Source organism: Choloepus didactylus, chromosome 27 (assembly GCF_015220235.1).
Source record: "Choloepus didactylus isolate mChoDid1 chromosome 27, mChoDid1.pri, whole genome shotgun sequence".
Classification (NCBI taxonomy): domain Eukaryota; kingdom Metazoa; phylum Chordata; class Mammalia; order Pilosa; family Megalonychidae; genus Choloepus; species Choloepus didactylus.
The window spans coordinates 7201574-7340937 of NC_051333.1; the positions used below are offsets into that span (position 1 = coordinate 7201574).

The 139364-nt window shown below is 49.6% G+C and overlaps 7 protein-coding genes and 2 long non-coding RNA genes across 22 annotated transcripts in view; 5 read left to right on the forward strand and 4 right to left on the reverse strand.

Moving 5' to 3' along the window:
• The first annotated feature begins 6217 nt into the window (after positions 1 to 6217).
• On the forward strand, positions 6218 to 19014 carry LOC119521111 (zinc finger protein 501-like). Its single transcript, XM_037819166.1, has 3 exons — positions 6218 to 6320; positions 12330 to 12458; positions 14354 to 19014. The coding sequence occupies exons 2-3, from the start codon at positions 12404 to 12406 to the stop codon at positions 15544 to 15546; spliced, it is 1248 nt and encodes a 415-aa protein (XP_037675094.1). The 5' UTR covers positions 6218 to 6320; positions 12330 to 12403; the 3' UTR covers positions 15547 to 19014.
• Positions 19015 to 23440: 4426 nt separating this feature from the next.
• On the reverse strand, positions 23441 to 40734 carry ZNF473 (zinc finger protein 473). 5 transcript variants are annotated; one of them, XM_037820301.1, is made up of 6 exons: positions 39582 to 39675; positions 38823 to 38831; positions 36838 to 37036; positions 34880 to 35006; positions 30271 to 30360; positions 23441 to 27626 (listed from the first exon to the last, which is right to left on the reverse strand). In XM_037820301.1, the coding sequence occupies exons 4-6, from the start codon at positions 34977 to 34979 to the stop codon at positions 25240 to 25242; spliced, it is 2577 nt and encodes an 858-aa protein (XP_037676229.1). In that variant the 5' UTR covers positions 34980 to 35006; positions 36838 to 37036; positions 38823 to 38831; positions 39582 to 39675; the 3' UTR covers positions 23441 to 25239. The 5 variants fall into 5 exon arrangements, with proteins under 5 accessions (XP_037676229.1, XP_037676227.1, XP_037676231.1 ...); XM_037820299.1 differs by lacking the exons at positions 38823 to 38831; positions 39582 to 39675 and adding an exon at positions 40639 to 40734; XM_037820303.1 differs by lacking the exons at positions 38823 to 38831; positions 39582 to 39675 and adding an exon at positions 40639 to 40734 and having other exon boundaries at positions 34880 to 35130.
• A 522-nt stretch (positions 40735 to 41256) lies between these two features.
• Positions 41257 to 79475, forward strand: VRK3 (VRK serine/threonine kinase 3). 8 transcript variants are annotated; one of them, XM_037819476.1, is made up of 15 exons: positions 41335 to 41425; positions 46696 to 46759; positions 50158 to 50297; positions 54988 to 55134; positions 56294 to 56488; positions 59519 to 59583; positions 61769 to 61835; positions 63445 to 63529; positions 63730 to 63835; positions 66768 to 66860; positions 67910 to 68042; positions 69124 to 69244; positions 72873 to 72931; positions 76227 to 76372; positions 79139 to 79475. In XM_037819476.1, exons 3-15 carry the CDS (start codon positions 50159 to 50161, stop codon positions 79157 to 79159), a joined length of 1377 nt encoding a protein of 458 aa, XP_037675404.1. In that variant the 5' UTR covers positions 41335 to 41425; positions 46696 to 46759; position 50158; the 3' UTR covers positions 79160 to 79475. The 8 variants fall into 8 exon arrangements, 5 of the variants coding, with proteins under 5 accessions (XP_037675407.1, XP_037675403.1, XP_037675406.1 ...); XR_005214338.1 differs by lacking the exons at positions 46696 to 46759; positions 79139 to 79475 and adding an exon at positions 69864 to 72384 and having other exon boundaries at positions 41257 to 41425; positions 76238 to 76311; XR_005214337.1 differs by lacking the exons at positions 46696 to 46759; positions 79139 to 79475 and adding an exon at positions 69864 to 72384 and having other exon boundaries at positions 41257 to 41425; positions 76227 to 76309.
• A 1040-nt stretch (positions 79476 to 80515) lies between these two features.
• LOC119521632 (sialic acid-binding Ig-like lectin 5) lies at positions 80516 to 88720 on the reverse strand. Its single transcript, XM_037820106.1, has 8 exons — positions 88244 to 88720; positions 87850 to 88134; positions 87684 to 87731; positions 84561 to 84818; positions 84186 to 84476; positions 83881 to 83977; positions 83504 to 83585; positions 80516 to 81937 (listed from the first exon to the last, which is right to left on the reverse strand). The coding sequence occupies exons 1-8, from the start codon at positions 88677 to 88679 to the stop codon at positions 81755 to 81757; spliced, it is 1680 nt and encodes a 559-aa protein (XP_037676034.1). The 5' UTR covers positions 88680 to 88720; the 3' UTR covers positions 80516 to 81754.
• A 25261-nt stretch (positions 88721 to 113981) lies between these two features.
• Positions 113982 to 119287, forward strand: LOC119521908. Its single transcript, XR_005214437.1, has 4 exons — positions 113982 to 114037; positions 114357 to 114475; positions 116476 to 116779; positions 118444 to 119287. It is a non-coding gene; the product is annotated as an uncharacterized LOC119521908 (long non-coding RNA).
• On the reverse strand, positions 117167 to 121087 carry ATF5 (activating transcription factor 5). Its single transcript, XM_037820580.1, is given in 4 exon segments — positions 117167 to 118356; positions 119400 to 119421; positions 119423 to 119697; positions 120877 to 121087. Coding segments are annotated over 3 exon segments (828 nt in total). The 5' UTR covers positions 119579 to 119697; positions 120877 to 121087; the 3' UTR covers positions 117167 to 117706.
• On the forward strand, positions 120810 to 136499 carry NUP62 (nucleoporin 62). Of its 2 annotated transcripts, XM_037820572.1 has the most exons (3): positions 120816 to 120950; positions 121789 to 121862; positions 134831 to 136499. In XM_037820572.1, the coding sequence occupies exon 3, from the start codon at positions 134902 to 134904 to the stop codon at positions 136474 to 136476; it is 1575 nt and encodes a 524-aa protein (XP_037676500.1). In that variant the 5' UTR covers positions 120816 to 120950; positions 121789 to 121862; positions 134831 to 134901; the 3' UTR covers positions 136477 to 136499. The 2 variants fall into 2 exon arrangements, with proteins under 2 accessions (XP_037676499.1, XP_037676500.1); XM_037820571.1 differs by lacking the exon at positions 121789 to 121862 and having other exon boundaries at positions 120810 to 120950.
• IL4I1 (interleukin 4 induced 1) overlaps positions 120812 to 139364 on the forward strand; it is a 25853-nt gene continuing 7300 nt past the window's right edge. For both annotated transcript variants that reach the window (XM_037820562.1, XM_037820566.1), the window contains exons 1-2: positions 120812 to 120950; positions 138614 to 138732. The gene's annotated coding sequence lies outside the window, so the exon portion shown is untranslated. The remainder of the gene's footprint in view (positions 120951 to 138613; positions 138733 to 139364) is intronic.
• The window catches only part of LOC119521907, a 4707-nt gene continuing 2815 nt past the window's right edge, over positions 137473 to 139364 (reverse strand). The window contains exons 3-4 of the long non-coding RNA XR_005214436.1: positions 138696 to 138764; positions 137473 to 138158 (exon numbers count right to left, since the gene is read on the reverse strand). This is a non-coding gene — a long non-coding RNA (uncharacterized LOC119521907). The remainder of the gene's footprint in view (positions 138159 to 138695; positions 138765 to 139364) is intronic.

Here is a 139364-nt window from a genome sequence, read left to right on the forward strand (position 1 = left end):
GTGGTGGTTCCTCAGAATGTTAAGTATAGAATTACCATATGACCCAGCAATCCCACTTCTAAGTATATACCTAAAAGAATTGACAGCAGAGATTCAAACAGATACTTGCACACCAATGTTCATAGGAGCATTATTCACAATTGCCACAAGATGGAAGCAACCCAAGTGTCCATCAACCAATGAATGGATAAACAAAATGTGGTATATACACACAATGGAATATTATTCAGCTTTAAGAAGGAATAAAGTTATTTTACACGTAGCAACGTGGATGAACCTTGAAGACATCATATTGAGTGAAAGAAGCCACACACAAAAGGACAACTGTGGTCACACTGACATGAAATAATTAGAATAAGCAAACTCATAGAGTCAGAGTCTAAAATGCAGGTTACCAAGGGATGGAGTGGGTAGGGAATGGGAAGTTAAGGCTCCAAATGTACAGAGATTCTATTTGGGATGATGGAAACATTTTGGTAATGGATGTTGATGATGGTAGCACATTATGAATGTAATTAACAGCACTGAATTATATATTTGAATGTAGTTAAAAGGGGAAATATTAAGTTGTATGTATGTTACTAGAATAAAAAAAAAAACTCCAAGGAACTGCACAGCACAGTGAACCCTAAGTTAAATCATGAACTATGGTTAATGATACAATTATTGAAATGTGTTGTAACAAATGTGCCACACCAATGTGAGGTGTTAATAATAGAGTGGTACATGGAAAGTCTGTATTTTATCCATGGTTTTTCTGTGAACCCAAAACTTTTTTAATTAAAAAAAAAAAGCCTTGGGGCAGGTCAGGTGTTCAGTAACATTGAACCATTGAGCTCATGGCCAACACCACTATAACCCATGCCTGAACGACGCTTATCTAATACACACGTTTTCTCTGTAAGGCTCCAAATGGCCCTCTCACCTTAGGAACACTAGACAGCACTACAGCTCTATGCTTGGGAGCCATTTAAACTGCGAAATCACCAATAAAAATCGCAAAAATGCAAATAACATGGCACAAAATATACTTTACAAAATATGTTTACAGGATGAGAGCTGAAAGAAGAAGGCAGAGCCTTGCTCGACCTCAGCTGGGGACATGTGTGTCAGGCGACTCAAATTTGTTGCCACACTGCACATGTCCATGACTGATGGCAAAAGTGCTGTGTCTATGGATTTGGAAGTTATAAATTTTAGCAGCTAAATTCAGAGAATAACAAGGATCAACTGTGTGTCCTTTCTAAAAGAATGCGTATTAATTTTTCTTTTTATCTACATCAATACTTGCTTGCTATAGAAAACTTAGCAAATCCAAGAAATTATGAAGAGGAAAGTAGAGATCACCCAAAGTCTCAACACTGCCTAGAGATTATCTGTTAATACCCCAATATACTTCAGCTTTTTAAAAAAATTAATATATAATATTAGCTATCCTTTCATAATTCCAGGGCAATTTGAATATGCAGGTTAGTGTCCTCCTATGTTTATTTACCTTTCTATCACAGGCATTTGCCATATCATTAAATCATCTTTAACAGCCTGCTGTAGTTTATTTTTGTTCAATCAACGTATTAGCCAGTCCCTATAGGACATTTGTTCCTGATTTTTTTTCTTTTATAAATGTGGCACAAAATATCCCTTGTACTGAAGTCTTTGGCTGATGCCTGACCCTTTCCTCAGTGAAATCCTAGCACTAAGATCACCATGGGTTGGCATCCAGACTGGTGCTTTGTGGGAGTGTGACTCACTGACTATCTTAGTTTCCCAGAGATGCTATGACAAATACCCCATGCTGGGTTGGCTTAAACAACAAGAACTTAATGGCTCATGGTTTTAGAGGCCAGAAGTCACAAGTCAAGGCAACGGTAAGGCCATGCTTCCTCCTGAAGTCTGTAGTGTTCTGGTGCCAGCTTGCTGCAATCCTTGGGGTTCCTTGGCTTGCAGAATCCTTGGCAGTCTGTCCTTGTGTGAGCTCTTCTGGTTTCTGCTGACTTCTGGTGTCTCCCTGTGGCTTTCTCTCTATGAGGACCCCAGTAATACAGACTAAAGCCCACCTACCCTGTTTCGGTTGGGCCAGACCTAAATATGCCCTTAGAAGGCCCTATTCACAGATGAGTCCACAGACTCAACTGATAATACATCTTCTAAAGGTCCTATTTACAAATGGGTCCACACCCTCAGTAAGATTGGGAATATGCCTTTTGTCGGGGTACATACTTCAACCTACCACACTGACCCTCATCCATGGAAATATTAGCAAGTTTAAAAGTCTTTGCTCAGTTTTATATTCTTCCGGGGCTGCTTCTGCTCACGATTGAAGTAACACACGTTTGTTGTGAATAATTCATGCAATACAAAAATAAAGAAAGCTAGGGCTCCCTATAATTCTTCATTCTAAAGATTCTAGACTTTCTTTACATGAATATACACCTCCCGTTTTGTTTGTATGAAACTGGTATTAGTGTATATATATAAATAAATACAAATATGATGCCATATATATACACAGATATGATTTTTTTAAATATTCATTTTATTGAGATATATTCACATACCACGCAGTCATACAAAACAAATCATACATTTGATTGTTCACGGCACCATTACAGAGTTGCACATTCATCACCAAAATCAATCCCTGACACCCTCATTACCACACACACAAAAATAACCAGAATAATAATTAAAGTGAAAAAGAGCAAATAAAGTAAAAAAGAACACTGGGCACCCTTGTCTGTTTGTTTGTTTGTTTGTTTGTGTTTCCCCCACCTTTCCACTCATCCATCCACAAACTAGACAAAGGGGAGTGTGATCCCCATGGCCCCCCCCCAATCCCACTGTCCCCCCTCATAAGCCACATTTTTATACCATTGTCTTCAAGATTCATGGGTTCTGGGTTGTAATTTGATAGTTTCAGGTATCTACCACCAGCTACCCCAATGCATTAAAACCTAAACAGGGTTGTCTAAAGTGTGCGTAAGAGTGCCCACCAGAGTGACCTCTCGGCTCCTTTTGGAATCTCTCTGCCACTGAAGCTTATTTCATTTCCTTTCACATCCCCCTTTTGGTCAGGAAGATGTTCTCCATCCCACGATGCCGGGTCAACATCCCTCCCCGGGAGTCATATTCCACGTTGCCAGGGAGATTCACTCCCCTGGGTGTCTGAGCCCATGTAGGGGGGAGGGCAGTGATTTCACCTTTCAAGTTGGCTTAGCTAGAGAGAGAGGGCCACATCACATAGATATGATTTTACAGGTTAGTTTTTTCACCTAGTATACTGTGGTTAATTTTCCATGACAAGATAAAAATATATACATATTGTATAAAAATACACTCATATGTACATATTTATATTTTCTCATTTTTAACAGCTGCATATTTTAGGCTTGAGTTCCTTGAATTTATTTAACCAATCTCTATAAATGGACACTTAGGTTCTTTTCACTTTCTTTTCCATCACTGGATGTTTATTATTTGACACTTGTGCAAGTATCTCCATAAGATGAATTCCCAAAAGGAAACACATGGGATCACAGAGTGCCCACATTAAAATTTTGACAGTATTGGTAAATAGTTCTCCAAAAGAGGATGAACCAAGAACACAACCACTGTAAGTATATGACTGCCTTCCTTCACAAATACTTGATATTAGTCTCTTTTTCAAAAACATTCAAAAATCTGACTGGTAAAAGCGTCCTACTGATAGTGAGATTAATGATCCTTTTATGTGTTTATTGTGTTTTGTACCCTATTTATATGTTTTGCCTATATTCAATTGGGCTGTATTTTTGTATTGATTTATATAAGCAAGTCTTTATATATTTGCATATTAATCTTTCGGCTATAAGTTACTAATATTTTCTCCCAGTTTGTTACTTGTCCTTCAGTTTTGGTTATGGTGTATTCTGCAATATAGAATTTTTAAATTTTTAGGTATTCAAATCTATTTGTATTTTCCTTTTAGTTCTTAAACCTACTATTATGCTAAAAAAGGCTTTCCTCACCCCCAAGATTATAATAAAAAATTCCCCTATATTTTAATCTAGTATTTTATCATTTTTAAATAATTAAATCTTTATTCTATCTGGAATTTATTTTTGGTTATGGTGTGGAGTAGATATTTATTATCAGCTAAGAATTATTTACTTGCTAAGGAAAAAAGAGAATTTATTGGCTTAAGTAATTGAAAAGCGTCACTTTCAGGGGCAGCTGGATCCAGGCGATCAAAGGACCTTGTTGTCAATCTGTTCTCTCTCCACCTCTCAGCTCTGCCTCTCTTTTAATTAGGTTCATTTTAGGGCAGGTTCTTCTCTCATGCTCCAGGTTTCTCCTATCTGCTTGGCAGTGCACCCTGAAACAAGCACCTCTTTTCCCTAGCCCCAGCAGATCTGAGGCTGTCTCTTATTGGCCCATTTGGGTTGTGTTCCCATCCCCAAATCAGCTACTCTGGCCAGGGAGGTGTGAGTCTCTGATCACATGCTATCTCTGCAGACAGGGGCGAGGTCTACCCAGCAGAATAACACATACTGTGAGTAGGTAAGGTGATTCCCCAAAGGAAAATTTACATTATGTTACCAAAATAAGGCAGAAAGAAGCAAGTGAAAACACAAAATAGATCTAGCTTTACATTTTCCAAATGGTTAATTCAACAAGCTAATATTTATTGCTGAATTCATACTTGGTCCATTTGAAATGTCATGTACATCATATAGGACAGCATATTGGGTCAGTCTTGCCAGGATTGCAAATGATCCCCGTTTCTCAGCGGTTATGACAGCAAGTGGTTCTTCCTCGCTCAAATTGCATGTGGATCAGTGGGGGGGGGGGGGGGGGGGGTCTGCTCTTGTGCCACGTTTCATCTTCATTCCAGAACCTCATGGAAAGAGCAGCTCCCATGCCATCTTTTTGGCAGTGACAGGAGAGAACCTTTGTGGACCAACCATACAATGGCCCTTATAAGCTCCTGCTCAGAACCCACTTGCAGGCACTTATGCTCACATTTCATTGGCCACAACAAGTCACATGACCAAGCCTGGCTTTTAAAGGCAGGGAGTCTGCGCCTCCTGCAGGTCACATGACAGTGTCATCCTCTTACAGTTAGGGCTAGTGAGGAACTGGGTCAATAATACAAGGTAGCACAGTGGATACGCTAAACTACACTTTCCATCTGATTCTTGCTGGTGGAAAGCAAAGCTGTTGATTAAGACATTCTTATATATTTCTCGTTTTTGTTAAGATGGTTATTTCTGAAATGGTTCTCTCTCCTGTTCTCTTCATCTTCCTGTTTCTTCTGCTGCCAGTATCATGCTGTTTCGATTACTGTCTCTTTAAATCCAGTAGAGCAGTGCCTACTTCATTGACTTTTTTTATCAAAGTTTCTTGACCATTGTCTCCAATAACTCTTCTGGACAAAGTTTAAAGTCAATTTGTCAAGACCCTGTCATGCCCTCTTCAAGTTCCCAAAAGGAAATCATTGTTTTCATCAGAATTATATTAAATTGATATATTGGCATGGGAAGAATTCACATCTTTTGAATATGGAGTCATCACGTGGGAAGATGGTCTCTCTCTCCATTTATTGACATTTCTTCTGCTCTTCAGTAGTTTTATCATTTTCTTCATGTAGGTCTGGCACATTGCTTGTTAAATGTATTCCCAGAAGGTATATAAATATTTTGAATAGTATCTCCATCAACCCACTGCTTAAATACACTTTCCACCTGATCCTTGCTGGAAGAAAGCATAGCTGTTGCTTGAGATATTTGCATATATTTTTCAGCATTTAAGAGCCTTATCTTATAGTCTACAATAAAAAAAAGATTAAAAAAAAAAGATCCTTATCTCGGCATTCGTGGCTTCTATACGGTCAATGACTGCTTAGAGCCGGCCTGGAGGCAGTTGCCATGGAGACAGACGGCGTTTCCGGATCAGGCGGTTGCCCTGGAGACGAACGCTGGAAGGAGCCAGGTGGGGAGGGTGTGGCTTACAGGACGTGGCCCGTGATTGGTCTAGAGGAAATGTTGAGTGTAGCCGCCTTCTCTTTCCCCAGTCCACCTCCGGAAGCCAGGACAAGCCTCTGAGATCGTGTACCCCAAGCGCAGGCCGCCCGGGACTCCGCGGCTCCTCCCGCCCCTGCCCGCTGAGGACGCATCCCGCGGCATTCTGGGAAGTGCAGGCTGTCAGGGCGTCCGCGCAGGCGCAGAGAGGGGGAAGGAGCAGTGGCTGCGCGCGCGGAGATGCTGCCGTTGTGGGGACTGTCCGTGGGGAACGAATTCCGCGTGGGAAGCCGACCCGCGGTCCTTGGCCTCAGTTATCAGGTATTTGAGGGCCCGAAGGTCTAACGACGCTTTTCCTCACCCTCCCCATCCTTGACTGGAGGGGCGGCGCCGGCTCCGAGCACTGTCAGGGGGCTTAGGCCACGGAGGGGGATAATAAGGTACGAGTCGCTGGCCGTGGCTGGCGCGCGACCTGAGGCGAGGCGGGGACGGAGTTCACGGCGGGGCTGCGCAGGGCGGGGTTTGTGGAGGGCGTGGCTAATGGCCGGAGCAGCGTGAGGATTGGTTGGAATGGGGAGGGTGGGTGTGTTCAGCCAGTGAGAGAGGAGTGGATGAAACCCGCAGAACTTTGTTCTGGGAAATCTCCCATCCAGGATCCTTGAGTCCATTGGGGAAACTGAGGCCCAGAGAGGAGAGGGGGAGTGGTCCAGGTTCGTCCTCCGATCTTCCCTTCTGGAAGCTCATTGGCTGGATTGGATGGAATGGATCCAGCTTAGTTTATAAGAAGGAAGATGCTTAGTAAGAATTTTTGTTTTATTTATTGTTTTCAGGAATACAGTTTCATTCAGTTATTACTTGCCAGGGTGCTGTGCTAAGGTCGAGTTTAAGAGCTAAGGTTTCAATACTATAAATGTGAATGTGACGAAATAAATCATTAAAATTTGTAATCAGAAAACTCTTGTCGTGTTGAGTCCTTATTTTGAACCAAGGCAGTGCTGAACAACTGGGGCTTCCTTTTTTTTTTTTTTTTCCTTTTGACCATATTTAAGTGAACAATTTCATGACAATAGGTATATTGACAATATTGTATCATCTCAATGATATGAAATAATTAGAATAAGCAAACTCATAGAGTCAGAATCTAGACTATAGGTTACTAGGGGTGGGGGCAGGGAATGGGGAGTTAAGGTTTAAAATGTACAGTTTCTGTTTGCAATGATGAAAAGGTTTTGCTAATGGATGGTGATGATGGTAGCGCAACATTGTGAATGTAACTGGCACTGAATTATACATTTGAATGTGGTTAAAAGGGGAAATTTTAGGGTGTATATATGATATTTATTTATTTATTTACTTATTTTAGGTGAGTCTACATAGTACTAGAATCAAAATCCAGAAACAAAATGGACTGTAGTTAGTAGTACAGTCATGACAATGTGCTTTCATCATTTGTTACAAATGTGTCCCACCAGTGCAAGGTGTTAATAATAGAGTGGGATATGGGAATCTTGTATTTTATCCACGATTTTTATGTAAACCCACAACTTCTCTAATTAAAAAAAAAAAATCAGCTGCCCTAACATACTTTAAAGAAAGGCAATAGTTTATTTCTCTTGTCTGTCCCCCAAATTTATCACGGGTCCAAGTTCCTTGTATCTTGTAGCTCTCCTAGGTCTGGTTCATGTCTTTATTTGAAGGGCTCATCCCATTGGCCAGATTTAGTCACAGGATCATAGGCAGATGCAAGAGAGGCTGGGAAAGGTCCTCTTTCTCCTGTGTGGCCATGTCCCCAGCTAAACTTGGGGTTCTGTTACTGTGAGAGGGAAGGGGACAAGGGGGGACATTGTGGAACATAACCAGGTGTTTCTGCCATAGGACTTTTGTGCTCTACAGACAAGAGTGTTCATAATCTGGGTATTCCAGTCCTCCCTGCTTGAACATTTCACGTGGGTGATGGTGGTGATGTGCTCCTTCCAAGCCTCGGAAGGACAGGACAGGAACTCTGTTCACTGTACAGCTCCATGGATGCTTCTGGTCACTGCTTCTTCCCTTTGCGAGATGACCAGCCTCCCTCACTCACACTCTAGATGACTGACAGTGATGACATCCAGTCCTTTCCAGTTTGGGGCCCATGAGTTAGATCTCCTGTTTTCTAAGGGAGATATTAGAAATTAGCAGGTTCAAAGTCCTTCTCCTGACAAAGAGCAAGACGTTAAGACTGATGCAGGTGTCGTGTTTTGGGATTCACTCCTGTGATCTCTTGGGAATGGAATGGTTCAAGCCTATGGCACCATGTTCTCCTCATGAGTTTGTCAAGTCCTTCTGTCCCCTTGGTAAAAGCTAACATTTGTCAAGCGTGGAAGCATGTTCACACAGCATAGCATTTGCTTTTATGCAGCTGCTGGTACAAGGGGAGAAATCATATGGAGAGCAGTACTGAAGAGGCACTGGAGGCAGGGAGGCCGAGGAGAAAGCTAGGGCTATGGTCCAGGCGGGAGAGGGCAAGGCTCCATCCCTATCACATTGGGCAGGAGGGGACATAGAAATTCATTGTGTCTGGGCCATTGAGCATGCATGGGGAGTGGGAGCAGTGCTGAGAATAGCACAAGATTGGGCTGACTGGTCTGTAGGTTGCAGGTTATGCAGGGCCACGGGCACCAGTTGCAAGGGTTGGGACTCTCTTCTGGGGGTGCTGGGGAGACCCAGGAGGGCTGTGAAGGAGGAGGGGCAGTAAAAGACCCCCCTAGGGCCACATGGAAAAGCGCACTGGAAGGAGACTGAAGGCCGGGAGGAGACTGGGGCAAGGGTCCAGTGGGCAAGGATGAGGCCTGAGCCAGGGGGACCCAGTGGAAGCAGGGAGCAGGGACAATGGTGGCTCTCATCAGGGCAGTGGCGGTGATAGTGGAAGTGGTGAGCAGAGGTCAGATTCTGGCTGTATTTTGGAGGCAGAGTTGACAAGGTGTTCTGATTGGCTGGATATATTGGGGGTTGATGGAAAGAAAGGATAAGAGTTGACCCCCAGGTGCTGGCTGGGACATCTGGGTGGAGGAGAGTGGTGCCACTTCCTGAGTCAGGAGCCCAGGGGAGGGGCAGGCCTGGAGAGGAGGAGCAGGAGTTTCAGCAAGAAAAGCCCTGGCTCCCCCTGGGACAACACTCCCAGGTAAGGAGCAGATGGGTGAGTGCAGACAGGGGGTCCCTACACTGCCCAGGGTGACCAAGCAAAAGGCTCCCACAGTTTTATGGACCTGGGGGCTGAGAGAAGGTGAGGGAAAGTCCTGAGTATGGAGTCAGAGCCGAGACATGCGTCTTCAAGGGCTCTCCCTCTTCCCCAGGATAAGGTCTCAGCAGAGCCTGTGGGGAAAGTCTTGGGTTAAGAAGGCAGATCTGGGAAGAGCCTGACTGACCAGGGCCTGAGTCCTTCACTGCAGCTCCCTTCAAAGACTGTAAAGCACTGCCCCCATGAAGTCTCCATGGAAAGCCCTTGTAATGGCCCACAGTTGGGCCTGAAAAGTCACATGTAGGATTTTGTATCTCCAAGGACTCCTCGGATAGACGACTCAATCCAAGTTGGTGTAAGGAAAAAGGAAATTTCTGGCTCAGGAACCTGAAGAGCAAGGGCATCAAGTTTGGATTCTCCCATCACTCTGTGCTTTCTTCTTTTCCTGTCTTGGCTTTTTTATCTTACTTCTCACAGCTGTAAGTTTGACAGCAGCTACGTCAACACGTGCATCCTCCCAGGGCTCAGTTCCACAGGAGAAACCGGATCTTCTCCCCGGAGAGGTTCACAGCCCCTCAGTTGAAACCCTTGGAGCCAGATGTGTTGGGGAGTTTAGAATTTTTTTTTCCAATTCTAGAAATGTCATCTGGGTATCCTCCACATGCCTTGGGGAGTTGGGTGCAGCACCCTGTAGTTAAACAGTAATGGTTCTGCCGCAAACCATTTGAATTTTCACACAGGGAAGGAAATAGAGCAACTGTGGAAAGCCTCACTTCAGTTCAAGCCAAACTTTTCTACCAGACGACTTCAGGTGAGATCCGATTTTGCTTCCAAGTGAGTTATGGAGACACCCTGTTTTCTGCGCTGCTTGGATTTTAGACTTGAGATAAGGGATTGTGGCTCTAAGTAGGGGTGGGCCGGCCATGGCTCAGGCCTGTCTTTGTAAATAAAGTTTTATCGGCACACGAGCACGCATTCGTTCATGCATAGCCTAGGGCAGCACTCCTGCCAAAGTGCGGAGTTGACTAGGTGCAACAGAGACTGTAAGGCCTGCAAAGTCTCAAATATTTACCATCCGGAAGAAAGTTTGCTAACCCCAGCCCTAGAGCAAAAATAAAAGTCCAATTCCCAATCTGAATCTTTGCAGGCCTCTGATTGGCCCAACTTAGTCACGTGCCCATTGCTGAACCAGTCATGGGCTTGGGATGGTATGAGCTGATTGGCCAGCGCCAGACACTGACCCCACCCCTGGGCGGAGCCAAACCCTCCGAATCGCTGCCAAGAGGTCCAGGATACAGTCAGCTTGAGGAGAGCGGGCGGGTCCTCCAGCCTCTGCAGGCCTGTGATGGCCCCACGATCTGTTTAAGCTTTTGGATCCTGGTCTCGTCATTCGTCCCGGGCACCGCTCCTTCCACCCGGCCTTCCCTGCGGCTGGAGTGAGCAAGACTGTGTGCAGCTCTGCCCCTCATGGCCCTTTACTTCACTGCTGGAGCCTCCTTCTTCCTTCCCCTGAGCCGTACCTGGGCCGGCACTTCTTGGCCCCAGGTTATAAAGCGTCTCTTGTATTTTCTTCTAGCACTTGTGGTGTTGTTGCTGCTGTGTGTGTGTGTGTGTGTGTATTTTAACCTGGGACAAACCAGTGAATCATATTTAGGTTATTTTCTTCTTTTCTCATTAACGTATTTATATAACAAAATTTGCCATTTTAAAGTGTACAGTTCAGTAGTCTTAAAGACTCCTACAAAGTTGTGCCACTATCACCATCATCCATAACTAAAACTTTTCTGTCACCCCAAAGAGAAACTCTGCACCCCTTTAGCCACAACTCCTCATTCCTCCCTGCCCCCAGCTCCTGGTAACTTCTCATCTCTCTGCCTCTGTGAATTTGTTTATTCTAGGTATTTTGTGTTTGTGGAATCATAAACTATTTGTCTTTTTGTATGTGTCTTCTTTAGCTTTTTTCTTCTTGAAAACAGCATGATGTCTTCAAGGTTCATCCATGTTGTTGGATGTATCAGAACTTCATTCCTTTTAATGGCTGAATAATATTCCATTGTATGGGTAGACCACATTTATTTTATCCATTTGTTGGTTGATGGGCATTTGGGTCCTTTTTCTTTGGCTCTCTCCATTTTATAGAAAAGGAAACTAAGGCACAAAGAGGTGAAATAACTTGCCCAACTCTCTCTCTCTCTCACTCTCTCATCCCCCTCTTTTGACACATAGGAAGGGCAGTACTTGGGAAAATCCCACAGTGAAGGCTGAGTGCCCTGCTGCCGTCATATGAATTTTCCCTCTCAGGGGACTGAGGGTGGCCATCTGGGCAGGCTGTGCCTGTAGCTTCTGCGCTTAGGCAGGTATCTCCTGGGATGGTGCCCTCTTCCCAGAGCTGAGCAGTGGGCCTTCAAGAGAACATGCCCATCTGCAAAGCCCTGGCTTGGAGCCCTTTTGCTCTGTTCTGTTTCCCTCATGGTTGAGACAAAGCTTGTCGCCTTCTCTCCCACACTTTGCAAAGCTGTTTAGCGCCCTGTTCTTTTCACTCAGCAGTATGTCTTGGAGGTCGTTCCACATCAGCTCATTCTTTATAATGAGCACTGCGTGGGCGCCCCTTTATTTATTTAACCAGCCCCTTTGGTGGATGTCTGGGTGGTTGTCCCCATTTGCTGTTTTCAACACTGATATGGTCGCTTGCCTTGTTAAAATACCACCTGTGCCAGTCTATCTGAAGGATGCATTTCTGGATGTCAAACTGGTGGGTCCAAGGGTCTCCACTTGGGATTTTGGACAGACATTACTGAACAGCCTGCTCTCACAGTTCTCCTAGCCCACGGCCCCAGCAGTGTCAGGAGTGCCTGTTTTCCCACAGCCACTCCAGCACAGGATTTTCTAACTTTCTGAACTTTGCCAGTTGGTATGGAAGCATTAAGCTTCTTAAGACACCCATTAAGATGTCCAACACACATCTCGCCTCAACTCTCTGACCCCACCTCTGACCTTGACCCCACGCCTGATGCTGCGTGGCATTCCTGGGTCAAAGGCTACAATCCTATTCAAAGCATCTGATTCCTAACACTAAGAGAATGGGTGACCTTCCTCTTTTTCATTTCCTTCAGGCTGGAAGACTAGGGCGGGAGCCATAGAGTCACCTACAAAGGAAAGCCCTTCTGAAGAGCCCAGGGCAGGGACCATGGAGACAGATGTGCCTTCACCCCATCCCAGGGGCGAGAGTGGAAATTCTCAGGGTAAGACCAGCTGGAACCGTTGGGTGGGGGAAGAGGCAGTGGATGTGATGTGCTCGGGGGAGGGGAAAAGGGAAAGGTATCACTGTGCACCCAATTGTCCTCCTAAGAGCCTGGAGTCCACTTCAGCTCCATCCTGTCTTCCTCCCACCATATTCAATGTATCCCTTTAGGCTGCACTTTCCTATAGAACTCTCTGTGATGACAGGAATGTTCTAGATCAGCACTGATGGGAGCCACCAGCCACACGTGGCTACAGAGCACCTGAAACATGCCTAGTGCCACCGAAGAACTGAATTTTTGTTGTTTTTGTCTGTTTAAAGTGTACAATGTGATCCTTTTTTAAAAAAAAAATTGTTGTGGTAACATACATATAACAAAATATTCCATTTAGCCACTTCCAGTCTACAATTCAGTGATATTCTTTGCATTTATAATATTTTGCTGCCATCACCACCATCCATTACCAAGACATTTTCATCTCCCCCAAACAGAAACTCTGTCCCCATCAAGCAGTAACTCCCCATTCTTTCCCCATCCCCTGAGCCCGTTGTTACCTGTAACCTGCTTTCTGTCTTTGTCAATTTGCTTATTCTAGGTGCTCATGTAAGTGGGGTCATAGGATATTTGTCCTGTTGTGTCTGGCTTCTCTCACTCAACATGATAACTTCAAGGTTCGTCCATGTTGTAGTGTGTATCAGAATTTTATTCCTTTTTACAGCCGAGTAATATGCCATTGTATGGGTCGACTACATTTTGTTGATCCAGTCATCTGCGATGGAGACTTGGATGGCTTCCACCTTTTGACAATTGTGAATAATGCTGCTGTGAACACTGGTGTAGAGGAAGTAGATTTTTAATTGTACTTAATTTAAATAGCCACATGTGGCCAGAGCTGCCAAATTGGCCAGGGAACTCTAGAGAGGACAGGGTAGTGGATGAGAGCATGGCCTCTGGAGCCCACGTCCCAAGTTCAGTTTGCAGCTCCAGCACTTTCTACGGCCTGTCTAAGGACAGTAGTAACCTGCTGGTAGGTAGTTACCTGCCCTGGTAACCCTTTACTGTACAACCACTCAATATGTCAGTGTGTGTTTCCTAAGAACAAGGACTTCCTCTTACATAACCACAGTTTGGTTAATCGCTTCAGTAAACCTAACGTTGATACAGTACTTGTTAACCGATGGTGGGTGTTCCAGTTTTGTCTCTTGGCCCACTAATATCCTTTTACTATCATTTTAAAGTATTTCTCTTTCCTGCTAGGAGGGTGGCCCTGCCAGGGCGGGGACTACATCTGCCTTGTTCATCTTCGTGTTCCCAGGGCTGTGCGCACAGCACATAGTAGGTCTTTATGTAGAAAAGGGTTCACATCCAAGGCTGGCCCTAGGCTGGTATCAGGGAACTTAGACTTTGGGGTTCCCCCCTTTCCCAGAGCTGATGAGCCTGGATCACTGCTTACCTCCTATTACACTGTTTGTGCCAACAGCGTGGTTTGTGCTGAATACCTGCTTTCCTTCCCGGAGTCTGGAATCTGAGTACGTGCCAGGCAGAGGGTGCCTACGTGACCAGCCTCCAATAAAAATTCTAGTCTCTGGGTCTCTAATGCACTTCCCCGGTAGATATTTCACATATCATGTCACAACTGGAGGAATTGAGCCCATTCCGTGCGACTCCATGGGGACTCTTGGAAGCCTGCACCCGCTTTCCTCTGGACTTCAGCCCCATTTGCCTTTTCCCTTCACTTTGTATCTTTTCCCTGTAATAAATCATAGTCATGGGTACAACTCTGCTGTGTCCTGGGAGTTCTGATGAATGACTGAGTTTAGGGGTAGCCAGCGGGGACCCCAGCACAGTCCTTAATAAACCTTTGTGGCAGGAATTAACAAATCTTTTTTCCACAGGAGAGCAGACTGCCCCCTGTGGTCCCTATGAACAAAGCCCACGACGAATTTCAGACCAAGATGAATCCCAAGTGAGTTATACAGATATGGAACGCTTTGACTGTCCAGATGGTAGGAAAGCCTTCAGCCCTGCTTCGAAGCGCAAGCAACAACGTCAGAATACACCCACCATCCACGGACCCTCTGGGGGTTGTGACTGGGGGAGACTCCTTGATCAGGGCTCACCCCCTGTCCAATATCCAATCATTTCCACCAAAGAGAGGCCCTACAGATGCACTGAATGCAGCAGGGCCTTTAGCCGGAGCTCCAACCTCACGGCCCACCAGCAGATCCATGTGGACGAGAAGCCATACACGTGTGATGAGTGTGGCAAGGCCTTCCGCCGCAACACCTACCTGGCCCAGCACCAGCGGATCCACAGCCAGGACAAGCCATTCATATGTGGTGAGTGTGGGAAAACCTTCTGCCTCAGCACCTACCTGGCCCAGCACCAGAGAGTCCACCTGCAGGAGAAGCCATTTGCGTGCGGCAAGTGCGGGAAGACCTTCTGCTACCGCTCAGCCATTGCCCAGCACCAGGTTACCCACTTGGGCGAAAAGCCCTATGAGTGTGTGGAGTGTGGCGAGGCCTTTGGCCGCAGCGCCCACCTCAGGCGCCACCAGCAGACGCACACACGGGAGAAGCCCTACACCTGCACTGACTGTGGGAAAACCTTCAGCAACAGCTCCACCCTCATCCAGCACCAGGTCACCCACACAGGTGAGAAGCCCTTTGAGTGCAGGGAGTGCGGTGAGGTCTTTGGCCGCAGCGCCAACCTTAGGCGCCACCAACGGACACACACCCAGGAGAGACCATATGAGTGCAAGGACTGTGGGAAAACCTTCAGGCACAGCTCCACCCTCTTCGGTCACCGGTCCATCCACACAGGCGAGAAGCCTTACAAGTGTGATGCTTGTGGGGCAGCCTTCAGCCGGAACACGACCCTCAAGCAACACTGGAGGCTCCACACTGGTGAGAAACCCTATGTGTGTGCCCAGTGTGGGAAGTCCTTCCGCCTCCGCTCCAAACTCAGCCAGCACCTCATTGTGCACACGGGCGAGAAGCCCTATGTGTGCGGTCAGTGTGAGAAGGCCTTCACTCAGTCGTCCACCCTGATTCGACACCAGCGAAGTCATGCTGGTGGGACATCGTAGCAGATGAGTGGATGCCGGGAGGTCAGTGTGGTTGTGGTCTTTGTACCAGGCAATCTTATCCTGTTGCTTCCACGGACAAACCATGGGCAAACCACTTGGCAGCTCTGGCCATGGGTCTCCCTCTCTGTCATAGGACTTGGTTGGACCTGATGATCCAGTGGGCCTCAGGAGTATCTTAAAGCTCACAAAATGCCAAGACGTCTTTACGCTTAGTGGAAACCTTGCAGGATCCTGGTTGGACAATCCAGGATTGATTTGGACGTGAACCCGAGAAACCTAACAGTTGCTGAAGCTTCATGCAGTCAGCCTCCACCCCCCACCCCAACTCCCATGGCATCTGGGTGGAAAGGTGTGGCTATGGAGTGCCAGAGGGTTTCCTCTTTGCAGCTGGGGTTGCTGAAGGCAGATGGTTGATCGTGGGGGGCCTGGCAGGGCCCGTGAGTTCCAGCCTTTCGTGAGGGGCTCTTAGCAGGGTTTTGCTTCCAGCGAGGTGTCCCCACTTCTGAGCCATGGGGGAGGGCTTGTCTGCAACCTTCTCTCTTGCCCCCATGTGACTTTATCTGTCCTTGAATCAGCGTTTGGTGTTGGGTTTTGCCATCCTATTCTTCCTTGGCATGGGTTCCTTTAGCTGATTTCTTTCTTTTATTGCATTTCCTCTTCTACCTATAGCTGAAAGTGGCAGACTGGAAGGGGAATGTAGGATGATTGCCAGCAGTCCATGCCCTGAGGCCTGAAATTGGGTTCCTGACCCCTGACTCTGTGGGGAAAGGCTCATAATGTTGCCACCCTTAACCACCAAGGTGAAAACTTCAGAAAACCTCCCCATTGAGACAAACTTTCCCCCACATTCTGCTGGTTCCAGTGGCAGCAAAGGTGACTCATCTCAACGCTTTATTTTCCTACAATGAGAGGCGTAGGCTGAAATCCACAGCGTGGCCTCCACAAAGGTTTGGCATCACCTGGCCGACAGAGCCACCCGCAGTGAAGCGGGAGGTGGTGACTTGCAGGGAAGGAGTGTGGGATCGGGACCTTGAAGACCAGCCCTTTAGTTGGTGTTTGTGAGGGTGTCCCTTGGCTTCTCAGAGCCTCGGACTCCTTAGCTGTCAGGCTGGGATCGTAGCACCTACTTTGGACATGAGGGTCTTAGAAGAAAGAGGCTGTACTCAGGTGACCCCTTATGTCTCACAGAGTGTAGTAGGTCTCAACTGTGAGCTGAGTGTCTTTCTTCACAGGGCCATCTCCCCTCTGTTTGTTTTCTCGCCTTCTCATGACACAGCAGTTGTGTTGGATAAGGGCCCACTCTAATCCAATTTGACCTCATTTTAACTAATCACATCTTCAATTTCTGAATAAGGTTCCATCCACAGAATGGGATTATAGGACTTGAACTTGTCTTTGGGGGCTACATAATTCAACCTGTAAGATGCCTCCAAGGCACTGGGGTACTGATCGGTTTTGAGGTATCCACTGTGCAGTTCTGATAATGGTACCAAAGGTTGTAAGTAATTTGTTTCAAAACATACGTGAGAATGGATTGAATACTACCCCCCACCACAGACACACTTGATTTATACTTTGCTCTCCTGACTGAGGAATGAAGCAGGGAATTGAACCAGCAGCATATTAGCTGGTTTTTAGTTTTGACAAAGTTCAATCTGTCTTCTGTTGCTTGTGTTTTTGTGTCTTATCTAAAAATGGAAAAGATCTCACTGTGTACATCTGTGATATTTAATATAGTATCATCTTCCAATTTATTGCTGTCTCCCACACTTTAGGAAACACTGTTAAAAGAAGGAGTTCTGTTGCTAAAAAATAGAAAGTTTGAAAATCATTACTCTAGCACACAGGGATCCTAATTTATGAGAAGAAAAGGAAATGGGTTTTTCCAAAAGACATTTAAGAGGTATTAGACATATCTCATCGAGACTACTGCATCATTTAAAATACCAGAATCAACACATAAGATAGGAAAGGAGGCTATTATGTATTGGGTACAAGGGGTTCTCTACTGGGTGGTGATGGGATGGGGAAGAGGGAATTTCATGTTTTGCTCTTTATGCTTTTGTATTACTGAAATCTTTTTTAAAGAATGTATTCATGTATTACTTCTGTAATATAAAATGATACTTGTTCACGGTGGAAAATCCGAGTATCCCAAAAGTATGAGGAAGAAACTGAAGTCACTTACTCAGAAACAAACATTCTGAAGATTTTGTTGAATTTCCTTCCAGTCTTTTTTTTTCTGTAACCACAGAGTATTTTTTAATTGAAATCTTCTAGATATAATGGTTGATATCATGTTTTATCATTCAGTATCATGTCATGAGCCCTTCCCAACGTCATCAGTAAGGCTTGACGAAAGCAGTTATGATGTTAGACATTATGGGGCCACCAACCTCCTGGACTCCTCTCTTTCTCGGCAGAGGCAACACCTCCCAACCCTCTGGAAGTCTGACTGGGACTAATCCGACCGAGGGAATGTGAATGGAAGCAACGTGTTCACTTCCAGGCTGGGCGGTGAGAAACTCTGGCAAGATCCTCCAGCTTTCTGCATTTTCTGCCGTGGCAACCAAGGAGATGCTCCCAGGGCTGGAGCCGCTGTCACCTGCGTCTCAGTGTGGACAGATCAGATCCCCCCACACCCCCACACCCCTCCTGCCAGCCCACACTGGGCATGTAGCATGAGTGAGAAATAGCTCCTTGTCTGCTAAGCTGCTGAGATCTGACACGCAAATGTGTCACCACAGCATAAACTAGTTCACTGTGACTCATACAATGAATTGTATCCCTTCTGTTGTAAGTAATACTGCACCTTCCTTAACCAGGTTTTCCCCAGACCCCTCTCAATTATATGCCACAGTCAAAGTTAAAACAAATTCAAATTCCTTTAAATCAGCCCGCTCTTTTTACTTAAATATTTTTAAAGAGGACCTTCTACCACCATCATGAGTTGGAAGCTAGTATCTCGTCAGTAATGGACAAATTGGTGGAGGTGTTAAAAAACACCAAAACGATATTAAATTCTAGCTAAAAAACTGTCTGGGCCTGAGGCTTGCTCTCTTTGTGATTGCAGAGGAGTTGACAGCCAGTACGTGCTTTCTCCTTGATCACCTGAGATTGGACTGGAATTGAAAAGGGATATTTGACGATGGGTCTGAAGACCATCTGAAATCATTGTGTAGTCCACCCCGGATCCATGCTCTGCCCACACGCTGGGAAAACAGACTTAACTGCTGTCATATAAATAAGCTGATGATGCACTTGCCCCTTCTTCCTGGGCAGTTTTCACCCTATGGGCCAAGATTGTAATAAATGGCCTTGTGCACAATTTCCAGTATGCCTCTCTGATAATTTCCTTCACACAGCTTATGACACACAGAAATCACTTCCTTCATTCTTGGTGTGTCTGATGCTGATATAAGTGGTCCCTGATAACAATTTTCCCCCTTTTTCCTTCAGTAACAGAATATCTTGAGTCTTAGCTGGGCACAGGCCAGCTGGCTAGAGACTACATTTCCCAGCCTCCCTTGCAGCACAGGTCTGGCCATGTGACAAAGCTCCAGCCAGAGGAATGTGAACGGAAGTGAGGTGCACACTGCCCAGGTCATGACCCTAAAAGGAAGCTGCTGGCCCTGCGCTGTCTCCCCTTTCCATGGAGCTGGACCGTGGATGTGTGCGGTGAGCCAGCTTGACCCGTGGGAATGGGGACAACCCTTGGGGGATGGCAGAGCCTTAAGCTAGAAGGAACCTGGGTCCCTGCCCTCCAACCCAGGCTTAGTTACCAGCTTTGTCCTGGCATGAGAGAAATAAACCTCTTGTTTTCTTTAGGTCCTGTTAGTGCTTCTCTGTTAAGCAGCTGAACAAAGTTTCTAAAGGAGTTGTCTTTCTGGTTAGGATTGCCAGGGACCTACAGCCACTTAGGGTCCATGGTTTCAAGCCAAACACTCCCACTGGCCCGGCTTGGGTCACGATTCGGTTCCAGTTATGGTTCCCACGGGGCTGGGAGATGCCTTCTGGTCTTGTACCCTGTCCCGGAAGAGGGGAGTGTGCTCAGTTCCACGCGAACCACATGGACCGAGCGGGGTGCGGGTGGTTCTCCAGACGACGACTGGGGTGCTCTTTCCAGGAGGGAGAAGGGTAGCACCTTCAGCTTCGCAGCCTCCTTTCACGACCAGGCCTAGTACTTTTTCTTGTGCTCCTTTGATTCCATATAAATCAAACACATGGTGAAGACATTTGGCCCTTAAAACTGGGGTGGGGGTGGGAGCTGGGAAGTTGAGCAAAATAGTACGTACTGAATGATTTTACTTAGGTGAAGAGCAAAACAAAAACTCAAGTTATGGCAATAGAAGTCAGTATAATAAGTTATGTTTGGGAATGGGAAGGGCCTGAGGAAGCTGTGGGAGGCTGAAAATCTGGGGCTGGTGACTTGGGTGTTATGTTAGCTATGGCTGCATAACAAACCACCCCAAGACTTAGCGGCTTAAAACACGATTTATTCTTTCTCAGGATTCTGTGGGTTAGCCGGGAAGCTCCTCTGCTGGTTCTGGCTGGACTCACTCATGTATTTGCATTCAGCTGGAGGCTCAGCCAGGCTGGACGGTCCCTGGTGGCTTCACTACCCTGGGAGGGGGCTGGTGCTGGCTGTTGGGTAGCTCCCTCAGGTCCCTTCCAGGGGCCTCTCCTCCTCCAGTGGGCTGGACTGGCTCCTTCACAGCAAGGTGGTCTCAGAGCTCCAAGAGGACAAGAGGGGAAACAGCAAGGCCTCTTAAGGCCTAGCCTCTGGAACCCACCCATCACTTCCGCCATCTTATACTGATCAGAAGAAACTGCACATGCGGTGCAGATTCCAGGGCGTGGGGAAATAGACTCCATCTCTTGCACACGGAGGCAGCATTTATCAGGGGCCTTTATTATAGTGATCTATCACTGATGTGTCCATTTGTGAAAACTCATCAAGTGGTAAGTTCATGGCTTATGTGCTTTTCTCTATATATGTTATGTTTCAGTAAAAAGTTTATTTAAATAGCTTACATTTTACTGTGCTTGCTATGTGCCAGGCATTCTAAGCAATTAGCATTTTTAAACCTCATGACAGCCCTCAGGAGTGCAGATGGGGAAAGCAAGGCACAGAGAAGTCACTGGCTCAAAGTGGTACGGCTAGAACCAGAATTCAAACTCAGGAGAGTCTCCTCCTGGAGTCTCTGTGTGTGACCACTGCCTGACACTATCTTTTGTACAAAGCTGCTCGCTTTGTGCCCTGGAGAGTCTTGTGGACTGCTTAGAAGGGGGGTGACTGGGGCAGGGCTTTGGGCCCTTTGGTACTGTGTGTCCCACTGCACACTATTAAAATCTATCGGTCCCACAGCGTGATGGAAACAGAGCCTCTGGTTCCAACAAGGGCCTCTTTCTGTTTACAGATGTTCAGTGGTGAATCACCCACTGTTACATCTTCATTATTATTTTTTTTTTACATTAATTAACATGTAGTTACAACAGTGTACCCAATTCCAGACTCTTTAGAAAACACTGGAACATTCTGGATAGAACTTAACACACTCTCTGACCTCTGGCCTCAATCCTGCCTCCATTCCCAAAATAACCTCTACTGTGAGTTTGGAGTCCCCTGCCTGATTCTGTTTTAATAATTTTACATGCATTTATATGTAACCAGAGAAAACACTGTGTTTGTAAATCATCACATATGGAATTTTTCAACTTGCAATTTTCAGGTCTATTCATGTACAGAGCCAGTTCATTCCTTTTAACTACTGTGTAATTTTCTATTATATAAATATGCCGTTTTGTTTATCTATCCCCGTTAATGGACATTCTGATCGCTTGCTTTTTCCTTTTTACAAACAATGCTGCAGTGAACATTCTCATACCGAAGTATGAGCTTAAGTATCTAGAAGTGGATTTCCTGGGGATCACATATTTTCACATTAACGACATTGTCAAATTGCCCTAAAAGGCTACTAAATCAATTTACACTCTCAACAGCTGTGAAAATGTCAATTTCCCAACCCTCTAGGCAACACTTGATACAATTGAATATTTAAATTTTTGACAGTCTGACAGATTAAAAGAAATTTCTCATTGTTGCTTTAATCTGCATTTTTCTTATTGAGATTTAGCACCTTTTCATGTGTTCATTGCCTCTTGGCAATTCTTTTTCTAATGGTGTCATTTGCCCATTTTCCATTTGGATTGCCTTTTTATTATTGATTGGTACATGTGGTGGTTTTAATGTATGTCCACAAATTACTTAATACTCCTCTGTATGTGGCCTCTTGGAATAGAGACCACGTTTCCAGCCTCTACTGCCTCTAGGCGTGACATGTCACCGTTTGCCCAATGGGAAGGGAGTGGTAGAGCGGTGTGCAACCTCTGGGAAGAGACGGGGCTTTTATTATTTCCCTCCCTTAAGTGACTTGCTTCTAATGAATAGATGGAGTGATAATGTGGGACTCAGGTTGTAAAAGGCTCTATGGCTTCTTCCTTGTGTGTATTCTCGCGCATGCTCTCTCGCTCTCTCGTCATTTACCCAGGGGAAGCCAGCTCCCATTTGAGCAGACTCAGCCTTCCAGAGAAGCCCATGTAGTGAGGAATGGGGGCTTCCAGCCAACGCCGTGGGAGTGAGCTTAGAAGGGGACCCTGGGCAAGATTTTCATCATGATTTCATCTTGACTGACCTCATGAGAGACCCTGAGCCAGAACCATAAGCCACTCCTGAACTCTAGGCCCAAAGATGTTTGTTGCTTTAAAGCACTGTGTTCTTAGATAATTTATGTGGCAATAGGTAACTAATACAGCAGACATTCTTTACATACTCTGGTTCTAACCCTTTGTGCATATATATATTACTAATTTCATCCATTTAACAAATATTTTTTGAGTACCAACTTCTACGCCAGGCACTGTTCTGGGCACTGGGGGTACATCATAAACAAATAAGTGGGCAGGGGCATGGGGGTAGGGAGAGATTTAGTTTAGCAGTTAGTGACCGAAAGCCTCAAGTAAGGTGGCTTTAAAAAGATAGTCCAATGGCACATGTATTCCAGGGCCCATGCTCCTTCTGTTTATTGTACTGCCATTCTTACCATGTGGCTTTCACCTTGTGGCACAGAATGGCTACTATTAGTGGTCCAAGGAGGCTGTCGTCACATCTGCATTCCAACCAGTAGGCAGGAGGAACAGGGCAGGACACTCTCTACTCCTTTAAGGCCACTTCCCAGAGGTCGTGCACACCCCTTCCACTCCCTTCCCATCCATGGGCCATGCCAGCAGCTCCCTCCCCTCCCGCTCTCTCCTGGGATCAGCCTGCCGAGGGTTGTGATTTTTGCCTCCCTGGTTTCACTGTAACACACGCTCTGACAGCAGGGACCCTGCCCCCCATTCTCCACTGTGCCCCAGCTCCCAGGACTGGGCCAGCTGTGTGGATGATGGGCGACAGATGTTCGCTGATACAGCGGCAAGGCAGGACGCTCTTCCCCTCCCTGCACAGCACCCCCAGCCTCGCCTGCTGCTCCCCGACTCCCCCTCCGCCCTGCCTTTGCTCTCTCCTCACCCTGGAGTGTGCTGACCCCACCCGCGCAGGTACAGATGCTCCGCGTTGTTTCAAGGCTCACCTCAAATGTTACCTGCTCTCAGATGCCTTCTCCATCCCTCGGCCAGAAGCCTTCTCTCCCAGGTTGTTCTCTTCTCCCCTTTGTTATATAAAATGATCACTTCTGCCTATAATTATTTGTATACCTACTTTTAACTCTCCCCTCTGCCCTGGAAAGTGGGTGCAAGGACTCTGTACCCCCAGCATTCGGCTAGGAGCCTGACGACAGACTGAGAAAAGGAACAAGCACTGTTATATTCAAAACTTTAATCAGAAAACCAACATGGAGGGTATTTTTACAATGGCCGCAGCAAGAGGTAACTAAATACACAGACAACCCCCCCCCCCAGGCTGCCAATCTTCCACAGGGCTCTGACCTCTATCTTTAGTGTCAAAACTCCCTTGTTAAAAAACTTAACCTGTGTCCCCTCCTCTGATCTGCCCCACATGTTGTGCACACCTTTGGTATATAATGCAATTAGCATCCAGACCAGAGAGAATTCCAGAGGGCAGGGACCTGGGCAGGGGGGTGCAAGTTTTACCCATTTGAAAAACAGTATGGACGTGATGTGGGCCGAACGGCCAGTCAACACGTTCCCAAACAGCTTAACAAAACCAACAGCAGAACTCAAAGTGCGAAGTTTAAAAAGCCCACAAGTACAGAGCCTATACTCCAAAGCTTTTTTAAGCACCCAAAATATGCATGATATTAAAACAGCATCAGTGTCCCAACATCTCCAGAAGGTTCTATCATGTTTCAGCAGATGTATGGCTGGTTTAAGGGGCAGAACACAAACGTCCAGAGTTGAGGAGGCTCCATTAAGAGGCAGCTGATCATGTAATGCGACTCTCGGCTATGGAATAGACTTGGCCCACATTAGTGGTTACTTGAGGCTCCAAAAGGACGGTTTCCTCACTGGGCTCTCCAACAATCCTTCGTAGCCATAGACCTTGCTATGTAATGAGTGAATGTGTCAACTGTCAAGTGGCAGAGCTATGAAAACGAGGCAGTTTCATTCCCTTTCTGATTCCAGATGTTAAGGGCAACAGCTAGGCTTTTCACACTGGTACTCCCCCACCACAGCCAACTAGCCATGTGCCAGGTGAGTGACTGCCTGTGATAAGGTTTGGTAAATGATTAAAGTCCCGGCTATCATTTTCATACAGCACTATTTTCACCACCAAGCACTTCTTCTGGATAGGCTGTGCTGTATAGCAATGAAGCTTTCCTAACCAATATTCAGTGAAGCTGGGTTTTCAGGGTTGTTAACTCCTGTGATAAACTGGCTCTCACACTATATAGCCAACAGCTTTAAATGGGTTAGCAAAGGGAGACAACAGGAAAAGGTGGGGTTGCGTGGGGAGCTCCTTTTTTGAGTGAGAAATCTGCGAGCTTAAGAGTTGGAAGTTTTGGACATTTAAGGTTATGAATTTACATGTTCTTGGCTTCCTGTGGGTTAGTTAAGAAACAGGACAAAGCAGAGAAGGGAAAAAAAAAAAAAGCAATTTTAGAAGGGCAAGATGCTGGGTTTGGGGAACTAAATTAAGCCAAATGTAATTCTGAAGAAAAACTTAAAAGAATTAAAGCCATGCATAATATTAGTAAGAACATTAACTGCAGTAAACAGAGATAGAAGGTTGCCAATACTTTTCTTCCTTTTAATATAAAAGAATATATTTATGTAATATCTAACATATTCACAGCGCAAACTTGGTGAGTACTTACTACGTGCTGGGCATCTTCTAAGTGCTTTACATGCATAAACTTATTTAACAGTTCTCTGAGGTAGATAACCAAAATCAGCCCCATTTTACAGATGAGGACACTGAGACCCTGAGAGCTTCCACGACTTTCCCAAGGTCACTGAGGTAGGAGAGCTGGGATTTAACTCAGGCATACTGGCTCCAGAGTCAAACTCTTCATCCTGACTCTTCTCAATTTTTGTGTTTCCATGAAACACGAGTGTGCAAACTTTATAATAATAGAGATTTACTGGGGAGGGGTAGGAAGCTTGAATATGGCAGTATCCAGTTTAGATCTCAGAGGCACGTGTTCTCTGATGTACTGCCTCTACTAGCCATGGTTACTTTTCAATGTGAACTCGTAGGTGTCGGCTGAGGCCCGAGCAGCATCTAAAGGCTTTCTGACAGTGTTGACATTGATAAGGCTTCTCTTGGGTGTGAATTCTCTGGTGCTGACTAAGGTGGGCACTGAGGCCAAAGGTTCTGCCACACACATCGCAGCCATAAGGCTTCTCACCGGTGTGAATTCGCTCATGTTGCATTAGATTTGCTTTCTGGGCAAAGGCTTTCCCACACTCCTCACATATGTAGGGCTTCTCTCCAGTGTGAATTCTTCGGTGAACAGAAAGGCATGAGCTCTGGCTGAAGGCTTTCCCACATTCCTCACACACGTAAGGCTTTTCTCCAGTGTGAACTCTCTGGTGTCGAATAACTTGAGTGCCCAGGCTGAAGGTTTTCCCACAGTCACTGCATATGTATGGTTTCTCACCCGTGTGAACTCTCTGATGTTTAGAAAGGCATGAGCTCTGACGGAAATTTTTCCCACACTCATGACACTCAAAGCGCTTCTTTCTGGTATGAATTCTCTGATGTTGAATCAGATAATTAATCTGGGTGAAGACTTTATCACACTTGTTACACCGAAAGGGTTTCTCTCCAGTGTGAATTAATTGATGTGCCAAAAGATACGCACTTTCGCTGAAGATCTTTCCACACTCATTGCATTTAAAGGCGTGCTCGCTTGTGTGGGTGGCCTGATGTTCTGTGAGGGAGGAGCGGCGGCCAAAGGTTTTTCCACATTCCCCACATTCATATGGCTTCACTCTAGAGTGAAGTCTCTGGTGGCGAGTAAGCTGTGTACTTTGGCTAAAGGCTTTCCCGCACTGCTTACACTCAAAGGGCTTCAGCTTGGTGTGAACCCTCTGATGCTGAGTCAGGTACTTGCTGCAGCTGAAGCTTTTCTCACATTTGTTACATTTATAGAGTTTCTCGCCAATCATTGGGTGCTCTCTCTGCTGTACGTTCTGATTCAAGATTTTCCCACTCTCGTCCATTCTTTGTTTTTCTCTGGTGTGAACATTCTGGTGGCAATTTAGGGTTGAGCTGCAAATGAAGCGTTTGCCACACTCCTGACATTCATAGGGGGCTTCTACAGCATGAATTTTTTTATGTTGAACAAGGTGTTCATTATGGCTGAAGGTCTCCTTACATTCAGCACAACTGTAGGTTTTTTCCGCAATATGAGTCGACTGATGTAGAATAAGGTGTGAGGGCCGGTTGAAACTCTTGACACATGCGTGACATTTGTGAGGCCTATGGCCCGTATGAATTCTCTGATGTTCACTAAGATGAGTGTTCCGGAAGAAGGCTCTCCCACATTCACTGCATTTGTAAGGTTTTTCTCCACTGTGGACCCTCTGATGGATCTTTAATGCCGAGGTATGGCTAAAGGGTTTCCCACATTCATTACACTTATAAGGCTTATCTCCAGTATGAACAAACTGGTGCTTAATAAGTGATGAGTTCCTCCCAAAGGTCTTCCCACATTCCTGACATTCAGAGGTACTTTTTGCAGCATGAATTTTCTGATGTTGGATAAGGTGTTTACGAAAGCCGAAGGTCTCCTTGCATTTGGCACATTCATAGCGTTTCCGAGTATGGGTCTGCTGATGTCGAGTAAGATGAAAGATTCGGCCAAAACTCTTGCCACATTCGTTACATTTGTAGGACTTCTCAGCTGTGTGAGTTTTCTGCCGTCGAGCACGCCGTAAGCTGTGACTGAATGCATGGTCACCATCTTGACTCTTAGATGGTTTTTCTTCTGTGTGAATTTTCTGATGCCAAAGGAGGTGTGTATTCTGACCGAAAGTCTTCCCACACTCATTACACACATAAGAGTTGTAGCCTGTGTGAGTAAACTGATGCACAAAAACACAAGAACTTGGGCTGGAATTTTGCTCAGAGCCTTGGCACACAATGGGTTTCTCTCGGGTATGAATAACCCAGTGCTGGATAAGATGGTAACTCTGACTGAAGGTTTCCCCACACTCACTACATTTATATGGTCTCTCTTCCTCCTGGACTGTGTCCTGTTGGCTCTGATCTGAGTAGTAGCCAAAGTCATTCCTATACTCTTTAGACTTAACTGGTGTGAGGCTCTTTTCAGGAAGATCACACGCGGTAGAATCCTCTCCCATGCAAAGGAGAGACCTTGGACTAGGGCCTCTCATCAGTTCTTGACTACTGAATTTTGTGGGACTTTCCTTGTTGGTGACATCAGACCTCAGAAGACTTTCTGGATCTCCTAGTAAATTTTCTAACCAGCTCTCACCAATACAGGCTTCTCCCAAATTGGAGTTCCAGAGGCCATCCTTTGAAAAGGTCTCCATTATCTCAAGGGATGGTCCTTCTTCTTGCTTAAGAGGAGAGTTCTTGATCTCAGCCACGTCTGAAAGAGATGGAAAATGTAAATTCTCCTTTTCCCTGTGGTGAAAACATACGAACTGGAGGGTGAGAACATGGACAAGAGGGTACATGAGGTCGGGTCTTGAGTTGAGCCTCTCTGACATGGGATGAATAAGAGGGGACTGGAGGTAGTGATGGCTTCAACCAGCATCACTGGAAACAAAGAGCACACTTCCAGGAGGGCTAAGAGGGAAGCTGGGGAATAGCAGGCGTTCAGGAGAGGAGATCCTCTTAGTCAATATTCACCACCACCAGCCATGCCTACATTAGAATAAGTTCCCTAAAAAGGCTTCCAGACTCATCTCCTTTCTCTCCTCCTCTCTATCCTGCACTGTCACCAAAATCCTGCCCCTAATGCCATGGGTTCTCCATTCCAGAGACTACCACCACCATCCATCCAGTCCTCCAAGCTAGACTCCTAAGAGTCAATTATCACTTTTCCCCCTCCTTCAATGCAGGTGCCACTTTCTGTTAGTTCTCCTTCAGTTTCTCAACTCCTTCCTCTCCTCTCTATCATCAACTCCAATCTGGCCCCAGGCTCCTCTGTAGCCTCCCATCCCCCTTTCCATTCCTCTCCACTAACCCCGAAGGATTTTCTAATAAACAGATCTGAGCACGGCACTCCCCAGAAAAACCCCTTTCATGACTCTTCCTGGTCTAGAGAACCAGATATACCAGCATTCTTTGTGCCAGCCTCACAGAACTCTTGCATTCCTTGAATCTAGCCTACTCTATCTCTATGACTCTACTGATCCCTCATCCTGGACCACTCTTCCTGGGTTAATTCCCAGGTGTCCTCCAGTGCCCAGCTTGGGTAGCACTCTCCTCCAAGCACGTTCCCTGACAGCCCCCACAGTGCCCTGTCCTGTATTCTCGGAATGCCATCCAAGGGCTGACTGCCTTCTACTGTGATTGTTTTTTAGTGCGTCTGACCCCTGACCAGATGGTGAGCTCTCTGAAGGGGACATTCCATTGCTCATCTGTGTATATCCAGTGCCCATCTGGGCCTGCCACATGGGAGGCAGGACACAGGGCATATTCTCTGAACAGAGTAATTCCTGTTTTGTGGCATGCTTGCTCGCTGACTTTAGGCATACTTTCCATTACTCCTCAAAGCCACAGTCCCTCGTGGGTGGACACTGTTATCCTTTTTCACAGGTAAGTAAGCAGTGGAGCTAGGATTTGAACCCAGGCTCATCTTAACTACCAAGTCATACTGCTCCCTAGGAATCTTTCTCAAACACGAATTCCCCTGCTCTACTCCATTGTGTTGTGTCCTCCCTCCCCCCATCTTACTCCATCAACACCCTTTTTCAAGCCTTGTTCCTTCTCCTGCAATTTCTTGGCTCACCATCTATTTCTATTTGGTAGCTCGGAGACTGCTCAGTGTCTTTCAGCCTGGAATTGAAACCTATAAACTGAAGCCTTCCAAAACCAGGTGCTACCCTTAATTGTCAACCTTGCCTCTGCTGTGTCTCCCACAATTATCTGGCTCATTCTTCTCACCATACCTTTGCTCCAGCTGATCTCCACCCCACCTCTAGTATGCCTCAACAGGCCCAGGGACACATCTCTTATTGCCAAGCATGGTGTCCGGAGCTGGGAATTCAAGCATGAATCAGCTTAAGTCTACTTTCTAGAGAAGTGCACTGTCAAAGAGGAAAGAGAAACAAATTAGAGGAATACAACACGATTGCCGCTGCTGGAGGAAGAAGAGGCAGGAGATTAGCCTATGAAATGTATTTGGTTGTTAGTTAAGATCCGCCTGCTAATGTTTGGAAACGTACAATATGTTGAGGTGATGGAAACAGAAACCAGAGGTTGTGGGGAGTCCAGCCCTGGGTTAGTAAATTACACAGAAGCACTGGTGCAGTGAATAGGAGGCTGCAAAGGGCTCCCATTCCAGAGCTCATGAGAGATGAGCCAAGAAACTTACTGGAGCTGACTGGGGTGGAGGCTAAAACCACTGGCTCGGGGGACCGTCCTCATGTTTATGACGCTGGGATGAGAAAAGCCACCCAGGCCCGGCGAGGCACCTGCCTCTGCTTTCTCACACAGGGAGGCCTGGCCAGTGACAGCACCGCAGGAATCCTCTCTGCCTAACGGGATCCAACTGCAAGAACCCTGGACTTGGAGGTGGCAGAGCAAATGCTCTTGGGGGCATTTATGCCTGGGCATGAGTTACCAACAAGGGTAGCCACTGGCTGTTCCCTTGGGGCCTGTACAAAGTGGGTAGAACAGTGCTCAAGCACACAAAGAAGGACGGAGAGACCTGCCTCAGGGAACGGAAAGCCCGTCCTTCCTGAGCAGGAAGGAACAAAACGGGGGCAGAAGGGAAGGGCAGACATGCACTGAAAGCTGAGGGACACAAAGACATGGCAGGCAGGCCAGAGTGAAGGGCCCACCCTGGTGCCCTGGTACCACTGGGATGAAGCCAGCAAGTGGCAGACTGAAACCCAGACACTAGGTGTGGAGATGTCTGGGAAGATGTGCTGCATGGCTGGCTGCAGCCTCTGGCTGGAGGATCTGCGATCAGAGGTTAAGAAAGGGCATTCCCTGCTAGCCCACCACCCTTTTGCCAGCTGCTTGTTTGCCCCTCCCCGCCGGCCTGGCTCACAGCCACTCACCAGGGCTTGTCACTCTGGGGCTTCCTCTCATCAGGGCCTCCAGCTCTTCCCTGCCATCCTGGTGGGAGGTCAGACTGGGTCTGTGGGGGTCTGCAGGGAGAGAACAGAGTCGTAACCAGGGCGGGCAGGTCCATCCACATGCTCGGTGGCACCTTCTGACCTTCCCAATTACTTGAACATGGATCCTGCACACACTTCTTATGGGCCAGCTCCTGTGCTGGAGGATTCCAGGGATGCTGGCAATAAGAGTCAGACCTAGCCCTGCTCTGGAGGGTTCCCAGTCTGGTGGAGGGGAGAGACCGACCCAGACCATCAGAGTTCAGGGTGATCAGAGCTCTGACAGGTGAGGACGGGGCACAGAGGCCTTGAGATGGCTCTTGAGGGATGAGCAGAGCTTGCCAGATGGAGGGGCACAGAATTCCTCCTCCTTCCCGACTCACTCGCTCATCCTGGACCATACATTGCCTGTGCTCTGCAGCCCAGGCCAGGGATGGAAGGGGCTGGAGATCCAGAGTCTACTCAGTCCTGGGCTCTGCCCTCAGCCAACCCCATTGGGGAGGAGGGCTGGGCGGAGCAGAAGCCAACCCTAAGGGACAGAGGTTGCAATGGAGGAAACACTCCCAACCTGGCCTGGGCTGGGGAAGTAATTTTTCAATAAAGTATTGAATAAAAGGGACAAGTTTGACAACTGAAGGAGAGGGGAAAGAGAGTGTCAGTAGTAGTGACTGCATGTGCAAAGGCCCTGGGCTGGCTCTCCAAGCAGGGGGAAGTCCATGTCCCAGGAGGGGAAGGAGATGAGGTGAGGGGGCAGGGGCGGAGCCATCAGGCCTGGTCTCGCCCTCAGGAACCTCCTGGTCTGGTGGTGGGGAGCGGCTGAGCTAGAGAGACAGTCACCAACCAAAGGGACCAGGGCTCTGATCAAGGGCAACACAGGGGCTCAGGAGCCCAAGGAGGGAATGACTGCCTGCTTGGAGGAGGAAGTCTGTAAAGGCTTCCAGAAGGGATGTTTTGAGGTGCGTTTGGAAGAATGAGAAGGAGTTCACCAAGGAGAGAAAAGTATAAATAAATTATTTAAACCAGAGGTCTGAAAACTTTTTCTTAAAGGACCAGGGAGTAAACATATGAAGTTTTGTGGTCTCTGTAATGGATTTAAAAACCTAAATGTGAAAGAGCTATCATGTTTATAGAAGAAAAATGCAAGGGAATATCCGTTGCTAAACTCCAAGAGCACAAAAACAAAGGAAAAAGATACATTTAATCTTATTAAAAAAAACCTAAGATCACAAAGGTAATGAGAGGGGAAGAAGAGATGTGTGCCATCTAAAACTGAAAAGGGATAAACATACAGAAAGACAAATAACTCGTGTGAGTTAAGGGGAAGAGAACAATGAAATTATCACTCGACAACCCATCTGACCAGCAAACACTGGAGGGCTGGTGGGGTGAGGGGCACAGGGACCCTCGGCAGTGCAGGGGGGAGTGACAGACACTCCACAGAGATGGTTGGCATCACTTGGTCAAATCCAGTATACGCAGCTCCCATGGCCCAGCAATTAAGACCCCCACAAATTCTCGCATAGGCCACAGTAGACACGGACAAGGAGGTTCCCCCAGGCATCACAGCTGTGGTGGTGGCTGGAGGTGACCTGAGTGTCTCTCCCTGGGAGAGGGCATGAAGTGAGGAGGAGGAACCTGGGCAGGGCTGTGCCAGGAGTCACAGGGTAGATACCTGCTTAGTCACGAAGGTGAGCACTGATGCGTTAAGAAACCAAATGATGTGTATAGTACGCTTATCATTTATGTAAAATGAAAATATCTGGACACAAAACAATATGCATTTTATAGGAATACATATGCACAAAAAGCCTTATACTAAGCACCTCAGAGTGGCTGCCTATGGGAGGGGAATGGGGGTAAAAGGCAATAAACCAACAAGCAGGAGAGGGGGGTCCTGTGTGTGTCAATAATTACAATTTGCCAAGAGCTGTGGGTCATGGTAAACTCACTTCTCCATGTAAAAAACCCCTCTGAGGGCCATAAAAATAGAAAAGAAAAAGAAGGGAGGGAGAGGGAGAGAAATATGCTCATCTTTTATGCTTGCAATCTAAAGCGGTTTCTCCTACTCACATGGAAGAGGAAGGGATGAGTTTAGGCACGGCAGTGCTGACCCACTTCTTCCTTGCTAGCAGAACCTTGTTTTTGTTCATCCTCCTCCAGGTGACCGTGCCATTCAGAGGACAGGCCCCAACCCCGGGGGGGTGGGAGGTCGGGGAATCATGTTTGCTAGAAGCAAAGCAGGTGATCCTTCCCCTTGCCAGTGACTGCTTCATCCAGGAGCAGGTGACCGAATGATGGGCAATCAATGGAGAGTGGGAGATGCCGCAGGCTTCCGGGAAACATTCCTCATTTCCATGAGACCTGTGGCAAGGAGCAGCCCTTTCCTGCCCTTACACGCTGTCTGGCTGCACCGTTCAGAACTCAGGCAGCCATCCAGGCCTAAAAGGAGAAGCTGATGTGTGGAGGGTGGCAGAGCGGAGAGAAGCAAGGAGCCTGGGCCGTTGACCATGTTATCTAAGCTGCTGAATTAACCAGTCCTGAAATGGCCCTCCCCTTGCACCTCCTAATATGTGAAATAATGGATCCACCACCACCACCATGGTGTGAGATGCTTTACCTTCAGTTTTTGTTACTTGGAGATAAAAACACTCTTATTAGAGTTGCATTTTCCAAACCACAGAAAACTTCCAATTTAGTATGCCATGACTAGCATTTTTTTTTTTTTTTTATGAAAGAGAATCAAGTATAAAATGTTAGAGACCCCTGCACTTAGAAAGTGTTTTTTCTTTTATATACCACTTATGATAGGGAGACTAGCCCCCCAAAGATGGCCACCCCTGGAGCATATGACTGTGTTCTATTACAAGGCAAGAGGAAGTGAAAGTTGGAGATGGAATGAGAGCTGCTAGTCAGCTGACCCTGCATTAGGGAGACAACCCGACCTGGGTTTACTGGGATGGGCCCAATGTCATCACAGGGTCCTTCGAAGTCAAAGCAGGATGCAGGAGAGTCACCGTCAGAGCGACGTGATGTGAGGGGGACTCTCCAGCCAGTGCTGGCTGTAAGGATGGAGGAAGCGGCCATGAGCCAAGGAATGGGGCAGCCCCTAAAAAGTGGAAAAGGCAAGGAAACAGATTTTCCCCTGGAGTCTCCAGAAAGGGATGCAGCCCTGCTGACTTTAGCCCAGCAGGACCCACTTTGGACTTCTGACCCCCACTACTTTAAGATAATAAATTCGTGTTGCTTCAACCCACTAAGTTTTGTGTACTTTGTAACAGCAGCAATAGGAAACTAATAAACTATACTTATACACATACATGACGTGTGGGGGAGTCGAGGTACAAGTATTTCTTACTATGAGTTGTAAATAAAAAAAAAAGTTTAAAGACACACAGGTTCTGCTGAAGCTGCTTGTTAGCACCTGTGACCTCAGTTTGGAGAAAACCTGCCCCTATGTTTTGAAATTACACCAAATGAAACTTTCCAAGGCATGGAATATTTTATTTCTACTACCTTTTGGAATAAATTCTTCTGTTTCTTGGTGAAGACATAATGGAAGAACTAGAAAAGGGGAGCTGAGTCGACCAGGATGATGGTAACCCGGATGGTGGCCTGGGGTGGTGGGGCCTAGAGCTGGAGAGACCCTAGCCAGAGCCTCGGCCCTGCCACCTGCTTGCTGTGTGGTGCTGGGAAGGTGACTTCCCCACTCTGAAGCTCAGGTCCCCCAGTGGCAGAATGCGGACAATGAAACTTCTTCATGTGTTACCGGAGGACTGAAAAAGATGGTTTTGAGTGTTCACGTCACAGAGGACCTGCTCCAGGCACAGCTATTTCTGCTATTCAATTTAACAAACATTTATTGAGCGCCTTACAGGGGGCACTGTTTGTTCTAAACACTGAGAATGCACCAGTGAACAAAACAGGTGAAAAAAAAATCTCTGTACTCACAAGCTCATTTTATAATAGAGGAAGACAACTAACAAAATAAGTAGTTAGAAAATGATAGAGCAGCTATAGAACAAGTTAAGCAAGAAAGAGAGGTAGAGACTCCTGCTGGGGTCACAGTTCACACTTGGAAAAGGGAAGCTCCAAGGCAGGGAAGGATCGGGAGCCTTCTAGGTGGAGGGGAGAGTAACTGCAAAGATCAGGAAGGGTCAGCTGGAGGGATGACTGGAATGATGAGTAAGAAAGTGGGGGAGATGATGCTGGGAAAGGGGGCCAGGGCCAGATTGGGGTTTCTCAACCTCAGCCTTACTGACACTTGGGGTCTGGTAGTTCCTTGCTGTGGGGGGCTGTCCAGTGCAGTGTAGGGTGTGTAGCACCACCTGTGGCCCTACCCAGTGGATGGCAGCAGCACCCGCCAACCTAGCGGTGACAATCAAAAATGTCTGCACACATTGCCAGATGTCCTTGGGGGCAGACTCACCCCTAGCTGAGACCACTGGGCTAGAGCACGCTGGCCCGAAGGTGCTCAGAGTGGACTTCATCCCGTGGGTGACAGGGAGCCGCAAGGTCACAGAGCAGAGCAGTGGTCAGGACAGGGGATACTCACTCAGCAGGAAGAGGTCCTGGTAGTTGTCCAGCGCTGTGTCCCAAAACAGGTCCCCCTGATCCATCCCCAGCTGCTCCCAATCCTCCAAGATGAAGTCCATGGTCACGTCCTTGAGGGTCACAAATTCCTGAAAGGCCACACACTGTCCGTCACTCAGTGAATCCCAGCCCTCTAAATTCACCAGGCTTCTGGCTTAAATCATCTTGTTACCTGTCTACAAGAACCTTCAGATGGAAGAGATTTTGCCATTCCTGTATTTTGTAGGCAAGAAAATGGAAATTTAGGTCTCTCTCAACTTAAAATCCATTTATTTTGCTTTTACTTTTTGTTTAAAGCGTTCATTCAAATTTTTAAAGCTTTTTTATTGCCGAAATTTTTGACATCCACACAAGCAGAGACACATGCAATGAACCCCCATGCACCCATCACCCAACTTTGGCAATTATCGACATCTATCTTGTTTAGTTAAGCCTTTCCCCATCTTTTTTTTTTCCTAAAATATTTTAAAGCTAATCCCAGGTATCACCTGATTTCACCTGTAACTGGTATTAACAACAACTCCTTAATGTCATCAAATACCGAGTCCATATTCAGATTTCTCTGGTTGTTTCCATGGTGTATTTTTATAGTTAGCTTGTTTGAATCCAAATCCAACAAGGTCCAGGCTCTGCATTGGGCTGATAATGGCTCATAAGATTTTTAAATTCACTATGGTATCCCTCCCCACTCTTTATTCTTCCATGCTCCCGATTTCATGTTCCACATGTTGGATATGGTGAACTGCTTCCTCTGAGCAGAGAAACTGCTCCTCTATCCCCTGCAGATCCTATAGACTGGTAATTAGATCAGTGGCCTGGTTAGATTCACTACAGCTTTGAGGGGCAAGAGTACCTAATAAGAATGAAAACCAGCTCTCTTTAGTTTGGGTCTGAGGCTTGGCCCTGCTACTTTCTTCTCCATGTAACCTGGGGCAAGTCACATGCCCCCTGATTCTCAATTACTGCCCCTGTGAAATGGGACTAAAAAGCTCCCTCTCCTTAGGGCTGCTCTGAGCAGTGGCTGAAACAATCTTGGGAAGCACCAAGCACAGTGCCCGGTACACAGATAGGGCTCAACAAAAGGGGAAAGTCACACAAGCTGTCACTGGGGCAGGATTTAGATCCCCACCTGCTGTGTGACACCCAGAGGGCCAAATGCCTATGGGTATGTTGAAGTCTTTCAGACAGACCTGAGTTCAAATTCTGGTTCTGCTATTTATGAGCCATGGGACTCTCTCAAGCTCGCTTTCCTCATATCTAAAATTCGGCTGCTGGGAGGATGAAGTAGGGTGCTGCATGTATAGTGCTCAGCACAGACCCAACACACTAGGAAGATGCTCAACAAGTGGTAGCTTTCATGGTTTGCTATCCACCCATCGATTCGATAACGACCAGCCACCGACAATGAGCTGAGAACAAGGCCGGCACAGTCCCTGTCCTCACGTGTATATGTTCTAGCTTTGTCCACTGAGAAGGCCTAGAAAGGACAGCCAACCCAGTAGCAATGCAATCCCTAGGGTCCAGAGTGCGGTCTTGTAAAGCCTTTTCTCACTAAAAGAAACTAAAGCCTCTTGGAGAAATGGTTGATTCCAGGTCTGAGACAGAAAACATACAAGATGAGCCTAAAAGAAAGCTTTCAGACTACTAGGGTCATGCCCAAAGGGTTCAGGAGCCAACTTAATAAACAAAGTAGTCATCTTTGCAAGATGATTGTCGGGGGGAATCAATTTGTTATACTGAAAACTGGCAAATAAAGAGACAGAATCAAGCATTTACTCTTTCTCTCCTATATGAACTATATCCCATCTATAGCAACAGTAGATGAGGAGAGGTGTCTTTCTATAAGACTATCCCAACTAATAAATGAAAACAAATACTAGTATTAGACCACCACCATCTTGCAAACACTGATGAACTCACCTCAGTCACAGTCAACTAGAGCCCGATAGCTAGAATTTTCTAAGCTCCTCCTCCTTCCCCTCCATGTTCCTGGCTGTTGTGGGAAGGACAAGGGAGCTGTGAAAAAGTCTCCCTTCTTCCTACGGTTGACTCCCCGTCCATGCTGGATGAGCCCCCAAAACGTCCAGAAGTAGGGGGATGGGTCCCAGTATGTGTCTCCCTGCAGGAAACACAAAAGACAACTGTACTTACTGAAACTACCCTATCTCACATTCCGACAGTGTTTCAGAACTTACAATTAATGACATAATCACGTGTCTCTCTAACTGAACCCTTACAGCCAATCCTGAAATTTCCGATGATCATCTCTAGTCCAGGTGAGTTGCCCTCCAAAATTATTGCTATTCCTATGCAGCAATATTCCAATTTTTCTTTCTTTAACCATGACCCAGAGTAATAAAGATAATATATATCATGACAACTCACACACACAAACATAACTGAAATAAAAGCTTCATGAAACAACACTCTTACAACATAGGATGTCCTTGGATATTTTCTATTCTAGTCTCTTTTATTGTTTTCCAATAAAAATAATCATGGTTGCTGCCCACTTAATAAATTTTAAGACCCATACTATGCAAAGCACTATACTACAGGTTTTCTTTTTACACATTTGAATCCACTGTATATTTTCCAAATAGCATACATCTATCAATAATGTGGAAAGGGCTTATCAGGTGGCCCCAAAGCAGCAGGATGACCTTAACAATGACACAGGTCCACAACTGTGTATCTGAAAATTGTGGGGCCAGAAGTGCTCTGAAATTCAGAAAATTTTCAGATTTTAAAAAGATGATGTGGCACAAATACTGTATATTTCAATAAAAACCCCAATGCAGTGTGGGGCAGGCAGCATTTCTTCATGGAACACTTTAATATTTCTAGAGTAAAGCATATACATATTCATATTAGGTGGGAGAATTAAAGATTATAAATACTTCACAGCAGTTCAGGTCAGGTTTCAGTGCCAAATTTATGGGAAAAAAAAAGTTTGCTTTTCAGAGCTTTCTGGATTTTGTGATGGCAGATAAAGGGATGTGGCAGACCTATAAAAAGCGCTAACATTTACTGAACAGTGACTTTCCCCACATGACAAAGATGACCCACCAATATGGGGGTACAATTTAGCCCACAGAATTTTATTTGGCCCACGTGGTGTTATGGCCAAAAGAATGTTACGGGGAAAAAAAATCTTTTAAGTAGTCTCAAAGTTGAAAAGTGGGAAATTTCATCTAGAAATTGGATTACCAGCTTCTGAAAAAGCCTAGGATTTGGCAACACTGGCCAGTTAGTTGAAGCCCATGCCAAGTCATCCCATTTAGATGTGGCAAGTGCTCCCCAATGCCTCACAGCATTGGGAGGCTTCTCCATTGCCTGCTCCTTCTCACAGATATCTGAGTTTGAGAACTTTGTCTACAGTTACCAAATGTTCTGTCTCCTACACTCTGGGAAGCCCAGGAGGGAAGAAACTGCAGCCCTGATATGAAGTTCAAGGCCACAGAGCTTTCCAGAGTGACTCAAACCAAACAGTTACTGAGGCTGAGAAACTCTGGACCCTGGAGTCCGGAAACTAGCAGATCACTTAACTATTCTGAACCTCCATTTCCACAAGTACAATTATGGGGCAAATACAACTGCTGAACAGTCCCTTGCTTACAATTCCAAAATTACAGAAGCACCAAAAACCATAACTTTATTCATAAACTGCCCCAAAGCTTGCTCTGAATTGTCACAAGGTGCTTTATAATCTCTATCCTATTCAGTGTGAACATTCACACTTCTCACTGCAGAAATATTACCAAGAACCACTCCGGATCCCACCAGGGTGTTGCCTAATTATAAAATACACACGCTATGCACTTTCTAAACTCTGAGAAATTCTGATTTCCAAGTGATGCTGGCATCAAGAGCATCCGATAAAGAGAAAGAGGACTGGCACTTACCTTGCAGGGCTGAGGTGAAGATGGGGAGAGAGAAAATGCCCATATAAATGTTAAGAACTATGGAGTAAGGAAAAGGTTCAAAAATTGATTCTGGTGATGAATGCATCAAATGTATGATGGTGTTGTGAATAACTGATTGTACACTGTAGGGTGTGTGAATACATCTCAATTAAACTGTATTAGAAAAAAATAAACAATGGGGGGAGGAGGGGAATAGGATGTTTTGAATGATCTTGTTTTGCTTTAATCTTTATTTTAATTTTTGGAGTAATGAAAATGTTCAAATATTGATTGTGGTGATGAATGCACAACTACACAACAATACTGTCATTATATATGATACTTGAACAACTGATTGTACACTTTGAATGACTATGCTATGTGATTATATCTCAATAAAATTGCATAAAAAAAAATAAGGGTAGTCCCTCCCCCCTACATGGGACATGACTCCCAGGGGAGTGAATCTTCCTGATGATGTGGGACGCGACTCCCAGGAATGAGCCTGGCCTTGGCATCGAGGGACTGAGAATGTCTTTTTGATCAAAGGGGAAAAAAAAAGTAACGAAATAAGGCTTCAGTGGCTGAGAGATTTCAAATAGCATCGAGAGGTTATCCTGGAGGTTACTCTTATGCAAGCTCCAGCTACGTATTCCAAATACCCACAGTATGCCAAGCCTTATCAACAGTAGTCCCCCAAAATACTAAAGAATACCTAGGTCCCTGAGACTCTATAAAAAATTCATTCACAAAGTTTACCTTCCAGAAACCTAAATCCTCGAGTGTTCTTATACCAGTTAAGTCCCAAAACCGAGAGGCATAGTCTCTCCAACATCAACCAGGTGCATCCTCCTTCCCCATAATGTCGACACCCCTTTTCAATACGAACACGTTAGGGTGGTCTCTGCCCAGATAGCCCTGAAGATTGAGACGGTGATCAATTGAGAGAGAGGAGTAGCAGCAGACAAGAAAGGATTTAACAAAGAATTATGAATACCGAATCTTTATATAAAACTTTTTGCTTTTTCGTTTATACGACACTAAAATAGTTAGAAGGTAATAACTGACATGATAGAACTTTAACCCATAACATGCTCTGAAATTTGCTCTATAGCCACTTGCTAAATTATACTTTGAAAGTTATCACATATATATATATATATGTTATATTTCACAATAAGAAAATAATTGAAATTGTGGAACTGTAACCCATAAGATTATTTGAAATTTGCTCTATAACTACTAGTTAATAATCTACTTTGAAAGTTACCACCTTTTTGTATATATGTTATACTTCACAATAAGGAAATAATTAAAATTGTAGAACTGTAACCGATAACACTTTGAAATTTACTTGTTAAATCGTACTTTGAAAGTTAACACTTTCCTGCATATGTTATATTTCATAATAAAAAATGTAAAAAAAAAACAAAAAAACAAAAAACTAATTACTATCCCTCTGGCCTCCTTGAAGCACCCCATCCATCCTCCAAGATCCTGCCCAGCTCGGACAGCGACATCAGCCACCTAATCCCCCTCCTTCAGCCTCAGATTCCTCGCTAAAAAATAAATAAAACAATAAAACACAACGAAGTAAAATCGCTCCTCTCAGGACTACCGGCAAGAACTGGAAATCACCTTTTGAAAGCCTGGCCCGCAACAGGCTCTAGTCAGGGTTGCAACACTCCAGCCGGACAGCCACCGCCCAAGACGACGCGCCCTGAAGTCGCCGCGCTAGCATTCCGTCAACCCTCAGGAAAGACCGAGCCCCGACCCTCAAGAGTTCTCAGCGACCCCAGCCCCAGCGTCCCCGCACCTCAAGACTGCCGACCGCCGGGCTAATAAACACGACTCCAGCTCCCAGGGAGCGGGAGACCCAACTCCTCTCACACACGCCTCCCCCGAACCACTTCCGGTGCCGCGCGAATCGCCTCAGAGCTACGTGACCTAGGAGCCTCTGCGCCGGAAACGGGACTCCATTTCCCAGAGGGCTATGCGGACGTCTACCCTTGTCTTCCCATCTCCAGCCGGCGTCTTTGTCCTTAGAGGCCCTGCTGAGCACTTTTGGGAAAGAGAGTAGAAACAGAACCAGGACCAGGTGGCACCTGAGTACTGTAGTCTAGCTTCGAGGGTCTACCTAGAAAAACAGCAAGGCCATACCATTTCTGAGCGGGGGGGTGGGGGGCGGGTGTCAACAAGGGGGTTACCATGGAAACGGGCTGAGGAAGAAGGTGGGTTCCTGAGAAGACCTATGGAAGGGGCGGGGTTGAGGAAGGAGACGTGATCCTGTGGCTTCTGATTGGCGGGAAGAGGCTTCATACTTCAACCCTCCTTGTGATTGGCTCTAAATAAGCACATGGGCAGAAAAACGAGGAAGCGTTTGAAAGAGAGCGGGCGATTAGGAAATAATCCCAACCCCCGTCCCGAGGCTAGGGGCTGGCCTGCCGCGAAGGCGTCTGGGATATGGGGTTCCCGGGTAGGCACATCCCAGGGGCAGTAGGGAAGTTAGCAGCGCCTGCGCGGGCACAGTCCTGCCTTAGGGCGGAGGATGCGCGCGCAGCACCGTCCGCCCAAGCGGAAGTTTCCGCGGGGCAGCTGAGAAGGTGAGTCCCGGGTCCTGCGGGAGACCTGAGGGGCGGGCCGCAGATTCTTGGCCCGCCGCCCCCCAGGTAGAAGGGTGAGGGTGTGAAGGCGAGGCAGAGCCGAGGGCGCCTTCTGACTCCCTCTACGCCACAGCTCGGCCGTGGAGCCTGTGACGTCAGCTGGCCCTTTGTCGCAGGCGGCGCCCCCGCGGGCGGGGTCTGGGAGGGAGAGGCTCTAGGTCGCCCGGGAGGGACCAAAGCCGCTTTAGGCTCTTGGTGGTGGGCGTGGCCTCGGCGGAGGTGGGCGTGGCTCACTGGGACTTTGACAACGCGCCCCGCCTTGGAGGCTACGCTGTCTTTGCTTTTCTGCAGGGGGCGGGGTCGAGAGCGCGTCTCTGTCACCTTGGCAACCGCCCCTCCGATGCTAAGATTGCAGTCTGGCCCTTATTCTCTCCCCCTCCCCCCTTAATTAGAGAAGCTTACAGAAGAATCATGCAGAAAATAAGAGTTTCCATATATCCCCCATTATTTTTTTGGTTTTCAAACTCTTAATTGTGAAATACAGCATATACAGAAAAGGGATAATTTCAAAATACAGTTTAATAGGTAGTTACAGAGCAAATTTCAAAGTATAATATGGGTTACAGTTCATAATTTCAGGTATTTCCTTCTGGCTGTTCTAATACACTAGATACTAAAAAGAAATGTCAATATAATGATTCAGTAGTCATAATCATTTGTTAAATCCAAACGTCTTTGTTCCAACTTTTCTCTCTCATTTGATCATTTTCTCAGTCTTCTGGGATATTTGGGCAATAACCATTCTGACTTCTTTATGTTGAAAAGGGATGTCGATGTTATGGGGTAGGATAGCTCCCTAGCATTCACCCCTCACATTCGTGTGGTACATTTGTTACAATTAATGAAAGAATATTATTATAATTGTACTATTAACTATAGTCTGTCGTTTACATTAGGGTTTCCTGTTTCTGTTGTACCATACAAAGTTGTTGGTTTTTTTTTAATTTTTATTCTAGTAACATATACAACCTAAAAATTTCCCTTGTAACCACATTCGTACATAATTTGATGCTGTTAATTACATTCACAATGTGAGTATTTGCTGTGCTAATTCTCAGAACCCTCTAGGAGAGATATATGGTAGATGTTCAGTAAGTATTTGTTGAATAAATAAAATACTTGGATGAGTAAGTCTCCAACAGTGCAGGCGACTTTAGCAGTCTGAGACCCCCCCCCCCATATCAGGATTTATTGGGCATTTACTGTCTGCAAAGCCCTGTGTCTTAATCTTTCTGGTCTCCGTGCCAGGCACAGTTCTAAGTCCTGGGAGTATAGTGGTGTCTAAAGCAAAATCCCCTGCCCTCCTTGAGTTTACAGTCTAAATGGTGTTTGGGCATGCTGGATGCTAACAAAATAAACAAATTGTTAGAGGATTTACCAGTCTGTGATTAAAAAATCCAAAAAGTTTTGAAGACTTAAGTTTTTATTTTGTTTTTGTTGTTGTTTTTGTTTTATAACTTACTTGATGGCAAAGTAGGGGATGGGGGGACACCAAACCTGGCTTTTTCATGGCAAAACCCAACACCAACTGATATGTGGCTCTTTATAATCATTAATGATTTTGCTGCACAAATAACATATTTGACTTGGGGGAGCTACCCTTATATCCTACTGGTGGTGTTGGCATTGCTTTTCTAAAAATCTCCAAAATTCTGGACCTTGAAACACACCTGGTGCCAGGTGATTAGGATGAGGAACTATGAACCTGTGTTAGATGGGTTTAAGTGCTAAGGAGAAAAAGGAGGAGAGGGAGTGACAGAGTAGGAGTTTCAGTTTAAATGCACAGAAGAACTCTTGAGCTGAGACCTGAAGAATACAAAGGAGCCAGCCACAGGCAAAGGTGGTGGGAAGAGCATTCCTAGCAGAGAGATCTTCAAGTGCAAAGGTCCTGGGGTAGGAATTAGTTGGCCTCAGAGCGCTCAGCTAGAAATTGGCAGAAGGGAATCATTAGAAGAGCTGATATTTATTGAGTGCATACCATGTGCCAGCTGCTTTAAACTTCGCAACAACCCAAAAGACAAGTGTTGTTGCCGCCGTCATTTTACAAATGGAGGAACAGGCACAAACGTTTTAAAATACATTGCCCAGCATTACACAGGAAGCAGCAGAACCAGGATTTGAACCCAGGCATGTGGGGTCCCAAGGCCATTCTCTTAACCACTGTACTGCCCTGCTTCTAGTTGGAAGAGCTTCTTTAAAGATCATTGAGCTAACTAACTCTGTCCCCAAGCTTTGCATCTCCAGCTTGCTCTCTGGACTTTTCTGCAGGGTGAAAATATACTCATGCACAGGGGACGGTCCTGTCTTCTTGGCTGGTCTCTTTCTGCAGAGGAGACTGTCATTCATTCACTCAACACATGAAAGGATCAAGCACCTGCTATAAATTATAAATGGCCCTGGGGTCACTGTGGTGAGCAAAGCAGACAAAAGCCCCTGCCATTCAAAGCTTATATTCTAGTTAGGGGAGTCAGCAATAAAGTAGTAAGTTAGAGTATGTCAGATGCTACTAGTGCTATGAAGAAAATAAAGCACGTTAAGGAGGGTAGAGTGTGCTCTTTGTAAGTTAGTGTCAAGATGGGCTCTGTGTGAAGGTGACATATGAACAGAGAGCTAAAGGAGCTCATGAGGAGGGAGCCCTGGGCATTCTGGGAGAAGAGCATTCCCCGGCAGCCCTGACAGCAAGTGTAAGGAATGTGCTTGTCATATGTGGGAAAGAGCAAGGAAGCCAGTGTGCCAAGTGTGCAAGCAGGAGAGGCTGGGAGAGGAAGAGGGAGCGGCAGGTCAGATAGGGCCTGTGGGCCGTGGTAAGAATTTTGGCTGTTATTCTGTCTGAAAAAAGAAGCCATTGGAGAGTTTTGAGCCAAGGAGATTCAGGGTCTGACTTGGATTTTAAATGCATCCCTTCTTCCTACTGTGTGGCAGATAGTCAGGTGGCTTCTGCACCAGTCCAAGGAAGGCATGATGGTGGCCTTCACGAGGCTGGTAGCACAATGTCTGAGCTGGGGACACCCAGTTAAAAATCATCCCGCTGCCTCTTGAGCCTGATTTCACACTCAGCACCACCTTTCAGGTTAAAATCTGCAGAAATGCTCTGACCTGCAGCCCCAAGAATCCAGCCTAGTTTTCGTCTTCATTTTGTAAATTGGTTCCAGGTTAAGAACATGGGCTTTAGAGTTTGGGTTTTGAGTTCTGTTTTCAAGTTCTTCCCCTACCACTTCCTGGGTGAGTGGAGTCTGGTCTGAGGGACAGAGTACCCTTACCCATTAAGTATCAGTTTGCAGGTCTCGAGGATGGGATGTTGATCCCTACCTCATGGGGTTAGAGGGAGGGTCAGACAAAATAACGTATCTGGGTTCTGCCACTCTACAGCTGTGTGACTTCAGGCAAGTCACTGTCCCTCTCTGAGCCTCAGTTTCTACATCTCCCGTAGATAATCCCTACTGAGAACTTAGGACAATGATCTGCATATATTGAGCTCTCGTTAAATAGGAGCCGTTAGTAAATAAGTGACTTAACTGCTTTGTTCTTCAGATGACTCCCTGTTGCTGCTGCCATGGCTGGTGAACAAATTATCCCACAATTTTGTGGTGTAAGACAGCCATTTATCGTGCTTATGGGTTATGCATGTCAGAAGTACAGACAGGACCCAGTGGGGATGGCTTGTCCACTTTTGTGCTGGTTTGGGTGTACTATGTCCCCCAAAATGCCATGTTGTTTGATGCAGTCCTGTAGGGGCAGACGTATTAGTGTTGCTTAGATTGGAATCCTTTGGTTGAGTGTTTCCATGGAGATGTGACTAATCAACTGTGGGTGAGACCTTTGGATAATTTCCATGGACGTGTTACCCCACCCATTCAGGGCGGGTCTGAATTGAATCACTGGAGTCCTATAAAAAGTTCACAGACAGAAGTAGCTGCTACAGCCGAGAGAGACATTTTGGAGACGGCCATTGAAAGCAGACTTTTGCTGACACTGTGCTATGGAGAAGCTATGAGAGGGCAAAACACCCCAAGAGCAACATTTTGAAGAATGCACAGGAGCTGAGAGAAGAGCTGGAACACACCTGGAATCAGCAGATGCCAGCCATGTGCCTTCCCAGCTAACAGAGGTTTTCCAGAAGCCAATGGCCTTCCTTCGATGAAGGTATACTTGTGTTGATGCCTTCATTTGGACATTTTCATGGCCTTAAGACTGTAACTGTACCAAATAAACCCCTTTTATTATAAAAGCCAATCCATTTCTTGTATTTTGTATGATGGCAGCATTAGCAAACCGGAACAGCCCTTCATGATATCCAGGGCCTCAAAGGTGGGGATTTAAGTTGCCAGAAGTTTCGCTCCCTGGCATACCTAGCGGTTGATGCCGGTGGTTGGCTGGGGGCCTTGGCACCTCTCCATCTGGGCCTCTCTGCATGGTCGCTCTGCGTGGACTGGTCTAGGCCACCTTGCACATGGATGCCGGGCTCCTTGGGTGAGCATCCAGAGGGAACAAGCCACACGGGGCTGTAGCCTTTTCAGAGCTCACTGCAAGGTCCCATGGTGTCACTTCTGCCCATATTTCACTGGTTGGGGCATTCACAAGCTCTTGCTTGGATTCAAGGGGAGGAAACAAGGACCCCACCTCTTGGCGGGAAGAGTTGCAATGTTTGGAAGAGCACATGGGACCAGAAACATGGCTGTGGCCCACTTTGGAAAAGACAGTCTGCCACACTCCAATGAAATGATCATTCCAGAAACAATCCCTGGGGCTGTTCCTTGGATGGAAAATAATGCACAGTGAGCTCTCTGCCTGGAAGACTCTTCCCCAGATAACTGCGGCCTCGCTCCCTTGCTTCCTTCTGGTTTCTGCTCAGATGCCTCTTCCTTAGCAAGGCACTGACCAACCTGGGTAAATTGTGACCCCCCCCAACCCTCTCCTATTCGACTGTATCATTCACCACTATTTCCAGCCGACCTGTCAGAGAGGTACATGCTCCTTTGTTTATTGTCTCATCTTCCCCCTAACATGGTCAGGGGCTGTTTGTTTCCTCTGCTGCTGTCTCCCTAAGGCAGGGCACATACTAGGCACCAGTGGGTATCTGTGGAATGAATGAAGGAAAGGGTTAAGCACATGCTGGCTCCATGGCGAATGCTTGGCAGTCACTTACCATTATCCATAACGTGTACGTGCAGCGAGCCTGAGGCAGCCTCTCCAGCTTTGTCTCCTTTCAGGACCCTGCAAGGATGGCGTTTCCAGCCCAGTGAATCTGGAGTCCAGACCGTGAGCTCACTCGAGGTACTGTGCCCCAGGCCCGTGCCCCATGGAACCTGCTCCAACCAGCAGCTGGTGCCTGCTCCCCCACTCGCTGCTGCTTCTTACAGGGCCCCCACTCGGGGCAGCAGCATGGACGTGTCGGGGGCGCTGGGGTGGGCACTCACTTGATCCTCAAAGCCATCCTCATCCAAGGGCATTTGGCACCCGGGAAAAACTCCACTTGAAGCGAATCCACTTAAAAACACCATGGATTTTCTAAGCTTTTTGTTGATCTAAGAAGTCCAGCGGGTTCTTGGTGTATTAGGCTAGGCTAGGCTAGGCTGTGCTGTGGGAACAGACAGCCCCTCGATCGCAGTGGCTTATTACAAACAAGTTTATTTCTCACTGATAAAACATCTGGGCAACTCTCCAGGGTACCTGCATTCCTAGGCTATTTCGTGACTCCAGCATCTCACAGACAGAGGTTTCTGGTTTGCTGCAGTAGGAGAGAGATGCCTGGAGGGTTGTCACGGGCTCTTCACCGTCTCAGGCTGGAAGGGACATGCGTCACTTCCACCCACATTCCATTGGCTGGACCCAGAACACGGCCCTGCCTGGCCGTAAGGAGGCCCAGAAGCATCATATTCTGTGTGTCCAGGAAGGAGGACTAGGAAATGGATGGGGTAAAGGCTGAGGGCGGTTTCTTTCATTTTACCCAGGCATGGGAAAAGGGAGAAGTGGCAGGGACTCTTCCAGCTTAACAAAAATGTTCACCAGTATTGTTCTAGTTTGCTAATGCTGCCAGAATGCAAAACACCAGAAATGGATTGGCTTTTATAAAAGGGGGTTTATTTGGTTACCAGGTTACAGTCTTAAGGCCATAAAGTGTCCATCAACAAAGGGTACCTTCACTGGAGGATGGCCAGTGGTGTCCGGAAAACCTCTGTTAGCTGGGAAGGCACGTGGCTGGCGTCTGCTCCAAAGTTCTGGTTTCAAAATGGCTTTCTCCCAGGACGTTCCTCTCTAGGCTGCAGTTCCTCAAAAATGTCAGTCTTAGTTGCTCTTGGGGTGTTTTGTCCTCTCTTAGCTTCTCCAGAGAAAAAGTCTGCTTTCAACAGCCTTCTTCAAGCTATAGCTACTTTCTCATCTAGCTACTCTCTCAGCTTCTGTGCATTCTTCAAAGTGTCCCTCTTGGCTGTAGCTCCTCTTCAAAATGTCACTCTCGCTTGCTCGTCACAATGTCACGCACAGCTGCACTGAGTTCCTTCTGTTTGTCAGCTCATTTATATGGCTCCAGTGATTTAATCTAAACCCACCCTGAATGGGTGGGGTAACACCTCCATGGAAATTATCTGATCAGAGTCATCACCCACAGTTGGGTGGGGCACATCTCCATGGAAACACTCAAAGAATTACAGTCTGATCAACACGGATATGTCTGCTCACACGAGATTACATCAGAGATAATGGAGTTTTGGGGGACATAACACATTCAAATCAGTACAAGTACCAATACCTTTCAGAAGTTGGGGGCGTCCTCTTATATATTGTTACCAGGACAGCACATGGTTAAGTTAGCCGGCCAAGCGAAATGACAGACTTCCTGGAATTAAAGGACACTTGGCAACACCGTTTGCAGTCCTGCAGTGTTGTACACGTCTCCTTAGTCTGAGATAACAGAAGGGCAGTTTATGCCACAGTGTGGTTTCTGCTCTTTAGCAGCTGGAGGGAAAGAGGAACGCTTTTCTCCTTGCCTGGCTGAGATTTCTATGGCTATTCAGGTGGCCTGTGCTTCTCAAGGGCAAGTGCTGGAATTCCAAAAGTTAGCACTGAGAGGGAAAAGCCAGAAAAGCTCAAAAGTTTGGGGAACAGAAAAGGGAAGAATAGAAATATGAACAAGTAAAATATAATAAATAGAATATGGGACATGCTAAAATAATTTCAACCATGAATGTAAAAGGCTTTCTGTGGGCCGGACCCTGCCCTCAGCACTTGACATAAATGAGCTCATTTAAGGCTCATTATTAGGTGGGTAATTATTGTAACAATCTCCATATTGTAGCTGGGCAGACTGAGGCACAGAGAGATGAAGTAATTTCTGGACCCTGCCCAGCCCGTGGCAGATCTGGAGCTCAAATCCAGCAGCCTGGAACCAGAGCCTGTGCTCCAAGGATCCCTCTGTTTAGCAGTTACAACTCAGACCAGCCTTGACAGCGAATAATGGAAAAGGATTTGATTAGAAACTTTTCTTACAGGGTGAAATGAAATAAGCACAAGTTCATTTGGGCTTATATTTTGATGCTCCAGCTTTTAATTGCTACCCTATACTAAGTCTTAGAGTAAAGAACAGATAAAGGGATCTTTTCTTTTGCTATTCAGAAGATATTCATTTGAAGTGCACATTGCACTTTCATCCTGGATGATTTTCTCCTCATGTGTTAACTGGCATGACCCTGCCATATCCTCGTGTGTCATGCGCTCTGGGTGTGGTTGTGTTTTGTTTTGTTTTGTTTTGTTTTTTTTATTAAATTCAGTTTTATTGAAATACATTCACACACCATACAATCATCCATGGTATACAATCCACTGTCCACAGTATGATAACATAGTTATGTGTTCATCATGTGGTTGTGTTTTTGATTTTTGGAAAGCATCAGGAAGTATTTCAGAGCCACCCGAGGCTTAGACAATAATGTGAACATCCATTATCTCACTAAATCAGTCAAGCTTGGATAAGCTGTGCTGCAGTAACAAATAAACCTTGAAATCTCGGCAGCTTGATACAACCTAACTTTACCGGTCGATCAGGAGATTCCATTGTGGGCCTGGCAGTCCTCCTTCCTCTTGTAACTCCGCTGTCCGGAATACGCGGCCTCCAGGGCCACCCCTGCAGGAGACACCCCAGCCAGGAAATAATTCGCTCACGAGCCATTGGCCAGAACCGGTGATGTGACTCCATCCTAACTGCAAGGCAGGCTGGGAAGCATAGGAGAGACATTGGGTATTTAGTGAGCATTGACCATCTCTCCCATACCCATCATATGGCTTAAGAAATAAACATCACAGATACAGTCGAAGACCCCAGGTGGCACCCTCAGCGCACATTCTGCAGTTCTCCAGCATCACGTTCGTGGGCTTCAAGGCACCCTGCATCTTTTCTGAGGTCTGCAGTTTCACTTTGTGTTTGTTCTGCTTTGTACCTGCCCTAGACCATGAGGGAGAGGCAGATGGTGGGGGGCTCCACACAGTGGGAAGGAACATGTTTTGGCAGCGGCCAGTTCTGTAGGGAATGCATTCAGACTGTGATGATTATCCTCCCCTTGGCAACCTCATAACCATGGGGAGCTCGGGTGATGATGGCAATATTTTTGACTCGCTGGCAGTGGATTAAGGTTTTCTTTCAGCTCCCTGTCCTCCTGCCCACCTCTTCTGTTTTGTAGAATGGTCGCCTTCTGTCCAGCCTGTGGCAAAAGCATCAAAGAGGCATTTAAGTTCTGCCCCTACTGTGGAAAACCTCTGCCAACCCAGGAGCATGAGGAGCCCCCAACTTTTGTTGAACCATTTGTGACGTCCTTCCGAGGTAAGAACCAGGGCTTTGAGCTTATCCCTGGATTGAGGGTCACATGTGTTCATGCGTGTGTGTTTGGGAGGGGGGCAGATGCCCCCGTCTCCGGCCCAGACTTCTGTCTATGCTCATCGGTCTCGTGACTTTAAAGCTGTCGTAGTTTCTGGAGCAGCTGTAACAAAGTACCAAAACTAGGTGGCTTAAAACAATAGTAATGTTTTATGTCACAGGGTTCTGCAGGGGCAGGCTCCCTCAGAAGCCCATAGAGGCAGATCCCTCCTTGCCTGCTCTCACTCCCAGTGTTTGCCAACCATCCTCCCCATCTCTTGACTTGTGGCTTTCTCTCTCAGCATCTGTGTGTCCTCTCTTAGCTCCTCCAGGGCTTTTCTCTCTCAGCCCTCTCTTTACCCTCCCATAAAGGACTCCAGAGAAGGATTAAGACCCACCTTGAGTGGGGCAGGTCACATCTCAGTTGAAACAGCCTGATCAAAAAGTTCCACCTAGAACAGGTCTGCACACACAGGGGTGGATTAAAAGAACATGGCCTTTTCTGGGGTGCATAACAGCCCCAAAGCAGCACACCATCTACATGTCCAAATATCCTTTTCTGGTAAGGACACCAGGCATATTGAATTAGGGCCTACCCCACCCCAGTTTGTCCTCATCTTAACTAATCACGTCTTCCAGGACCCTGTTTCCAAATAAGGTTGCATTCACAGGACTGGGGGTTTGAACATGTCTTTTTGGGGGGACGCAGTTCAACCCATAGCAGTCACCATTGATATGTTGATAACTTACACCTTTGTGTCTCCACTGAACTCCAGATCCAGGTATCAGATGGTCAACTTGACATCTCCTAGTGGATGTCCAGTAGGCATTTCAACCCAGACAGGCTGGAAACTGAGCCGCTGCTATGCCTGCCCCTTCCCGAGACCTCCTCATCACAGTAAATGACAGCTCTCTTTATCCGGTTTCTCGGGAGTCATCCTTGAGTCCTCTTTCTTTCTTCTCCCGTCCCACACACATCCAATCCTTCAGCAAGTCCTGTCGGCTTTAGGATGAAGTGCAGGACCTGACCACTTCTTCCACCCCCTCGGCTACCACCCTGGTCGCTGTCTATCATCTCTCGCCAGTATTGGACCGGACCCTTCCGTGCCTGCTCTCTCTGCTCCCTCCCTTGCTTCTGTGTTTTTCTTTACCTGGTGGCCAGAGGGATCCTGTTAAAACCAGAGTCCCATCCTGTGCTCCCCTGCTCACCACCTTCCCACGGGAGGCCTGCGTGATCAGGTCCCCGTCCCTCTCTGACCTCGTCTCCTGACCCTCGTTCCATTGCCTGTCCTGCCCCGGCCACCCTGGCCTCCTCGCTGATCCTCAACACCTCAGGCAGGCTGGGGTCTCTGAGCCTTTGCACTCACTGTTCCCTCTGCCTGGGCTGTTCCTCCCTCCTCTGTCTGTGTGACCCTTTCCCTTGCCTCCCACGGGTCTTTATTTAGTTGTTCCCTTCTCAGAAAGGCCTTCCCTGACATCCTGATTAAAAGTGCATCTTCTCTGCCTCCCTGCTGCCTATCCACCTTCCCTGCTTTGTATTTCTTTTTAGGACCTGTTCTGGTTTGCTGATGCTGCTGTTATGCAAAATACTAGAAATGGATTGGCTTTTATAAAGGGGATTTATTAAGTTACAGATTTACAGTTCTAGGGCCATAAAAGTGTCCAGTCTAAGACATTGACAGGATGATACCTTCACTGGAGAATGGCTGATAGCGTCTGTAGCACCTCTGTCAGCTGTGAAGGCATGTGGCTGGCATGTGCTATGCTCTATTCCTTTGCTCCCAGGTTACATTTCAAACTGGCTTTCTCCGAAATGTCTTCTGCAGTTCCTGTGCATCTAAGCATTGAGGTCCTCTCTTAGTTTCTTCTGAGAAAACTCTGGGCTAGCATCTCCAAATGTCTTCAAGCGTCTCCAAGTGTCAGCGTCAGTGTCAGCTCTTAGCTTCTCTCCAGAATGTCCCTCCCAGCTGTTCTGAGCTCCTTCTGTTTGTGAGCTCTTTCATAGGACTCCAGTGATTAAATCAAGACCCACCCTGAATGAGTGGGTCCCATATCCCCATGGAAATAATTTAATCAAATATATTGCCCACAGTTGATTGAGTTACATCTCCATGGAAACACTCAGTCAAATGATTCCAACCTAATCAACACTAATACATCTTCCCCCCACAAGATTGCAATAAAGAATATGGCTTTTGGGGGGACATAATATGTCCAAACTGGCACAGGACCTATCAGTAGGAAACACAGTAAATGCAGTTTTGTCCCTGTTATCTGTTGCTCTTGTGTGTTAGCTCCATTAGGACAGGAATTTTTGTGTTTCATAACCTGATGTTTGCACAGCACCTGGAACCAGTGGTTGGCACAAACTTAGATGCTGAGAAATATTATTGACAAGCTGAATGAATGAGCAGAATGTCAGTGGCAGGTCCCAACCAGTGGAAAACCCCAGCACAGGTACTACATTGGTAAATCAAAGAAGGCTTATTCATCTGAAGGATTCAGAAGGAAGCCAGCTCACAGGGCTGCGAGTTCAGCCCTGGGGAGTGTGTCTGGCTGCAGGTAACCAAAAACACTACTACAAGAGTTTCAGCGAGTGGATGGGTTTATTTTTCCTACTAACAGAGCCTGGAGCGGCAGCCCAGAATTTGGACTGGGGGCCCCATGAACTGTAAGGGACCCAGGCTCCTCCTGTCTTTCCCCTCAGCCATCCTTAGGATCTCGTTCCCCTATGCTTGTTGCCTTGAGGTCTCAAGATGGCTTCTCCACCTCCTACATTGTGCCTACGTTCCAGGCAGATGCCAACAGGCTTTGCCTTGGGCCTGACTTCACTTCTTAACCGCTGCCTTCCCTAATGCCAGGCTAGGGTCTGATTCATTATTCATTCACCTGGTCAGCAAAAATATATTGACTGCCTATTGTGTGCTTAGTGCCATGTTTGTCACCAGGGATGCTGTGGGGAAGGCAGATGTCGAATAAGCAATTACCCATTGGGAATGTGATAATAGAAGGGAAGTGGGCCATGGAATCCATTTAGGGGTATATGTGAATGCTTTTTCTGGGGGATGAAGGAAGGCCTCTCTTATTAGTTTCCTAGGGCCGGCATGATAAAGTACCACAAACTGGGGGGTCTAAGACAACAAAAATTCATTCTCTCCCAGTTGTGGAGGCCAGAAGTCCAAAATCCAGGTGTCAGCAGAGTTGGTGGCTTTTGAAAGCTCTGACGGAAAATCTTTTCCTTGCCCTGCTCCTGTCTTTTGGTGGTGGCTGGCAATGCTGTGATCCGTGACTTGTAGATGTGCCACTCCATGTTGCTCTCAGTCATCGTTGTAGCGGGGAACCACAGAAAGGTTTCTAGCAAGTGGGTGGCACTATGGCAGACAGGTAATAGTTAAAGACACCTTAGGGTTCAGCATACCTAAAAATGCTGGATAAAATATAAAGAACATACTTTTCTGAATGTCAGGAAAATAAGGGAATTTCATGGAAGTGAGAAACAAGGAGACATAGAGCTGCAGGGCTAAGCAAGTACTCTTGGTGGCATTAGTCCTGGGGCTGTTTGCTGGTCATTGGTGGCCTGGAGCCTGGGTTTCAAGCAACTGCAGGAGACAGAGCTTGGGGACCACACAGTGCAGGAGGTGAGACTGGAAATCTCTCAAATCTGGGACTTCTCCATGCCTAAACTAGAACAAAAGAAATTGCTCTGCAGAGAAAATGGTGGGGACATTTGTCTGTCTCAGCCTTGGTTATGGGTGAAAAGAGGAGGAAAGTCTTCCTTTGTAATATTTTCAGTTACCTGCAGCCAAACACAATCCCAAATGATAAAATGAATGTTGATGAACCCTCAGCCATGTGTGCCACCTTCCTTCTGTATTTCCTGAGAATTCCTAATCAAAAACTCACATTCTCACCAGTGCAGGGCCAGAATTTGTATAGATATGTGTGGCCCAAAAAACCAAAGCTGAAAATTTAGTTTCAGGTGGTAAGATTGGTGCCTCCCCACTTCCTTACCAATAAACTTCTCTTGGGAAACACTCTTTGAAGACACATCTCAGAGAACCCCACAGATAAACTTCCAAGGAACATGAGTTCCCAATCCAAGCCACCGTGAGAGTCAGGAGAAACAACAAGTAGCAGAAACAGACCTGCAAAGGCCATAGACTTGGGAATTAACAGATCAGAATGTTTACTAAGTGTGTCTAATATGTCTTCAAAAAAATAAAAGAAGAAATTGAAAGGATAATGAAAGAACAAAAGTTTGTTAGAATTAACCAGACATATTTGACAAAGACCGAAATAAAATCTCTGATGATGAAAATTATAGTTGTTGTAATTAGGAACTCAATGGGTGGTTTAAATTTCAGACTGGACACAGCTGAAGGGTGAATTAGTGAACTGGAACTGAAGAAATTATCTGGAGAAGAGCACAGATTGACATAGTGATGGTAGATAGAGAGGCCAGGACACATGGAGAAGAGAACCAGGACACATGGAGAAGAGAATAACTGAAAGGGAAGAAATGTTTGCTTAGATATTTAGATGGTGGAAGAAGCAGGAGGGAATGTGAGTGGTTGAATGTGACCTCAGGGTTTCCAGCTTGAGGTGTCTGGACAGGGCCTTTGTAACTGCAGTTTACATTTGGTCTGCCTTTCTCTAGGCTCAAGGAGAGAGCTGAGCTCCAGTTCTGAAAAGTCCTCCAAGAAAGTGAAGTGGTCCAACTCTGTCACCTCATTATCATCCTCCTTCTCAGACGGTGACAGTTCTGGGTCCGAAGGTACCTTGAGTCCATCTGTGAGGCCCAAAGGTAAGAGTTGGGGTCAGGCTGGCCTGCGTCTGGGCAGGGAAAGGGTTGGTCACCTGACCATGCTGGGAAAAAGCATTTGGGATGAAGCTGCCATGACCCCAGCCCAGGCATCACCTACCCAAGCCTGGACCTTCGTCCCTCCCTTTTCCCTGGCTTCCTAGCCTCCAGCCTCCCACTCCAGTCTGTCCCCACCTGGCTCCAGAGCCAACCCCACTCCTCCCAGCCCCTCACTGTCCCTGTCACCCCACATTTGAAGCTCTTCAGCCTGGCACCCCCATGTGGTCTGCTTCCTTTTACATCTCACACCACAGCCCTAAGCACAGAGCACTCGTGTTTCGGAAATGCTTTTTGGGATTTTCACTCCTGGTCTTGACAATGGTTGTCCCAGCACCAGGATCTTCTCAGCATCCTCCTTTCTGTCTGGGATCCCATGGTGCCTGGTGCTGCCCTCATCAGAGCACACAGCTTTCCAGGCTCCACAACCCTTTCTGCCTCACTTTCTGGCCTGAGAGTCTTTCAGATTCAGGGACCAGGTGTGAGTCACCTGTATAAGCCCCCCCAGAGCAGCTAGATCTGCAACTTCAGCCCTTGGGACCTCCCCTTTGGCCCCTTATTACCTTCAAGCTCCAGAGCCCTCTTTCCATTCTGGGCCTTAGGTGGATAGGGTTGGTTGGGGGTGGGAGGATGGGGGCAGATCACATCATCTTCCCCCATCCACCTCTGTCTCCTCACCACCCCTTCCTCGGTCCTGCCAGGCTGGAGCCCTCCAAGGGGCCAGGTCCATGGGATGTTCCAGGGCATTTTTGGTTGAATGTCCAGATTGCCCCTTTCCCCTAGTAAACTACTCATCCAGCAAAACCCAGCTCAAATATCCCCTCCTCCAGGAAGCCTGCCTTGACTTCTCTGGGCATAGTCAGTCTCTTCCTCCTCTGGGCCCCCACATCCCTCTCCACTGCCCTGTCACAGACTTGGTTCTGATCCACCAGGCTGGGAGTCCCCAGCCTCATCCAGTAAAGGGCCCGGCCCATAGAAGGTCCCAGGAAGCATTCGTTGAATAAAAGAATGAATAAATGAACAGAATTATGAGCGTTGCCTCACCCCCATCCAACTCGTCTCCCCCAGATGCCACTTTTACTCCATTCTGAACATCCTCCCACAGGGTCCTGGAACAGCCCCCCAACCCCCAAAGGCAGCCCGCAGGCAGCCCGGCAAAGCCCTCAGACACGGAAGCGGAGCCGGGTGACCACCTCGCTTGAGGCCTTGCCCACAGGGACGGTGCTGACAGACAAGAGCAAGCAGCACTGGAAGCTCAAGTCCTTCCAGGCCAGGGGCGACCAGGGCATTCTCTATGAAGGTGCACTTTATCCCGGGCAGCCAGCGGCTGGGCTGGGCTGGTTGTAGAGCCAGGGCAGGGGGAGGGGACCCCTTTATTAGAAGAGGAATAGAGTGGAAGCCATATCCCCAGCTGCCGACCTACTTCTAGACAACTTTCTCTTGGACGTGGGACTGCAAACCTGGCCCACAGCAGGGCCAGGCTGGTCGTGTAGTGAGTGCAGCAGGCTGGGAGGGAAGGAGGCGACTGGGAGGGCTGGAGCCTTCAGCCAACTAAGGAGGACGTTCCTGTGCAAAGAGGGCAGTTCTTCAGCTCATCTGCTGCCTTTCAGTTATTCTCTTCGCCATGTGTCCTGGCCTCTCTTTTATCCATCACTATGTCAATTTATGCTCTTTTCCAGATAATTTCTTCAGTTCCAACTTCTAGTTCACTAATTCTCCCTTCAGCTGTGTCTAGTCTGAAATTTAAACCACCCATTGAGTTTCTAATTATAACAACTGTAGTTTTCATCATTAGAGATTTTATTTCGTTCTTTGTCAAATCTGCCTGGTTAATTCTAACAAACTTCTGTCCTTTCATTATACTGTCAATTTCCTCTTTAATTTTTTGCAAACATGGGAAGTGGGCCCAAGTGCCACGTGATAAGGCCATGGCACGTGTGTGGACACCCCACAGGCACAGGAGGGACCACCACCCAAGATTTGGGGCCAATGTTGACTGTTGACCGGGAGGAAATGAAAGTTCTTTACTTACATAATAGAAGTCTCTGAGGATCAGAGTGGGCCTCCCAAGCAGATCCCAAATGGCTTGAGAGAGCAAGGAAGGAAGACTGGCACGGGGTTCTTAATTGTGGGCTAGGGCTCCTTGGGCCCTACCGAGCCGTTTGGAGGTAACCATTATCCACTGTTAATTGCATAAGTCCTCCCAGCTGCTCACTGCCGTGCACTCTGCAAGCCGCCACCACAGGAAGCGGAGCCATCGTAGATTGAGTCTTGCCCTCCACAGCCTCTGCCCTGTGGATTGAGGTTTGGGGCTGGTATTAGTTTCCTTTTTTTGTTTTTGTTTTGTTTTGTTTTTGGTATTAGTTTCTTATTGTTGCTATAATGAACTAGCACAGGCTTGGTGGCTTAAAGCAGCAGAAATTCACTCTCTTACAGTTCGGAAATGGGTGTCCCTGCTGGAGGCTCCGGGGAGAAGGATCCCCAGCTTTTCCGGTGCCTGGGGGTCGCCCGTGTTCCCTGGCCCGTGACCGCTTCCTTGTATCACCGCAGCCCCTGCTCCTGTCGCTGCATCTCAGCCTGTCCTCCTCTGAGGAACTGGGATCCCGCTGGGCCCCCAGACAATCCAGATAATCTCCCCATCCCGACCTCCTTGACTTAATCCCGTCTGCTGAGTCCTGCCCTTGGTGTTTGCTGCCTTCAGGCCATAACATATCGGGTGACCCTCCTGGGGCAGCTCCCAGGCCCCCTTGTTCCTCCTCAGCCACTCGGGGAGGACGACTGCTTTCTGCCTGAGGGGTCCCCCAGGGTCCCCTGGAATGAGTTTTACTTACATCGTTTGCCCTCTTTTAAGTTAGGCGAGGGTTTCCCAGCCTCAGCGCCATCAGCCTTGGGGCCCGGATCATTCTTTGTTGTGGGGGGCTGCCATGTGCATTGTAGGGGGGTTAGCATCCCTGGTCTCCACCTACCAGATGCCAGTGGCAGCCTCACCCCATTCTTGACAGCAAAATTGTCTTCAGGTACCAGAAGGCTCCCGGGGTGCGGGTGGAGACACAAAACCATCCAATGTAGAGGGACTTAATCGAGCTCTCTGGTGGAATTGCTGTGATTTGGTTCTTTGAGTGCTTTTTAAAACTCTGCACAGGGCAGAGAGGTTGGGCAGACATGGGCATGCCAAACAAAGATGGGGCCAAGACTCGGGCTGGAAGGCAGGTCACCTGAGCAGACGCAGCAGGATTCTGACTTTGCCGGCTGGGAGGATGCTGTGGCCCTGGGAGCGGGGGGTGGGAGGGGAGTGGGGTGCAGTGCCCTGGGCTGGTTTTCTGCGCCTGCCAGTGGCTATTGTATGAATTTGTTCAGAGAACATAACAACCTTGTACCTCCATTTCCTCACCTGGAAAGCAGAGATCGACCGCAGGGTGGTTGTCATGAGGGTTAAACTGGTTAGAATGGTGCCTGGGAAGATGGCAAGTGCTGGACCAGTGGTTCTGGTTGTTGTTAGGGTTAGGGTGGACCCCAGGGGTCGGGACCTGCTGAGGGGCAGGAAAAGAAATGGGAGTGGGCAGAGGGAGAGGGGCACCGCGCTGCAGGCCTGACAGCAGCCTGGGCTGACCCTGCATGTCCTTGAGCACTTCCGCTGCTCCCGTCTTGGGCCAGGGTGGCTGGACTTTTATGTGCCCCTTGATTGGTCACTGGATATGGGCTGTCCTGGGATGTGGCCTTGGATGAGGCCACTCTGCAGCTGAGGAGACACAGCAAAATCAGCAAAGGGACAAGGCACCCAGGGCGGAGTCCGGGGGAAACCGGGCTCAAGCTTCCAGAGCCCCTCCCCATGGAGCCACACAGGGCATACTTGCTTCCTCCAGCGGCGAGTTGTGACAACTCGTGTGAAGCATTGTCTCCCAGGGAAGCTGGTTAGCGACCCAGCACCCAGGATTTTACTGGGGGCTGGTCACATAGGCAGGCACACGTTCTCAGATTCCAGACACCCAGACGGAAAGCAGTTCAGTAAACCTCATTGTTGGTTCAAACGGTTTAGGGGCAGGCACCCCCTTTATCAGTTCTTAGAATGGTGGGAACCCCCCAAGTCCTTGTAATTGGGTTTTTCTAAGGGGAGCAGTGGCGAACTGCTGTGTTGACTCCTTGCTGCGTGGCTAGACATGGAGAGGGAAGAGAATCAAGGTCAGAAGGAAGGAAGGAGTGGGTCTTGAAGGTCAAGCGTGCACTTGACCCTGCAGGAACTTGGGAGCCAAACTGCTTCTCGTTTCTGGAAGTCTGGGGGTGAGCCCGACCACCCCTGCATTCTAACTGCCCCCGTTTTGTTCTCTCCCAGTTGAGCCCGCCTTGGCCTCTGCCTGCAAGTCGAGTCCCCAGAAACAAAGATATTCACTCAAATTAGTAAGTGGTGCCTGGGGTGGGGGGCAGGGGGCAGGGTGGGCAGTGCAGAAGGGGTGGGGGGCAATTTTTATTGTCTTCTTTGTTTATCCGGATTTTCCCACACCCCAGCAGAGTGAGGCCAGCTGGTCCAGAGCCCCCTCCCCCCTACACAGAGGCCATCGGGCTGCTTCAGAGCGTGGGCTTTGGAATCAGAACAAAGCTCTGCTGTGTCATGAGCTTGTCCTTATGAGCCTCAGTTTCCTCCTCTGTGCTGTGGTGAGAATTAGCCTCCTAGTGGCCAGGGCTGTTGGGAAATTGAAATGAGTTTGTACCTTTGTATCTGCAGCGCTCCAGGCGAGACCAGAAGAGGCAATGATGGGGGTCCTGTGCTGGCCAAGGGCTTCCCCAGAGGGGGTGGGCTCCCACGGGGGCAGCCGTCCAGGAGGGGTGGGATTCTGGATGGCGTGAAGCCCTGGGGGCGAGGGGGGCCACCTCATCTGTCCTGGACTCAAGCCTCTCTTGGATTCGAGGCACAGAGGCAGTCTTGTGGGCATGAGCTGGCCCGGGACATCTGGGGTGTCCAGGGAGGCCCCGGGCGGTGGCCCCAACAAGCTGCAAGTCACTCTTGGGTGCAGTAGCCTCTGTAGCCCCCAAGCCCTCGGGAAAGGCTCACGGACTCACACCTAATGCTTGGGTGGGCTGGCTGTGCACGGGCATGGCTGCCACTGCGTGCAGGGCCTCACCTCGCCTCACAGGGGTCCTCTGAGGCAATTGTGTCGTGAGCTCAGAGGAGGAAACTGAGGCACAGGGAGGTGGTCTTGTCTCTTGCCCAGGGTCACAGAGCTGGGAGTGTGGAGCTGGGATTAGCCAAGGGACTTCATCGCTGCCTGCCCCTCCTCCTGCACATGCACACGCCTGCCAGAAAGAAAAGAGGCAAAGCTGAGGCGCTGGAAGCATGGCAGGGGCTTTAGGTACCCCCACACACAGACACACACAAACATTCCTTACTTCCCACATCTGCATCCAGCCCCGCTGGACAGATGTTCCCTGAAGGCCACATCTCGGTCTGGTCTCGCCATGTCTCAGACACCTGATTGTCCTGTGTGGCCAGCGGCGGCTGCATCGGACAGGGCAGTTCTAGAGGCTGAGTCGAAGCTGATTTTGTTCTTCCTCATAGGAACCTTTTTTTCCCCCATAGGTCTGCTTTGAGGAGAATTCTCTATATTGAGAAGTTAAATGTAATAGGCTATGTTTGAGTCTTATTTTTTTCAATGTTTTTGCATGTGATTTAGTGATTCTTTTCAAGCTGTATAGACTCGATCCGTTAACAAGAAAACATTTCTTCTATTATGTCTGATTACTGCCTTGATTCTAGTCTTGTGCCTTCTTTGTGAACACTAATTATTTGTACCTTGCCTCTCAGTCATCACTCTCCTTTTTCTGTCCCTTCTCGTACACTGTTTCCATCTCTTTGTTTCTTTTCTTTTGCCTTCTGGGGAAAGTTTTAAAGTTTGTCCTCCACATCACTGATGCCGTGTCCTTCACAGCACTATGGTTTTTTGTCTTCATAGAAGATGTGAAAGACATGAAATCTTCAAATGAAGATTTTGATATTAGATTCTTTCCTTATCCAGTGCTCTTTTTCTTTCTGCCTGCCTCTCAGCCAGCCAGCTCCTCTTCCTTCTGAATCTTCTGGGCTGATCTAGTGGTTGCATTGACAAGGGGCCCAGGTTCCTTCTCTTTTGTTGCTCCAGCATCCTCAAGCCCTGGCTTCCATCTCGTGGTTCAAGATGGCTGCTCCAGCTCCCGCCGTCACATCTCTATTCCAGCCAGCTGGGAAAGGGAAGAGCCTGCCCCTGCCCTTGAAGGGCATAACCTAGAAGTTGTGTGTTCACATCCCTGCTGGCCAGAACTCAGTTCTGTGCTCATACCTTTCTGTAGGGAGACTGAGAAATGTGTTTAACTGATGTCCATGTGTCTAGGGAAACCTTGTGCATCCCATTATAGAAGAAAGAAGGGGGTCATGGGTACCAGCAAATAACACTCAGGCTCTGATGTGTTCAGTGCAGCCCTCTAGGGTGTTTGATTCTGATGCAGGCACTTGGTGGGGATCCGCTGCTTCACTGGTATTGCCCTGGGAAGTGATTCAGGGCCCTAGTCTACAGAGTCCCGTGTGCCAGCCTTCTTCCCCTCCATCTCCCACCAGGATGCCAAGGATGGCCGCTTGTTCAATGAGCAGAACTTCTTCCAGCGGGCTGCCAAGCCTCTGCAAGGTACTTTGCAGGGAAGTGGGCAGGAGGAGTGGGTGCTGGCCTGGAGGGGACAGCAGCCTCTCCCACGGGTGGGGGTGGAGTGGTGAGCAGAGAAACCCAGACGGCATCCTCTCTGTGCCCACACCCTGGCTCCTGTCATCCCAAGGACAGACACTGTATGCTGGGCAGGCTCATACTAGCCCTGGAGAGCTGACTGTTAAATTTTCTGGAATGTTGCAAGCCAGTTGTTAAATACAACCATTATTAGAAATTAAATTTGTAAACTTCCCATCGAATAGATTACATTAAAAACAAAGGTAACAAATACTCAAAACTCATTGCTTCCTGATGGTTTTCCTAAGTTTCCTACCATCTGTGTCCTCAAGGTTGTTTATGTCTGTTGTGTTGGTTTGGTGGAAATAACACACAGAGGTGTGCCACTGCCAAACTCTTCCCAGCTCCGTGTCCAGTGAGGACACGGTGGTAGCTTGAAATTGGCCACAGCGGGGACTGTTTACACTGCAGAAATGGGTTGGCACTACCAGTCAGGGCCCATTTTCCCAGACACCAGCTGTTCAGCTCTTATCAGCACATCACAGGGTCCATAGCATCCCAGAGGTCCTGGATGAGGGGCAGATGCAAATCCAAGTCAGAGTGTCCACAGCCACTTTAGGCACTTAACACTCTTATCAGCTGTGCACACGAATTCAGAGTTGTTCTGCCATCCTTGTCCCTTCCACTCATTCCTCATTTGTAGATGCTTCCTGTTCTAGTTTGCCAATGCTCCTGGAACGCAAAACACCAGAAATGGATTGGCTTTTAAAAAGGGGGTTTACTTTGTTACAAAGTTACAGTCTTAAGGCCATAAATTGTCCAAGGTAAATCATCAAGAATTGGGTACCTTCACTGGAGATTGGCCAATGGTGTCCGGAAAACCTCTGTTAGCTGGGAAGGCACGTGGCCGGCGTCTGCTCCAAAGTTCTGGTTTCAAAATGGCTTTCTCCCAGGACGTTCCTCTCTAGGCTGCAGTTCCTCAAAAATATCACTCTTAGCTGCTCTTGGGGTGTTTCTCCTCTCTCAGCTACTCCAGAGCAAAAATCTGCTTTCAAAGGCTGTCTCCAAAATGTCTCTGTAAGCTGAAGCTCCTCTCTCAGCTCCTGTGCATTCTTCAAAGTGTCCCTCTTGACTGTAGCAAGCATCTGGGCGTGTGTGGCTCTTTTTAAAATACTCCAGTAATCCAATTAACACCCACCCTGAGTGGGCAGGGCCACACCTCCACAGAAACTATCCAGTCAGAGTCATCACCCACAGTTGGGTGGGTCACATCTCCCTGGAAACACTCAAAGAATTACAATCTAATCAACACTGATATGTCTGCCCACACAAGATTACATTAAAGATAATGGCCTTTTGGGGGATATAATACATTCAAACTAGCATACTTCCTCAGATGTCGCTTGCAGACAAGGATCACAGGCATTCAGGGGCCTCTTCCCTGACCCCATCACCAATGCCCTGTTGCTGTCACCCCACCCGCAGAGATGCAGCTTGGGTCTGACCATGGGCTGTTGTCCCTGTGGGCCTCGGGCCCTGGTGAGCTCTAACCTCTCAGGCCCCTGCCCCCCAACAGTGAACAAGTGGAAGAAGCTGTACTCGATCCCGTTCCTGGCCATCCCTACCTGTGTTGGCTTTGGCATTCACCAGGACAAGTACAGGTGAGCTGCCCCTTTCTTCCTACCTGCCGTGGACCAGGCATGACCCCGAAGCCACTGGCCAGTTGGTTGCTTCCTTCCTTTCTCAGTTTGCAGCCAGGTTGATGCCTTGGTGGCCTTGTCCTTCCCTGTCCTGTGCGTCTCTCCTGCCCCTGGGATGGGCTCAGCCCTGCCCTGCCTGAGTCAGTGCCTGTGTCTTCCAGGTTCTTGGTGCTCCCCTTGCTGGGGAGGAGCCTCCAGTCGGCCCTGGATGACACCCTGAAGCACGTGATGTCGGAGAGGTGTGTGTTCCAGGTGGCCTGCCGCCTGGTACGTGCCCGGGAGTCACTCGCATCTGCATCTGTTGATCTGTTTTTTCGGTGCCATCTTCAACACCCACTCCCCCAGCTGGTCACTGGGGGCCGCACGTTGATGCTGCTTTAAGTTCTGGCACCAACCACAATTCATTTCTGCCACTGCCTTCCCAGGGTTGGGCCAAGCTCCACAGCCCCCATGAGGCCATCCCTCGGGCACCTGCCTTGAGCTCGGGGGGTTGATATTTCACCAGCACAACTCACTGGAAGTACTGTGCTCCCAATTACAGATTTATCGTATACAAGTAAGAAGGCACCAAAAAAGAGACACAGGGCGAGGTCCGGGAGGGTCTCAAACACGAGTTCCGTGCCCTCTCCCTGTGGAGAGGAACATGTCCCCCTCCCAGCACAGTGTGGACCAGCCGAGGAAGCACATTTGTGTTTCTGTGGGGTCTCGTGACGTAGGCATCACTGATGGGGTTGAGGCCCACGTGGCGGAGCTCAATCTGCAGTCCCCTCCCCTCCCAGAGGGCCGGGGGCCGGGGGTGGCATGAGCTGATGTGGGCTGGCGTGCTGTGGCTCCAGTCACCCAGTAGGTCTTTCTGTCGTGGCCCCCCCATGCTGGGACACATCAGCATCTGCTATCCTGGGGTGGGGGGTTGGGAATCACAAATAACCAAGACACTCCTGTCACGGGAAATTCCACAGATTTAGAGCTTCTCCCACCCCCAGGAGCCGGGACAAAAGCCAGACCTCTTTTGGGGGCCAAATCCATTGCAGCCAGGTTGATGCCTTGGTGGCCTTGTCCCTCCCTGTCCCGTGTGTCTCTCCTGCCCCTGGGATGGGCTCAGCCCTGCCCTGCCTGAGTCAGTGCCCCGTGTCTTCCAGGTTCTTGGTGCTCCATAGAACCGGAGCGATGAGCAGGCTGGGGGCAGGGGGTGGGGTGATCGGGGACTGTGGGAGCTGGAAGAAGGGGTCAGATTGGGCTTCCTGGTGGAGGCTGTCTCTAAGCCAAGACCTGTGGGGGGAGAGGGGGCAGGGGTACCTGGGGGGAGAGCCCTCCCGCCCTGTGAATGGGGTGTTGCCAGGGACAGTGAGGGGTCCTGGAGAGCTGATTTACAGCAGGGGAAGGACCCCTGTCCTCCCAGCTGTTGCAAAAATGAGGCTTCTCACATCTGCACGGTGCCTGCTGCTTTCCCACTGCCCTCCGTGGAGATTTCCGTCCATGATGAGAGTGCAGCATCTGTAGCTTGGGAACCTCCCACTGCAAAGCAGCTGGCGCTGCTGGATAAGATACATCAAAGCTTCATTTGGAAGTAATTTCAAGCTGGCAGAAAAGTTGCAAGAATAGTATAAAACCCCTTTGTTAACCTTCACCCCACTTGCTTTACCTCTGTGTTAGCTGTTTATAATTTTTCTGAATTATTTGAAAGTAAGTTGCCTGTACCCTGCCCCTTTGCCACTGAATATGTCAGCGTGAAGCAAATACTTTTAATGCAAGAAAGTGAGGGGGATCCCCAGGGTCCCAAAATGAAGAGGGAACTGAAAGGAGCAGGAAGGAGGAGCCGGAGCTTGCCGGCTTGGGTCTTGGGAGACAAGAGCTGGGCCAGCATGAGAAGAGGGGTGATGCAGGAGCCGAGACCCCCGCTTGAAGCTGGGGCCGAAGGGGTGGGACAGAAACTCCCCTGCCGGCAGCAGCAAGGAGCAGACCATGTCAGCCAGGCCCTGTCTGGGGAAAAACACAAATTTGTCAACACAGGCCTGCCTTCCTGTGAGTTGGGGGCTCAAATGTGTGCCACCTGGGTGGTCTAGGAACCCCCCAAACTGAGAAGTTAACATGTAAATTGGTCCCAGGTGCTTTACAGAAGCAACTGCAAAACCTCGTTTGAGGGGCACCTTCTGTCAGATCACACAGAAAGGCCCTGCCAAAGGTGGGCTCAGAGCAAAATAAACACACGTGGGGCCCCACCTGGGTGAGTCTGGGTGTTACACACACATGGAACCGAAGGCTGCCATCCTAATTGGGCCGGCCTTCCCGGGTGTTACAATATCAAAATACTTCCATATGCTGGCAGGCAGGGTAACGATAGCTGTGGCAAGAGGTCAGATTAGCCAGGAATACAAATCCTCACGTAGACTCTTCAATACAAGCTAATTGTTGCTGGATGACTGGATGGGTCTCCTGTGGTACTGACATCTGAGAAACATGCAAAAGGGTCCCTTGAGTTACTTTGTGGAGAACGGGCCGTGGGGCGGTGAGTGTGGATGCAGTGGGGGCAACTAGAGCAGGGATGGTGTCCTGGACAGGGCAGGACGATTAGCAGCAGGACCTGTGGGTCTCGGGGGGATGGATTCAATACGGGCTGAGGGAAGAGGGAGGTAATGGAGCAGGATGTCCCATGGAGAAGACTAGAAGAACAAGTTTGGGAGTGAAAACCTAGAATTCTGGCTTGAACTTTTTAGGTTCAAAAGGTCTTTTAGATATTCAGGTGAAAAAAGTATCTCAGCAGTTCACTGTGTGGCCTGGAGCTCAGGGGAAAAGTCAGAGCTGGAGATGAAAATATCAATTTCTTGACTGTTTCTGATCACTAAGAGAGGAACTCCTTGACGTACATGGGTGTTGGGTTTTCTTTTTTTTGGAGGGGGGCAATAAATAACCCCCTTCTTCCCTTCCTGAGTTTGTGATCAACTAAGAGATGCAGGAGGTAAACCAAATACTAACTTTGTTGCTGATTTTTTTAAAAGCCTAATTAGAGGACATGGCATAATTGTGCCATCCCAGTGGCTTCCCTGAAGCTGCACCTGGAATTAGTCAGACTTTACTCCTGGTCACAGGCAGCCCTGCATGGTCACAGGCTCTTGGTGGGGGTTCCTGCAACAGGGTTTGCATCGGCCGCCTCGTGTTAGTCAGGCTGCTCATGGAGATGCTTGCTTGCTTCTTCCCCCAGCTGGATGCTTTGGAGTTCCTCCATGAAAATGAATATGTTCATGGAAATGTGACAGCTGAGAATATCTTTGTAAATCCAGAGGACCTGACCCAGGTAAAAACCAGGTCCTCCCCACCCTGGGGGCTCTCCGGGCTCAGGCTTCCATCTATCCCAAAGCCTCAATTCATTTCACAGTGCTTGCGGACAAAGAATTGATAGCCATCATATATAAAGAGTCACTATGAATAAGTAAAAAAAGCCTCTTTAAGAATGTATCCTATCCATCCATATTTATATGTGGGGCTGTTCAAAGATAAATGTACAAGATGCTCCTGACAACATCAATTGTAATAGTAAAATGGATAATACCTTAAAAAGTATATTCCCAGTCAGTACTGATGAAATAGTGTTTCAAGATAACTCTAATTATATTAGTTCTCTTTCAGTTGCAAATGACAGAAACCCAGATTAACAGGGTTTAAGGGGAAAAAACGGGTGGGGGGTGGAAGGATGCAATTTATTGGTCCATGGAATGGAAAACTCCGGGCCTTTGCTGGCTTCGGGCATGACTAGACCTAGGAAATAAAAATCTGTAATTGGGAAGCAGACTCTTCCGTCTTTAGACTCTTCTTGCTGCTTCTGCATTGCTCATTTTCAGTCAGATTCTCTTCCCTCATGGTGACAAACTTGCCATGAACAAAGTCAGGCTTAAATCCCCTCAATTTAGTGACTCCAGTGGAAACAGGTCAGGTGAGCCCCACCTAAATTGCATGGACCGAGATCAGAATTGGGTGGAGGGACCACACAAGCAGAATCAAGTTATCACTATCCATACACTGGAATAACATGCAGCTGTTAAAAAGAAGAAATGGCTGACTTTATGTGTCTTTCAGAGAGACACTTGACTTTTTGTTTTAAACTCATTTAAGCCTCATAAAAACCCAGTGAGGTAGGAACCATCACTATTTTCATTTTAAAAATAGAAACTGAGACATAGAGATGTTCCTTAACCTGCCCGAGGTTGCACAGTGCTGGAGGACAGCTGGCATTGAGCCCACACTGTCTGTAATGTGTGCCTTTAATTTCATAACTTAACAATAGATTGTCTATAATGGACGGGTTGTTTTAACCTCCAAACCAGATGCCTCTCCCCACGCCCACAGGTGACCCTGGTGGGTTACGGCTTCGCCTTCCGCTATGCCCCAGGTGGCAAACATGTGGCCTACGTAGAGGGCAGCAGGAACCCGCATGAGGGGGACCTGGAGTTCATTAGCATGGACCTGCACAGGGGGTGCGGTGAGTAGCCAGAAGAGAGGTTTGGACTGTGATGTGCTCCTCGTGCCAAGATGGACCCCGGGTGGCCAGACACAGTGGAGATGATGGGGGCTCTGTGTGTGTTTGGGGGGGGGGGGGTGTGGGTGGGATTCAGGCTCTTTGAGGGCTGCTCAGCCCCCATGGACAGCGGTTGGCTGCCTTGGAAGGTGCTGGCGGTTCAGCACCACGGACAGGGGCTGGTCGCTTTGGGGTGTGCTGGTGGTTCAGCACCAAGGACAGCAGGTCAGAGGTTGGGATTTGGGGTCTGAACACACGTGGTATTTGAGAGTTGCCTAAGAGTCATCCGGGAGGGGCTGTCGAGGAGGCTGCGGGCTGTCTGTGTCTGGAACACGGGGGGTGGGGGGTGGGGCATCGGACTAGAAGCTCAGATCTCAGGGGCATCTCCTGAGTTGTCAGCTGAAGCCCTGGGGGAGGATGAGGTCATCCAGGGAGAGGCCACAGGGGGAGGAGGTCTTGGTCCTTCTTTCCCATGTGCCTGTCCCCACCCCCACCCCCAGCTGAGCGCTTCTGTCACGGAGGATGATGCCTCTTGTCTCCAGCATCACCTGGCAGGTTTGGCACAGGCATCCCTCAGGGTTTGTTGAGTGCTTATATGAGGCATGTGTAAATTATGTAGTTAGGAGATTTAGGGAAAATAAAACCTCTCTCGGTCTCCTTCACCTCCCCCATCGAGGCTGGGTTCAGCCCATCCTTGCGGGTCCTCATGGTAGGTTCTGTCCCCTTCTTCACTCAGGTAAGCCTTTGCTCTAACCATCTTTCCCGCTAGACTGTCATGGGACCCTGTCAAACCATCACCTGGGTTTTCTGAATGGGGGACAGGGTGCTGGGGACTGAATGAGTGAGTGGATGAGGGAGGGAGCTGGTGAGAGAGTGGGCACAGGGTGGTTGAGAGGGTATGAGAGTGAGAAAAGAGTAAGAGAGTAAGAGGAGGTGAATGAATGGGCAAGACAGCCCGTGTCTGGATGGTTGCGTCAGTGACAGAGAAAGGGGAAGGAGGGGGTGGACATGTCAGTGAGTGGAGCCTCTTCCCCTCCCGCCCTAGCGCCCTCCCGCCGCAGCGACCTCCAGGCCCTGGGTTACTGCATGGTGAAGTGGCTCTGTGGGCTCCTGCCGTGGACAAACTGCCTGCCCAGCACTGAGAATATCATGAAGCTGAAGCAGAAGTGAGTCTGGGGAGTGGGGTGGGAGCTCAGACCAGACAGGGGCCAGGAAGGGGGTGGCTCCCAGCAGCACCGACAGCCCCTGGGGCCCTTGGGCATGCCCTGCAGTCTAGCCCAGCAGACGGGCACGTGGGCACTGGACACCAGTGAGGGGCTGGGTGAGCAGCTGAACCTCTCTCTGCAGGACAGTTCCCATCTGTGACCACCTCACAGGGCTGGGGAGGCTTTCTGGGGCTCGGGGCCCAGCACAGGTTCATCCCAGGCACAGGAGCACCTCGAGCAGGTGGGGCCCCTCCTTCAGCTCTGCTGGTAAACCACCAGGTCCCTCTCAACTTTTGTTTTCCAGCAAACGGCACTGAGTCCGCTGCCCCTCTCGGGCCTCAGTGCAGTGTCACTGGCTCGTCTTAAACCTCTCGTTTCATTTCATTTCCTCCTTTCTCCCCCATCTTGCTTCCCTCAACCATGGGTACCCACCTAACATACTTGCCGTAAGTTCTACTGATAGATTTGCTGGGATGTACTGGGTGGTTGTGGTGGTGCCGCATGTGTCATTGGCCTAACTGGGACTGGGCCCTGAGTCTCGACAGCAGCTTTCCCTCAGCACTGTGGCTTTGACCCTTAGCTACATGGCCAGTGCACAGCTTCTGACCACTTGTGCTGAACTTGCTTGTTTGGATGCATCCCTCCCCTTGAAGAGCACATGACGTCGTCGGGTGCATGTGTGGTTGGCAGAAGTGGCACCAGGCCGTGAAGCACGTCCTCCAGGCTTTGGCTTAACTGTTACTCCCTCAGGGAGCCCTTCCCTCACCCTCCTCAGGCCTCTGCTCCTGAATGCTCAGGAGTTGGTCACCTCTCACCTGACGTGGAGGACTGCTGGGTGCCAGGCCTCCCTGCTGGAGGCTGTTGTGCATCTATCGCACGTACGTCTACACTAGTCCCCACGCTTCCCCACATCGTCCTCACAGCATCGCTAAGGTCAACACTCTTGTCGTCGAGGCTCGGGGAGCTTAGGTCACCAGTCCTGGTCACATGGCACTGGGGGAGAGGCCCCGGGACTCAGCCCAGGCCGCTCGAGTCCAGAGCAGGCCCTTCCACCTCAACTCCAGCCCTGCCTGAGTGGGGGGCTACCGGTGGTCTGGTGGCCCAGACACAGCCTTCCTTTGCCCGACAGGTATTTGTTGGGCACCTGCCACATGCCAGTCTCTGTTCTAGAACAAAGCAGATAAAAGCCCTGCCCTCGGGAAGCTGACATGCTCGTGAGGACATGGGCAGCCCAGAGACGAAGCCCCCATCCCACCGGAGAGCAGCTCAGGCCACTATGTCAGACCCCAGCTGGGGCACGAGCCGTTGCCTGTACCCTCTGGTCGTGGCAGGCGGCACTGGCTTCCGCTGCTCGTCATGAGTCCGAGGTTCCTTTTGAAAAGAAGCCACGTGAAAAGAAGGCGGCCCCAGCTGGCAGCTCGGGACCACAGGGATGTGGACCCTAGAGCACGGGCGTGGCTGAGGTTCCTAAGCTGCTTCTGCTTGTCGTCAGGGTCCAGGCTGAGCTACTTGCAGAAGGAGACCCTAACCTTTCTTCTCGCCAGAAGCCCCAAGGCAGAAAGGAGGACAAGGGCATTGGGGTGTCCAGACCGCGTGCCCCTTCAACTCCCGACTGCCTTCTTCGGGCCCAAGGAGGCCGCTCTGCTGCCACCACCTCCAGCCAGAGGGAGGCGCGTGGTGAGGGGCGAGCAGGGGCTGTCCTCCTCCAGGCAGGACCTGCGCCCCAGGCTGCAGGGAGACTCGCCTGGCCGGTGGCCACCGCACCCTGGGGGTCTGCTCTGAAAGGGGAGAACTCGCCAGGTGGCCTGGAGCAGACTGCCCTGGTGCCCATGTTGGGGCAGAACCCCCCCGGCCCTCCTCACCGCTGAGCCCCCAGCCCCAGGAGAGAAGGAGTGACGGAACAAATGCGGGCCCCTGCCTGGGCCGAGACACAGTCAGGAAGCAGGTGCTGCCGGGTCCAGGAGCTGCCCGGGGCACTGTGGGAGCAGGAAGAAGGCGCGTGACCCGCCTGTCCCAGGAGACGCTGGCCGAGCCAAGTCTGTGGAGAGCAGAGGAGCTGCAGGCAGGCGGGGATGGCCGGGTTTCTAGGCAGACAGGCCTGCACATACGTGAGCTCTCCATCCATCCATCCTTCCTTCCATCCATTTGTTCGTTCATTCAGAAGCTGTTTCCTGAAGGCATCTGTGTGCCAGTCTCTGTGCTGGTACCTGCCAGGCACCTCTGGCATCCTGTTCTCACCAGCAGCCCGAGGCCCACAGGGTCCGACCCGCCCGGCCCTCCCCTTCTGACAGCAGTCCCCGTCCCCTTCGCACAGCTCCCCGCCTTCCCCTTTACTGTCGACGGAGCCGTCACCTGCGGCCCTGCCATGCCTGCGGGAGGTACAGGGCTCAGGCACACGCTGGAGATACTGCAGCCTCCAGACACCACAGTACAGCGAAGATAGCAGCAACATGAGTCCCACGAATTTCTTCGTTTCCTGGTGCATATGGAAGTTTCCACTCTACTGTAGCCTATTGAGCGTCCAGTAGCATTATGTCTAAAAAAACAACATGCACAGCGGCCTGGAGTAAGCACATGCTGGGAAAAATGGCGCCAATAGACTTGCTCAATGCAGGATTGCCACAACCTTCAATTTATAAAAAAAAAATATTTGTGAAGCACAATAGAGCAAAGCTTGATAAAGCAAGGAATGCCTGTAAATGAAACAGGTCATAGTGATCATTTAATACCAACGAAATTACTGGGAACAGCAGTGCACCCAGAGCCCCAGAACCCACCCACAGCCTGAGAGCCGGGCCCGGCAGGCGTCCCTCTGAGGGTAGCAGTCCATCCGGGCGGCCCTTCTGGGCCCGCTGGCCCGGCCTCTGCTGAGTGAGTCGAGGCAGGAAGCAGGGAACCCACGAGACCGCTGCACCCTGCCACGTCCTTCTCAAGACTTTTGACTGGTGTACAGTGCCCTCTGCCCTCCGTCCAACACATACTTATTGATGTCTTGTGCATTCCAACTCATGAAGACACAGTGATTAAGTAGAAGGAGAGAGAGGCTGATCTCCCCCAGCTCCTGGCGTGCAAGGCCTGGTGCGGGCAAGACACAGGCACAGGTCAGATTCGGTCCCGGCCCAGAAGTCAGAGGTCACACGGACAGACAGCCGGGAGGGGTGGAGCAGAAAGACCCCGTGGGGGCCTGGCTGGAGGAGAGACACTGGGGAGGCAGCCGGGGTCCAGGGAGAGAAGAAGAGCCTGAGCTGGGCCTCGAGCTGTGGGGACAGAGGAGGAGTGGGGAAGGGAGGGCTGGGAGACAGGAGGGCGGGGCTGGGGGCTTCTGGTCTGATCTGAGGGGTGGACAGTGCCGGGGTTCTGGCCCAGGGACTGGGTGGACAGTGGGGAGGCAGCCTGGGAGCCCAGGCCAGAGATGCAGGCAGGCTGAGGGCCTGAGGACGGAGCAAGGGCAGTGGACTCGTTTCCCTTAGTGGTCCAGGGCTATGTGTGTGTGCACATATGTGTAAATATATGTATCTATATATTCGTGCTTAAAAAGGTCACTGCCCCTTACCTAAAAGACCTTTCACACCTGCCTCTGTCCCACCAGGTCCCTGGACAGCCCACAGTCCCTCCTGAGACAGTGCAGTGGCCAAGCCAGGCACTCAGGTATGTCGGGAAGGGTGCGGGGAACAGGCCGGGGCCCCGGGGACACCAGACCAGCGTGGGTCAGTCTCGGGGTGCCGCTCTCTACAGCCCTTTGTTTTTTTTTTATTAGAGTTTCTCAAAGTGTACATGTAATATGTGCCCATTGTAGAAAAGCAAAATCCTTCCAGAAAATTTACAAGTGTCTCTGAACAACCACCCTAACAAAAAAATCACGTCATTTTTTTTTAATGGAACCATACTATTTAAATTGGTTTCCGTCTTGTATTTTTTCTAAGAAAAGTTTGTCTTGGAGATTTTCTATGTCAGTACTTGTAGAACTTTGTCAGTATTTTTAAACTGAGGTGTGACATGAGTCAGTCATAAAATCTATTTAGTGGGTCAAGAACGGGCTTTTAAAAATTAAAAAGGACAGACAGAAATAAGAACGCTTTATGCATTGTTAAGGAAATTCTTTGTGAAATGTTTGTTTTCGTAATACATATTTATATTGATATTTGTGTATGCAAATAATAAGTTAAAATGCAAAATGTATTCCTGATGTAGGTCTCAGTTGAAAAATGTAGGTATCTCCGTAGGACGTTCCATTGTAGGAGTATACTATAATTTATCCAACTAGTTCCTCACTGATAAACATTTAGATTGTCTCCAACTTTCTGAAATTACAAACTCTTTACTCTGTTTTTTTTCTTGATTGTGTTTTGTTTTGCATACCAACATAGTATTTGCTCATACAAGAATTTAAGCCAAATTGAAATGTTTAACGGAAAAAGCGACAGTTCCTGGCCCTTCCCCATCTCTGTCCATGGTAATGTGAGGCAGAGTGTATGAATCAGTCATCGAACTGCTTCATAACAAGCAGCCCCAACCTAGTGGCCTAAAGCAGCAGTGACCGTACCTGTTCCCAGTTCCTTGGATCAGCAGTCTGGGCTGGGCTTTGCTGGGCGGCTCTTCTGCCGGCTGGATGAGCCGACACAGCCGTCCAAGGCTTGACCGGGACTGATTGGCTTCAGTGGCACCTGCTCTCCTGCGGTGCTGGTGCTGGCTGGTCCTTGGCCCGTCTGGGCTTCTCCACCTAGTGCTCTCGGGGTGACTTTCCAGTTGGGCAAGAGCAGAGGCTTCCAGGGCCCTTGAGGTCTAGGCTGGGAAGGCCCAGAGCAGCCTTTCTGCCACATTCCAGGGTCAAAACCAGCCACACAGACTCCAGAGCTGGGAAATGGACTCCCCACTGCTGGGGGAAGGGGCAAAGTCACACCACAAAGGGACAGTCATGCAGGGATGAGAAGAGCTGCCGGGCCACCGTTAGTCTCCCCCATATGCCTCAGTACTGCACTGCAAATAAATATCTGCCCACATGCATGCATATAACCCTAACTGGCCTTGTTTTAACAAAAGTGGACTCACCGTGCATTCATTTTGCACAATGTCTTGCTCTTTCCACATTACAGTTCACAGGGGTCATAGATCCACCCCAGCTTTTTGTTCACAGCTGCACAATACTCTATGGTTTGGATAAACCATGATTTTTAAAGCCAGTCCCAGATTGGTGGACATTTAGGCTATTTTGTTGTTGTTGTTGTTTGGCAGTGTCACTTCTGCAGAGCTTCTTAATTGCTCTCTAAGTCCAAGGCAGAAACAAATGGATAATTGGTCTGTCCCCCAGCTCTTTAAGGGCTCACTTTTAAATTACTTCAAGTCTCTCGATACAGATCGCAGCTCTATGGTTCAAATCTTGCTGCCCTCCAGGCTCGGACTCTTCCTCTGTAAAAGTGGCTTAAGCCAGTCACCAGGGAGTGGGTGGGGCAGGCGAGGGAGTTCTCAGACAGACAGACCTGCCTGTGCGAGCCCGGGGAGTTCGGTGGACAGATGTGCCTCTGAGCCTCGGCTTCCCCGTCTGTAAGATGGGGCTGACAGTAGCACCTCCTTCTGGGATTGTCCGAAAAATTCACCCTGCAGGGAGCTGGGGCCAGGGCACAAGCCCAGGGTGTGTCAGTCAGCTTCTGCCATGGCCGCTTCTTAAACGTGCTTGAACATCCCACACGGGGGGACTCATCCCTGTCTTTACCCGTGTCGTAATCGGTGCTTCTATAAAGCGTGAAGAAGGCACTGTGTTTATTTGGGGTGGGGGCGAGGGGAGAGTCTATCTTTTAAAACAGGTATCAGCAAACCACAACCCTGGAACAAATCTACCTGCCCGTTCCGTTCTGGTGGCGAGTGAAGAATTTTTTTCCACTTTTAAATAGTTGGGGAGAACTCAAAAGAAGAACATTGCATGGCACAGTTGTAGCTTGTCCATAAATTTTGTTGGGACACAGCCACACCCGTGCAGTTGTGTGTCATCTGTGGCTGCTTTTGCACAACCACAGAACTGATTAGCTGTGACGCAGACCATGCAGCCACTAGGCCAAAGATATTTACTCTGGCACTTTACAGAAAAAGTTTGCTGGCCTCTGTTTTAGAGATACCATGTACAGGAAAAGGGACATAATTAACTGAGATTATGACTGAGATTGTGACTGTTCTACTTTTGCACATGTTTGATATTGTCCAAAATTAAAAAAAAAAATTAAGACAGCAATTTGTTTAAATTGACAATCCAATGGACAGCTTATGGGGAAGAGAAAACGAGTGGCAGCAGTGTTACACAGCCAGGAGGGAGGATTCAGGGTTGCCATTAGGAGCGACTTGAACTAGCAGCCAAGTGTGACTTACAAGGGGACTCAGATGCACTGTAAATATATGTCACCAGCTCTAGGACACTAAAAGGATCTTAAAAAGACATGTAATTGATATGCTAAGAGAGGAGAGAAAATAGAGTCATAGTGATTGCTCAATTGAAACCAGAGAAGGCAGGAAAAGAGTAGAAGACAAAAAAGAAACTAAGAACAAGGGCAAAGAACAGTTATAAATACAGTAGATGTTAATCCGACCGTAACAATCATCACTTTAAATGTGATTGGCCTAAATATCCCAATGGAAAGACAGGGACTATTGGAGTGGATAAAATAAACACAAGACCCAACTACCTGTTGTCTGCTAGAAACCCACTCTAAGTGTAACAGCACAGAGAGACCAAAGCGGAGGGATGGGGGAACGGGGAGCCAAGCTGACAGGAAGCAAAGTGGATGCACGTGGCAGTGCCAGGCCAGCAGAAGCAGGGGGCACGCGGGCACGTTGTTGGAACTCTGTCCAGCGGTGTCCCCCACGCCCCGCCTGGGCCGCCTCTGGGCACCCCCAGGCTCGGGGTTGGGGGGCCCCTCTCAGGTGTCCCCCATGACGTGGGATGTCTCAATCACAGCCACCCTGCAGGGGTACCTGGAGGTGGTGATGGCCCTCAGGTATGACGAGAAGCCACCCTACGCCGTGCTGAGGAACAATCTGGAAGCCTTGCTGCAGGATCTGGGGGTGTCGGCCTACGACCCTGTGGACCCCCAGCTGGTGCCTGTGAGTCCTGGCCCTGCCCCCTGCCCTGCCCAGCACCCCGTCCAGAGCCGGCCCCAGAGGGCGCTTCACAGGCACTATCTGATGTGTAACCAGGGCCCAACTTCCCACTTAGACACTGGATTTTCCCAGCTTTCCAAAACTCTCCAATCCCAAGTAATTGCAAGTAGCAGAAACCCGATTCTGCTTTATGAGAAAGGGGGATTTGTTAGTCCTTGTAGGTAGAAAATCCCAAGGGGGACACTTCGGGCGTGACTGGAGTCAGAGCCTCGAAAACAACATCAGGATATTATCTTTCTCTTCCCTCATTGCCTTCCTCCGTTCCTCCACCTTTGGTCTTTGCTTTCCTCAGGTTGCCTCCCTGCTCCCTTTACACAAAAATTAGCTAACTGCGCACCACACTGCTCCTAACTGTTTTCACTTCACGGCGTAGCTTACAGCTCTTCCCACGTGACATCCTCATTCTTGTCTAGCAGCACAGGAATCTGTTGTGTGGGTGAAGGATGACTTGTAACCAGTGGAGGGGCATTTGCAGGGTCTCCAGGACGTGCCGAGGCCACACTGCCTGGGGCATGTGTACCCAGGGACCGGCGCACAGCCAAATGGAACACATATTTTTAATTTTGGTAGAGCTGGCCAAGTAGCTCTCCGTCGGGGCTCTACCGGTTTACACTGGCCTTGGCCCTGTGTGAGAGTGTTCAGGCCATTTTGGAAGGTTAAAAATAATCTACACTGACTTCAAGGTGCATCTTGGCAATGTTGCCTGGGCGGATTCTGGAGATGTGGTTCCCGAGACCCTTGCTCTCCGTGGACTTGTCATTTCTCTCTCCCAGGCTGGCTGGAATCAAAGCTCAGTGCTTTGCATGTCAGGGGTTCTGAGCTGGGGGTGATTTTGCCGGAGACCGTTTGGTGGTCCCCACTGGGCGGGGGTTGCGATTGCATCTGCTGAGTGGAGCCCGAGACGCTGCCAAGCCTCCTGCAGGGCCCAGGTCAGCCCCACAGCAAGGGACCGTCCTGCCCCAAGTGTCATCAGGGCATCATTTTTTTTTATAAGTCATGGAAACATATATATAACATGAAGTTTGCCATTTTGACCGTTTTTAAGTGCACACTTCAGTGGCATTAATTACATTCTCAATGTTGTGCTCCCATCACCACCATCCTTTACCAAAACTTCCCCATCACGGCAAACAGAAACTCAGCATCCCGTGAGCATAACTCCACTTCCTTCCCTCCACCCCGGGCTCGACGTCCCATCTCTGTGAATTTGCTTCTCCCAGGTATTTCGTGTAAGTGGAATCACACAGTGTTTGTCCCTTCGAGTCTGGCTTCTGCCCCTTGGCCCCAGGTGCATCTAGCAGTACTCGTCTTCTGTTGGTGTCTGGATCAGGGGTCCCCTTTATTCCCGCGCCTCTGCTGCCCGCCTCGCCTGGGGCCTCCTCTGGGGCCTCTCCGTCACCCTGGCCTCTGGGCAGTGGCCGGGTGGGGATCTCCTGCCTCCACCCCTTCCCTGGGGTCCCCAGAGACAGATGCACCCCCATGTTCATAGACAGCCCCCACCGGGAGCTCCATGAGGACAGGGTCTCCTCTGTCACTCTCATCTCTACGTTCCTGTTTGTCCCTGACCCAGCATCTGGCAGAGGCTCGACCGTATCCCACCTTCCAGCAGGTCCCGTCTTCCCGTCTCTGCCGACCTCATGTTGGCTTCCTCTCCATGCAGGACAATGAAAACGTAAAAACTCAAAGCATAATGCCACCTTTCAGGATGTCTTAGTCTGCCGGGGCTGCTGTGACAAATATCACAGTTGGGGCAGGGCCTAAACCACCAAGGTTCTTCGGCTCAGGGTTTGGGAGGCCAGGAGTCCAAAATCAAGGAATCGGCAGGCCGTGCTCTCTCCAAGGCCCGTGGCGCTCCGGTGCCGGCTTCCTGCCATCCACAGCTCAGTCTCTGTCTTCTCCATCATGTGGCCATCTGTCTCCTGTCTCCTGCCACACCCAAATGTCATCTGTGTTCAGACGCCAGTCCTGTTGGGTGAAGGCCACTCTGATTCACCTTGGCTCCCCTTCACGATTAACACCCTCCGAGCTCCTGTCTACAAAGGCTTCACATCCGCAGCACCGGGGCTCAGGCCCCGAAGGTGTCTTTGTGGGGGGCGTGATCCAGTCCATAACTCAAGATCATCTTGATTTCAGATCTGCTGCTTCTCAGGGGGCTGCTCACTCAGCAGCCAGGAAGCCAATGATCTGCTGCAAGTAGTTGAGGAGATGCTGTTTCAGGAACTGGGTAGTCTCTGGGTCCCTGGAAGGATTTTCCCTCTGCTCCCTGTCGGCTCCATGCCTCAGCCACAGGACACGGCAAACCTCTCTGCCACCCCCGCCACCCCGAGCCTCTCAGCAGCGGCCACACTGTCCTCTCAGATTCTAGACCAGGCTGAGCTCAAGCCCGCCTTGGGGGCTCTGCACCTGCTGCTCCCACCATCCGGAATGCCTTTCCCCCTCGTTCTTGCATGGCTGGCTCCTCATTACTCAGCTCTCGGCACCCCCTGACCACTGCAACCTCCTGCCCGCCCGCTCTGCACAGCCCTGGGCCCAGTCGGGAAGCATTTGTTTAATGTTCAGTGTCTCCAACCCTTCTCCACCAAACATGAGCCCAGCAAGGGCTGCTGCTTTCTCTGGTTTATGGTGGTGTCCCCATTAACTAGAAACACCTGGCACATAGCAGGGGCTTAATCGGTGTTCAACTAACAGCCACTTTTTATTGTCTTCTAGAACTTTCAACTAACAGTTTGAAATTGGAAAAAAGAAGAAATGTGACTTAAGGCCTGCTGTTGAATCACAGATAAGCTTGTAGAGAGATCCCTTGAATGTGCAGATCTACCCCTTCTTCAGGCAGTACTTACTCCTCAGCCCTGCCCAGTGTCAGGGGGCTCGGCAGCTACACCCCAGACAATGTGAACTTCCTCCATCAATCGTCCCTCCATGGTTGTCTCCAGGCTCTGGTTGGAGAAGAGTTCTGGCTTAGGGATGGAAGCCGGGCTGGCAGCTTGGTGGGGACCCTTCCTGCCATTTTCCCCACTCTGCTTTGGCAATAAATTGTTTTATTTGAGCCAGGGGAGTCTGATGTCTGCCAAGCAAGTTCCCATTGGTAAATTTTAGCTCCGTTTTTTCCTTGCATTCATCCCTCCAAGCTTTCATCCAACCAGTCACCCTTTCTTTCACCTATACAGCCCTCATCCATCCATCCATCCATCCATTCATTCTTCCATTTATCCCTCTCTTCCATTTTGCTAAAGCTGCCATTATGCAAAATACCAGAAATGAATTGGCTTTTATAGAGGGGATTTGTTAGGTTACAAATTTATAGTCCTAAGGCCATAAAAGTGTCCAAACCAAGACATCAAGAAGTTACCTTCACCGAGGAAAGGCCGATGGCGTCTGGAACACCTCTGTCAGCTGGGAAGGCACATGGCTGTCATCTGCTGGTCCTTTGCTCCCAGATGGCATTTCAAAATGTCTCTGAGCTTCTGTCTCTCTTCTCTCAGCTCTCTGCTTGTTTCTCCCAGGGCATGTCTCTATGCATCTGGGAATCCTCTCTTAGCTTCTCTGGGGCAACTCTGGGCTTCATCTCTTAGCTTAACATCTCCAAACTTTCTTCTGTCTGCATCTCCCAGCGTCTCTAAGCATCTGGGTCTGTGTTAGCTCTTAGCTTCTCCCGGGAGCAAACTCAGGATTACATATCTTAGCGTCTCTCCAAAATGTCTCTCTCTGAGCTCCTTCTCTCCATAAAATCTCTTAAAGGACTCCAGTGATCTAATTAAGACCCACCTGGATTGGACAGGGTCACATCTCCATGGAAATAATTTAATCAAAAGTCTCACCCACATTTGGGTGAGTCATATTTCCATGGAAAACCTCAATCAAAAATTTCTACCCAACAAGACTGGATTAAAAGATCATGGCTCTTCTGGGGTCCGTAACAATTTCAAACCGGCGCATCACCCCTCCACTCTTTGCTTTTCTGTGTAATTTACCACCTGGCAGCAAAAGTGGCTTTTCCTGTTTCACAAATCTGTGACTGCATCCTGTATATGTATTTTCTCTGCTTTGCCTTTTGGGCTCAATAACATATTTGAAGATGCACTCATGTTTGTGTGGGTTAACATCATTATTTTATTTTAATTGCAACATGACGTTCCTTATATCCGTTCTCTTGGTATTGCACTGTGGTATTCACTGTTTTAATTGAGTTAAAACTCATAACATAAGAGGAATCAATTTGAATTGTACAACTTGGTGACATTTAGCACATTCACACTGTTGTGTAACCATCACCTCTATCTAATTCCAAAGCACTTTCTTCACCCGCCAAGGACATCCTGAACCCATTAAGCAGTCACAATCCCGCCAACACCTCCCCCAGCCCCTGGCAGCCATGAACCTGCTCTCTCTCTATGGATTCACCTATTCTGGACATTTCATACAAATGGAATCACACAATATCTGACCTTTTGTGTCTGGCTTCTTTCACCAAGCATCATGATTTCAAGTTTCAGCCATTTTGTAGAGAGTTTCATTCATTTTGTTACTAAATAGTTTTCCACTGTGTAAATAGATCACAATTTGTTCATCCATCCATCCGTTGACGGACATTTGGGTTGTTTCCACCTTTTGGCTACCGTGAACAACCTGCCATGAACATTCGCATACAACATTCACAAGTTTTCATGTGCTTGGTTTACAGTTTTAGCTAAACACTTCAACTTTATTCCATAATGATTTCGTTGACATACATTCCTAAAGGGTTGGGTTTCCAATGTATTGTTACTTTACTGCAGGCAGCTTTATTCTTTCTAAGGAGAGAGGAGGTTGCAGGTTGGGTCCCCAGGAATCTGTACCTGTGGTGGGCGAGGGACGAAGCAGGTTGGGGCCAAGGGAGACATCGCAGCCGACCGACCTTCAGGGAGCAATGGAGCTAGAACAGCCTCTCGGATGAGGCTCAGCCGGGCCCTGGTGGCAGGACCTTTATACCTGGTGGGCTCACCTGGGAAGAGGTGTGGCCTCGGAGGAGGGGCTCCCTGCACAGTCGCCTCATGCCATCACCTCCGTTGGGTGCTTTACGTTAACAGCGTCCTTTGCGCCTCGCCCCAGCCCTGGGAGTCAGGTTTATTGTACAGAGGTGGAAACAAAGAATTAAGGTGACTTCCTAAACTCACATGCGTTGGTGGCGATAGGGCTGAAATGTGAGCCCAGTTCTGCTCATTTGTCACATGTGGGATTCCTGGACGGTGCTTTAGAGCCCATGTGCAGGGAGACTTGTCAACTCCTCAAGTGCTGTCCCAGAGATGCCCCAGGCCCTCCAGCCCGAGCTGGGGCTCTAGGGGGTCCTCACTGGAGGATCTTCAGCTCCGTGTACTCGGTGGTGCTGGTAGCTTCCAGGTCCCGAGGCTCCCGGGGCCTCAGCCCATGGAAACTGAGGCAGGCGTAGTGGAGCTCCATCTCCTCCGCTGAGGTGGGGGTGGCCGCAGCAGGGGGCAGGTGGTCTGGGGGGCTGCCAAGCCAGGACTCATACTGGTGACCATGTGTATCAGGGAGAGAAGGGGTTCAAAGGAGGATAGTGGGGGCCGGGAAAAGGCAAGGAGAACCCACACATAAACCCAGATACTGAGCCTTAGTCTTTGATCCATCCATTCCATAAACCTTTACTGGGCCCTCATTCGTTCGTTCAACACATATCTGAGAAGAATAATGCCTGGCCTTGGCGATCAATTGCCAGTCTCAAAATCCTTGCAATAACCCGTGGGGGATCTATGTTTATCCCCATTTATCAGATGGAGAAACTGAGGCTGAGACAGGCTAAGTAGATACCCCCGAGTCATACATTTAGTGGTGAGACCAGATGCACAGGGTCTTCACTCCGGTGCCCTCTACCTTACCAAACAGCTCCCTTGTACCAGGACCTGGGTACGTGGAGAGCTAAGCAGACCCCATCTCTGACCTCACACAGTTTACAGTGTGGTAGGGGAAGTAGACATCAAGCCAACAGTCAATTAAGTGATTATCTAATTGCAAATTGTGATACAATGCACAAGAATGGGGTGTTGTGTGAGAGATTTGCTCAGACCTGGACTCTGCCTGCTGGGAGCTCTCGATATTTCAGAGGTTCAGGCATTCAAAGGCGATTGTTAATGTGTGTTATGTGCCCTAAAATTGAAGGATGCCATGCAGAGAAAGATTAACCTTGCCCAAAGAAAGATTCATCCCCAGCTACAGGCTCCTGGGAGGTAACCTCTAAGCTCCTGGGAGGTAACCTCTAAGCCATTGGAATGTTCTGCCTGAAAAAAATGTCTTGATTTACTTGGAGGCCTTGGGAAATCCCCAACCCCACCCCACCCCAGAGCATCTGTGCTTACAATGTGATTTGGGGTGGGGGCCTTGGGCCACGTGGTATCTGCTCGACTTGTGGGGGTGGGGGGCTGGGGTCTGAAGCCAGCCATGTGGGTGGTCACCTGTGTCCACGTGGCTGACCCCCAACAAAAACCTGGACCCCCAGGCTTGGGGGAGCCACCCTGGTTGCCGATCCTCCGTGCATGAGGCCACACGTCATTGTGGGAATGCCTCTTCCTCTTGGCTGATTTTAATGTGTGTCCTCTTGTTGTCATAAACCATAACCATGTGCATAACTGCTTTTGATGAGTTCTGTGAGTCTCTCGTGACTCATCAGACCTGAGGGTGGTCTTGGGGGGGGGCTGAACATGTATGTATAAGGTGGTCTTGTGGACTCACAAGCTTTGTAGTAGACAGTAATATTTTGGGGGAGTTCCCTCTGGCCTCCTGTGTTGGGGAGCAGAGATGGGAAGCAGGAGGACGGGGTCAGGGGTCCAGAACGCAAGGAGGAGAGGGGTTGAGGGGGAGATGGGCCAGCGGAGCTGGACACAGGGAGGTGGACAGACACCCTTCGTGAGCCTTTGCCTCGGGGAAAACAGATGAAGGCTGCCTGCCAGGTCACTGGGCTGAGGAACCAAGCGGAGGGCAGACCTATTTGGGGCACAGTAATCATCTAAGTCACCCCAGGGAGGCCGGCGGGGGCCGTCTGGGATGCTAACCAGATGGGGTCCCGATGTGCAGCTCACTCACCGGGGAGGCAGAATCCGTGACGGAGGGGACGTCCGTCCCTCCGGCTGCTGTCCTGGCTGCTTGCTTCCTGCAGATCTTCACTCTAAGAGAGGACCCCAGGGCCTTTCAGCCCAGCCCACTCAGCCCCCCTGCTCCTTGTCAAGAGGCCAGAAGGGCTGATCTAACCGGGAGGAGGGGGCGAGTCACCCAGTGACGTCCCAAGTGAGGATGGGTCTCCCTTGGGGGCTTTACCCTGCTCTGATTCTCTGGCTTGAGGCCCATTTCCCACCACCACCATATGCCCAGACGCCTCCAGGCATTCGGGTCCTGCTCACACTCGCGTGTGCACACATGGATGTGCCCCTGCCCTCGTCCTCCCTCCCAAGGATGACACTCACGTGAGGAAGATGAGGCAGGGACAGAGAGAGAGCAGGGCAGCGGCCCCAGCCCCCCAGACAGCCCCCTGCAAAAATCCTCTCCCAAGCTCCTCCTTCCCTGCAGGTGAGAGGGGAACCCCAGAACCGTCAGGCCCTGCTTCCCGGAGCAATTCAGCTGACGTGTTCTTCACACCCCCCACCAGCCCGAGGGACTCTGTCCCCCCACTTCCCATCAAGGCCCCCAGCCCTGCTCCCCCAAGCCTCCCTCTCTGGTAAGTCCAATGCCCCTTTCCCCTGAAGTCTCAGCCCCAAACAGGCCCCCTGACCTGGCAGCAGGAGGACAGTGACCCTCTGGTGCCCGTGGGCATTCTGGGCCTCGCAGCTCAGCTGGAGGCCGGGGCCGGGGCCGAGCCCCTCGTGGAGGCTCAGGTTGCTGTGGGCCCAGGGCCCGGCCAGGCTGGAGGTGGCCGTGAAGGAGGCGTTGTCATGGGTCCCCTCCACCAGCTCCTCCCCGAGCCTCCAGCGCAGGGAGGGGGCCGGCCGGGCTCGGGCGGAGCAGCTGCAGCGCAGACCCTCAGCCTCCCAGGAGCAGAAGGGGCTGAGCAGCTGTGGGGGGTCTGTGGGGGGGGTAGCAGGATGGTCTGGAGGTGCCCCCCTCCCCAGGACCCAGGGCTCCTGCCCCCAGGGGCCCCCACACTCACAGATCACCGAGAGGAGCAGGGAGACCTGGTCAGAGCCCAGCAGGTTCTCGGCTCGGCAGGTGAGTTCTCCTTCATGCTCCATTTGTACTGGAGGCAGCTCCAGGACCCCCAGGTCTGAGGACTGCAAGGGACTTGGGGCTTGGCTCCCCCGGGCCCAGCTCAGCTCGGCTGGGGGGTTGCTGTTAGCGACACAGACGAGCTGCAGGGATTCCCCTTTCAGGACTGGAAGAGCTGAGCCATTGCCCAGGTAGTTCATTTCTGGAGAGAGAGGGAGGGGGAGGGGATGCTGAGCCCAGGCCTGGGGCTCCCCTCCATTTATTTACTTATTTTTTGATGGAAGGAGGGATCTCCACAGGTACTTTGTTTAATGGCCTTGTTGAGATATAATTCACATACCATACAATTCACCCATTTAGAATGTACAATCCAACGGGAAGAGGAGATATTTGATCCATGTAAACAGGGAAATTCCTGGGACCAAGGACCACACATGCCTGTTCAAGATAACAGGCATGTGCAGAAAGGATAAGCGAGGCCCCTATGCTTTGGCCTTGAGCTATTCTCTAAACTCATTGTTGGATAAGCTCTGAAGGAGAGCACCTGCACATTCTGCAAAGACTGGGAAATTTTTTGCTTTCAGCACTTTAAATAGGCCTTCTTCCATGGTTGCTGATGAGAAATTGGTTCTTCTTTTCCTTCTCTTTCTCCTTATCCTCCTTCTCCTCCTCTTCCTCCTTTTTTTTTTTTTTTTTTTTTTTTTTTTTGTTAGCTCTAGGCATTCAAGGAAAGCTCTGTCATACCACAAGCTGGAGACAATCTTAAGGAACAGACATCTCAGAGTCTGAACTCCAGTGATAACACATTAAAATATCAACATGTCCAGGTTTCAACAAATATTACAAAACATACAAAGAAATAGGAAGTAATGGCACAGGCAAAGAAAAAGATGAAAGCCTTAGAAACCATCAGGGAGGAGGACAAGATCTGGGCATACTGGATAAACACTTAAAAACAATGGTCCTAAATATGCTCAAAGAGCTAAAGGAAAACATGAACAAAGAACTACAGGAAATTAAGGAAATGATAGATGAACACACAGAGAATATGAATAGAGAGATGGAAATTATGAAAAGGAACCAAACAGAACTGAAGACCACAGTAACAGAAATTAAAAATTCCATAAAGCAATTCAACCGCAGTTTGGGGCTGGCTGAAGAAAGAATCTGAACTTGAAGATAAGACCATTGAAATCTTCCAGTCTGAGGAGCAGAAAGAAGAAAGAATGAAAAAAAAAAAAAATTGAACAGAGCCTGAGGAACCTGTGGGATGCCATCAAGTGCACCAGTGTTCACATTGTGGGAGGCCCAGAAGAAGAGAGAAAGGGGAGGAGTGAATAGTCAAAGAAATAAAGCCTGAAAACTTCCCAAGTTTAATGAAAGGCATGAATATACACATCAAAGATGCTCAATGAACTCCAAACAGATTAAACCCAAAGAGACCCACACTGCAGTATATTATAATCAAAATGTCAAGTGCCAAAGATAAAGAGAATTCTGAAAGCCTTTGGAAGAAGTAACATGTCAGATTAGGGCCAATTTCTCATCGGAAACCATGGAGAGAAGAAGGCATACTTAAAGTGCTGAAAGCAAAAAATAAATTGCCAACCAAGAATTCTGTATCTGGAAAAATTGTCTTTCAGAAATATGGGAGAGATTAAGAGATTCCCAGATAAACAGAAGCCAAGAGACCTGCCCTACAAGAGATGCCAAAGAGAGTCCTGTAGGTTGAAAGGAAAGGACAATGGACAGTAGATCGAAGTCACGTGAAGAAATAAAGATCTCCAATGAGGGTAACAACAGGGTAAATATAAATGCTAGTCCTACTGTATTTTTGGTTTGTAACTCCACTTTTTACTCTTTACAGGATCTAAAAGGCAAATGCATAAAATATGATAAATCAGTGGTTTGGGATTCATAATGTATAAACATAATTTGTGACAAGAACTACATAAAGGTGGGGGGACGGAGGGGTATAGGGACATAGTTTGTATACACTATTGAGGTTACGCTGATATCAAAGCACACGAGATTGGTACTATTTAGGATGTTAAATTTGAGCCCCATGGTAACCATGAAGAAAATGTCAGAGAATACACAAGCTCATAGAGACAAAAATTAGAGTACAGGTGCCAGGGGCGGGGGCAGGGGCAATGGGGAGTTAATGCCTCGTGGGTGTAGGGTTTGTGTTTAGGAAGATGGGAATGTTTTAATAATGGAAGGTGCTGAGGGTGAAGGTATCACAATATTGTGAATGTAATTAATCCCATTGAGTTGTGTGCTAAAAAAAAAAAAAAAAAAAGCACAACTAAAGAGACAACGATAATTAAAGGGCATACATGTTCCTGGATGGGCTCTAACGAGGAGAGAAGGCTCAAAGGGATATATGAAAAAATTGTCAGCTTTACATCAATATTAAATTTCCTGAACTTGATAACTCCACTTAAGGTAGTTACATAAAGGAATATCCTGGTTCTTAGGAAACGTACATGGTGGCATTAAATGTTCAAGGAGCATAATGTATACAAACTACACTCAAGTGTTTAAAAAATCGATTGAAAGATGGATAGATTAAAATCATACAGCATTTGCTGGATCTGGGTATCTGGGGGGATAGGGGGATGCTGGAATTCTCTGTATGAGGTTTGTATTATTTTTTAACAATCCTGTATGTTTGAAAATATTTCAAAATAAGATTTTTTAAAAAGTCAGATGAGAACACATGTATTTCAATTCTATTTACATAAAACTTTCAGAAAACCCTGGTAAATCAAACATTGTGTTGGGATTCAACCATATTGGTAAAACTAAAAGAAAACAAAGGGAATGAAAGCAAATTCCAGTGCTTTCTCTGAAGAGGGATGGGAGAAATTATGGTGGGGAAGGGGTGTTTCAGGTGTCCATTTTAGCGTCCGCTCCCTGAAACTTGTAGATACGGTACTTGATGACCCGCAGTAAATAGCAAACAAAAGTAATTTGTAGAAGAGTGAGCGCGTCTCCCCGTCTCCCGCTCCCCGGAGGCCCATCTGCTCCATCCCAGCCACAGACAGAAGGGACCCTCTCCTACCTGTGCTATTTCCTCGGAGGACGCCGACGGTCAGGTTCTGCGGCGCATCTGGACAGACGGACCGGGGAGCCGCGGGCTGGGACGCGCGCCTGTGCGCCCCGACGACCGCGCCCCTCCCCGGGCGCCCCAGCCCGCCCCTCGCCCCGCGTCCTGGCCCCGCGCTCACAGGAGACGTTGAGGGTGACGGTGCTCTCCACGGTCGGCCCAGCGCGAGGCAGGGTCACCCGGCAGGTGAGCTTGGTGCCGTGGTCCTGCGCGCCAGGGGTGAGCGTGATCGCGGGGAAATTCCTGGGCCCCGAGCGCCGTCCCGCGGACCCGAGGGCCGCCCCGCTCCAGGAGAAGGTGGGGCGCGCCCCCCGGGCGCACGTCGTGGGCCAGGAGCACTGCAGGCGGCTGGGGCGGCCGGACTGCAGGGGTTGCGGGATGCGGATGTGGGGGGGCTGGGTTAGAGCTGCGGGGGAGAGCGGCAGGTCGGTGACCCCGCGTCTGCGCCAAGAGGGGCTGCCACTCAGCCCCCCTAAAAAATGGGGGCGCCCTCCCCACCCACCCCCTGGCCGTACCGGTCACGGTCACGGTGATGGAATTCTCTCTATAACTGTGTTCCTGGCCTCCAATCTCCACGTGGAAGAAATAGTCTCCGGAGTCCTCCTTCCTGGGGTCCTGGATGCTCAGGGAGCAGTTGTTGGCCTGGGGGTCCCCGAGGAGGCTGAACGGAGCTTTGTCCTTCTTTTTGGGTCCCTTGCCCGGGCCTGAGGCCCCTTTTCGGTACCAGTGGCCGTGAACTGGTGTTGACGCAGTCCGGGCTGTGGGAGGGAAGGAGAAGGAGCAGCGCACCAGGGTGCACAGGCCCTCCTGCACCGTCACCTCCGCTGGGGCGCACAGCTGGTACCCCCCATCCTGAGCCAGGGACCCCGGGGGCGGGGACCTCCTGGGAACCCCAGGCTGCCCCCCACAGGCCCCCCACAGCAGGGGCAGCAGCCAGGCCAGGGGCAGCATCTCGAGGTCAGCCTGGAGCCGCCTGGAACCATCTGGTTCTGGGTCTGTCTCTCTGTCCGTCCAGGAAGGAAGCTCCAACAGGAAGCCCAGAGGTGGGGGCCCAGCCGTCCACAGAAGAGGAACCTTGGGATTTCCCCGCAGCCCAGGGGTCACGGGAGATCACAGATCGAAGAACAGGGGGAAGAGGGTCACACTCACCTAGGACGGGAAAGGGACCCCGGTGAAGACCTCGCGCTGAGTGAAATAACCAGCCTAAGGGCACGGTCCTCGTGTGATCTCACTTATATGAAAGAATCAGAATTTGCAAATTTAGAGACAGATTGCAGGGTAGAGGGAGGGGGGTGGAGTCTGGGGAGCTCTTGCCTAACGGGTACAGACCCCCTGTTTGGGGTGATGGGAAAGTTTTGAGAGTGGATGGTGGCGATGGCAGCCTGACAATGTGAATGTAAGAAACACCACTGAATTGTATGCTTGGCAGTGGTCAAAATGGGATACCTTGTGTGGTCTGTATGTCAGCACAATAAAATTTTTTTCATTGTGTGTACAACACCAAGAGTGAACCCTAAGGCAAACTATGGACTTTAGTGAATAATATAACTATAATATTGGTTCGTCAATTGTAAGGCATGTGCCACAATAATGCAATACATTAATAATAGGGAAGATTGTGTGCATGTGCTGGGGACAGGTATACAGGGGCTGCTCCAAAAAAAAGTCTATTAAAAAAAAAGAAGACGCCACCCTGGGTTGGGCCTGGGGGAGTGGGGGGAGGGGGCAATTCCAGGGGAAACAGGTGGGCAGTGGGGCAGGAGCCCTGGCATCTGCGAGGGTCTGCACCGGCCCGAGGGATTGCTACATGAACCGGCAAATTAAAAACCTCAGGAACAAAATGTGGTATGTCCATACGACAGACTAGTATTCAGCCACTAAAAAGGAATGAAGCTCTGATCCTAGAAACCATGATGCTGAGTGAAAGAAGCCAGACACAAAAGGTCACGTATTATATGATACCATCGATATGAACCTGTAGACAAAGTAGATCCATACAGGCAGGAAGCAGATCGGTGGTCACCATGGTCTCAGCTGGTCTTGGGGAGGTAGGGTGACGGTTTAATGGGTACAGGAGTTTCCTTTAGGGGTGATGAAAATGTTCTAGAACTACATAGTGGGGACAGTTGCAGCACATTGTAGATACACTAAATGCCACTGAATTTGTGTACACTTTAAAATGGTTTAAATGGTCAATTTCATGCTCTGCGTGTTTATTACGATTTTTTATAGTTACAGAAAAAAAAAAGCAACACAATTACAAGTCAAGAAAGGGAACACGGATAAAAGGAAAAAGTTCTCTTCCCATTTTGTATACAAGGGACCCACGTTTTCACTTTGCACTTTGTCTCTGGTTGGAGGACTCACCATCTCCCTAAGTTGGGGAGCCACTGTCCCCCACCCCAGGCCTGCTGATTCACAGACCAGAGCTCAGCATTCCCAGCAGACAGCCCAGCTGTCAGCCGAGTCCACGAGCTGCTGAGCAGGAAAGTGCTGAGTTTATCACAAATATGTAAAAAAAATGGGATGCAAATATCTGAAACCACAGAGTTTCATCAGTTCCTTTTCATCTCTAACCAAATTCTTGTTTCACTTCCCGACCATTTGTTGCTTGGCCATGAGGCAGATTGTCTCCTGTAGCTAAAGGGCCCCATTCGCTGCACATGGTGTCGGCACAGAGGGGCCCCGGCCTGAGGCTCCTCTGGGTCAGTGTGGCCTGCCCCTGCCCACCTCGTCAGGGCTGCCCCGTCGTCCCCAGCCTGGCCTCGACTCCACAGACAGCAGGACCCACAGGGAGGGACCCCCAGGCCACCGTCTCCGACTCAGTGACTCTACTGTGTCTGAGTTTGAGCCTGTTTTTCAGATATTGCAGAACCAAAAAACAGCCCTCCTAAAACTTCCCTTCTTTTGAGCCAGATAAGCTATTTGTTGCTTTCCCAAACTGATGGCCAGAAATAAAGGAGGGGTGAGGGGCTCAGCCTCGGGCAGGGCTCCCAGGGCCCCAACACTACGACATGGACATGTGGTGGAGGCTTAAGAGCACAGGGGGGTCCAAAGGCATAAAGCATCCAGCAGAAGAGAGAATCCTTCCTTCCACAGGAGACCCCTTCCCCCAGGGCTCCCTGGCCTGGCACCCAAGTCTAACTGTCTGGACACAGGGACCCCCCTTCCCAGGGAAATTGCAGGGTGGACAGTCCATCCCAGGACTCAGTGACTCTCACCCAGGTGTGTAAGCTTGTTGGGGGGGGCACGGGTGAGGGGGTTTGCACCTGTCGCTGTGTGAGCACGTCTGTGCTTTTGGATGTGTGTTTCCTCCCTGTGTCCACGTGGGCTGCAGATATCCAGCGTGTGTGCACACACATGAGACAGCCTCTGGGCTAACAGAGAGTGGCCATACATGCCTTGGGTGCTGCAAAGTTGGGGAAACGTGCCCAGGCCATCCCCACGTCTGACACCAACTGCAAGTTTGGGATCCCCAAGGTTACCCTCAGATGCAATAATTCATTAGAAGGACTCACAGAATTTGCTGACAGCCATGATTCATGGTTGTTGTTTAGCACAGATTAAATTCAGCAAGAGGGAGAGGCGCCCGGGGCAGGGACCTGGGGGGTCCAGCGTGAGCTTCCAACCGTCTCCTCCCAGGGGAGGCGTGAGCTCAGGGCTGGATTCTCCTGGCAACGATGCGTGGCAACATGCACAGAGTATTGCCAACCAGGGTGGCTCCCCCGAGCCTGGGAGTCCCGGGTTGTTACTGAGGCTCTGATTATCCTGGAGACCCAGGAGGGGCGGCCCCAAACCCCTGACTCACTTTGCACAGGGAAGGTCAGGTCCGTGAGCCCGGGCCCCACAGGCGCTGAGCACAGCTGACTTCCCCTTGGCTCCCCCAGCTCTGTCCAGGGTCTTGGGTAATCCCCTGGGGTCTGAGAGCTGGGAGGGGCTCAGTCCAGTCGCAGGGACCCAACATGCAGTGATGCAATGATGGAGCATTACCCCAGGGAGAGGCAGAGGGACTGGCGGGGGGTGGGGCTGGAGACCCTCTTTCTTGTCCCTCCTCCCACAGCCAGAATCCAAGAAAATGCCACGCTCCAGGTGGCAGATTCAAAAGGACAGTGTACAGGGGAGACTGCAGAGTGGCCACCCCAAGAGGTCCATGTCCTAATCTCTGGAACCTGCAGATATGATTAAGTTAGGGACCCTGCGATGGGGAGATTATCTTGGATTATCCCGGATTACCTAGGTGAGCCCGATGTCATTACAAGGGTCTTTGTAAGAGGGAGGCAGAAGGAGATTTGGCTACAGAGGGATTGAAGGCTGTGCAAAGACGGAAACGGAGACTGGAGTGATGTGGCCACAAGCCAAGGGACACCTGGAACCACCAGAACCTGGAAGAGGCAAGGACGGGCTCTCCCCCAGAGGCTCCAGATGGAACCTGCCCTGCTGACCCCTTAATTTTAGCCCCATAAGACTGAGCGCCGGTTTCCGGCCTCCAGAAAGGTAGGTGAATAGATGTGCAATGTTTTAAGCCACCAGATTTGTGGTCGTGGGTTACAGCAGGGATAAGAAGCAGGTACAGTGTACAAAGAACAAGGAGAAGTCTCGGATGAAGAGGAAACTAGGCTGAGCTGATGAAATTCCGGGAGAAGGAACTTGACATGCAAGGACGTGGAGGGATTGGACAGTTTGGAAAGCTGGGAAATGGTCAAAACTTAGAAAACTTAGAAGGGAGGATGGATGTGGGAGCAGATCCAGGCCAAGCTGAGGAGTCGGGGCTCGATCCTGGGGAAAGGGGGAGATCCTGGGAAGCCTGGAGCAGGAGGGGGGAGGTGAGCACTGGGGGTCATGAAGAACTCTCGGGGGTCATCTGGGATAGGCACAGGATGGGAGTGACTCGGAGGCAGGAGCTGGGGAAGAGAAAGGGACAATGGTACAGGCTGGAGAGGTGGAAGCCTAAATGGGAGGAAGGGAGCAACTTGTAGACATTTTCAGGAAATGAATCACAAGACCCATGATTCCCGGGATGTGTGAGGGAGAGAGGGATGTGGAATGACTCCCAAGGATAGGATGGTGAATGGAGGAGACTCCAACAAGAGCAACAAATGTGGAGTTCACAGAAAAAGGAGAAGTGAAAGGTTGTGACAGATGGAAAAAGACCCACCTGTTGGACTAACACAGATACCTGTGCACCGGTGATCATAGAGCACTATTCACAATGGCCGAAAGGTGGAAACAGCCCAAGTGTCCATCAACAGATGAATGGATCAACATGTGGTTCAACATGCAATGGAATATTACTCAGCCATGAAAAGGGATGAAGATCTGAGACATGCAATCACGTGGGTGAACCCTGAAGACATCATGTTGAGCGAAATAAGCCGGGCATAAACAAAGAAATACTGTATGATTTCACGCATATGAAATAATTAGAAATAGCAAATTCGTAGAGACAGGAAGCAGATTAGAGGTTTCCAGGGTGTAGGAGAGGGAACAGGGAGAGTTGTTGCTTGGTGGGTACAAAATCTTAGTAAATTTTGGAAATTTTGAAATAAAAAAAAAATTAACACTGTAAACAAAGGAGAATGATAAACAACAGATTCGAAGAAAATGTTTGCAATATGCATAATGTACAAAGGGTTAATATCCACCACATATAAAAAGTCTCAACAAATAAACTTTTTATGATGCAAATAATCCTATAGAAAAATCAACAAAGGATATGGATTGGCTAGCCACATAAATACAAACTGTCAATGAGCTTTTAGAGAGATAGATTTTTAATTGTGATTTTCAGACCACAATCAGTTTTAGAACCATCTGGATAAAAGAGAATTAAATTATAAGCAAGAGATGGTCTTTGGGGAAATTCCAGAAAGCCAGAGAGGTGGAGGTAGAGATATTGTTCAGGGAAAATCTGGCCTTACTGAGTTTTTTTGCAGAACGAGGGGATCCCAAGTTTGATAGCGTTCCCTTAGACAGAAAGATGAGAAGAAAAAGAAGAGCAGTGAGACCTTATCAGGAGCTCCATCAGCAGAGGCTGGAGGCCAAAGCTGGGCTGCAGGATTTGGGGAGTGAGGGGCTCACCATGCCCCACCTCATTCCTGCCCCAATTGGGGCTCTGAGAGGTCAGACGCTGACCCCAGTTCCAGCCCTGGACAAAAGAGTTTCCTGTGTGTTCTTACCTTTTTCTCGGGACACTGTGGTCAGGTTCTGTGGAATCTCTGGCACGGAAAAAGTTGGGGTATTAGTTTCCAATGGCTGCTTTAACAAATCACCATAACTCAGTGGTTTACAATAACACGGAAAGTCAGAAGTCCAAAATCAGTCCCCTTGGACTAAATAAAGTCAAGATGTCTCAAGAAGCTTCATCCTTAATCCCATCTGCAAAGTCTTTTTTTTTTTTTTTCTATTTGACATAACCGTCATAGTTTCTAGGAATTAGGACCCGATGCCTTTGGGGGCAACACCCATTTCTATGGTGAGGGGTGGGTGTGTGTTGCTTCTTTCTGCCCAAAAAGCTCTGGAAATAGGGAAGGAGGTAGGATGAGTTGTCTTTCCTCCAGGGGGGCTATCAAAAAACCAGGCGGGGTCCCCTCCTTCAGGACCGTGGAACCTTAGCAGCCGAAGGAAATGAAAAGTGGTTTTTCTACCACCAACAGCAGGGCAGCTGCTTTCAGACCAAGTGCTCCATAGATAATGGCTAAAAACCGTGGAAAAAGTCTGAAACAACTACCTTCCAGGGGTGAAGGGCGACAAAAGGGAAATAGATTCTGAAGCAGAGTCAACAATTGGGAAGGGGAATTTCACTGGTTCTGTTCCCCTTTTGTAAGGCTTTTTGTCTTAGGGCAAACCTTAATTGGCACCGGGAGGGGTGACTAAATCCCTCATAGAAACCTGAGGTTTATCGACTTTAGGAAGCAGAGGACTGAGTTGGAGGAACCACAGTAGCTGAAAAGTCAGAGGGGGAAATCTTGGAAAGGAGACAGCCACAGAGGGAAAGCCCCAGACACTGAGTATAAACTTTGGCTAAATCTCTGGTGACCCCTCACCCCGCCAAGTATCCCAGCTAAGGCCAAAGAAATGGAACAGATATTTCAGCTGCTGCCAGCCCCAGGGGAGACAGAATTTAGTATCTGAATCCCACCAGGACAAAACATCAAGACACCACCCAAGAATAAAAAAGAAGTCTCCTCAATACAACATGCAATTCACAATACCTGAGAAGAAATCCAAAACTATTGAAATTCAAAGGCAAAGAAACAGGAACTTGTGACCCAAACTTGAGAAAAGACAATCCATGAGGATCAACAGGAAGATAAACTAAACTAGCTGTTGGGCTTAGCAAACCAGCATTTTGAAGCAGCTGTTATGACCTTGCTCGAGGACGTAAAGGAAAGTATATTCGTAATGAATGAATAAATATGAACCATTGGCAGAGAAAATGAAATTATTTATAAGGAGAAAGTGGGAACTCTAGAGCTGAAAAAATGCAAAATGAGACAAATAGAGAGAAGATAAGGATGTTAGAGGATTGGTTAGTATGATGGGAAAGCTAAAACCGAGGGTGAAATTGGGAAAGCAACAGCAACCACTCATGTTAGCAAGGAGAGGTGAGTATCTGGGAACTCTAAGGCCTGCACTGTGACCCTGTTTTTCATCTGTGCTGAGACAAAATTATTAAGTGGTCCTGTTTTTTGTCTCACTTTGTTGGCATCAAAGAGTGACCTTGCCTAATGTCTGGGTTCTGTGAGATTTTTCACATTGAACAGAAAACCATACCATGGCTGTCAGCTCCAGCACACTCTCTGGTCTCAGGGGATCCTTACCTCTTTTTCAACACATATATGTTCTTAAGAATTCCTGCAGGGTGGGTTTTCATCCATTTAATCCTGGATCTCCAAGAAGCCATGTGCTTTAATTTCATTCATTCATGAATTCATTCAAAAATGTCAGTTGTGCACCTGTTTGGTGCAAGCTTTCGACTGGGTTCCAGCTCTCATTCCAAGTGGCCATCATCACTGTTTTCTATCTTGGCTTATTTACTTTCCTTCTCTGGGTGTACACATTTTCTCCTCAGTTTTAATCGCACCTCAGGGACACTTTTCTTTACTGCTACCCACCCTTAATTCAGATCTCTTCATTCAGTGAACGTTGGCTGAGTGCTTGCTGTGTGCCACAGTCTTCTAACCAGCAAGACACAGCATTGGACAAACGGGACAAGGCCCCAGTTCCCGCAGAACATACATTTGAGTCGGGAGACACAAGGTGTATACAAATATATGTCACACAGTGGTAAGCGTGATTGAGGGAAAGAAAATGTGCAGCACTGTGCGGCTAGAGAGGGAGAAGACGGGGTGGCGGGTGGACTCTAAGATGCCTCTCACAGCTCCTGGAGGTCAGGCCTTTGTGTGACCCTCCCCTGGAGTGTGGGTGGGACCAGTGACCTGCTTTTAACCAACGAAACATGGAGATGTTACCTTCATCACAGAATGCGGAAGGAGCCTTGGAGACTGTTCTGGTTTGCTAATGCTGCCATTATGCAAAATACCAGAAATGGATTGGGTTTTATAAATGGGGTTTATTTGATTACAAAGTTACAGCCTGAAGGCCATGAAAATGTCCAAATGAAGGCATCAGCAATAGGGTACGTTCACTGAAGAACACTGATGGGGTCCGGAAAACCTCTGTCAGCTGGGAAGACACGTGGCTGGCGTCTGCCGATCCCAGGTTGTGTTCCAGCTCCACTCTCAGCTCCTGTGCGTTCTTCAAAGTGTCTCTCTTGGCCGCAGCACCTCCTGCTGTCTGTGAACTCTGTTATAGGACTCCAGTGACTCAATTAACACCCACCCTGAGTGGGTGGGGTAAAACCTCCATGGAAATTTTCCAAAGTTCTCGTCCACAGTTGATTGAGTCACATCTCAATGGAAACAATCAAAAGGTTCCAACCTAATCAACACTAATACATCTGCCCCCACAATATTGCATCAAAGAACATGGTGTTTTGGGGGACATAATGTATCCAAACTGGCACAGAGACCATCAATTTGAACTAGAATCCAGTTCAGTGTGCCTTTTTCCATACTGGGTGCCAGTGAGGTGAAATGGCTGCCCGAGATCCCAGGCTTAGGGAATTTTTGTGTGTTTTTCATTTTTGTGTTGTTGTTTTTCCCTCTTGCTTGGTAATTTTCGTCAATGCAGTACCACTGAGGCAGTGAAGCGCTGTCAGATGCTGTTGACAGTTCTCTTTATTTTCCCTCAAGGTTCCTATTGCAAACCAGATGTAGTCCATTATTAGTTTTTTAATCTTCATTTTATTGAGATATATTCACATACCACGTAGTCATACAAAACAAATCGTACATTCGATTGTTCACAGTACCATTACATAGTTGTACATTCATCACCTAAATCAATCCCTGACACCTTCATTAGCACACACACAAAAATAACAAGAATAATAATTAAAGTGAAATAGAGCAATTGAAGTAAAAAAGAACACTGGGTACCTTTGTCTGTTTGTTTCCTTCCCCTATTTTTCTACTCATCCATCCATAAACTAGACAAAGTGGAGTGTGGTCCTTATGGCTTTCCCAATCCCATTGTCACCCTCATAAGCTACATTTTTATACAATTGTCTTTGAGATTCATGGGTTCTGGGTTGTAGTTTGATAGTTTCAGGTATCCACCACCAGCTACCCCAATGCTTTAGAACCTAAAAAGGTTGTCTAAATTGTGCGTAAGAGTGCCCACCAGAGTGACCTCTCGGCTCCTTTTGGATTCTCTCTGCCACTGAAGCTTATTTCATTTCCTTTCACATCCCCCTTTTGGTCAAGAAGATGTTCTCCGTCCCACGATGCCAGGTCTACATTCCTCCCCAGGAGTCATATTCCACGTTGCCAGGGAGATTCACTCCCCTGGGTGTCTGATCCCACGTAGGGGGGAGGGCAGTGATTTCACCTTTCAAGTTGGCTTAGCCAGAGAGAGAGGGCCACATCTGAGCAACAAAGAGGCATTCAGGAGGAGACTCTTAGGCACAAATCTAGGGAGGCCTAGCCTCTCCTTTGCAGCAACCGTCTTCCCAAAGGTAAATCCTGTGGTAGAGGGCTCAACCCATCAAACCACCAGTCCCCTATGTCTGTGGTCATGTGAGCAACCATCGAGGTGGGGTAGGCCAATACCCCTGCATTCTCCTCCGGCTAGGGCGGCCTCCTCTCCACCATGTGGTGCTGCCTCCCAGGTAAAGCGCGGCTAGTCCTGATTTCCAGTTAAGGAACCTGGGATCAGAGAGGTGAATACACTCGCCCAAGGCCACACAGCTCAGATGCGGCAGTTCCAGTTTCTGCCTCACTCCTGGAGGAGAGAAGTCAGTAAATGCTCCTAATTTCACTGCTGTTGAGTAAAATATAATTCAATCCTTTCCCCACTTTGGCCAATAAGATCAAACTGCACTGCTCCGCTGTTTTCTTAAAATGTATAGTGTGAATTCATTCCAGGCTGAGGCTTAAAAGTGCAAGTTTTCATGTTTAACAGAATGAATCTGAGATGGACACAGAGAGACGGTGTTGAAGATGTGAACATCTAGATTTTTTCAACAAACCTTCCCACTTAAATATATAGAAAGGTGACAGGTAAAATATGAAAAACATCTGAACGACAGCCCGTCAAGTTGGAGAGGATTTCCCAGTCCACCAAGAGAGGGGAGTGATCCCTGAAGGCTCTTTGCTCTGAGGGTATTGACTGCTCCAGGCAAACCTGACGTTGTCCTTTCCTTCCGTCACCTGTTGCACGGCTGGGGTGGGAGGTGGGGGGCAACCCCAGTCAGGGACGCTTCCACCCAAGTTGAAGTCCTGAGGGTCCCTGGCCCCCCAGCTCCGAGGGCCCAGGGAGAAAACCCACAAAAAGGCCAGTCTGTGCTCCTGGCTTCTCCGAGGTGTATTTTTCCTTTTTATAGTCTTTAAATCTTGCTCTGCTCAGCACCCACAGATGAAGGGTGGTGAAATAAAAGCCCAAGGCCACCCAAGCAGGCGACTAAAAGGAGACCATCACCAGAGCAAGCTGGGAATTGGATTAGTTTCCGGATGCTGTTGTAACAAATTATTGCGGAGTTCGGGGCTTAAAACAGCAGAAATTTATTCTCTCCCAGTTCTGAATGGAGGTCTGAAATCAAGGTTCGGTAGAGCTGCGTGCTCTAAGGCTCTAGGGGAGCCCTCCTTTGCCTCGCCTGTCTTCTGGGGGCTCCAGCTAGTTCTTGGCTTGCGGCTGCATCACCCCATCTCGGCTCCCGTCTTCACGCAACCTGCTCCTCTTTTCTCTCTGTCTTTTCCTCTGTGTGTCTTATAAGGACAGGACATTAGATTTAGGGTAAACCCAGATGATGCGGAGTGACCGCATCTCAAGATCCTTAATCACACCTTCAAAGACCCCTTTTTCCAAATAAGGTCACCATCACTGGTTGCGGGGATTCAGATATGGACATATCTTTTGGGGGACTTCCATGCAACCCACTACAGACCCTGTCAAATAAAAAACAAATCCAACCTACAACTACTGTAATAAAAAAAATAAAAGTAAAAAAAAAAATCCAGATTTGGTAAAGAAAGACACATTCAAAAGTATTATTGGACCTCAGAAAATTAAACACAGAGTTGCCATATGAGCTGGCAATCCCACACCCAGGTATACACCCTAAAGAATTGAAAGCAGGGACATGGACAGATATCTGTACACCGATGTTCACAGCAGCATTATTCACAACAGCCAAGAGGGGGAAGCAACCCGTGTCCATTAGTACATGAATGGATCAACAAAATGTGGTCTATCCAGACTGCAGAATATTATTCAGATGTAAAAAGGAATGAAGTGCTGGCACGTGCTACAGCACGCATGAACCCTGAAGACATCATGTTTGAGTGTAATAAGGCAGACACAAAAAGACAAATATTGTATGATTTCTCTTATATGAAATACTTAGAATAGGCAAATTCAGAGACAGAACGCAGAATAGAGGTTGCCAGGGCTGAGGGGATGGGGGGCGATAGGGAATTATTGCTAAACGAGGATGAGTTTGGGTGGGGGACGATGAAAACAGTCTGGAAATGGATGGTGGTGACAGTTACACAGTCTCATTAGTGTCCTGAATGTCAAGAAGTGTCTGCTTAACATGGTTAAAATGATTTTTCTGTTATGTATATTTTAAATAAATAGATATAAAATAAATATTTTTTTAAGAAAAGGATTACTGCAACTCACCCTAAGATCTGCAAATGTTTCAAAGTTAGGCAAAGGTTTTTTGGGGGGTTGTTTGTTAGTTTGTTTTGTAATAGGGAAATGTGAACAAGGCTAGAAAAAAAAAAAGGGGTGTGGGGAAGTAGATGGAAGGGTGAGATGATGGGATAGTAGATGGGAGAATATTCCACCCTGAGGCCAGCGTGATCTCAGGAGGGCTGCTGCTGGCTCAGGCTGAGCGCGGCTCAAAGTTCAAAGTCAGCTACGTGGGACTTGACTCCCGAGGATGAGCCTGGCTCTGTCATCGTGGGATACAGAAAGTCTTCTTGACTAAAAGGGGGAAGAGAAATGAAACAAAATAGAGTTTCGGTGGCTGAGAGATTCCAAATAGAGTCAAGAGGTCATTCTGGAGGTTATTCTTATGCATTATACAGACATCCCTTTGAGGTTTTTAGTGTATTGGAATAGCTAGAAGGAAATACCTGAAACTGTTGAACTACAACCCAGTAGCCTTGATTCTTGCAGAGGATTTTAAAGCTCTTAAGGTGTGACTGTAGTTGCAAAAACCTTGTGACTGACCCTCCCTTTATCCAGTGTATGGACAGATGAGTAAGAAAACAAAGTAAATAAATAAGTAAATAAATAAATAAATAAATAATGGGGGGATAAGGGGTATAGGATGTTTTGGGTGTTCTTTTTTAGTTTTAATTTTTATTTTTTGGAGTAATGAAAATGTTCAAAAATTGATTGTGGTGATGAATGCACGATGATATGATGATACTGTGAACTGTTGACTGTACACTTTTGATGATTATTTGGTGTGTGAATATATCTCAATAAAATTGCATTAAAATTTGAAAAATAAAAGTTCCGGGTCAGGGGACCTGGGGGAAGGTGAGAATCTCAACCTAAGTTTGGTTAATAAGCACTTTGTTCCAACTGATAGGTGGGGACAAAACCATCAGTTAATCATTTATGAAGCAAAGAATTGGAATTGGGGGGGGGGCACAGCTGTGTCTGCCCTTGTCATAGATAAACAAGGGGGGTATCCGTGAGCCTTTTCTCAGTCCCATGGGAAAGAGTGGTTCTTTGTAGTAATCCTTTTCCCTAAAGACAAAAGGGTGGGGGGATTTCTTCAACTTCCCTGTCTTCCAGGAGCACAGGGCAGGGCTCAGGTAAAATTCAGCACGGTCAACCCCTAAAGGCTACATCACCAGGAGTGAACAAGAATTAGCCCCAGCACCACCCCCAGTCCACAGAATTGCAAGTAAAGATGCTTTTCTGCTGGGCGGAGAATGGGGAACGCTGTCCCCCAGAAGTCCCAAGGACAAGCCAGCTCAGCAGCACTTGGGGAATCCAAAGTCTCAAGGCCTGAATTTAAATGGAAATACTAACGCATCAGTTCTCAAATGTCTTGGTCTCGGGACCCCTTCACACTTGGAAATAAACACAGACCACCTGTAGTGTTTTGAAGCTGTAATGTCCCCCAGAAAAGGCCATGTTCATTTAATCCATTCCTGGGGGTGCAGACCTGTTGTGGGTGGGAACTTTTGATGAGGTTATCTCAATTGAGATGTGACCTACCCAATACAAGGCGAGTCTTAATCCTCTGACTGGAGTCCTTTAACAGAGATGAGATCAAGAGAAGCTCGCAGAGAAAAGCCCCGGAGAAGCTCAGAGAGGAGACCACGGGAACCAGAAGCTGAAAGCAACAAAACCCGGGAGCAAGGGACCAGCAGACGCCGGCCATGTGCGTTCCCAGGTGACGGAGGCAGCCCGGATGCTGGCAGCCTGTCTTCAGAATCCAGGTATCGTCCTGTTGATGCCTCGAGTTGGACATTTTCATGGCCTAAGAACTGTACGTTGTAAGTTAACAAATCCCCATTGTTCAAAGCCAACCCTCTTCTGGTATATCGCACTCCGGCAGCTTTAGCGAACCAAAACACTACCCAGATGAGAACACGCAGAGGCTTTTTATTCAGAGCTTGCCATGGCAAGGGAATCACCACCATCAGGTGCATTTAGCAGAGCCTCAAAGGCAAGCACAGGGGCGGGAAAGGAAAGGGAAGAGCTCTGGTGTGTCCGACTGGAAGCTTCCAGCCTGGGGAAGCAGGAGGTGGGCTAATGAGACACAGGGCAGCCCCCGGGACTGCCTGGGAGAGCATATTTGGTGTTTGATAGCTGTTCCCAAGTTGGAAGTGGGGCCAAAAATTAGGGAAGTGTCAGGCCCCAGAAAAAGAGTCTAACAAATAGAAGGAATGTCTGATCCAGGGTCCCTGCTGCTTATCTCATAGATACCAGGTGCGCCATAAACTAAGGGTTGAAGGCTGTTTTAGAAATCCCAGCGCCTGGACCCAGGGGGCAGACAAAGGAAGATTAAGAATAGTGTGTTAAAACCCTAGTAACTAGTCAACAGAAACTGATAAGCACTCACCCAATCGAGGTCCAGAACACACACAGCTGGACCCTTCCCCCCAACACCCAACGTGGGTTTTTCCTTTAAAAAATGCTGCTCTCAGAAAGAGGGCTGAAGCCATTTTTCCTTTCTTTCTTTTCTGATGGCTCCCACCTGCGTTCTTCTTTCTTCCTCTAATAAACCTTAAACTCTCTACTTAAACCATGACTCGCTGCGTTTGTGTGGATTCCTGAATGGCTCTGAACCTAACAGGAAGTTGTCAGTTATTGATCAAGTCCTACACATTTTGGTCTGATTCTTACAGAGAGTGTGGTTTGGCTTCCAGGATTGGTTGCTGCAGGTCAGAGTTGTCTTATATGTTATCTGGCCATTGTCGGTTTGTGTGCTCAATCTCACAACCCTCTTAAGTAAATATAGAGGATTCCGAAGAACTTTCATTTACATGGTTATTTCTACCAATACTTACATTTCAAAATTAAATCTGTGAAACTTTTATATATATATATATATATATATATTTTAAAAAAAAATTTTATTGAGATTGTTCATATACCATACAACTGTAAGAAAGGAATAAGTTTCGTTTTCACATAGAGACAGCATGGAATAAGGGAAATGGAGGCAAAACCAGTTTAAACAAGCCCCAGACAAAGAGAAGAGAGAATCTGCCTGATGTAAAGAGACATGAGGTAGTATCAGAGGCGGGAACTCACAGCAAAAAAAATAAAAATTTGGGGGGGGCATTGGCTAATCAGTTCAAAATCTCAATAATGAGCTAGTTGGCTCTCTGGGATTGGCTGTACAAATTAAAATCTCAAAAGATGAATTAGTTAGTGTTCTCGGATAGGCTGTAACCTCTGTAGTACCCAGTCAATGGGGAAACAGGGGAGGGACTTGCGAATTAGGAGTAGGAGATTTAAACATCGCCATTCTCTTCCTCTGGCGCGCCAGCCTCCCGCGTGTTTGGCTGGACGCCCCATCTTGCAAGATCGTAAATAAATTCTTTTCTCCTCCAGAACCGAGAGAGCGTTTATTCCCTTACAGGTACCGCTTTATTTCCGACAACTTGGGGGCTCGTCCGGGATCCAAAGCTTCGGAGGGGGACCCCCGAGGTGGACAAAGGGAAGGCGCGCCCCGCTGATTGAGCGGTCTCGGACTCCGCCATTGGGGGCCCATCTCCGGCAGCTAAAGGGCCCGAGACCAGACGCTTGGATCTGCCGGTTGTGGATGAGAAAAGGGAGAAAGGGCTTGCCTCTGTTTGACCAGGCAACTCCGTGCACGGACCAAGGTAAGGAAAGTAATATATTGCCTTGGTGGTCGGGAATTCCTGATGAGTCTGGAGCTGCTTGTGTGTGACTGAGACGTGCGACATACTGCACGAAGCGAGTGCGGAGTCTCAATCTGCGGTTCCCTTCTCCCGCGAGGGAAAGGGCCAGAGACAGACGAAGCGAAAGGAACTGAGAGAAAGAAGCCCAGACAAGACTCAGGATGGGAAATAGAGGCAGTTGGCCGGCCGGGGAAGAAGAAAAGGGGGCACCTATAGAGTCCCTCGGGGACATCCCTCCAGATAGCCCACTAGGTAGGATGTTAAAATATTGGACTGATAGCGATCGGACCAAGGGAAAGGACAAAAAGAAAATGATTAAATACTGTTGTTACATTTGGACTGAAGAAAGCATTTCACCGCCAGACGTATTCTGGCCAAAGTATGGGTCAGAGGAGGACTGGCTCTGTGCCAACCTTGTAATTTATGTTAATGAGAAGAAACCCTTTTCTAAGGAGGAGTCTGATTATGCCACGTGCTGGCTAAAGAACAAAAAAACTCCCCTTTACCTTGTGAAAGATAAAAACCCAAACTTGGAAGATGAGTTGGTAGAATCTAAACCCTGGGACCCCTTATTAAGTCTTCCTCCTCCCTACTATTCCCCTCCTCCCCCAGGGCAGAGATTGTTAGAGTCTGAGGACCTAATAAGGTCCGCACAGGTTCCAGGGGAATCAGGAGGCCCATCGGCGCCAACTGCCCCACCAGATATGACCCATCAATGGTTGAGGAAAGAATTAACACAGTGCAAAAAGGATGCACAGAATTTTCCATTTCCAAAAACTCTTGAAGGAAAGAGAGTAAGGGAACATCACCCCGTTAAATCCCTTTACCCCTTGAGGGAGGTGCCTATGGGGCCAAAGGAAGTCGGGTATGTAAATGCCCCATTAACGAGTGCAGAAGTAAGAAATTTTAAGGAGATGAAATTGCTAATAGAGGACCCAATGGGGCTGGCTGAGCAAATAGATCAGTTCCTAGGCTCTAGCCTATACACGTGGTCTGAACTTATGTCCATATTAAACATCCTCTTTACAAAAGAGGAGAGAGGAATGATAAGAGGGGCTGCTATGAAAGAATGGGAAAGGCAACACCCGCCAGGGCAAGGGGTGATGGCAGCAGAACAAAAATTTCCAAATACTGACCCTGATTGGGATAATAATGATAAAGAGGATAGGGCACAAATGAAGGATCTCAGAGACCTCATTGTAGAGGGAATAAAATTGGCGGTACCCAAATCTCAAAATTTGGATAAGGCCTTTGAGGTAAATCAAGAGAAAGATGAGTCTCCCTCTGCTTATCTACAAAGATTGAGAGAACAAGTAAGGAAATATTCAGGTATGAACCCTGATGACCCTGTAGCCCAGGGAATGTTAAAGGTCAGCTATGTGAAGGGATCTTGGCCTGATATTCGGAAAAAGATTCAGAAAATAGATGGATGGATGAATAAGCCATTGGAGGAGTTATTAAGGGAAGCACAGAAAGTATTTGTAAGAAGGGAGGACGAAAAACAAAAGCAGCAGGCTAAAGTCATGATAGCCACTGTTGACCACTTGGTCAAGAAAAGATTAGAAACAGGAAATGGGGGATGCAGACAGAGGCGAGATAGGGGAGGGGGCTGGGCTGATTTAAAAAAAGGAGCAAGGAAAATGCAGAACTCTGCAGGGTGTTATCATTGTGAAAAGCCTGGCCATTTCAAAAGGGAGTGCCCAGACTTACAGAAGGAGGGTCGAGTTATACCGCTAATGAATTTTGAAGACTAGGAGAGTCAGAGGCTCCTCATCTCAGAAGCCCACCGGGAGCCTTTAGTAAATTTAAAGGTGGGCCCATATCAAGAGGAAATTACATTCTTGGTAGACACTGGAGCAGCTTGCTCCTCTGTAAATCATCTTCCAAAGGGGGCCAGGCTCTCTGGCAGTTCCCTCACCGTCACAGGGGTAAAAGGGGAGGGATTTAAAGTTCCCATTCTTGAACCTACTAACATTTGTTGGGAAAATAATCAAATCATAGCTCCCTTGTTGCACATCCCAGAAGCTGGGAGTAATTTATTAGGAAGAGACCTAATAATACCTATGGGACTGGATTTAGAGGTAAGGAATGGACGGATTGAGGTTTTGGCCCTGCTCACTGAAGAAGATGAAAGAGACATTAAGGAGGAGGTATGGGTAAAAGAAGGAAACAGGGGAGGGTTGCAAATTCCCCCAATTAAAATCAAGTTAAAAAAGGAAGGGGAGGTCGTGTGCCAGAAACAATATCCTATTCCTCTTAAAGGAAGACAGGGACTCCAACCCATCATTGAGGGTCTCCTTCGGGATGGACTCTTGGAAACCTGTATGTCCTCTTTTAATACTCCCATTCTCCCCATTCAGAAACCAGATGGTAGCTGGAGAATGGTGCAGGATCTAAGGGCCATTAATAAAATTGTCCAGGTTCGACACCCTGTAGTTCCTAATCCTTACACTCTCCTGAGTAAAATTCCCTTCCATCATAAGTGGTTTAGTGTAGTAGATTTAAAGGATGCCTTCTGGGCCTGTCCCCTTGATCCAGAAAGTAGAGACCTGTTTGCCTTTGAGTGGGAAGATCCCTTCAATGGGCGAAAGCAGCAATACAGATGGACGGTCTTACCTCAGGGTTTCACGGAGTCCCCCAATCTCTTTGGGCAAGAGTTAGAGAGGGTACTGGAAAAATTTCCAGTCCCACCTGAAATCACCCTTCTGCAATATGTAGATGATCTATTAATATCAGGTAAAGAAAGGCAAGTGGTGGCTCAAGCTACGAAAAATCTACTGAACTTTTTAGGGGAACAAGGATTAAGGGTATCTAAAAGTAAACTGCAATTTGTAGCAAGGGAAGTTAAGTACCTAGGCCACCTCATAAGTGAAGGAAAAAGAAAAATCCATCCAGAAAGAATCCAGGCCATAGTAGAGTTGCCTCTTCCTCAAACAAAAAGAGAGCTAAGAAAATTCCTGGGATTGGTAGGGTACTGTAGATTGTGGATAGATTCTTTTGCATCTCGAACTAAAGAGCTATACCAAAAATTACTAGAGGAAGAGCCTGACAAGATAGAATGGGAGGAAGTGGAAATAAAGGCATTAAATGAACTCAAGCAGGCACTGGTGCAAGCTCCTGTTCTAGCACTTCCTTCCCTCGAAAAACCCTTTCACCTGTTTGTTACAGTAGATAAGGGAACAGCTTTGGGGGTCCTAACCCAAATCTGGGGAGGCCAAAGAAGGCCGGTGGCTTTCCTTTCGAAGGTTTTAGATCCAGTCTCTAGGGGGTGGCCTGGGTGTGTTCAAGCCATTGCAGCAACTGCCCTTTTAGTAGAAGAAAGCAGGAAATTAACCTTTGGAGGGGCATTAGTAGTTAGTACTCCTCATCAAGTGACAACTATTCTGTCTCAAAGGGCAGGGAAATGGTTAACTGATTCTCGAATCTTAAAATATGAAGCAATCCTAATGGAAAAAGATGATTTGGTCTTAACAACAGATCATAGCCTAAACCCGGCCTCCTTCCTCTGGAAGGGGCCTGAGCAAGTAGAGACCCCTGAGCATGACTGTTTAGACCTAATTGAATACCAAACTCGAGTCCGACCTGACCTAAGGGATCTTCCCCTGCACTCAGGGGAAAGACTGTTCATAGATGGATCCTCCAAAGTCCTAGAAGGAGAAAGGCACAATGGCTATGCAGTTGTAGATGGGATAACTTGTGAAGTAAAAGAAGCTAGCCGATTGCCCAATAAGTGGTCAGCTCAAACTTGTGAATTGTATGCACTAAATCAAGCCCTCAAATTATTAGAAGGAAAGGATGGTACAATATACACTGACTCTAAGTATGCCTTTGGGGTAGTCCACACCTTTGGAAAGATCTGGGAAGAAAGGGGATTAATCAATAGCAAAGGAAAAGAACTGGTTCATGGGGAATTGGTGAAACAAGTATTAACCAATCTACTCTTACCTAGAGAAATATCAGTGGTGCATATAAATGGACACCAGAAGGGACCTACTTTTGAGGCAAAAGGCAATAGGTTGGCTGATGAAAAGGCTAAGGAGGCCTCTCTCTACCCCCCTTTAAAAATAATGATCCTAATACCCTCTATCCCTAAGGAATTTGGGGTCCCTACATTCTCTGCCAAAGAAGTAAAAGAGTTGAAACAGTTAGGAGCAACCTTAAATGATCAGGGGAAATGGTTTCTCCCAGATGGCAGACAAATGTTAAATAAACAAATAATGAGGGAGATATTAGCAGTCCTACACCAGGGGAGTCATTGGGGGGTACAAGCCATGTGTGATGTAGTACGTAGACAATTTGGATGTGTAGGCCTGTATACAGTTGCTAAACAAATCTGTGAGCGGTGCATAATTTGTCAAAAAATTAATAAAAAGGTTTTAAGAAAACAGGTACAAGGGGGAAGAGAGCCGGGCCTGAGACCATTCCAGAGCATTCAAGTTGATTATACTGAAATGCCACCAATCGGTCGTTTAAAATATATTTTGGTAATTGTCGACCACCTCACTGGATGGGTGGAAGCCTACCCTCTATCCTCAGCTACAGCATTGGGAACTTCTAAAGTTATCCTTGAACAAATCATTCCCTGTTATGGGTTAGTGGAAAATATAGACTCTGATAATGGCAGTCACTTTACCTCCCGTGTGTTGCAGAATGTCATGAGAAGCCTGGGTGTCACTTGGGACTTCCACACTCCCTGGCATCCACCATCCTCTGGGAGAGTGGAAAGAATGAATCAAACCATAAAGAAACATCTTTCTAAATTAGTTTTGGAAACAAAGTTACCTTGGATCAAGTGCTTACCTATAGCTCTACTAAGAATCAGGACTGCCCCTAGAAAAGAACTGGGAATTTCCCCTTATGAAATGCTTTTTGGTTTGCCTTTCCCCAGGTGGACTGGAGAGCTCCCCTCCCTAGACACAAAAGATCTTTTTCTTAAGAATTATATACTGGCCTTGTCTTCTACTTTATCATCTCTCAGGCACCGTGGACTGCTGGCTCAGACCCCGCCTCTTGAATTTGCTGCCCATCGACATCAGCCTGGCAGCTGGGTTCTGATCCGGTCGTGGAAAGAATCCAAACTTCAACCGATCTGGGAAGGACCCTATCAGGTCTTGCTGACAACTGAGACGGCAGTCCGAACGGCAGAAAGAGGCTGGACTCATTACACACGGGTGAAGGGACCGGTGCCTGAACCAGACGATAAGTATCCAGCAACTCAACCTGAATCCTGGAAAGTGACTCCTACCTCAGATCCCCTAAGGATCACTTTAAATAGGCAACAGTTGAAAGAACATACTAGGAGGGAGGAAGGGCTGAATTAAACCCTATGTTTGCATTGTGCTCTGTGTATAGCTTAATGATGAAATTGCTTATACTGATCATAATGTTCTATATTCAAGGAGTAACAGGTTCTGCTAAGCTGGTTATAAGTGTAGTCAAAGGCTTAAAGTCTCAAACTGTACAATTTGATGTTTGTCAAGTAATGAGCTGTAAAAATCTAAAACGTCAGCAACAACTGAGTGAGGAATATAAGCATTTATGTAAGCAGACTGTTCAAATAGAAAGCAAGATTGTTGGGGGGGCGAACATTTGAGAGTATAACTTATGAGACACCTAACCCCTGTTATTCTTGGAACACTGCTTGGTGGACCACACAGTATGAGGGATGGGTCTTACCCAGGTTGGAGGAAAAACCATTAAGGGAAACTTGGCTGGAATTTAACTCTCCAGTTCAAATTGACCCCAAGGTCATTAGAACACTTAAGACCAAAGACTTAAAGCAAACCACAGAAATAGAGACAGGTTATGGAAATACAAATGCCTGGGTAGAATGGGGCAAACATACCATCCAGAGTCTAAACAGAAGTGACTGTTATGCTTGTACAACCAAACAACCCACTGTTCAGATTATGCCCTTCCCCTTGGGGATGAAAAAGCATGAAAGGGAGTTTAAATGTATAACACTCCTCTTTCAAAATGCTACTCCTGGTGAAAGTTGTAGTACGTTGTCCTCCCTTTTCCCTCCAGTCCAGAAGGGAAGTGTCAAAGCCATACCAGCGTCTCACCTTGGTCCCGGAAACCACTCTGCCTGTCTCTCCAGATGGGAAGAAGGGCTCCAGGATCTTGGTACCATGGCTCTGTGTACACAGGTGTGGAATGTGAGCAAGGATAGTACTGGCAACTTCTCCAGCCTCACTATACCCCGAGCAGACCTCTGGTGGTGCTGTGGGAAGGGCATCCTCTGGCCAACACTACCTGAAAGGTGGGGAGGAACCTGTGCTCTGGTTCAATTGGCTATCTCATTCACCCTGGCATTTGAAAGTAATAAAAAGGTACCAACCCAAGGCAAAGGAGAAAAGAAAAATGTACAAAGTGTACCTAGTTCCTTCAATAAAAAAATGTTTGTAGATAGTATAGGGGTTCCCCAGAAAGTTCCTAATGAGTTTAAAGCTAAAAATCAAGTAGCTGCAGAATTTAAATCGTCCTTATTCTGGTGGGTCACCATCAATAAAAATGTCAATCATCAGGTAAAATTTATCAACTATACCAGGAATGTCATTAAAGAAATAGCAGAACAGTTAGATGCCACTAGCCGAATGGCATGGGAAAACAGAATGGCCCTAGACATGATGCTAGCTGAAAAAGGAGGCATCTGCGCTATAGTTGGGGGAAATTGTCGCACATTCATCCCTTATAATACCGCGCCTAATGGAACTATCACCAAAGCCCTACAAGGCTTAACAGCCTTATTTCAGAAACTAGAAAAGAATTCTAGCATTAACAACCCACTCATAGAATGGTTGGAAAATTGGTTCGAGAAATGGAAAGGAATTGCAACATCTATTTTAATTTTCCTTATCATTCCAGCCAAAATGTTTATAACATCTGGGTGCTACATAATCCTGTGTGCTCAAAGGCTAGTTCAAAAACCCATCAAAACCACTAGAATCAAAAATAAGAAAGATCCGTATGATGAGGAATGTGAAAAAGCCCTTAGCAAATTTGAGAATCTAAAATGTGAAAACTAAAAGTGTTTAAAAAAGAAAGAGGAGGGAATCTGTAAGAAAGGAATAAGTTTCGTTTTCACATAGAGACAGCATGGAATAAGGGAAATGGAGGCAAAACCAGTTTAAACAAGCCCCAGACAAAGAGAAGAGAGAATCTGCCTGATGTAAAGAGACATGAGGTAGTATCAGAGGCGGGAACTCACAGCAAAAAAAATAAAAATTTGGGGGGGGCATTGGCTAATCAGTTCAAAATCTCAATAATGAGCTAGTTGGCTCTCTGGGATTGGCTGTACAAATTAAAATCTCAAAAGATGAATTAGTTAGTGTTCTCAGATAGGCTGTAACCTCTGTAGTACCCAGTCAATGGGGAAACAGGGGAGGGACTTGCGAATTAGGAGTAGGAGATTTAAACATCGCCATTCTCTTCCTCTGGCGCGCCAGCCTCCCGCGTATTTGGCTGGACGCCCCATCTTGCAAGATCGTAAATAAATTCTTTTCTCCTCCAGAACCGAGAGAGCGTTTATTCCCTTACAGGTACCGCTTTATTTCTGACACAACTGTCCAAAGATCCAAACTGTACAATCAGTTGCCCATGGCACCACCATACAGCTGTGCATTCATCAACACAATTATTTTTTTTTTCAATTTTTAGAACATTTTCACTACTCCAGAAAAGAAACAAAGACAAAAAAGAAAGGAAACTCACATCCTCCCATACCCCTAACCACACCACCCCCCTCCATTATTGATTCATAGTTTTGGTATAGTACATTTGTTACTGTTGATGAAAGAATGTTAAAATACTAATTGTAGTATATAGTTTGCAATAGGTATATAGTTTTCCCTATATGCCTCTCTATTATTAACCTCTAGTTATAGTGACATACATTTGTTCTGCTTCGTGAGAGAGATTTCTAGTATTTGTATAGTTAATCACAGACATTGTCCACCACAAGATTCACTGTTTTATACATTCCCATCTTTTAACCTCCAACTTTCCTTCTGGTGACATGCATGACTCCGAGCTGACCCTTTCCACCACCTTCACAGACCTTTCTGCACTGTTAGTTATTCTCATTACATGCTACCATCACCCTGTCCATTTCCAAATATTTAAGTTCACCCTAGTTGAACATTCTGCTCATAATAATTAGCAACCGTTCCCCATTGTTTAGCCTCATTTTGTATCCTGGTAACTTATATTTCATGTCTATGAGTTTACATATTATAATTAGTTCATATCAGTGAGACCCTGCAATAGTTGCCTTTGTGTGTCTGTCTTATTTCACTCAATATAGTGCCCTCAAGGTTTCTTCACCAACCCGTTTCTTTTAAGATGGTTTTGTTCAAACACTATACATTCTGTCCTGAGTAAACAAACGTTGGTTCCCCGTATAGTTACGTATTTATGTATTGAGCACCATCGTCACTCTCTATATAAGGACATTTCTTTCACAAAGAAGGAGGAAGAGTCAAAGAAGGCAGAGAGGCAAAAGAAAAAGGCAAGAGAAAGAAAAACAAACAAACAAACAAACAAACTTGATAGCTAGAAGGTGACAAAAGGAAAGATAGCATTAACCTAAAGTAGAATAAAGAAATGCCTGGAGTCCCATACCCTTCCCCTATTCCCCATCCCCCCATATGCATTTAGCTTTGGTATATTGCCTTTGTTACATTAGAGGAAGCATAATACGTTTCTGTTAATTCTAGCCTCTAGTTTGCATTGATTATACTTTCCCCCCAGTCCCACCCTATTTTTAACACCTTGCAAAGTTGACATTCATTTGTTCTACCTCATGTAAAAACATATTTGTACCTTTTATTACAATCGTTGAGCACCCTAGGTTTCCCTGAGTTATACAGTCCCAGTCTTTATCGTTCGTCTTTTGTTCTGGTGTCCCACATGCTCCCAGCCTTCCTCTTTCAACCATATTCACAGTCATCTTTGTTCAGTGTACTTAATTGCTGTGCTACTGTCTCCCAAAATTGTTTTCCAAACCTCTCAGTCCTGTCTTTTCCTTTCTGTCTGCAATGCTTCCTTTAGTGTTTCCTGTAGAGCAGGTTTCTTGTTCACAAACTCTGTCATTGTCTGTCAGAGAATATTTTAAGCTCTCCCTCATATCTGAAGGATAGTTTTGCCAGATATAGGATTCTTGGTTGGTGGTTTTTCTCTTTCAGTATCTTAAATACATCACCCGACTTCCTTCTTGCCTCCATGGTTTCTACTGAGAAATCCACACACAGTCTTACCAAGCTTCCTCTGTATGTGATGGATCGTTTCTCTCTTGCTGCTTTCAGGATTCTCTCTTTATCTTTGATGTCTGATAATCTGATTATTATGTATCGTGGCATAGGCCTATTCAGATCTGTTCTGTTAGGGGTACGCTGTGCTTCTTGGATCCGTAATTCTATGTCTTTCATAAGAGATGGGAAATTTTCATTGATTATTTCCTCTATTATTGCTTCTGCCCCCCTTTCCCTTCTCTTCTCCTTCTGGGACACCAGTGACACGTAAATTCTTGCTTTTTGTTTTGTCTTTAAGTTCCCAGAGACGTTGCTCGTATTTTTCCATCCTTTTCTCTATCTGTTCTTTTGTGCGTAGGCTTTCAGGTGCCTATCAGGTGCCTTGTTCTCCAGTTCCTGAGTGTTTTCTTCTGCCTGTTGAGATCTGCTGTTGTATGTTTCCATTGTGTCTTTCATCTCTTGTGTTGTGCCTTTCATTTCCAAAGATTCCACCAGTAGGTTTTTTGAACTTTCAATTTCTACCTTATGTATATCCTGTGTTTCATTATATGGTTCATCTCTTTTGCCATATCTTCCCTAAACTTTTTGAATTCAGTTATTATTAGTTGTTTCAATTCCTGCATCACAGTTGAAGTGCAAGTTTGTTCCCCTGACCGGGCCATAACTTCATTTTTCTTGGTGTAGGTTGTAGTTTTCTGTTGTCTAGGCATGGTTTCCTTGGTTTCCCCAATCAGGCCTCCCCAGACCAGAATGGGCTAAGGTCCCAGAAGGAAGAAATATTCAGTATCCGGTTTCCCTGAGGGTGTGTCTTAGAAAGTTGGTACACTCTGTGATGCCTCCGGTCACTGTGCCTTTCTGCCCAGTGACTGGTGTAAGTTCTGAATGAAAGGCAGGGAGTGGAGCTGGGCCCCACCCCTTTCCTCTTAGAGAGGATAGATGCCCTAGGGGGATGTCATTAGCATTTCAATGGTCTCTCTCTGCCTGTGCTATACTCTTGTCTGGGTCACAGAACTGGGAATTGAAAATGGCTGAGGTTTTCTCCACTGAGTCGAAAAAGGAACAGAGCTAGTCCGGGGCAACCCTCCGGCTCTCCAAGGTCAGTCGTCACCCAAAGCCTCTGTCTGTTTTTTGGGGATTCGTACCTCGTAGTGAGCAGTTCACACTCGCCAATTAAAACCCCCGTTGGAGCTCAGCTGAGCTATATTCGCTCGCTGGGAGAGAGCTTCTCTGGCTTTGTAGCTCGGGTTGTGGGGGAGAGGTCTCCCAATTTGGATCCACAGTTTTTACTTACAGATTTTATGCTGTGATCTTGGGCAATCCTCCCATTTCAGGTTGCTGTATGATGAGTGGACGGTCACGTTTGTCCCCCTGCAGTTACTCCGGATTATTTACTAATTGTTTCTGTTTTTTTTTAGTTGTTCCAGGGGGACTACTTAGCTTCCACGCCCCTCTATGCCGCCATCTTAGATCCTCCAAATCTGTGAAACTTTTAAATCACAAGAACATACAAGCATACATCCCATGAACTGTCAGAGTGAGTACATCATCACGTCAAATCACCTCTGGGAAGCTATGCCGTTAGAGAGAGGTGGTGTATAATTTAAGTCACTGAGTTCATGGTAATTTGTTACAGCAGCAATATGGATATTTATAATGTTCAAATACATTTAGATAAATTCCAAATTCAGGATGGTAGTTACTTGTGGGCAAGGTGGGATAATAGTATTATTATGAAGATAGTTTTATTCTTGTGGATCACATGAAAACTCTTGGGATCTGCAATTCTCCTGGGCTTTGAGAACTGTTGGCCTAAAAGTCCCTGCATGATCTGACTTATGATCTTTCTAGTTTCATCTTAATGACCACACTCTCTAAAGGCCTTTTCTCTCTTCTTTGTAGTAATAGAACTATCTAGGTTTCCGCTGAGCTATGATTACCCATCTAGAGACTACCTTTCCCAGGCTCCCTTGCAGCTGGGTGTGGTCATGAGCCTAAGGACTACATCTCCCAGGCTCCCTTGCAGCTAGGTGTGGCCATTTGACTAAATGCTGGACAAAGGAATGGTGTAGAAAAGATGTAGACAACTCCCAGCTGATGTCCTTAAAAGGAGGCTGCTTGCTTTCCAGGTTCTCTTTCTCCTTTCCTACTAGCTGAAACAAAGTCAGTAATCTGTGTTTGGACAAAACCTTCCAGGGATTTCTGATGCAGGCTCAAGATTAAGGCTCACCTGTGCTGGGAATTGCAATGGGATAGAAGGAACCTGGTCCCTGAGTGACCTCAGGAAGCAAGACCCCCCTACTTCTGTCCCACGGGCTAGCTTGAGTATTTTACATGAGCAAATTAAATCTGTCTTACTTAAGCTGTTGCTATTTGGTCTTTGGTAAGTCGAATCAATATCCTGATTATTTAAATACACCCCTTGATTCTTTTTTGAATTAAAATTTTCAGGTATGGAAAAACTATTAATATGATGGCAAACATGTGTGTGCCCACCATCCAGCTAAAGGAGTGAAACAGGCACTGAAAACCCGTCTCTCCATCCCAATCCCATTCCCCTCCCACCTTGCCCAAAAGTAACTTCCATCCTGAATTTGGAATGTTTCCAAATTTATTTGGATATTATAAATATTTGTATTGCATTATTTTTGTATTGCTGCTGTAAAAACTTACCACAACTTTAGTGACTTAGAAACTATCTTACAATTCTGGAGATCAGACTGAAATGGGTCTTACTGGGTGAAAATGGTGTCAGAAAGGGCTGCCTTTCTTCTGGAGGCTCTAGGGCAGAATCTGCTTCTTTGCCTTTTCTACTTCGAGGCTGCCAGCAATCCTTTGCTCAGGGCCCCTTCCTCCATCTTGAAAGCCAGCAGCTAGCATCCTCAACTCTCTGACCCTCCTGCTTCCTGCTTGCATTTAAGGACCCCTGTGATGACATAGGCTCACCCAGATACTCAAGATCATCTCCCCATCTCAAGCTACAGAACCACATCTGCCATGTAAGGTTAACATATTCACAGGTTTCAGAGATTAGGACAGAGACATCTTTGGGTGGGTGAGTGAGGTACTTTATTCTACCACCACACATATGGCTTTATACTTTAATTGAAAATGTATGAATGCATAAACAGCATAGTATTGAATTGCATTTTTGAAGCTTCATACACAGCATCGTGCTGCACTTTTGGGCAGGTATTAGGATGGGCTCTCTCAACTTGCATCCCACACTCTGTACTGAAAAGGGATGGGAGAGCTAAACATTCCCCAGACTCCCTTGCAGCTAGAGTTCTGCATGACAGGTCACGTGAGTTCCCCGTACTTGCAAATTTGGCGAGTGGAGGTGGGGCAGATTATCTCCCTGCCTGTTAGAGCTGGAATGTGAGGTAATGAGGTGAAGATTTTCAGGCAGCTGTAGAGACCGACCCAGAGCAGCAGCTGTGTCCAGCCGCCAGCTTTTGGGTATCAATAGATGGGACTGGTAGGCCAAGAGGGGAACTGTGGCTTCATGAGCTCCTTTTTCTTTTTCTCTCTCTCCAGGAGCTGGAAATCATTTGGCAACATGTCTTAGTGGAATGGGCTGAACCTCCTACATCTTCTCTGTTCATGAGCTCCTGATGGTAGCTTGAGGGAAAAAGCCCTCACTCGTTAGTCCAGAGGGTCTCCACCAACCCCATCTTGAATCTCTTTCTGCTTAAAATGTCTAGAGTGGTTTTGGTTGCCTGCTCTGAATCCTAAATACTTTCGCCTCAGGCTTTTTGTGCTTTATCAACACTTGTGAGAGTTGTTCGTGTTGATACTTGTAGCTCTGGCGTATTTCCCATAACTGCTGTGTAATTTCCCGGTAAGTGACTAGTCCTCCGTTTCCGTGGATCACAATTAGTTCGTGTAGTGGGTACCACCGATGCCCAGTCCCTGCACCCTTGGATCCCACTCATTGCAAACCATCTGAAATCACTGTAAGTCATCCGAATCTAACAGTGCTTTGTTGTATCTTCACCGGCTGAATCAAGTAGCCTTGGCCTTGACCTTGCCTCATCAAATATTGTGTGCTTGATGGTAACTATTATTTCTATTATCATCTTTGCCCTAAAACTGCCCTCTCCCCAACCTTGCCTTTCAAAGATAAAGACACACGAGCCAGAGGAAACTCTTCATTTTATTTCCCAGAGCATCAGCCCCCCCACCACGAGATGTAGGCCCCCCACCCCCAACACCTTCACAAAACACTGATTTCCTCCCAGAGCTAAAATGAACACCCAGTCACCAACTATGGCCGCCCCCACCCTGCCCCTTCCTCCCCGTCTGCCTGTATATCCACCTGCTCTGTGGAAGTGGCCACCTCTGGCCCCCACCCAGTGTAGCTCCCCAAGGTCACTCGGCTTGGAGTTTTGCTTACATCCTACGGTCCCTTTCTTAAAGCCCTCACAGTAACCCTGGCGAACTGCCTGGCCCTGTCCCGGTTCTGTCCCAACACACATCACCCCCACCAAGGACCACTTGCAAGAAACTGCTGCTTAAAAATTCAAGAGACCACATTTCCCAGCTCGGCTTGCTTGTGACTTCCCTGCGGGCCTCAGTTTCTCGGGTCTTACTTGAGGAGGTAGATGACTAAGGCCAAGTATGCTGGGATGCTGAGGAGGGACGAGGGGACCGAATTCAGAAATGGGCAAGAGATGAGGCAAGGACCCCAGCAGAGAGAGGGGGGGAACGCAGCCGGAGGCAGGGGGATGACGGAGGGAGCCCTCCCCACCCCCCGCCCTGAGCCCATCTAGCTGTGGCGGGTCCTCTGGCTCCGAGCCTTGTACACTTCAATAAGCAGATCCTTGACATACTGGATCTCCCGCTCCACTGACTCAGCCCTCTCCCTCAGCTCCCGGTTCCGGGCCTCCAGCCCCTGGCACTCGCCCTCCAGGGCCTCGCCCTCTGCCCGCTTCCTCTGGCGGTACCTCAGAGCTGCTGACTTGTTCTGGTCTCTCTTCTTTTGCTTGCGGTCCCCTCGGGCGGTGGCAGGGTTAGGGTAGGGGGCTGGGCGAGTGGGGGGAGGGGGAGGGGGCTGCTGGGGTAGGGACAGGGATGTCAACCCCGCATCCCCCTGCCCGGCCTCGCTGCGGCAGTAGATGGCCAGCAAGTCGAGGGTATCCAGGGCAGGGGGCTGGGGGAGGTCAAAGGTGGGTATAGGGAGGGGGAGGGAGGGTGCTGGGGGTGGGGGTGGGGGTGGAGAAGGTGGCGGGAGGAGTGGGACATCAAGGAAGAAGTCTTCCATCTGCTCCAGCTCCTTCTTGAGGAGGGTGGCCATGGCTTCCAGGTCAGGTGGGGGTGGGGAGGGGGGGGCAAGGGCACCTGGGGGCAATGGAGGCTCCAGAGGAAGGAGGGCTGTAAAGTCAACCCGCTCAGTCATCCAGTCAGAGAAGCCGTCACCTAGGGGATTGGAGAGGGGACATAAAAGTTTGCAGAGTTCCTGGCCCTTTATCCAACTGGGTGCTCACTCATCTCTCCCTCATTCAGGCCCATTCATCAGTAAAACAGCCAACCAGTCAACAACCAATCAATGAATCCTCAAACCAGTCAACAAACTAACAAACCAGTCAAGGAGCCAATGAACCAGGCAACCAACTATCAACAAACCAGTGAACTAGTCAACCATCCATCCAACCAACCAACCAATGAACTAGTCAACCAACCAACCAAGGAACAAGTCAACCAACTCATCAACCAACTAAGGAAACAGTCAACCAATCCACCAAGGAACCACTCAACCATCCAACCATCCAACCAGTCAACAACCAACCAATGAGTGGACCAAACATTTCTTCAACCATTCCAACATTCTCTTTACTGATTATACCAGTGGTTTCTCTGATGCATTCTCTAGTTTTGTTCTTAAAATACAAACTAGATCACATCACACACATATACACACATGCACACACACACCTTATTTCATCTTTAATTCATTAATTATTGAAAACCCACTATGTGCCAAGCATTTGGGATACGGTAATGAATAAAATAATTGCTGCCTCAAAGACTCTGCATACTCTCTTCCCACCATCTGAAATGTTGTTCCCTTTTCATAGCTCATTCCTTCATATCCCTTAGGTCTCAGCCTAAATATTACCTACTTGGAGAAGGCTTCTTGGCTAAATTAGGTCCCCTTTGTCATTTTCTAGCTTGATTGCTAAGGGTCTCCCACTTATCCTTCTCACAATGGGTTCCTCAAGCCCCACCCCATTTAACTTGTCTCTTACCCGTCTCCCCACTAGAATGTGAGCCCCAGGAAGGCAGGAATCACACTAGTCTTTGTTCCCAGCTGACTACCCAGTACCTAAGACACTGCCTGGCACATTGAAGGCACTCAATAAATATTTACTGAATGAAAGTTAATCAGTGAATGATTTCTTCCTTCTCCCTCTCCTCCACCTTCCCAGCTTGCCCCACCTCCATTCTCCATCTACCCTTACCTGCCAGGGGCTCTCCCCCCCCCTGGAATCCCACCCTCCAGGGCTCCCCCGAGGACCTCATAGGGGCCCAGGGGGGCAGGGGCCAGGGGGAGTTTCCCATAGTCCACGAGCCAGCCCAGCCCGCTAGCTGGGAGCAGGGCCCTGTCCAGCTCCAGCCCCAGGGTCGCCAGGAGTGACATGGCTGCAGCACGGGCACCGAGCACCGATGGCAAGGGAGGACACAGCACCAACAGCTGGGAGGAGGCTGGAGAGGATGCTCAGATGGGTGGAGACAGGCAGCAAGGCGAAAGTGGAGGATCTGCAGGAGTGAGGCAAAAGGGGTGGGGTCAGAGGCCAGCTCTGCCCACCAGACGTAGGCACAAGGCCCCCCACCCACACCCCCATTGCTACAGAGCCCCTCCTCTCAGAATTCCAAACCAGCCCTTTCTTCTAGCAATCTTGGAGCCCCACCCACTCCCAAGGGAATTCTCCTGGGGCCCGGCCTACTTTTCTCCCAAGCCCCACCCCTTCCCCTAATACAGAAGCTTAGTGGTCTCCCAGGGGAATTTCCTTAAACCCTTCCCATCCACCCCATGATATTCTTCTTTATTAAAAAAAAGAAAAAAAAACTCAATCCCAGGGGAATTTCCTTCCAGCCACACCCCTCTCCCTAAGACATTTCCTTTAGGCCCCACCCCCTCCCTAAATACAGTTATTCTCAAATCAGTTCCCAAGGGAATTCTCCCATGCCGTGCCCCTCATCAGTGATATCCAGTGAGACTCCACCCTTCCCTTTAAACTTTGCGGTGATATCCGCGGTACCCCCCATGTCCCGCTCCACTTCTACTTTAGCCCCGCCTCTCTCGGCCAACTCCCAGTCGGCCCCGCCCCTTCTCACAATGGGCCCCAAGCCCCGCCCCTCGCCACGGACAAGGAACTAGTCCCACCCCCTCCTAATGAAGCCTCTAAGCCCCGCCCCTACACTGTCAATCTACGCCCGCCCCCGCAGATGCCCCATTGAACTGGAGGAAAGTGCGCAGTGCGCCGGCGCAATGTGGAGGGGGCACGTTGGAGGGAGCGGAGAACGGCTCCCCACCCCCCACGCCTCCGCACGCGGCTCTCTCCTCGAAACCTAAAGGGCAGGATCGTTGCTTCACGCCTCCACCCTCCACGTGGGCATGAGCAGCCGCGCGCGGACAGACTCGTTCCCGAAAAAAAAAAAAAATAAAACCCACCCTTTCTGGGGCTTAGTGCGCAGGCGCCGCTGCACGCGGGCCGGCGTCAGGCACCAACACCCTCGCAGGAAGAGCCCCTCCCCCCTCCCGGACCGAGTGCGCATGCTCGGCCGCGCATCGCCGAACGCGCCTCCATTGTTCTGCGCCTGCGCGACCGAGATTCCAGGCCCGCGACTCCCCACCCCCTGGCCGGGTCGAGAGTGCCGCGCGCGGTGAAAGAGCGGGAAGGGCGGTTGGAGAGGGAGGAGCGAGCGGTTACTCACTCCATGGCGGCGGGAAGGAGAGGCGGCGGCGGCCTCTGCTGAAGAGAGAAGCGGGAGCGGAAAGCGCAGGCGCGGTGAGCGCAGAAACGGGCCGGGGAGCAGGGCGGGTTCGCGGCTACAGGGCCATGGCCGGGGCTGCTCGGGCGGCGGCGGCGTCGCGCTAGCGTGAGGAGAGGCGGTGATCTGAGGATGGGGAATGAGGCGGCCCCGGGGACGGGGGACAGATATAGCGGGGGCGGCGCAGCACGGGCCGCCCGGATCCCTCCGCGCTCCGCCCCTGCGGGCCCGGGCGGCGAGGCGGGTCCGGCCCCCTCGACTCTGTGACCCGGGAGCGGGTCCCCTGCTTCCTCCGACCCGGGGTCCGCTCCCTTCCCGCCGTCACTCCAGGCCCCTGTTCTCTCCTCCTCTTCTCGCGGGGTCTGGCGCCTTTCTGCCTCTGACCCGGCGGTTCCGGTCCTCCTCCTCCCGACTCTGACCCCGGGGCCTGGCCCACTTCTTCCCCAGACTCTGGGACCTGGGACCTTCCTCGCTTCGACCCGAGAGGGGGTCCGGCCCCTTCGTCTCTGACTCTGGGAACCTGCTCTCCTCCTCCCTCGGACCCTGGGGCCCGACCCCATGCCCCGCCGCTTCCCTCAGACCCGCACGTGCTCATCCCTCTCTTGCCTTCACCTGCTTCACCGAAGGAAGGACTTCGGCCAGCTACCCCCGGGGGTCTCGGCCTGTTCCTCCCCCAACTGCGTTCCCACCCCGCGAGTCCCTGTGGGTCAGTCCTGCATGAACCGTCCCTGTCTGTAAAATGAGAATAATTTTATTCTCTACCTGGTTGGGTCCTTCGTGGGAATGAAATAAGACTGTCTCTCAAATCACAGCCCAGCGTGTACATAACTGGTAACTGTGTCTTATTATTACTAGGTCCCTGGTGCTCAGTATCACTTCTTCTCCTCCTCCTGGCAGAGCCCCAGACATTTGGCCACCAAGACCTGCTGGTGGGTCCGTCTTGGGTAATTTCGAGCCATCACCATCCTCCCCCATTCCTAAGGGTTGATGCTCAGTCCACCTCCCCTCCATTCTCTGACCCTCACCCCAACTTCACTTCAAACCAACCTTTGTCTCAGCGGCCACTCACTGGGTGGAGAACTCCTAACCTTGCCAAAAATGCTTCCGCTTGTTAAAAGAGAGAGGGTCTCCTGACCATTCTGCCCCCCCCCCCCCCCCCGCCCCGGGTGCACTGGACCCTCCACTGGCCCTGGATGGATGTGGGTCTTTCTTCTGCTGCAGAACCCCTTCCCCACCCTGCATTCATCCACATCAGGACATTCCCCCTGAAGTTCAGCCCTCATCCCTTGTGTGGCAGTGAGGACGCCGAATCGAGGTCCAAAGAGAGCGGGGGAACCTAGATTTTGAGAGTTTTCTAGGGTGAAGATACCCAGGTCTCTTCCTTCCTCCTTCCCTGTTACATGCAGGAAGTCCTTCTTGGATCTGACTGCTCTGCCTTAGAACACTTAGTGTCCTTCCACTGTGCCAGTTCTGAGCCCTTGCCCCTTGGTTGGGTCCCTAGGAGCCCATTATGACCCAAGCAGGGCAGGGTGGGGTAGTGGCTACAAGCACAGGCTCTGAAGCCAGGTCGTCTGGAAGGCAACCTGCCTGCGCTCCACTCGCTAGCGCTGTGACCTGGGAAGTTTCCCTTATTTCCCCATGCCTCAGTTTCCTCTGTGGACAGTAAAAAGTGACCTGCTCACCTCTTAGGGATGTCATGAGGATTAAATGAGTTAGTCCATGTCTAACACTTGGACCCATGTCTGGGCCGCTGGAGGCCTGTGTAAGGGGTGGTGGTGGTGGTGGTTGCTGTGGTGCATGTCTTAGCTCCAGTCTGAGCAGTAAGTGCTTCAAAACTGGGACTGGTCCTTCACCTTTTACTGAGCCTTAAGGACGGGCTTTCACTTCTCTATATAGATGACTGAGTAGCAGCAGGTGATGGGGACAGACCCCCCGCTGTCGGGAGGTGCCACCCAGACCACCAGATATGTGAGGTCACCACTCTCACTGGGAAACTTCCTGCTGGCAGGAGACCCCAGTTCCACCCTTAATCCTGCCTTCTAGCACCTTCCCTTGCAGAGTCTGTTTCTTCCCCCTGTCCCTTGCCTATAGTAACCTCCCAGAGTCATCTTCTGAGTAGGTCTTCTGGTCTATACCCAAGGACTAGAAAGAGTATTTAATTCTTTAGTAAACTTTTTACTTGAGAATAATTTTAGATTTACAGTAGTGGGGAATGTTCCCACTATCCACCCTTGAAGATTACTGGCCTTTGGGTATTTTAGGGGATGTCCCTCAGTCTGGGTTTGTCTCATGGTTAGACGGGAGTTATGGGATTTAGAGCAGGTGGCCAGGGAGGGTATCTTTACTAACTGGAAAGGAACTAGTTTGGTTTGGGAATCACATTGCTGGTTGTCTATGACGCACGCTGACTGAGAAGGCGCCTTCTTGGCCCCAGCCCTTGTGCCCTTTTCACTCTGGCTGTTGGAGCCCAGCTGGCTCAGCCCTGGCGCGGACTGGCCCGCCCAGGCAGCCTTGCTCAGTCGTGCCAAGGGGGTGCCAGGCACATGGAGCTGCCCACCCCTGACCCAAGCCCTAGCCCTTCTAGGACTCAGATGCCTTGGCCCCCCAAAGCCTTTCAGGGTGCAAGCACCCCAGCCCCTTCAACTCCTGAGCTCAGGGCTGGGAGCATGGGTGGAGCTGCTGAGGACTCTTTTTTGGTGCGGAGGGGCCAGGCTCAGAGTGTGAGGTGGCGATTGCAGGCGGGTTGCATCAGCCCTGGCTCTTTGATGGGGAGGGGGAGAGGGGGGGATTCTCTGGGGGCCCTGGCACACCTGGCAACGGCTCCTGGTTCACGGAGCCCTGCATCAGGGAGGGTCCCCGCCCGACACAGGTGGAGGGTGTAGAGGGACAGGGAAGTCAGCCGCCTGGGCAGGGCTCTGAGAATCCAAGGCCCAATGCCAAGAAGGGGCCTCAGATGGCAGAGGCCAAGCCGCTTGTCTTGTGGGAGCCAAGACCGAGGCCACACGAGGCAGAGGAGGTTGTGCAAAATTGCACTGCTCATCAGCATGTGAGCCTGCACAACACCACACGGTTCCAAACCTGGACCTTCACCTCAGATTGCCTCTGCTCACAATTACCAAACTCTTAATGATTCTGCCTCCAAAACGTCTCATCAACCTGCCCCTCGCCACCCCACTGCCCCAGAGGAGGCCTCCTCACCTGTGCTACTGCAGCAACCCTTGCTGGTCTCTCAAGGTGTCAGGCTGGCACGACAGAAAAGGCACCAGGTTTGGCATTAGACAGACCCGGGTCCTATGCTGGTGCTACCCCACTCACTCTCAGTCCTCAGGCTGCCTGAGCCCCTCTACCTACTGCCAAGGTCTCAGCCTGTGCTGGGGAGCCAGCCTGCCAGGCACAGAGCCCCAGGCCATGGGGGTGAGAGGCCCCCCTCATGGGGTTGTTGTGAGGATTGAATAGACTGATGTTCATCTGCTCCCTAGAGTAGGGCCTGGCGTGTGGGGAACACCCTGAACTTACTTCTTTCTGAGGCTCAGGGTGCTGGGAGGCCCATGTGAAGTGATGTGGGTGAAGCCCAGCCCCCAACAGGAGATCAGGGTCTATCCATTGAAGTTTTTCTTCTCTGTTCGCGCCACACTCTGTTCTGCTTTTGTTGCCGCCTCACAGGCAGATGTCTGTATACATGACTGCTTCCATGGGCACTCGGGACAAGGATGGGACTCTCCTTGTTCCCAGAATTGTTGCCCACATTTCAGTGGAAATGCTCCTGCACAGAGGCTGGGGGATTCCACACTGTGGTCCCGAGAGGCACCAGGACGGGTATCTGGTCACGTAGGCCAGAAGGGCAGGGGTTGGAGGTAGTGTCCTGCAAACAAGGTCAGGAAGGGCCACGGCCAGCCCCGCTGGGGAAAGGGCAGTACGGGGGCCGGGCGCACCGAGCACAGGCTCACCACGCGGCCTGGCAGCTCAGAGTCCTCCTGAGCTCCTTTTCTCCCCTCACTGCTGCCACGTGCCCCTCGGCAGGGGCAAGCCCAGCTCTGAGAGCTCAGGTCGGCTGTACCCTGGGCTGCAGCAGCTCTGTGTCCTCAGGGGTCACCTCCTGGGCAGCTCCCCAGGACCACAGTAACAGTTACCAGAAACTTGGTGCTGAAACAAAATGCATTTATTCTTAACAGTTCTGGAGGTCAGGCCTCTGACATGGGCAGGGCTGGTTCCCCCTGGAGGCCCCGGGGGCAGAAACCCTGTCTGCACCTCTCCCGGCTTCTCAAGGCCACCTGCGTTGCTTGGCTCATGGCCCTTGTCAGATCTCTCCACGCTCTGTGTCATGACATCTCCATTCTCCTTTGACCTTGCCTCTCTTTTGAGGACCTTGTGATTACATTTTGAACCTAGCCAGATAACCCAGGATCCTCAGCTGATCAGAGTTGCAAAGCCCCTTTGCCATGTCAGGGAACGTGTCCACACGGGTTGGGACAGACACATCTTCAGAGGCCATTATCCAACCCGGCTCCTCTTACAGAGCTTCAGATTCCTTGTCTAGGGGATAAAGAATCGGCCACCCTGGGGTGCCCCTCCTCCCTTGCCTGCAGAGATGGGGTGTAGAAGAGGACAGGGTGAGCTGGTGCTAATTGGCTGCATAGAGTTCTGGAGCCCAGGGATCCCCCACTTACTGTTGTGAGACCTCGGGCAGATGCTGCACCCTCTGCCCCGGTCACCCCTTTTGGTAAAATAGTGCCCCTGCCCCCAGAGGACAATGTTAAGGATCGGAGGAGTTAAGAGAAGGAGCTGGGCCTGTGGGACTGGCCGGCTGCTGCTTGGGGATAGTCCCATGGATGCTGGCCTGCTCTTTCAGGTCTTCTTATTTTACAGGAGAGGGAAATCCAGATTTTTCCATTACATGCAGGTTTTCAGTGGTGGCAAGCAATTCAGAAAAACCTGAAAACCCTCTGCAAACCACACACATGGGTGGGGCTCGGGCTGTGCCTGCTGGGACCTTTGAGTTCAGTGGTCTCCCCCAGATCTGTGAGCCTCTCTGCCCACAGCAAAGAACGAAAGGAACTAAGTCCTTGTTCTGAAGAGTCCCCAAGAGCTCAGACCAGATCCCCTTGCTGGCCTGACTGCCAGTCACACCGCTCCCAGGTGATAGAAGATTGAAAGGGAACAGGGCCTCAGCGAACCCAGCCCGGTCCTGTTTAAAGTGGGGGGTGTGTGTGTTGGGGGGAGGACTCCAGGAGAATCATCCCTGAGAATCGGTGCTGCTGGAAGGGGTGGCTGGGCCTGTCCCTCATCGGCTGCCTGAGCCCCAGCCAGAACCCTGAGAACTGCCTGTAGTTGAATACCTTGGGCTTGTTGCTCTTGCAGAGGGAGCCCGCACCCCATGAGGACCCGTTGTAGGAGCTGGGCTGGGTTAGGTGTTTGGGGCGAGGGCTTAAGGAAGCGGGCTCTGCTCCATGTTGGATGCTGTCAGGAGGCAGGGCCGGGTCTGAGACTGGGTGTCTTTATCTCACCTCTCCAGAGGCGGGAGGAGTGAATCAGGCCAGGACGGGGGTGCCTGGTCATTTTTGTGGCTTGGACAGTACTCACGTTTCACTGCCTTTAGTCACTATTCTGGAGTGATTTTGTTTCTACCTTGGTCCATCACGGTCCTGGAGTGGCCCTGCCCAACATTGCGTTCCATGAGAGGGTTTGTGTCTGCAGGAGATACCCTGGCTGTCAGGGCCGCTTCCCCTTCCTCGCAGCAAACGTGCTCATCCTCCCAAAATGGGAGGTGGGAAAGCCGGGGTGATGGCAGGGCTGAGGGAGCAGCTGCCGCTCCCATTTCACAGGCCACGGAGGCACCATCTCCCTGAGCCACTTGGCAGGGAGCAAGGTGGCTGGGCCTGAGCAGTGTGGACACCTGCTGGATGGGAGCAGGGGAGAGGCCGCGGGGAGACCTCCCAGGCCCCAGGCGGCCACTGCCCAGGGAGCCCCAAGGTCAGCATCTCGGGGAATAGCCATTGCCTGGTGGGATCAAAGGCCACTTGCCCTTTCCCTCCTGACCCTCCTGCCTGCCCCAACCCAGAGTGGGGCCTGGGGGTGGGGGGTGGGGGGCAAGGAAAGAGCAGCCAGTGCCCCTCTCTTGGCTCCAACCTGCAGCTGTGGGAGGCGGGCAGCACTGGTTTGGATTTGTGAACCCCAGGCTGGTCTGGAGGGTCATGGCGAGGACCCGAGATATCATGGAGGAATGGGAAGGGGGCATGGACATGGCACATGGTAGGGGGTGGGAGCACATCGTGTTGCAGAGGCAGGAGAGGCCCAGGGTGGGCATTCTGGGCCGGAGCCCTAACTAACCACAACCCTGACTGGCTGTGTGGCCAGGGGGAAGTTGCTGAGCTTCTCTAGATTTGGCTTTGCTCCCGTGTGGGTCTTGAACGACCCCAGTTCCCACCCACAACGGTTCTGGGAAGCAGAGGCAGGTCAGTGTGGGTAGTAAATGCCCAGAAGATGCTGGCCTGGCTATTGCTATTCCCACGCTGGCCCCCCACTGACTGGTCACACTCGGGCCACCACTGCCCTGCCCTGGGCCCCCGCTGCCCCAGCTGCTGCTCTGCGCCCTCTATTTTTAAGGAGCAAGGTGGTCTTCACAGCAGAGGGAGCTGCCTGGGCTCCCAGGGCCAGGAGGTGGCGGGACCAGCGTCCAGCCTGCCTGGATCGGACACCCCGCACTGGGGGGTGCTTGGGTAGCCCCACCTGGTCCAGTCACCCCTGAATCCTGTCAGCCCTGTGGGTGGGCTCAACCAGCCTCTTTTTCAAGATGACAGAACTGAGGCTCAGGATGGGAAGGGGCTTGCCAGAGAGGGGTGGGACTCAATTCCCCAGAGAGCCACTAGGGCGCCGGGGTGGGTGGGGCTAGTGGGTTCTGGCCTCAGAATCAAGGTGCCCCTCCCCCACTCCTGGCTGCCTTCACTGGGTTCCCAGGGAGACCGTCTCCCCAGCAACGGCCCGCCCTGCCCCTCTGGGAGTCCAGTGTTGAGGAGAGGAGAGGAGAGGCTGGGCAGGAGCACAGGTGTGTGGGTTCTCCCTGCCCCCTCCCCACAGAGCCCCCCAGCACCAAAACCCCTCTGGCCCAGGCGTATGTAGGGCTACTTCCCGCGGCCTGCTCAGCTCCATCCGCAGCGCCTCCCAGCCCCTTCCCCACTGCCAGTACCCACCACGTGCCCCAAAAATCTGCCCACCCCTGCAGCCTCACTGCTTGCCCTCCCAACCCTGTTCCGGCACCCTGCAGTTGGCTGGTTGATTACTTTAACGATTTTATCGCGATACAATCATCGTACCATACAGCCCGTCCATTTAAAGTGTACAATTTAGTGGTTTTTGGTTCATTCACAGCAGTGTGCAGCCATCACCACTGTCAGTTACAGAACATTTTCATCACCTCAGAGAGAAACCCCATAGCCATTAGCCATCACCCACCACCCACCTCAGCCCCTGGCAACTGCCCATCTGCTGTCTTCAATGGATGTGCCTGTTCTGGACGCTTCACATGGATAGGATTGAACAACACATCATCCTTTGTGACTGGCCACTCTTGCTCAGCGTCATGATTTCAAGGTTCAGCCCCACTGCAGCACCGTTCAGTGCTTGTTTCCCTTGTTGCTGAGTGATGTCCATTGTCTGGAGAGACCCCATGGTATTTGTGCGTCATTTGATGGGCATTGGGGTTGTTGGTTGCTGTGCCTAGGAGTGAATGGTTTCTATGTGGATACGTCTTCATTTTCTGGTGTGTATACTTAGGAGTGGAATTGTTGTCATATGTTTAGCCTTTCAAGGAACTGACAAACTTTCCCACTGTGGCTGCACCGTATTCCATTCCCGCCAGCAGCCTACGAGGGTTCCAGTTTCTCCACATCCTTGCCAACACTTCTTATTATCTGTGTTTCTAATTCTAACCATCCTAGAGCATGTGAGGGGATATCTCATGGTGGTTTTGATTTGCTTTTTCCTGGTGGATAGTGATGTTGAGCATCTTTTACGTGCTTATTGATGTCTCTATATCTTCTCTGGCACGTTGTGGTTTTAAAATGGAGTTTCTGTTTCCAAGGCAGCAGGCCCTTGCCCATCTGCGCTTTTGCCTGGTTTGTGGCTCTCAGCCCCTCGTCCCTCTCTGCCCTGACTCCTGCACATCCTTCCCAGGCTTGAACGCCCCTCCTGCCCGGGGGTGCTTTCCTGGAGCCTCTGTGCCTTCCCCCTGCTGTCTTGCCCTCCAGTGCCTGCTCCTGGCTTCATCCTTCTGCGTGTAAACACCCTGCACACACCCCAGCCTCGGTGTCTGCACCTGTGGGAAGTTTCCTTAGAGGGAGGCACCCAGAGGGCCTGAGTGGTTAATGCTTTATCATTGTAGTTTTAATACGTGCAGTTGGTACATCAGATCAACCAGTGTCCTCACTCTGGGTGCTGACAGGTTGTGGGGAAGGGTTCTCTCTGGCTCCTAGTAAATCCAAAGTGCAGGTGTCCTGGCCAGCAGTTCTCAGGAGTGGCCCTGGAAAAATGCTTGTACTTGTGCCCGGGAGGACGAACAATGCTTGTTGCCACATTGTTTATAATCAGGCAAACTTGGAAACAACCCAAGTGTCCAGCAGTAGCGGCTGGGGGAGGGAGACGTGTATTTGTGCCATGGGTTGGTCACAGAGGCCAGAAGGATTGACAGCGTGGCTGAGAAAGGGATGGACATGCCTTAGAGAAACCCCAAGAGCATCTCTGGGGTGCCCGTGAGTCCAGGGGCTGGCGGGCACCTGCGCGTTCCCCAGCACTGCCTCTGGGGCCTGGCACCGAGTGGGGACATGCCAGCAGCTTCTGAGCGCCATCGGTGATGCTCAAAAAAGGGTTTTTAAAGAAACGGGTGATGTGTTACTTGTGTAGTTAAAGGTTAAGTGTTAAAAATGCAGTTTGGTAAAGGCAAAAAATCCTTTCAATACATGAGAAAGAAACAGAATGGTTCTTGGTGGAAAGGTAGAGCAACCAGAGGATTCTTCAGAGCTCTCCTGGCTTAATGTGTTTTATTAAGGGTGGTGGTCCTAGAATCCTCTCTGAAGCGTGCTCTGCCAGTGGTTTTCCCTGCTGTGTGTCCCCCCACCTGAGAGCCTTGGGGAGCTCCAGGCCTCATAAGGGCTGGGGGTGGGGAAGGGGGGTGTAATTGCTCATTAGCCGGGAAGGGACTCCTTGGGTGAGAGAGTTGTTTTTAAGGGAAAGAAGAAAGAAGAGAGAAGAATGGGGACCTAATGAATCCAAGAGTCACCTAAGGCCACTTGTGAGGCATCCCCGGCAGCAGATGCTAAGATTTTGCTGCTCAGGCAAATCTCCTCACTCGAGTGCCTGCGTTTCCTCATCCGTGCAGCCAGGACAGTGCGCCTCTTAAATGAGTTCTTGGATGTAGTAAGTGAAAAAAGAAAGCTGCAGAACAGGGCATCTAGTCTGCCACCCTTTGTGTAGAAAGGTGGGGTCGAAATATGTATGCATCAGTGCAGGGGGTGTCTCCGAAGGAGCCCAGGAAACCCAGCAGGGCATCTCCAGGAGGGAGAACGGGCAACTGGGAGGCAGGGGAGGTCGGGGTCTTTCCAGTGTTGCCTCCAGACCCTGCGAATGTAGACCTACTCACCCACAGGGGGTCTGTATTAAGCTGCCCGCCTCCCATGCCATGGGAGTGGAGAAGTGGACGGGGTGATGGAGCCCTACGGGCTGGCCTGAGCAGGGTGAGGAGACAGGCAGGCAGTCACGGGTGTCCCCTCCACCCCGGCTCCACACAGGTGCAAGCCTGGGGGTTGGGGGGCCCGTCGAGGGCCTGCCCCAGGGATGAGAGGGTAGCTGGCGGCTCTGTCCCGCTGCTCTGCCTCTGGGGTGCCGGGTACCGTGGAGGGCAAATGACCTTTAAACAGAGGTGAGTGCTAACGGGGTGGGCCGAGGTTTCTATGCCAGCACATTGGGCTTTGGGAAGCCACTCTGCCCCTCTTGGGCTGTGTGGCCGCCCCTCACTGGGGCTCCGTTTGCTGCAGAAGCGGAGGTCAGCCGTCCCTGCCCGGCAGAGCTGGCGTGCGGGAGCTGGCACTCCTGCCTGGCAGCTGCAGCAGCTTCTCACCAGGCTGTCTCCCCCGGCCCCACTGGCTGCTCTGCCGGGCAGCCTGGGTGAGTCTGAAAACAGAAGCCAGATCTCCACACCCCCAGACCTGCCCGGGGTGTGAGCCACACCCCACACCCCACTTGGCCACTCCCACCCTTGCACCGGCCACCTCTGCTCTGGAGCTGGGACGCCTCGGCTGAGTCAGCCCACACCACCTGAGGGTTGGAGGGCGTCTGACACTGTGCAGATAGGAGCCGATGCAAGAGAGCTTTAAGAAGCAGAATTGAGGGACTTGGGGCCAGGGACTAGTTTTGTTTGACATGTTGAGTTTGCAGGTGAGACAGCCCCAGAGGCAGGTGCAGGCCAAGGACCACCCTGGCGGAGAGGGGGTGAGGAAGGCAGTGCCCACCGGTGGCCTGGACAGGGCTCGGCTAGGCTGGGACTCGGCCACCCTGGCAGGCAGTGGCCAGGACAAAGGTCCACGGGGCTCGGATTTCACCACCTCTCCTCCCCAGCTGCCCCGCTCCCCTTCTCTTCTCTGTCCGGTCCCCTGACACATGGTAGGGCTCGCGGGCGCCTGCGGGGTCGGGTCACCTCAGATGAGGGCTTGAGACCGGGGCAGAGGGGCCATCATTCCGCCCACCACAGGCCCCCCATCATTCCGCCCACCACAGGCCCCCCAAAGCCTGCCTAATCCTTTCTCTTGGTTCAGGGCTGAGGTCCCTCCATATTCTAATGCTGTTGCAGACAGCTGAGGAAAAGGACTGGGGACAGGGAGGGGGTCCCGGGGCTCCTCCTACCCCCACCCCAGGCCCCCGGGCCTCCTGCTGTTCCCTGGAGGGGCCGGCACCCCCCTCCTCTGGGATCCCTCCTGCTCTTCCCATAGCTGCCCCCGGGCTGGTCTCCTGCCTCGGGCGGGTCTGCTGCAGCCCTCACCCTGCACCAGCACCCGGCTCCCCCGCCCCATCTTTTCTTTTGTCTGCCACCTCTGCCTCCTCGAGCACACTGTGTCCTGCACTGTGTCCTTCTGTATCGTGCCTTGTTTTCCTGTCTGCCCTGCCCCCCTGTTCAGGGCCGTTGTCCCGGGGCCTCCCCCGTGCCTGGGGAGAGCAGGGGCCCCAGCAGGGCTCCTTGTGGTGGGGGGTGCACTTGCTTGCATCGGCCCCTCCGAGCCTGCGCCTTGCCCTCTGGGTGGTCTCACTTGCTCGTGCCGGGGAGAGCAGGGCTGAGAAAACAACGGGGCGAGTAAGTGAGGCGAAGCCAGGATTTGAAAGGGCAAACGAGCGGGAAGAAGGGTAGCAGAGGACCGCAGTCTCCCAGTTGGGGGGGGTGGGGGCCATAGTGGTTCCCAGGCCCCCTGAGCTGGGGAGGCAGGAGGACATGGCTTGAAAATCAAGAGCAAAGGCTGGGCCGACAGGCAGCACTGCCCTCCACTGCCCTCCACAGCCGCCCAGTGGACCCATCCCCCTGGCTTCCCCTCCAGGCTCCACCAGCTTCTCTCAGGAAGAGGCCACTTGGGTGAAAGCAGAAACACCCACATCAGAGCTTGGGAAAGTTGGCCTTGGTTTGGCCTCACTTGGGAGAAAGGTGCAGCGTCCTCATCGGTAGCTTTGCCAGCAGGACGGACTCTGGACCCGTTGCTCCAATGCATTCTGTGTGATTGTCTCCGTTTCTCGCATCGTGATTCTGGGCCCGGGCGTGGGCATTTAAGGTCCCGGGTTGTGCTCACACACAGTTGGGAAAATGCTCCAGCCTGGACTGGCAGGACCCACGGTAGAGCAGGTGGCCCTGGGGTCATCTCCCAGAAAGCATCTGGTCCTAAGGGGGAGGAGATGGGGCAACAGTGGGGTCTGCGAGGAGGGCCGAGGGCTGGGTGGGGACAGCGGCGGGAAGTGTCCTCCGACTCAGGCCAGGAGAGTGGCCCTTAGGGGGCTTGGGGAAGTAAAGACTGGGCTTGGGGGGCAGGGAAAGTGGGATTGTCGCCGCCCTCCCTGGGCCTGGTACTTTGCTTCTTCACCGGGACTTTGTTTGTCCTTCACCGTGGCAGGGGCCTGTGCTTCTCTACCAGGGGGGAACCAAGGCGCACAGTTCAGCCCCAGGTCTCCCCCAGCTCCAGGGCTTCTGCTCTCTGGGCAGCCTGTCTGGAAATGGGAAGGAAGAATGGGAGGGCCTGAGGTGAAAGCTGGGGACAGGGCACTGGGCCTCAAAGCAGAAACCGATGGTTTTTGTTAGTCTCCTGTGGCTTAAAACTACCCAAATGCATTCTCTACAGTTTGGAGGTCAGAAGGCCATGGCCAGCCTCACTGGGCTAGTCGCGTCGGCAGGGCCTGCCCCTTCCTCGGCTCGTGGCGCCGTCCTCCATCTTTAGGGCCAGTGGACCAGCATCTTTCCTCTCTGCCTGCTTCCTCTGCTTCTGTCACAGGCCACTTCGTGCCATCTGTAGGGGCCCTCCTGCCCTGGAAGGGAACCTATCCCCAGGTTCCAGGGAGTGGGACTTGGGCTTCTTGAGGGGCGTTACTTAGTGTCCACATCACATCTCCTGGGAAACATGTAGGGCTTCCCACTGCAGCAGTGGACGTCACAGCTCACCAAGCTTCCTGCACTAGCTCAGGCCCGGCATGGCACCATTTGCCCACGCGTTCTTTCCACCACCTCCAGCACCAGCCTGGGGTCCCGCCCACCCAGGCCAGTCCCTCCACTCACGCTGTGATTATAAATACTGCCTGCTGGGCTTGCTGGTTCCTCGGGTTGAAATCATGTCCACCCTTTGGTTCTCTCAAAAATCAAGCCTGTCAGTTATGTTTCTCCACCAGGGATACAGAGCACTTGGAAGATCCGTAAGTTAGAAAGGAGACCAAATTTCCATGTCGTCTCCCATCACCCAAAGGCTGTGGGCTTTCCAGCCAGTGGACAGGCCTCCCTGTGGGCAGTGGATCCCGCATTAGCTTGGCACCTGGGGGTCACAGGAGTCCAGTCTGCTGGAGCTGGGTGGGGATGGCTGGCATTGCTAGATCCTTCCGGGCCCTGGCACTGTCATGCCCCCCTGGGGTGGCTTATTGTCTTCCGCTGCAGATGCCCAAGGATGCATAGGGGAGTCCCCAGAGCCAGCCCTTCATGCATCACCTGCTGGGGAGGGGCCACTGCCACCCTTGCTCCTGTAGAAGAGTCCTGGGTGGGGGCTCCATATGGCTGGCTGAGGCCTTGGTTTACCCTTGAACCAGACACAGCATCCAGGGGGTTTTGTCTTCTGGTTGAGTCCTTGGGTCTCATGCCCATCCCAAGTTACAGAGGGGGCAGGTGCCCCTTACTAGAAGGGGTAGGTGCTCCCATCTCGCCGGCGGGTCATGAGCAGCAGTCCCCTGCTCCCTGTCCTGAGCACTGAGGGTGCGGCACACTCAGAGCCTTCCGTGGCCATGGCCCTGCTACAGAGCCCGTGGTCCTGGGAGCCCTTGTCCAAGGTCCAGGGTGGTCCTGGTGCCACGCTGAGCTGGTCGGGACAGGGCGTAGCTCCTGACTGCGGGACTCGGTCCCTTCTGGTTCTGCACCAGGAGGTGTGGGGGACCTGAGCCCCTCCCTGGGGGTGGTGTCGGCACAGTCCCCACCCCTCAGCCTTCTCAACTGGCGCCTGGGCTTGGTCTTCCAGATGCCTCTCTGAGTTTAGCAGAGTCCGGTTGAGGGTGCACTCAGGAGGAGGGGGTGGGGGCACACACGTGATGTGCAAATCCCCCCACCCTCCCTGCCGTGTTCCCCACCCCCCGCCCGCCTTGCCCAGCCCACCGTCTGACTGTGTCACTTCCTCTGCTTTAGAGTCTCTCAGCTGCCGACACCGCAGCTTTGCCCTGGGAGCGGAGGAGCCACTGCCCCGAGAGCCCGGAGTCATGAGCGGCTTTAACTTTGGAGGCACTGGGGCCCCCACAGGCGGGTTCACGTTCGGCACCACAAAGACAGCAACCACCACGGCCACCTTGGGGTTTTCCTTCACGCCTGGCACAGGGGGTTTCAGCTTTGGGACCCCATCCCAGCCTGCCACAAGCGCCCCTTCTTCTAGCCTCTTCTCCCTCACCACCCAAGCGCCAGCCACACAGGCCCCGGGATTCAGTTTTGGATTGGCCACCCCGGCTTCCAGTGGAATGGGGTTTTCCTTGGGGATGAACACTCCCAAGCTGAGCTTGGGTGGCACTGCTACCACCCAGGCCACGGTGAACCCCAGTGGCCTCGGGCTTGGCAGCAGCTCCCTTACTAGTGCCCCGAGTGCCGTCACCTCCGGCCAGGGGATGGCCCCCACTGGCTTTGTATTCGGTTCCTCTACTACTTCGGCTGCGCCTTCCACCACAACTGGGGGCTTCTCGTTTACCAGCGGAAACACGTCCCAGCCCGGGTCCTCCGGCTTCAGTCTTGGCTCAGTGGGGACCGCGGCCCAGCCTGCGGTGCTGGCTGGGTTACCCTTCACTCTGGCCACGCCGGCGACCACCGGAGCAGGTGCCACCCAGCCAGCCGCTCCTGCCGCCGCCACCACCAGTGCCGGGCCCACGCTCTTCGCCTTGACAGCAAGTGCTCCAGCCTCGTCCACCACCACCAGCCTCTCGCTCTGTGCCCCGGCCACCACCACTGGCACGGCTGCAGGGGGGATGCTGGGATTCAGCCTGAAGGCTCCTGGAGTGGCTTCCAGCACAGCTACCGCTACATCCACTACCTCTGCCACCACCACCGCCACTGCCACTTCCGCCACCGCCACTACCACCACTGGCTTTGCATTGAATCTGAAACCCCTGGCACCTGTGGGCCTCTCAGGCACTGTCCCAGCCACCATCACTGCTCCTCCACCAGGCCCCGGCGCAGGCTCAGGGGCGCCCGCCAGCTCAGCGATGACCTACGCCCAGCTGGAGAGCCTGATCAACAAGTGGAGCCTGGAGCTGGAGGACCAGGAGCGGCACTTCCTGCAGCAGGCCACACAGGTCAACGCCTGGGACCGCACGCTGATCGAGAACGGGGAGAAGATCACCACCCTGCACCGTGAGGTGGAGAAGGTGAAGCTGGACCAGAGGCGGCTGGACCAGGAACTCGACTTCATCCTGTCCCAGCAGAAGGAGCTGGAAGACCTGCTGAGCCCGCTGGAGGAGTCGGTCAAGGAGCAGAGCGGGACCATCTACCTGCAGCACGCCGACGAGGAGCGCGAGAAGACCTACAAGCTGGCGGAGAACATCGATGCGCAGCTGAAGCGCATGGCCCAGGACCTCAAGGACATCATCGAGCACCTGAACACGACTGGCAGCCCCGCTGACACCAGCGACCCGCTGCAGCAGATCTGCAAGATCCTCAACGCACACATGGACTCGCTACAGTGGGTCGACCAGAACTCGGCCCTGCTGCAGAGGAGGGTGGAGGAGGTGACAAAGGTGTGCGAGAGGCGGCGCAAGGAGCAGGAGCGCGGCTACCGCATCACCTTCGACTGAGCGGGGCTGTCCTGGGGGTGTCTGACGGGGGGGGGGGGGGGCGGGGGGGCGGTGGTCTCGCTTTTGGTTGGAATAAGATAACTAGTTTGTTCTTTCTTTCTTTCTGATGATTGTGCTGTTGGGAGATGTGTTCTGTGATTTGACTTTACCTTATTAGCAAATAGGAAGTATCTGGAGCCCTGGGCCCAGGCAGCAGCCTGTGGGTGTGGTTTCTAGGTGTGGCGTTTGTGGCGTTTTCCCTTAGACCCTTTTGACTTGCTGCCACCACGCACCTCATTCTTCTGGCTCCGCGCAAGTGACAGAGAAGCGCTGATTGACCCCAGAGGACACTTGCTTCCCACCCAGGCTGCAGGGGCGGCGGCCACCCTGCCCAGTCCAGGGTCACAAGGGAGAAGCGACTAGGGTCCCCAGGGAACGCACACTGGTGGCCTAGTTACAGAGTACATGGTGTGAGTCGCAACCCCAATGATCCAACCCAGGAGGAGGACTGTGACTGAACACACAGAGGGCGTTAGAAATTCACAGGAGGAAAGACAGGCCACCGAGGGCGTGGAGGTGTTGAGGACAGGGGAGGGCTCCAGCTGGTCCCACTGTGGCCAACATGCCTGCTCACCCCTGCGCTCCAAGAAGTCTCTTCAGCGCCCAGAGCGGGGACGGGTGGCCCTCCTGTGGGTCCCCACAGCACACCAGACTGGCCCCTTTGGGAAGCCCTGCTCTGCCGGGTTGTGCCGACTGTTCTGTTTGACTGTGAGCGCCTGTGGACAGGGACTGGATCTCGTTCACCTCTGGGTCCCCAGCACTGCCTGCTGCCTCTGTCAGATGAACGAACAAAGCTGAAACCAGGCATAATGCAGGCCCGCAGACATGCCTGCTGAAACGGCCCCACTTTTCAGAGGTGGCCTCAGATTGGGTTCTGAGCCTCTCAGGCCAGAGCCACAGCGCGTGGGAGGCGGAAACCGGCCGGTCACTTCCCAGCAGTCTTTGTCTCCATGCTTTGCTGCATTCTCTGAAGTGCCTGTGTTGCTTTTCTAAAGAAAATAAATTTATTGTGAAACAAAAAGCTGTTGTTAATGTGGCTAAATGTTAGAAAGTTAAGGTGGAGTAAAAAGCAGATTCCAGAAGACTCGAGTGGGAAACCATTTTTCTGAAATGCAGAAACAGGCAAAACTAAGCAGTCCACCGTGAGGCACCCATACGCCTGACGAAACGCTTCTGTGATGAGGATGTGACCCTCAAATCCAGAGCCTAGGTTCCCTCTGGGAAGGGGCAAGATGGTGGGTGACCTGGCGTGGGTGCTGCTCCGGGGCAGCTTTTGGAGTTGCGCCTTACAGCTCAGCAGTGAGTCCTCTCAGAGCTTACTTCCATCGCTGGGGCTCGCTGGAGGGGCCAGGTCAGGGCTCAGCGGTGGAAGTGGGTGGTTTCCAGGCATCGGCCTGGTGCTCCACCTCGGTCCCTCGGCCTCCCTCAGTCTGTCCACTCTGAGCTGGGCCGTGGAGTTTGGCCAGCTAGTGCCCAGAGCTTGTTCCTGGAGATCTGGGGTCCAGTTTCCACAGTCTTCCCAAAGTCATGGGTCACTGGTCGTTAGTACTCTGGACCAGACTGGGCTTCCGAAGCCGCTGCCCCTTGGTGCTCTGCCCATGACAGTGGCTCCTTCCAGGACTTAGAGGGGGGCCTCAGGTCCCCTAGAAAGTAGGAAGTGGCTTGTGGTTTACCTTCATTTACTTATTCAGCAGCCATTTCTGGTCACCTACATGCCAGGCCCTGAGCTGGAGTAACGAAAATGGAACAAGGAGGTCTCGGGCCACACAATTATGATAAAATGTTTGAGCTCATGTTTCCAATATCCATGGTCTTATTAGATATTAGTAAGGCTTAATTGCTTCCTTGTGGTTGTATTTTTAATAGTGAGAACAAATAGAAATTCTCCTATTTTCTTCCCACAAGGAATCTTGGGTGCCCCGCTCTGACGAACACAGCCGTTATAATAAATCGGGGCGATCACTGTGTGGGAGAAACAGCTGCTCTGGGGCCATGGGGGAGGCAGGGAGGGGTCCCCAAAGATTGCAGCACAATCAGCAGCTGACTGGGTGCCACCCGCAAATGACAGCCTCCTTGTAACTGCAGTTTCCCTTTCCAGGAAGAAAACAGATGCACTTCCTTGCCAGCCCAGACAAAGGGCCCTCTTCTTAAGTTCTTCATTAATTAGTATGAAGACCTACCTGTGGTGACTAAATTTGGAATCAGAGGCTTTTAAAGGTGACTCTCCCCAGTAAGCTCTAGTAAGCTCCCTGTTTAGGGATAAGAGGGGCAGTTGGATTTATGACATGGTTTTCTTTTAATCTCCAAAAACCCTCAAACGACTCAGTACCTTGTGGCCCCGGCCCTCTCCCACCCCGAGAGAATTCCCCTGGAGGTTTCCAGAACGAGGGAGCAGCCTCATCCCTTGGAAGTGGGGGAGACACGCCCCAGCAGCCAGCTCGCAATCGAGGCAAGGCCCTGGCTGGAGCAGGTGCCAGTTGGGACGGTGTAAATGCACGTGTCCGTGTGAGGTCAGGGAACAGGGATACAGGGATTTGGGGGTTTACTGTGTTACACAGATGCAGTGTGTTCACCTGGGGGCTGGGGGAGGGAGTGTAGATGAGAGGAAGTTGTAGTCAAATTAACTAGGAATTGATGAGGTTTTAGTACACCTTGCCTTTGTAATTTAATTTTTAATGATGGCATAGGGAAAAAAAAAAACAGCTCTTGTGAACAGGTATAAGCCAGTTCCAGCATACCTGCTGATCCCAAGTTTTCATTCTACCCCAAAATTTGTTGGGTGGTCCCAGGCAGGGGCTCACACGGAACTTCACAGGCACACACCCCTCCCCCTAGCCAGGAGCTGGGTC

Coding starts and splice junctions, on each gene's coding strand:
- NUP62 (XM_037820571.1), top strand. CDS start 134,902: ATGAGCGGCTTTAACTTTGGAGGCACTGGGGCCCCCACAGGCGGGTTC.
- VRK3 (XM_037819475.1), top strand. CDS start 41,286: ATGGGGTTCCCGGGTAGGCACATCCCAGGGGCAGTAGGGAAGTTAGCA. Junction 61,836..63,444: donor GGCTGCCAAGCCTCTGCAAG/GTACTTTGCAGG, acceptor GCCCCCCAACAG/TGAACAAGTGGAAGAAGCTG. Junction 68,043..69,123: donor GGACCTGCACAGGGGGTGCG/GTGAGTAGCCAG, acceptor CTCCCGCCCTAG/CGCCCTCCCGCCGCAGCGAC.
- ZNF473 (XM_037820299.1), bottom strand. CDS start 34,979: ATGGACTTCATCTTGGAGGATTGGGAGCAGCTGGGGATGGATCAGGGG. Junction 30,361..34,879: donor CCAGGACCTCTTCCTGCTGA/GTGAGTATCCCC, acceptor CTCTCCCTGCAG/ACCCCCACAGACCCAGTCTG. Junction 27,627..30,270: donor CCCCAGAGTGACAAGCCCTG/GTGAGTGGCTGT, acceptor CATCTCTTTCAG/ACGTGGCTGAGATCAAGAAC.
- LOC119521111 (XM_037819166.1), top strand. CDS start 12,404: ATGGAGACAGATGTGCCTTCACCCCATCCCAGGGGCGAGAGTGGAAAT. Junction 12,459..14,353: donor CGAGAGTGGAAATTCTCAGG/GTAAGACCAGCT, acceptor TTTTTTCCACAG/GAGAGCAGACTGCCCCCTGT.
- LOC119521632 (XM_037820106.1), bottom strand. CDS start 88,679: ATGCTGCCCCTGGCCTGGCTGCTGCCCCTGCTGTGGGGGGCCTGTGGG. Junction 87,732..87,849: donor CGTCACCCTCAACGTCTCCT/GTGAGCGCGGGG, acceptor CCGTCTGTCCAG/ATGCGCCGCAGAACCTGACC. Junction 83,978..84,185: donor CACTGTCCTCCTGCTGCCAG/GTCAGGGGGCCT, acceptor TCTCACCTGCAG/GGAAGGAGGAGCTTGGGAGA.